This window comes from Protomyctophum parallelum (genome assembly GCF_964188405.1).
Source record: "Protomyctophum parallelum genome assembly, chromosome: 14".
Classification (NCBI taxonomy): domain Eukaryota; kingdom Metazoa; phylum Chordata; class Actinopteri; order Myctophiformes; family Myctophidae; genus Protomyctophum; species Protomyctophum parallelum.
Window position 1 is genome coordinate 10777960 of NC_139709.1, and position 119495 is coordinate 10897454.

The window sequence follows — 119495 nt, forward strand, 5'->3', positions numbered from 1 at the left end:
GTACTGTGCAAAAACTTGTTTTGCACAAAGCGGCCTCCTGGTGGCGCTATAACAGGCCGTTCTGGAAAGTTTGGGGCAGAGGTTCATCGTTGGCATCCAGGGAGTGTGTGTGCAAAATATGGCATCGACCGGGTTAACGGTGGCCGAGATTAGCTGTTCACGGACACACGGACGGACGGACGGACGGACGGACGGACGGACGGACGGACGGACGGAGTGCAAAACATACTCTCCCCACATGCCTTCGGCCTGGTGGAGACAATGATTATGAAAGTGGTGTAGCCTATTAGGCTACTTTGTGCTGTCACTGTGACACTGCTATCCTTGCTTGTAAATCTGGATTAAGAGCTCAATGCCTAAAATGCATGCAAGTCATGATGCTTAATTACTAATACAAAAAAGATTGCCCAAATTATTTGACAGGACTGGCGATGATCAGAAACTTGCCACTTATATAGACTATAGCCTACATTTGCTTAAGGTTAGATCATCTTAACGTTCGAAAAAAGCCTTTACTTGTTTCGTATGTAGAAATCTGCGACAGTCTAGCTTGTTTGATCTGATGGTGCATGCACGTTTGTGCCCTAATACAAACTAGCTTACTGGTGGTGATTAACTGTTTGTTGCGTAACTAGAATTCCAGAACAGAATGCTGGCATTTCCCGCAAAGCAATCTATAAACGTGTAACTAGGGTTCAGAGGACAAACATATTTATCAGTAGACTCAGACTGTATCCAAAGTTGATTGTGGAATACCCAGCTGTTACCTGAATGTTGATTAATGTAAATTTACGTTCAAATACAATCATGCACTTTAACCTTAAATGGAAACTTAGTTTAATATCAGGTGGTAATACATTTTAATTGGAGCATGAGTTTCAATTTCAAAGTCTTGAGTTTGACCAACCTTTAAAGTGCAAGTTCAAATGTTTTTTTTGTTTTCTTTTCATGATTCCTTCTGATCAAATGAAGTTAAAATTCTTGTTTACAAATTTTAACAAATCAAACACTGTTTAATACAAATTTTATTTAGAAAAGATTGCAGTATTCAGACTGCCACATAAAAACAAAAACATTTAAACAGCTTTGAAAGACAAAATAATTAAGTAAAGTGTTTAAGCATGGTAAAGTATAGTAACACAGAAGCTTATATAAATGCCACATAATATAACTCTTCTAGTAATTGCTGACAAGTAGAAATTTGTATTTACACTAGAGAACTAGAGAAACTACATTCATACAGTATATTCACAGGCCTTCGAACTGCAAAGCTCATACCAACAATATGTATAGCCTACTAGACAAGCTCCTGCTGGCCGGGACAAAAAAACGTAAAAAAAAGTATGACGGTATTAAACCGTTAAAAAAGTGAATTCAACATGGCCATGACGGCATTAAACCGTTAAAAAAGTGAATTCAACATGGCCATGACGGCATTAAACCGTTAAAAAAGTGAATTCAACATGGCCATGACGGTATTAAACCGTTAAAAAAGTGAATTCAACATGGCCATGACCCCATTAAACCGTTAAAAAATTGATTTCGACATGGCCATGACAGCATTTTCACACTGTTTCAAAGTATTGCTTGTGGCCTTTGCCATTGGTTTGACTTTGGGAGATTTTACTCACAGCTAGAGGCCATTATTCTAGTCCGGTGATTTATAATGATCTGTGAACCTTTATTGGATGCAACTTCAAAACATAGCCTTCAAAATAGTTTCAAAAGATAGAAAATAAATTCTTCATCTTGTGAAGAAAAGGCTTGATTAATGAACATCTAAAGATGGGCCAGGCTAACACAACTGTCCACATTTACAGATAGTGGAATGCAAGAACAGTAGAGGAACATTAATCAAAATATGAAGAAAGGTTTATTAGCATCTATAGATTAGATGAGCACTATAGCAGCTGTTTGAGTCACCATTACAGTATGTGTCGGAGTGAGTATGAGGCTAATGTCCCAAACCACTGGACGAGTGCATGCTGCCAGTAGGCAAAAAAAGTAAATCCCAGATTATTTTCCACAAAAATGTGAATATTTGTGTTTAGAACTTAAAATGAACAATGTAAACCAACCATTCAGATTGGGCAAACTTTTCCAAATACGTGATGTCAGTAGACTCAGTACTGAAGTACAGAAAACTGACTGACATACACTGTCCACATGATATCCAAGATCCACTTGGATGCCACACTTTTATTGGTCCCCTTCTTATTACACAATGCTTACCCTAGTAGGCAGTGGCTGATGCTTTCCTGATTTCACCAGCAGTTTTTTACACCTTTATTTTGTGTAAAACTAAATCTAAATAGCACGTTAAGTCTTACCTGACAAAATACTGTAGCATACAGTAGATAAACTTGGCAGCAGCCAGCCACAGACAAATATTACCAGCAAATAGCTGATGTCAATCTCAATCCTGCTAAATGTCAACAGGATAAAGGATGGCACAACAAACAACTCCTCCTGTAGCCTAGTGGTCAAACCCACATTTTAAAATCAGTAGTAGTCAAAGAGAAACATCTCCTAACATCTCAGATTTGAGGTAGAACTATCGTGTGAACCCACTCAGCCAACCAATGAATACAGAGATACGGTATTACAAGCCCGCAATTTTCCTGAACGAAGGAACGAATGTTCCACACGGGCTCTCATTGTGTTGCTCGAGATTCCGGAGGATCCTGAACCTTTTGCTGCACACCCCGCAGATAAAAGGCTTGTCCCCGGTGTGAAACCTCAAGTGGGCTTTCAGATTGTCTCTGAGTCTGAATCTCTTCCCACAATGAGGACAGTTGTGTGGCCTCTCGCCCGTGTGAAACCTCTCGTGGCGGCGCAGACTCTTCCTCAGGGCAAAGATTTTGGAGCAATGGGAACACGAGTACGGTTTCTCCCCAGAGTGGAATCGCTCGTGACGCCGGAGAATCTTCCGGTGTTTGAACTTCTTCCCGCAGTTGTTGCAGGCGTACCCGCTGCGAGAGTGGGACACGACCCCCTGCATGCGCCACACGCCATTCGCGCACCGCGTGAAGCAGCAGAGCCGATGTCCCGTGTGGGGGCCCTGATGGCGGCGGATGTCTTTCAGCCCAGGCGGACCAGATTTCCCCTTGGCTAAGCGTCCACTGCTACTAGCGTCAATCATGTTCTTCTTCTCCGATTCCGACGCCAGTACATTCACCAGATGTACCGAGCAGGGCTTCGTCAGCCTCTTGTCCGGAAAGACCAGCTTCAGCTTCGTCAACCTCTTGTCCGGAAAGACCAGCTTCCTCTTGTCCGGAAAGACCAGCTTCCTCTTTTCTGGAGAGACCAGCTTCCTCTTGTCCGGAGAGACCAGCTTCCTCTTGTCAGGAGAGACCAGCTTCAGCTTCAACTGGAGGTGGTTCTCGGTCTCCTGCTCGGTGTGGATCCGCTCCCATATGCTGACCTGCACAGGAGCGATGACCTGCACAGGAGCCATGGCCTCGTCTGAGGAGGACGGACGGTAGGCGGTACCTTCGGCGGTGCTCACGTTGGCCTGCTGGGGCTCCACCTGAACAGGTTCTTTGGATCGTTCAAGTTCGAGAACCTTTGGCTTTTTAGATCGTTCAGGTTCGAGAACGTCTGGCTTTTTAGATCGTTCAGGTTTGAGAACGTCTGGCTTTTTAGATCGTTCAGGTTTGAGAACGTCTGGCTTTTTAGATCGTTCAGGTTCGAGAACCTTTAGCCTTTTAGATCGTCCAGGTTCGCGAACGTTTGGCTTCTTAGATCCCTCAGGTTCTAGAACGTTTGGCTTCTTAGATCCCTCAGGTTCTAGAACGTTTGGCTTCTTAGATCCCTCAGGTTCTAGAACGTTTGGCTTCTTAGATCCCTCAGGTTCTAGAACCTTTAGCTTTTTAGATCGTCCAGATTCACGAACGTTTGGCTTTTTAGATCCCTCAGGTTCGAGAACGTTTGGCTTTTTAGATCCCTCAGGTTCGAGAACGTCTGGCTTTTTAGATAAATCAGGTTCTAGAACGTTTGGCTTCTTAGATCGCTCAGGTTGGAGAACGTCTGGCTTTTTAGATCCCTCAGGTTCGAGAACGTTTGGCTTTTTAGATTCCTCAGGTTCGAGAACGTTTGGCTTCTTAGATTGCTCAGGTTCGAGAACGTTTGGCTTTTTAGATTCCTCAGGTTCGAGAACGTTTGGCTTTTTAGATTCCTCAGGTTCGAGAACGTTTGGCTTTTCAGATTCCTCAGGTTCGAGAACGTCTGTCATCTTCAGAATCAGTGGACAAACAAACTTCTTCTGGTTCCTAGTGGCGACATCACTCTTTAGTTCCGATCGGACCAGGAGAGGTTTCAACTTAGCTAGCACAGCCGTCCTAGCGCTTTGAGAAATGATGAGTCTTTGATCTGCAGAGACAGAGAGAAATTGGACATCGTTTTGGCCGTCATTACATTTATGCATGTAGGTTTTATGTTGCTCGTTAAAGATATTATATATTCTTCACTGCTGAGGTGGTATTGGGTATTTATTTTCCTAGTTAATAATTATGATATGGCTGTGTATTCAAGCTGCTTTGAGTTTTCTATTCGTATTATTGCGTTTTCTTCATCTGTGGAGAGTGGAAATGTATGGCATATCCTTCACATGACACCGTCAGACAAAATTAATTATAGCAATAAAGAATTTCATAATCGGCTTAAATTTACAATGAATTACAGCAGCCAATCATCAATCATTAAAGTAAACCAAATAATTATCAACACAAGACCACATGTCTAGTGAACGAACTGCAATGGGTTATGAGGTTGTAGATCTGCTATATGTTTAATTGCAATTTATTTGAACATTTGCACCTATAATGACATGCCCAAAATAGGGATGCGAGTACAGGTTGAATGCCGTTAAAAGACATAAAAACAGTATAGCCATGCCCCACAGAACTGATTTATTATTCCACCTTGCGATTACATGTTTTGCTTTGCCCAAATGTCCCAGACTGGAATAACCAGCTCAACTGGCACTCTAACAAAATCTTAAAAAGTAACATAATACAGGTTACCACACCCTGATTCACAGCAAATTATTTAGTTTTCAAAAACAGGAATTCCACACTATTGCATGACTAGCTGCCCTACTTTGACTATGCTTGCACCTCTTTGTTCTCAAACACCTCTGTGTCACTGAAGACCAAGCTACAGTTCAAACCTCCCAAAACAAACTAATTTGACTACTCCTCGGTTTGGGGCCCATGACCCATCTTTTTGCAACCCATTTTGATAGTCTAGGGTGGCTCCGGGTAGAAAACAGAGTTAAGCAATTGAAATTTGGACTGACATTTAAAATTGTAAATGCAGCATTGCCCTCTATGCCCTTTGTACCCGCATAACTGACAAACTACCTCAAAAAAGTGAGTGACTCCCACAGCCACAATACAAGAGGAAGGATCTGGTATCACCCACTTTCAAAACAAACATGGGAAAATTATCTTTCTACAGCACTGCCACCCGAGTGTGGAATGCCCTGACTCCCTCCCTCAAAAAAATGCAAATCCCTGGCGTCCTTTAAAACAGGCTATTTTTTACCTTTTATGTTGATTTGAATTTTGTTATTTTTCATGTCATGATTATGAATTGAATACCCAGGAAACTAAAGCTCAGTGCTGTATCCTGGAAATATTATCTCTTGCCAATGAGGTCAAACTCAGCACCGCATTGGTCAGCCAAGACAGTGGGTTTAAGGAAGTGCAAAATATGAAATCAGTAGAACATATTTGTCTGACTATACTTTGAGGTTTTGAAAATAACACATGTTTGACAGTTTAAACAGCTGTTGTACTGTATTGGAGGCTGACAATGAGATATAATCTGTGGGCAAGTTTCTCAATACTGAGTGAACTGTTCGGTGCAATTATGCACTCACTGTATGTCAAAAATATACCAAAACTTTGATGAACAGGGAAGCTATCATTAAGACGAAAACACATTGGCAGTAAGAGAACTGCCACTTTGTTATATTGGACTTTCTTACCGACTGCTTTTCCAAGGACACTGGTGACTGGAGGCTCCGATGTGGAGTTACTTGACTTCCCCTCCACCATTTTCACATCCTTCAAAACAGATTTGTACAACAGTTAGAAGAAGAAAAGCAGTAAGTATTTTGTTTTAACAATAGTTTGTAGCAAAACAAATTTCTCGTGCAGGTGTTGAGGAATCAATCTGTTATCAATCAGCTTTGCTGAGGCAAACGAAGAGTCTGACACACGAAGATAAGAGAGGAACTTTGTTTGTGTCACGGGACCAAGCTGTACCCAAAACAATACATACCAGACCTGACTTCCTAAGACATCAGTGTGATGGCACATTGATTGCAGCACTAATATTTTAATAGCAAAAGCATATGTAAATACTACGCTAACTTTTTTTTTAAGGTTACAAAACCAAGAGCAAATACATTTGTTCCACTAAAACTTTTAACTTTGAGTTCTATCTTTGCAGTGCTAATAAACCACTCTGACTGTCTGAAGGACCATAAAATAGCAATGACTAATGCCAGGTGTCTACAAATGGGAACCCCCTTGAATTTTATTTTGAGCACCCCCCGGGAATGCAGCACATCTCTCTTCTTGGCTCTCATGTTTCTCACTAAGGTAGACCTTTTAGATGTTAAAGGCGCATCATATCATTGTCCAATGGTGACATTAATGTGATGTTTGGTTTCATGGTGGACTTTCAACATCTGCATCTACGATTGAACCCTATTTGTTGCCCACTGACCTCTTTTAAGAGAGAATGCTGGGGGTCAGCGGTGAGGCCATTCTCTTCACCCAGGGGTTTATCTGCAGGAGGGGGAGCCGCCGTCTCCTCCTCCTCTGCTGTGGTGGAAATTTTGGTATTTAAACATTCTCCATTCAAACGTGTGGACGAACACTGGTCATCTGTGAGCAGACGAGGGGGGAGGGGAGGAAACGAGGAGGAACACAAAACAAAACCCATGGATTAAAGAAGGTTGCCGTTGCAGGACAGTGGTTGCAATGCACGGCGACTGTTGTGTGTGTTCAGTGTAACTCAGTTCAGTCTTCACATGAACATCACGCTCAGAATCCGTTTAGTAGTAGCTAGTAGTAAACCATAATAATGAATGATAACACCATGCAGCGAGGTCATGCTGACGTGCATTCCGCGTGATTTTTGCATGCACGATGCATTCCGAACACCAAACTGCATGCATTGCACTACAGAGATGCATCAACAAGTTGCAAGTTGCAAAATACACCGTAGAAAGCATGTGCAAAATGTGCATGTAATAATATTGTAATGAATGCTTTGGGTTTGGTTTAATAACCGACCAAATAAATAATATAGCCTTGGATCAAGACTATTATAGATGTATTTTTTCCATCGAGTCTGACTTTTGCTTTCGAAAGCAAAAGTCAGACTCGAATAAATACCTTTATAGATATGGTAGTCTGGCCCAAGGCTACAGATACCATGTTCTGTCAATAAACCAACCATGCACAAAGCGTTGTTTAAGCTTGCAGGTCTTTTCTTTATATGGCAAAGCGATACACCACCGTACTACGAAACATAAATAACGTAGGAACTAGCATAGCATTGGTCTACACATCCGGAAGCTAAAACGACTACAAAACGAAACAAAACAAGTTTGCGTTAAATTACCAAATAACTGGTCTGATAATGATGATGATGGCGAAGAATCGTCGCCCACTTGCACTCCGACGCTGCGGACCACTTTATCACGCTTGCACATACTGCATCCTCCCCCAGCAGCAGGTCCTATGGACGGGGTCTGATCTGTGGTGGTGGTGGCTGCTGCTTGGTACTGACTCTCGAACAGTTTGGTCAATTCCGCCGTAGCCTCTTTCACCAGGGCGCCCAGCACGGTCTCCACCTGGACTTGGAAGCTGATCTCCACATTCTCCAGGGTGGTGCCACACAGAGACATGGTGGCATCTGTCTGTGTGTGTGTATGCAAAATCAGTATAAGACCTAGATGTGTAATGTATTCTCCTCGAGAAGGCCACCATGAACGCTGTGATAGCAGTGCTGCTAGTAGAGTTATTTACCATCCACCACCATGTGGGTGACTGTTCGTGGGGGCGTGTCAGATGTTTACGCAGGCGCGCCAAGTGTGTGCTCTCACTCTGCACTTTCAGGGTCGCTGCTGTGCAAGTGATATGTCTCATGTAGGCTAGACTCATTAAAACGTTTAAAAAACATTCAAAATCTTTCACATTTTTAAAGATAAAAAAAATAAATAGCAGATCTACATGAGCCAGAGCTCCAAAATCGGATGAATTAAGTTGACAAAACCATACCCATATTAAATAGTTCAATCAATCAAAGTAAATTAATATATGATAATTGATAACCCTTCCACAGTAGTATCTTTTTCATGTTTTCAATTTTTTGCACATTTTCTATATAATGCCTAATTTGCATATTTAAATATACAATTTCAGAAAACTTGTAATACAATAAATCTTTGTCTTTTTGCGACTGTAGGTCGCATTTACTATGAAAACCTGCATCTCTGTCCGTTACCCACACCTCCAATCCAATCCACTTTTATTTATTTATTTATATAGCACGTTTTAAAACTCAGAGTTTACAAAGTGCTGTACAGGAGAATAAAATAAAATAAAAACAAGTGCACTAAAGCTACCACACAGAAAAACAACAGCGAGAAAACAAAGTACAAACAGTGACAACAACTGAGACACATTACAGAAAACAACAGAAAAACAACAGCATCACAGTGAGACGAAACATATACAAGGACCAAAGGAACTCAAGCGGGGTTAAAAGCCAAGGTAAAGAGGTGGGTCTTCAGGCGGGATTTAAAGGTCTCGATGGAGGGGGCCAATTTGACGTGGGAGGGGAGTGCGTTCCATAGTTTAGGGGCTACAACAGAAAAGGCTCGGTCGCCTCTGGACTTTAAGCGGGTCTTCTTTGTGACCCTGAGGTTTAGCTGGCCCTCAGACCGCAGTGATCTAGCAGGAGTATAAACCTCAATAAGGTCCGACAAATAAAGAGGAGCCAGACCATTTATAGATTTAAAGACAAATAAAATAATTTTAAAATCCACTCTGAAGCGGACAGGGAGCCAATGAAGGGAGGCCAAGACAGGTGTGATATGCTCACGTCTGCGAGTACCTGTGAGTAGACGAGCGGCTGAGTTTTGGACTAGCTGGAGTCGAGCAAGGGAGGCTTGGTTTAAACCAGCGTACAAGGCATTACAGTAGTCCAACCGCGTAGATATGAAGGCATGTATAACTCGCTCAAAATCACTAAAAGATAGCACCGACTTGATTTTGGCCAGCAGCCTCAGATGATAGAAACTAGAGCTAACTACCGCATTGACCTGTTTGTCAAGTTTAAGGGCATTGTCTAGTTTGACGCCAAGGTTTGAGACCACAGGTTTCACATATGGCTGCAGGGAACCTAGGTCAGTGGGAACGATACCAGGACCGCTAGGTCCAAACACTATAACCTCCGTTTTACTTTCGTTGACACTTAGAAAATTAAGAGCCATCCATGCCTTGATGTCACTTAGACAGTCAAGCAGAGGTTTCAGGGAGCCGTTATTGTCCTTTTTAAGGGGCATGTATATTTGCGAATCATCCGCATATGGTCATGCCTCGTGACATCACATCTCCATATATGGTCACGCCTCGTGACATCTTGTGACATCATGTGACATCATGGAGACCCAGGATCTTCATGACATCAGGCCTTGTGACACGTCACGCCACCATATATGGCCATCTTCATATATGAAGATCACGACACTGACCTCATGATCTAACCCTGAATAACCATACATGGAGAAGACTCGATCATCACCTAGATTTGCATATATGGAGCCGGCCGACAACTCTACATCTGACCTCAAACCCTCAGATCTCCATTTTCCATATATGGAGCTGCCCTGGACATGTCAGAACAGGTTCTTGCCCACCCGTCCTTCCTGTTCTGACATTCCATATGTTGATCTGACCTCATCAAACCCTGTACACTCAACACACTCCATATATGGCCAGTACAGAATTCATTCCATATGTTGATCTGACCTCATCAAACCCTGTACACTCAACACGCTCCATATATGGCCAGTACAGAATTCATTCCATATGTTGATCTGACCCTCCATGCCAAAGCGCCTGTGCTCGCCAGTCTGCCGTCACCCAGGCAGATGCGTGCACGCGACCTCGCACTTTTTTTAGCGAGGTGAAGTCAGGGTGTCTTACTGGCAAGTGATCAACTGAGTAAATTTAATGGTGACATTTTTACCTGTTTTAATGTTTCAAAACAATTCATCAGCTATAGAGAGATAAACCAGGCATCACTGTCTTCATTTATAGGGTTTCTCCATAATCCAATTGAAAAGGATACATTTTCTGGCCAGAACTAATAATTTTTGAATAAGCATAACATTAGATCAGGGGTTTTCAACTGATTGTGAACCAGGGACCATCACCTTGACTAAGGATCAACCTGGGGACCACTGTTACCATATCATACCATACCATCTTTATTTCTATAGCACATTTAAATAACAAGTTGTACCAAAGTGCTTTACAATAAAATAATAAAAATCACAACTTCATTTAAAAACAAACAACATACAGTACACAGTGTCACTTTCAACATCAAAAAGCTCATACTATGCTAGGAAAAACCAAAGAATAAAAATATGTCTTGAGGCGTGATTTAAACACCTGAAGAGTGGGGGCCTGTCTTATGTGCAGAGGCAGCTCATGCTCCCTTCTGTTTGCTTTGTTGTACTATTTTACTTATAAAATGGTAAATGGTAAATGGTGCATTTATATAGCGCCTTTATCCAAGGCGCTTTACAGAGATTGTGCATTACATTCACCCATTCACACACACATTCATATAACCGATGGCAGCGGAAACAACGCAAGGCACCAACTAGCACATCGGGAGCAATTAGGGGTTCAGTGTCTTGCTCAAGGACACTTCGACAGTAACTCTGGGGGAGCCCGGGTTCGAACTGGCAACCTTACGGTTACCATCCAGGCACTCTACCCCTGAGCCACCGCCGCCCCCTTATGAAAGCCATTTATTTTTTAGAAGGGTAGGCACTATAAGCTTTGGCTTCAGCCTACACCTTTTTGGTCTGTTTCTTTTGCAAAAAAAAATGTATTGATTTGATTGATTTGTTATAATGACCAAAACAAATAAAACTCTACTCTAAAACTCTACTCTACTCATTCCAGAGCTTGGGAGCTGCGACTGCAAAAGCCCGGTTCCCTCTAAGCTTCAGCCTTGATTTAGGCACCACCAGGATAAGCTGGTCAGAGGACCTGAGGGTCCTTGTGGGAACATACGGTTTGAGTAGTTCAGAGAGATAAATGGGTGCCAAACCATTTAAACATTTAAAAACAAAAAGCAAAACTTTGAAATCAATCCTGTATCGCACAGGAAGCCAATGGAGGGAGGCAAGTACAGGACTAATATGGTCACGCTTACGTGTACCTGTAAGCAACCGTGCAGCGGCATTCTGGACTAACTGTAAGCGAGATATGGAGACCTGGTTGACTCCAATATACAGGGCATTACAGTAGTCGAGGAGGGATGTCATAAAGGCATGGATAACAGTTTCGAACACAGGGCGGGAAAGACAAGATTTAATCTTTGCCAGCCTTCTCAGCTGGAAGAAGCTCTTTCTGACTGTTTCATTTACCTGTTTGTCCATTTTTAGATCAGAGTCTATTTTAACGCCTAGATTGGTGGCAATTGGCTTTAAGAAAGGCTCAAGGGGACCTAAATCACCGGGAGGAAACACATTGTTGCTTGGCCCAAACACCATAACTTCGGTCTTGCCGTCGTTAAAGTTTAAAAAGTTTAAAGCCAGCCATGCTTTTACATCCTCCAGGCAAGCGAGCAAGGGTTTTAAGGAGTCAGGGTTGTTACGTTTCAGAGGCAGGTAGATTTGGCTGTCATCAGCGTAACAGTGGAAGTTGTGTTGCAATGGGATATGGGCTAAGATTAGTGCTTTCGTAACACTTGTTATGGAATGGCATCCCATGTCTTATACTGTTTCTGAACAGTATAACTGTTGAAGCAGATCTACATCCATACATTATGGCTATTATCGGCTATTTTAACTATTTTAATAATAGTAATTATATATATATATATATATATATATATATATATATATATTATATATAGTAAAAATGGCAAATACGTGCAAGATATAGCACATGATGACATGATTATATGGGAACATTTCCTAATAATGATGACTCAATCAGGCAAGCTGGTACACTTCACCCTTCTTGAGATTCTAACTGCCTTTTCTGTGGAATTTCTTAACCTCAGACTTCCCAGTAATTCTGGTAACATTGACGCACTTCCACGGAACAGTGAGTGCACAGACGGTTTAGTGCACTGTTCCGTGGAAGAAATTACAAAATCTTCACTTTGCTACATTACTAAATGCATGGTCAGGGACCACATGCAATACCTCCACGGACCACCAGTGGTCCACGGACCACCTGTTGAAAACCCCTGCATTAGATGGGTTCAGGGACATGGTCAGTCTGGAAGGCTGAGCAGAAGGCTGAGCAGAAAGCCTGAGCAGAAAGCCTTCCAGCCTTCCAGTCAGCCATTTGATAGTGAGTTCTCAAATCCCCTTCCCAGGATGATATTACTTTGTATGTTATGCTTATTCCAAGTGTCCATAAACTGATTAATTTACTTTCCTATCAACAATTTAATATAGATGGTTTTGCCTACTCAATTCGTAATTAACGTTTCAATTTTGGGGCTCTGGCTCATGGACTAAGAACCGGGCCTGGTGGAAAAGTGGGCCACAGGTTTTTAGTCCATGAGCCAGAGCTCCAAAATTGGTGGGCAAACTATACCCTATATTAAATTGATTATAGGATCAATACAAGTAAATTAATACATGATAACCCTTCAACAGTAGTAGCTTTTTCATATCTTTTTGCATTTTTTAAAAATTTGTAATACAATAAATCATTGTCTTCGTGTAAGTACTCAATTGGGGAAGTTTAATGGTGATATAGGTATGGTTTGCCCACTCATAATTAACATTTCAATTTTGGAGCTCTGGCTCATGGACTAAAAACCAAAAAGAACTGAACCGGTGTGTGTGTGTGTGTGTTGGAAATGTGAATATAGTTTTTAAAGTGAAGAAGTCCAACAAGTGATAGGCATGCAATTTAATTCATTTTCATTCTCCCATGCACTATAAATAAGGTCCCTCTAATCTTTGTAGAAGACATACATGAGCAAGTATACTGGTAGTCATTTGTATTTCTACACACACACTGCTAAAGAAACATTGGGGGGAATTTTGTCCAAGGTGTTCTTTATTTAAGACTTTACAGTAAGGTAATTTATCTTGTTACAAAAATAGAATATGACTGTTGTACACATTTCTTGTCATAGTAGAAAACATCCACATAAGATGTACAGCACTTTCAGTGCACAAAGTTACAATAATTTTACAGATTACGCTCATGAGACTTATGACCCGTTGGAGAGGCCTGCTAGCACCGTTGAATTATATTTCATTTGTTTGGAGTTTGGGGTAAAAAAAAACTGAACATAAACAACAATTCAAACATTCAAAATGCAACAGACTTCACAGATGGACTCAGACATAATGCATTGAGATTGCAACCCCTTCACCAGCACTTATTGAAAAATAAAAACATGAGCAATATAAAAAAAGAAATCAATAGCATTAGATGCTGAGGTTTCAAACTGGTTTCTCCTTTTACTCTAATAAAATAATAAAAGATATTAAGGGGTCTTAGAAAGCACGCTCTCTTTTTTTAAAGGGCTAGACCACTTTGGTAGTGGTTTGGGTTGTGTAGTTACCTTGCCATGATGTAACGCCAAAGGTGTGCAAGAATTAAACAATATATATATATTTTTAGTCCTTAAACGAACAAAGCTGATTCTGACAATGTAGAACATCACCAAACCCAGTAGCTTACTGTTTGGTTTTTTAAATAGAAATGTTAAATTCCTGTTGATTTTACTATTTGAAGATCGGGATCCATATCCACAGATCTAGTCAGGGTTTTCTCCCAAATGAAACTAGAAAAATCAACAGGACGTTGACATTTGTATTAAAAAACAGTACTGGATTTAGTGATGTTTTATATTGTTAGAATCAGCTTTGTTTGTGTTTGTTTATGGGCAGAAAGTTCTCTCCCCGAGAGTCCTCACTGTACAATGTAAGCCAATGAAGAGCTTATTTTGAATGATCAATTTCTTTAAATCAATGTATGGATGGAGCAATACGTTTTAGAGATACATCATGGCAAGGTAACTACACAACCCAAACCTCTACCAAAGTGGGAGACGTTTAAGCACCCTTTAGGCAACAGAAGGGTTGGGGATATATAGCTTGTGAACTGGGGGAGCTGAGCAATGGAATATTGTTCTGGCAAGATGCAGAGCAGTGATAATGAGGAAGACAGGAGATGGGATATGAACATAATGGTGAGATCAACATAATGACAAAAATGGATGGATTTAAGAAAATCTTGACTCTTGAAACTGATTTGGTCAGACTTATGAATAGTGTGTGCCACCGACAATTTATTCATCGTCATCGTCATCATCGTCGTCGTCGTCGTCATCGTCATCGTCATCATCATCATCGTCGTCGTCATCATTGTCGTCATCATTGTCATCATCATCGTCATCGTCATCATCGTCATCGTCGTTGTCATCATCGTCATCATCGTCGTCATCGTCATCATCGTCATCATCGTCATCATCATCGTCATCATTGTCATCATCGTCATCATCGTCATCATTGTCATCGTCGTCATCATCGTCATCGTCCTCGTCATCATTGTCGTCGTCATCGTCGTCGTCATCATTGTCATCATCGTCGTCATTGTCATCGTCATCATCGTTATCATCGTCATCGTCATCGTCGTTATCATCGTCGTCATCGGCATCATCATCATCGTCAGCGTCATCATCGTCATCGTCGTCGTCATCGTCGTCGTCATCGTCATCATCAGCGTCATCATCGTCATCATCATCGTCATCGTCATCATCATCGTCATCATCGTTGTCATCGTCATCATCATCATTGTCATCATCATCGTCATCATCATCGTCCTCATCTTCATCATCGTCATCCTCATCAGGATCAACATCACCTGACAATACATCTCCAATCCAGTCCTGAAGCTCGTTTGGAGATGGCAAATCATCATCATCCATATCCATCCATATACTGTCAGCCTGTAGAGTGATAAAGAAAGAATTAGTGAGCAATTTAACTATTTCGGGTGGATTTTAGCTCGCTAAGTCTGTGCAACCTTGTTATTGGGAGGTAGGGTCAAATAAATGAAACTGGAGGTCTGTAGGACCTGAAATTATTTTTCTTCAAATGCCCCCACCCCCCTGTCAAAAATAGCTAAAATCGTTAAAACGAAAGAAAGCAGAAAAAGAAAAAAAAATAACACTCATCTTTTACTTTCTCTAATAACAACCTAAAACATGAACCTTGGTTGAAAAAAAAACAACAACAAAGCTGTCCTTTAACTATGGCGGAATCCAAACCATTGCAAGGCAGGCACACAGAATAATCTATCTATCTGTAACATTTGTGTTTGGGCCAAACGTAAAAAGTGCATAACATAAAGACAATACTCACATCCGATGTATCAACAACACCAATCTGTGGAACGGACAGGTCGATTCCAAAGATCTTCTCCCAGTGTGGAACAACCTGCAGAGAAAACATTTTCTATTTCCTGGCAAACATAAATAATGATTTGTGTAGACATAGACCTGAACCCTATATATATAATACCAGAAACTATAGTCAGTCCCTTACCAAAGGGAAGTCATCTGGGTCAATCCAGAGAATGCTGAGTTGAGTGTTGTCTGTATTGTCTTCTGCAACTTTCTTTAGGATGTCCAGGAACTCAAAACCATCTGTGAAGTGTAGTCAGCGTATTATTGGTGACGTAAACATAAATCAGAACTATGTCCATCTGCCAGAAACATCACAACACTGGCCTATATATTGCATTGATTAGATTCAGATTGGAATGTTTTATCTGATGTTTCTTTACCTGGGTCAGCCTCCTCTGCAAAGGCTATTATGTGTTGACCACCCACATCATCGTCCTGTCAGAAGAATACAGAAAAGGGGAACAGGTTGCAATTTACATTTTCATTAACATTAAGGATCATCTTCATATAATTGGTCCTCACTCAATAAATAAATAAAAATGCAGAAATTGTGTTTCATTCAATATATAATATACCATACCTATTTTTGTATTATTTCTGCATCACATTTACATTTGGGAAAAATATAACTCTATATACAAAAAAATACAAATCTATCAATGCTTTTTGTAACAATCCATAGAGCCCAGAGGCAGATATAGACCGTTTCAAATGAAGAGCCAGGCAGGTGTCAGTTGATGCTTTTTCTGATACCAAATTAGGCCGGTCGAGCTCTAGCACCACGCACCAAAAAAATTAAAAATCGAAATAATAATTATAATAATAATAAATAAACTAAAAAAAAGTGATGTATTTTGCATCACAGTACTTCCGTTTGAAATGTTGCTCAATAACAATGGAGTGTCATAGAGTTTTATATTAACTGTAGATCGTGCAAGTGCATTAACAGTGAGGAAAGCTTCAAAGCAGCTATCATTCTTTGCATAATACAATATTTTGTCTGAAATTTTGAGCTTGTGTGTGCTGTGACATCCAACGCAAAGCTGACTTGAACTCCATGGCCATCCTCTCGGATTAGTGTAGCTTGATGATGCACAGTTTGACAGACAAAATCATACTACAAAAAATCATACTAAAAAAAAAAAAAAAAAGAAATTTGTTAGTGAGGCTTAACAATGTCACAAAATGCTGTCACCGTTGGGAGCTTACCCATATCTCGTACACATTGTTTGGTTGCAGTTTCCTCAGGGTTGGTCTATGTCAAGGAATTACATGATCTTATTAAATTATAACTGGGATAATGCACTTGTGTGTGTGTGTGTGTGTGTGTGTGTGTGCGTGTGCGTGTGCGTGTGCGTGTGCGTGTGGGTGTGGGTGTGGGGGTGTGAGGAATATATATAGTCTCCATAGTTAATAAAACTATTACAATGTTACATTTAAAAAATATCTTCCATGGCGCTTTCATTCATTCTATAGGTGTTCTCAGGTTAACCCGGTTATGCATTGGCCAATCAGAACAAAGGTTCTATCTCCATCTCCCTCCCATTGGGTCTCACCTGTCATTATCTTCAATGAAGTTCACCAGATCTTTCTCACTGTAGGGTTTTCCAGGGATGACAAGGGGATCGTCTAGGAAGGGCTCGTAGAAGTCCACCTCATTTATCCTCAGCTCCAGAGCTCTGGCGATCTGTACCGCAGTGGATTGTACCAAACAGTTGGAGGCTAGCCAACCATCACGTACAGTAGAGTATATACAACTTACTTACACAAGGGGTCTCCTACTTTAACACCTCACAGGTTGTTCAGAGCTTTATAGTGATGTTACTTTATGTTACACTATAGAGAACATTCTGTATGTCAAGTAACCCTTTAATCAATTGGTGACTATAGCACAGGGTGATATTTCACTTTGGTAGAGCATTGTGGTGTTTGGTGCAGATGCAAACAAGTTATGGTTGATTACCAGAATGGGCTGTTCTGGTTGAGGTGGTGGCCATTTTGAAAAGTCAAAAGGTTGACCTCACAGGCACAACTCAAGACCTTTACAAGTTTTCAAAACAAGAACAAGCAACTATTTTACTTCCTTTCTGGACAAGCAAAGGAGATACAGAGATGCAGTGTTGTTGCATTGAGCTATGGGGATACAACACTGCATCTCTTTTTTGCTTGTCCAGAAAGGAATTAAAATAGTTGCTTGTTCTTGTCTGTTTTGAAAAATTGCAGAGGCTCTACCAAACAGAGAGGTCACTTCAGGTACGCCAGGTAGGGATCATGTTGCTCACCCTGGGATTGAATGTTGCGAAGAACTTGATGTGAGGGTGGAACTCTTCAGCAGCGTCCTCAAATGCCACAAAATCTGAAAATTAATGCACAGGCATCCATCAAGCTGTTTCAGAAGACTTATAGACTTATAGCTTAATTTATACTCCATCCCACAATGGTGTCTCTTGTCGACAGGAACTGAAGGAGTGAATTAGTCTTTGTCTGCAATTGCACCATCATACTATATTGTAGATACTTAATGATAATAATAATGAATTTATTTACTGTATATAGCACATTTCAAGACATAGTCACAAAGTGCTTTACAGAACAGGTAAAAAAAAAAAACATAATAACTACGGGGTGAAAAACAACAGCATAATCACAGCTCCAACAAGATATCAGTAAATAAAACAAAAGCACAAAATGAAGGCATACACATATAGGCCTAATCAATAAAATAGAATACTTGCAGTTTCATTCCAATTTTACATTAAAAACTGAAAGTGAAACATACACGGTTGTTGCCAAATTTGTACTGTATTCTAAGTTGTTTGTATTCTCTCATACCACCCCTTTGATAATGATTCAAGTGAAAATTGGCAAACGATTAAAACATTTTCTTACGTTCAGACTTGAGACCCTTAAAGTAGCCTATCAGTTTGGTGTCCTCTTCGAGGGTCTGGAAGCCTTTAAGTTCCCTCATGCTGTCAATGATTTCCACGGGGTCCTCAAGGACCTACAGGGGAACATCGTGTAGTCGGAGGAGACACGATGACATGATGAGGCAGAGTATGCACTAGACTCTAGTAGAGTAGTCGTAGATGTGGCTGTCAGACACTCCTTTAAAGGACCACTTCACCACTTTTAAACCTATCTTCATATCAATCAATCGATTTTTTTCTACTCAGTCTGTGTCCCATAGGACGGCTGTGGGCAGTTCAGAAACCGTCTTCCAGTGACATCATCATTAGGCAGATCTAAACAAAAATGTTTAGATTTTCTTTTATCGTGAGAACGATGGCTTCCATTTTCGCATTGCAACTTTTCAGGACTAGAAAGCCTGCTTTTTCTATTCGCTTGTATTCCCCATCGATGATTTCTGAACTGCCCACAGCCCTCTTATGAGACACAGACAGAGTAGAAAAGATTTGCGCTGTTTCTTTCATGATTATTAGTTACCTATTATATGAAGATAGGTTGAAAAGTGGTGAAGTGGTCCTTTAAGAAATAATTAAATGGTGACTCATGCGTTATAAAACTTATATTGGTACTAGATAAAGCAGGCTATTATTTCACTGGGAGCATATTATATCCTCACGAACATCATAGATGAACTCCACAAGCGTGTGTGCTGTGAGCTCTCCATCATATTCTATGATTTCATCAGCCGTGAAGATGTAGATGCTGTCGGGATCATCGAGGTCTGGGAAAACAAAGATAGATGTTAAGCCCAATTCTCAACTAATAATATGTTATTTATGGCAAGCTACATGGTCGAAGACAATGTATACATTAGCCGTTGGGTCTCAAATCCACCAGAGGTCAGACTTGTCCGTTGGTTGGTTTTGTTTTCTTCCTATTTATTGACTGCATTCTAGTACAGTGAGTTGTAAGTGTACCTATGGGTAACCTAATTTATCCTTCCCACACATAATACACATTTGCCACCCAAAAGAGTTTGAAAATTTGGGGGTAAAAGGTACATTTCCAATCAGATTTAGGTTTAGTGTAGATTGTGAATATTAATAATAACCACTGGTCTGATTTGAGAATGGAATTACATTCATATATCTGTGTAGCAGTCTCAAACTCACTGTGTATTTACCAAATTTCTTTGCAACCGCCTTGTCCAACTTCTCATCAATGAGAGCGACCCCGATTTCTTCATCGTCAAAGTCATCTAGGACCTGGGCTGCAAGCTGCAAAATAAAACACAATGTTAGTTAGATTTGTTTATCTTCAAAGTCATCTAGGACCTGGGGCCTGTTTCACGAAACTTGGATTAACTAATCCAGGATTTAGGCCAAAGCCAGGCTTTTTAAATCCTGATCTTTACAGCCTGGTTTATTCTGTTCCACTAAAGCCAAGCGAGGCTCAGAATTGGTAGATTTGGCGAGCCGGGATCAGCAAGCCTGGCTTAATAGACAGTCTGGCTTTTTGTCTCTAGACCCATTCTGTAGAACACAGATTTACTGATCCTTCTTCTTCATGGGGTATTAAGGCAGTTTGCATCCTTAATAGTTGCATTACAGCCCCCTTCTGTATATCTCATTATCTTTACTAATCTATTCAAGACTTACTGATACAAGGACTTAAGCTTCTAAAATAAATACTGCTGCTGTAATTAAAGAGAGAACATACTCTCAATAGTGGATAGACTGAATGATTAACTACCCCAAAAATATAGTTTACATTTTACCACTACTATTAACTTAAAACAGAAATGATATTGTCGCATTGTGATATCTGGCCATAACTCCCTCCTCTGAGGGAGCTACCTTTGGGGAAGGGGGTTGTTGTCCAGACAGGGGCCAGACTGGTGAGGGTCATGGGTTCATGTAGCATGCCAAAGTTTGTGCTATTGCCATTGAGAATGCATTGGGCGTTTAAGTTAGATAACTCAGAAACTACAAAACTTTTCATAGTAAAAAGTTCCAGCATGTGTCTCCACAGTAAGCTGAATTTTAAGTGTGAATGGAGTTTCTAGGTGAAAGTGATTTTTTTAAGTGCCACTATCTGCCTATAAATGTCTCAAATTTGAAAGCACTATATTTCTAAAACTATGAAACATTTCAAAGATTCCTTTTCAGGCACACATGTCCACCGTAGGATGAACCTAAATAGGTTTTAATGGGGTTTCTTAGGTGTAAGTATGTAGGACTAGTAGCGGGCGAAACGTTACAATGGTAATATGTTGTAAAACAATGAGTAATGGTAATATTTAGTGGTTTTCACTTTTACAAAAAATAATAATAATAATAATATATAATAATTCTTCTTAACCGTGCACTGCACTTGCACGACAAACCTATTCATGGGGAACACCAAAAGCAGCTGATCTACAAGCTCACAAGCTGTCATGACGTTGTGCAGCCTATATATTTTGGTTATTTGATTTTATATAGTGCTTAAATTAGTCCTTTAATGCAGACCGATACAAATAAGGCAACATAAACCCATAATAATTGAATAAATCTGGAAAACATCATTGGTTTGTGATCAGTTTGACTGCTTAATGAACAGTAAAGACATCAGGATTAGGTTAAACCTGGCTGTTAGCCTGGTCCGGAGCAGGCTAAGTCCAAAGCATTAGTTTCCATAGTAACTAATGTAGCATCACTCTCATGAAACCGAATCAAGCCTCAACATATCCAGGTTAACTGGTTAAGTTAATCTGGCAAGATCAACCAGCTTTCATCAAACCGGTTAATCACTGATCCAGGATATATTAAGCCAGGATATGTGTTAAAGCCCGGCTTAATCTCTAATCCAAGTTTCGTGGAACGGGCCCCTGGGCTGCAAGCTGCAAAATAAAACACAATGTTAGTTAGATTTGTTCATCTTCAAAGTCATCTAGGACCTGGGCTGCAAGCTGAAAAATAAAACACAATGTTAGTTAGATTTGTTCATCTTCAAAGTCATCTAGGACCTGGGCTGCAAGCTGAAACACAATGTTAGTTGAAGGCAGATTCAAACTTTCATCTCAGATACCGAATTCTGTAAAACTTGAGAGAACCTGACTATATGTGATTGTCTTCTCCACCAGATAGTTTAGAACAGGGGTGATCGCACTTTTTTTAATGATGATTGCATACAAAATTCACATGACTTACACAAAAGAAAAAGACAAGTAAAAACAAACAAAAAACAAAACACAACTAGCAGTCCAAAAGAAAAAATACCCCATGGACAACACCCCTCCACATTCTGTTGTTGACACTCGTGATTATGTCATCTGTAATGTATAAATACCAATTGTTACTCCAACCATCCCTTAATATATAAATAAAAGTAGTCTCATATTTCATGGAACTTTCCTTTTGCCCACACTTATTTGACTTGAGAGCTACTTTTTCAGCGCAACAAGGTCTACCCATGCAGTACCCACCCAAAAATTATTATCCCATTGCTGAAAAAGGTTTCAAAATGAACCTGAAGGGGCTTTGGAATAGCGGCGCTGGTGTTACATAAGACAAACACACTGTTTTGTTGGGCACCCCTGGTTTAGAATAATAAAATAGCTATTTTGGTTCAATCGATACTACACTACAGTAGGCCTTTCTGTATCTGTATGGGGGAACTCACTAGGTCATGCATAGGTAGGTACATTTTGAGGAATGGTTCAGGTCTGAGAGTTTCTAATCTAAAATGTAATAAACAATTCATAGCGTTGTGGTTGATCAATCATTATGGTTAACCAGTGTCTTCTGGTGTAAATCTTTATTGCCCAAACATTCTTACAGACTTTAATCATCCGTACTACCTGGCGTGTGTTTGAGGGGGTGACTATATATTCCCTATGACTACTACCCATTCAGTCCTAAGGTACTTACGCCAGGGCTCCACTGGGCGCGTTTGGGCGCGTTGCGTCACGCGTGCGTCACGCGTGCGTGCGTCAAAAAATGAACCGGTTCAATTTATGGCGACGGAGACGCGACGCAACGCGGGCAGTGGAGCCACCCTCCATTGATTAAAAGGGCACATTCCCGACGCTGACGGAGACGCGACGCAGATGCGACGCAGACGCGCCCAGTGGAGCCCTGGCGTTAGGTACTAAAGGGCAGTCAATAGAGCACCGAAGTCCTGACGTAACTCGCTCATCCCTTCGATTCCCCTGGTTCACGGAAGTAATTTCTCTATGGAGAATAACATGGGGTGATCTTAATATCGTCTACTATAAGCGTTGTGGTCCAAAAATGAACAAGCTGTCTCGGCGTTATTGTCACGGAGGTGTCTCTGTATCGTTTGCACTCATATATGATACAGTCTGCTTCTAGCGAAAATCTAAGTAATTCAGCAGCAGTAACATTAGCGTTTTCTCTCAGTCAGTTGATTCTTCATATCCATATGAGTGAAGCGGCCGGGATGACATGTTCATTTTTCAAACACAGTTCTTATATGAAGCAATCTAAAAATCCTCCTATGGTGATTTCAATGCAACTAAAAAAATACATGAACCTGGGGACTGACGCCCTCTACTGAAAGTGACGTCAGACTTCGGTGCTCTATACTCTCTCCGACCACCGAACTTTTCGTCGGAAAGCTCCGGTACAACTACAACATGACGTCACTCGCAACTTCTGAAACGCATTCCTCCGAATTTTTGTTCTGAAAGCTGCACTCCCAGATGTTGTGACTCTCCGAACTCTACTTCGGAGAAAAAATTAAAGTCTGATCTTTCCGACGAAAAGTTCGGTGGTCGGAGAGAGTATGGACTGCCCTTAAGTCCTATACTCGGGTGCTACTGGTTGCCGCGGAAGTTCAGACATGTGCTCCAGAAACTGATATCCAAACATTCACTGAGTTCATATTCAATAATTTGTATTAGCTGCTCAAAGTCCTATACTAATTGCATACAGTATAAACATAATAAGATAAACCGTCGATGGATACAGATCTTAATATGAACACAGTCTAAAAACGCTTTTCCTCTGCCACCCGTGCCTCACTTGGGATAGGGTTAAACCCTCCCTGTAACCATGGCAACCTATAGGCCTTGATTGACAAATTGACAATATGAAACATTGAAACAATATGGTGGCTCAAACGGCTCCTACAGTACTCCTAAAGGCCTATTCATAGTCTGGATTTTCGGTGGTGAGGTGACCACCGCTCCGGTGGTGAGCTGACCACCGGAGCTGAAATAACGTTGAGCGGTGGTGAGTAAAAACAGAGAGAAGGGCTGGAGCGGTGGCGGTGGTTTGCTCTTCACCGCGGCTCGTGACGTCATGTTGTAGTTCGGTGGTCACCCCACCACCGTAAATCCAGACTATGTATGAGCCTTTAGACTGAGGAATGGCGAATCAAACATTGTATGCGCATGACATCATCATCATACCCGGAAGTTATGCGGGAACGCCTACAGACGACTACGAGTGTCAAAAAACGACTTTCTGATCTTGACAGCTAGCCCATACATCCAAACAGAATAGTTCTACCTGATAAACAACGTTGCCTCACACTTTACCACTCCATTTGCCACTCACTTTATTATGTGCATACCCTCTATATTGTATATATTTCCTCAAGAGAAACACAAAATCAAGGGAGCTCCAGATCCACCACAAAAGCAGCACTGTCTAAATATAGCAGCAGACCCTGCTGGGCTATTCTGGACAGGAGGTGTTCCTGCTGACATGTACATGTACAGTGCTGCATGTGTCAATCAGGCACCAGAGCTGACCGGGCACTGCTGCTGCCAGAACCTCCAGAACCAGAACCAACAGAGCTGACCGGGCACTGCTGCTGCCAGAACCTCCAGAACCAGAACCAACAGAGCTGACCGGGCACTGCTGCTGCCAGAACCTCCAGCATGCTTGACCACAGCTTCTTCTTCAACACAGAGGAGACTGCATGGGCAGAGAGAATTGGTGGGAAAGTATCTATAGGCTACTACTATGGCCAGAATTCAAAATGTACTTGAGTAAAAGTACAAAAAGTATTGGTTTCAAATGTACATAGTTTTCAAATAAACGTTGTGGTGTAAAAGTACAATATTTGTCTCTGAGATGTAGTGGAGTAGAAGTAAAAAATATCGACAATTGGAAATATTCAATTAAAGTACAAATACCTCAAAGTTGTACTTAAGTAAATGTACTTTCCACCACTGGCAGAGAGTATGGTTGGTCTTTCTCTCTGGTGATTCTGTGTCTTTCAACCTCCAATGGGAATGAGTTTTCAAATAAAGTATTTACGTTTGGCCTCACACACAGGACGTCCACACAGCCCTATATAAAAAACTACAGTCGTATAAAAACGACTGTAGTTTTTCTATATCCAATCTTTCACTTTGATTGTTATTATATGGGGTTATCATTAATAATGGGTCTAAGAAAAACCTGAATGAATGACTTGGCTTTTTAGAAGATACCTTGGGACTGGTCATCAACGTTAAAATATCCTTCTAAATCTAACAGAACAGCCATTTAATTAGATCTGAATGTGCTCCTATGGCTCCAGCCAGTAACCCTGGGAACTGTGCATAGAGCTTACGGAGCCTTGCAGTAGGTCACAATTTCACAAAACAACCTGACCCCAAGGGGACAGTGGTTTGTGACAGTGCAGTGGGGGTCGGTGGTGTGTTCTGTATGGTGAAATTAAGTAGCCTGGAAACCAGACCAATCTGCCATTGTAAAGTCGATTCGTCCTTGGCAGATTTGGTCTGGCACCGCTCAGTTGTGATTGGATTTCGCTCCCTCCGAAGAAGCGAGGGACCAACCAGGACCCAGTATTGATATCAGTCTGGCCGTGCCAGGCTGGCAGGCTAGAACTAATGCTACCTGCTTTATTATGACGATGTGCAGAAAGGTTTGGACCCATGCAGCCACATGAATATCTGGGCTCCTCTCAGGTTGTGGACCCAGCCACATGAATATCTGGGCTCCTCTCAGGTTGTGGACCCAGCCACATGAATATCTGGGCTCCTCTCAGGTTGTGGACCCAGCCACATGAATATCTGGGCTCCTCTCAGGTTGTGGACCCAGCCACATGAATATCTGGGCTCCTCTCAAAAGATAGAGTGCCGTAACAGCTGCATTCTTCATGTTTTCCCGGTAAAGCTTTGAAACATAATCTGTTGTCATTGCTCTTTGAAAAACATTGATCAATATGCTATCAAACCATGCAGGAAACCCAAAAGATATAGTATAGTCCAGAATGTATTCCATGAAGTAGGTCATTCCGACCATCTGTTCAGTAAAAGCAGTCCATGCTGGAGATGTATATGTTACTCTGTATTTCTTCACAGATCGGATGTACAGTTAAGTGTTTGGTCATCACCAGATGTCATCAGAATGTTGTCTGAGAGTTTAGTTCAAGATTCTATTACATATGGAGATGAATAATAATATTAACAACAACAACAACAACAACATCCATACAACATCGACTGTATAGTGCTTTTTTTTTTGAACACTCAAATATGCTTTAAATAGAAACAAGAATGACTGCAATGTAAAATGTGTGGCTCCATATAGTCACTTTGGAAGTCTCTGCACTGCACATGTTCTTCTTGTCCATTTCACCATAAATCATTAGCATTATCTAATAAGCTAAATGTTACTGTGTGTGTTTTAAGAGTGTAAAAGAACCCAGCCAACTAAATAAGACATTAAACAATGTATCAACATCAAACTGATGTTTTGCAGGTCACGCAAAACAAAAACATGATATGTTGGTATTTGAACCTATAGCGGCTATAGGTTCAAATACTATAGGTATTTGAACCTATGCACGCACGCACACGCACACGCACACGCACACACACACACACACACACACACACACACACACACACACACACACACACACACACACACACACACACACACACACACACACACACACACGGCTATAGGTTCAAATACCAACATATCATATCAATGTTTGCTGATGAAATAGGCTATAGTATAGCCTATTTCCTCAGAAAACATTTCAAACATTTCAAACGTTGGACGATGAAAAAAGATTGTGTGAGGATTTATGACTGAGTGATGCCACTGAGGCCATAAGGCAACAGCTCGGGTGTAAATGATGATGTAACCTCTGTTCCTTAGAAAGGAGTCATCTCACATGACAGCAGTCCCTTTGACCACATACTTCCCCTGCTGTACACAATACACATACAGACACAGTAGTTGTTACTGTAGGTTCCAGTCGGTTGCAATGTTATACTGATGGACGTATGTACATACATACACACCCACATTATACACACCCAAAACACAAACACACACGCACGCATGTACTGTACTGTATGAATGCAATACTGTGACCAACTTTCTGACCATACGCCAGAATGACGGCTGTGATCTGTCTTCCGACCTCAGCACTCTTGGCTCCATGCAGGCAGGATGCTGTCTCACAGCCTCTTCACCACCATTTTCAGCACTTCAGTTATCAGCATTTCTCATTCCAGCAAATCTATTTCCTACACAGCATCACCCCTCAAACATCCTCAGCCAGCCCCTCCCATCTCTTGTATTTCATTTCAGCATTCAATATATGTCAGCAATGTAAACAATATAGGTGTTTTTGTGGCCCTACACCGCCCCACCCCAGCCTCACCTATACTCCTTCTTGATATTACCACCGAATGTACATCTCACCTGCCAAAATATTGGTTAAAACAAAACATGTTCCAGCAGCAGCACCCGGGGTAAAAATGACATCTGCACATCAATATTAAATTAAAATATCAAACACCCTGTTGAACCTATATACACTCACAGGCATTTATCAATTTTACCTGAGCAAATTTATCCTCCTGTATATAATAGCCTAGTCCTCGTAGAATGTGTGTATGGCTACAGTATATGGTGTACTTTGAGAAGTTATGTCAAGATGATTCCATGTCATGTTATCAGTCCACCTTATCCCGACCCCTAAGACCTGGCTGCCACCCAACCGGTTCTAAGACCTGGTTCTCCTAAGACCTGGCTGCCACCCAACCGGTTCTAAGACCTGGTTCTCCTAAGACCTGGCTGCCACCCAACCGGTTCTAAGACCTGGTTCTCCTAAGACCTGGCTGCCACCCAACTGGTTCTAAGACCTGGTTCTCCTAAGACCTGGCTGCCACCCAACTGGTTCTAAGACCTGGTTCTCCTAAGACCTGGCTGCCACCCAACCGGTTCTAAGACCTGGTTCTCCTAAGACCTGGCTGCCACCCAACCGGTTCTAAGACCTGGTTCTCCTAAGACCTGGCTGCCACCCAACCGGTTCTAAGACCTGGTTCTCCTAAGACCTGGCTGCCACCCAACCGGTTCTAAGACCTGGTTCTCCTAAGACCTGCAGGCTGCCACCCAACTGGTTCTCCAGACCCACCTCAAGGGCAAGCTCCTCCATCTGGAACTGTCTCTGGGCGACACGGCTGCTTCCGGGATGCTCGTGGTAGTACACCACCATCACATCGTACTTCTTCATCACAGCCTTATAGTTCTTGGCGCTCAGGTGATGGACTCGGTCCTTGCCATCGTACTCAGGGAAGTCCAGGCTATTCTCCATGTCACCACCCCATGACAGTCCACTGAAAGACAGCAGGACCACCACAAGCACCCAGCTCCACTTCATGGTTCCTCTCTGGTTTTTGGCACAACCCTACAACCGATAACGCTGTAGTCTCAAAAAGGTAGAAATGTGAGAATATCTATAATAAAAAGAAAAATAAGAGAGAACCGGGGGAAACGATGAAGGAGCAATTCCGAACCGCGCCACCCAGAAGAGAGCAAGACCAACTCCTGAACCCTTCTTATTAAAAACCCCACATGGGGAGCTAGCTGGCAACAAGGCATAGGGTGTGAGAGAGGGGTTGGGCTAAGTTCTGAATATAGGTGTGTGTGCGTGTGACGTGTGTGTGCGTGCGTGCGTGTGTGTGGGTGTGCATGTGTGTGCGTGTGTGTGCGTGCTTGCGTATGCGTATGTTACAAGTTTGAAGTGGGTGGAGTGAAGAGGTGCATGGTCAACATCCTGCTCCCCCCGTGCAGACAGAGGACAGCAGAAGACAAGAGCGAAGAAAGAAAGAGAGTTAGAGAGAGGTAGAAATAGTGAGATGAATAAAAAGAGTGTGGATGGATCAGGGTCTGACATCCGTTGTATAGAGAGCGCCATGCAGCTACCTTGAGCCAAACGACAGGAAGATTGGGAAGATGAATATAGAGACTTGCATGCCGTGTGTATATAGGCTACGAGGAACTCTTTTCCCATATTAAGAGGGGATGGTCGCGCTCGGATCCCGGCTAAAAATAATGGATGTTAGGAAGGCGAAGTACATATCAGGAGCTGGGGTCGCTGGTGTCCAGTTTTCTGCTACTGGCTCTGGCGTGGTGCTAGAATGTGGCCCTAGGTTACTCAGGGACAGGGGGGGTGGGGTGGGGTTGGGGGTGGGAGGGGGGGTGATGCACCTGCTAAAGATCCATTAGACTGACACGGGTGTCATGCAGGAGTTGTGGGCCAGTAACCGCAGGATCAAGGACAAACTAAATGAGTTTAATCATAAGTATTTTTTGTTGGGGGGGTGGGGGGTGTTAATTGACGTGCCTCAACACATGCACGACTACTATCTTACACTGTGTGGTCTTAACGGCATAGCGTGGTCTGTGCGTGTGTTGATTACTTGCAATATTTGTTTACAAATGGAAAGGGGAGAGGTGCGAGTTATAAATAAAAAAAGACCTGCCATATGATCTCATATCTCGTCCCTCGTACACGGTTCGTTCCATAGCTGGATGTGCAAGCCCACGTAATCACTAGGTACACTGTTTTCTATGATGCAGTATGAGGTGGAAATGTGTGTCAGGGGAAATATTTGGGACATGATGAGAGGTGCACTGATGCTTGAGCTGGGGGGGTGTAGGCCTACATGGTGTCAGAGAGAGAGAGGGGGGGGGGGGGGGTGAGAGAGACAGAGTGAGAGAGAGAGAGGGGGGGGGGGGATGAGAGAGACAGAGTGAGAGAGAGAGAGAGAGAGAGAGAGAGAGAGAGAGAGAGAGAGAGAGAGAGAGAGATAGAGAGAGAGAGAGAGAGAGAGAGAGAGAGAGAGAGAGAGAGAGAGAGGTGTTAACTGTCATTTAGGCACTAATACTAAGCTGTTTTCACATTCATGTTTAAACATAAAGGCTCAGGTGGAAAGAAGTGTGTAGGGTTAGGCCCACATACTTATTTAGAGAAAAGGCCCATGAATATGGCTATATAAAAAAGTAAATCCTTTAAGATAATTTGTTGACAACCTCAGCCATTTAGTTAGGGAAGGCTGAGGAACATTTTGTCTCTGAAAAAAGGGGGGAAACAGAAATTATATTTAATATACAAATTCACATTGTGGTCTATTTTCAAATGTTTGAATGTTTGCTGTCTAGCAGCTCTGTCAGAATAGAATGGTTTTAGACCAAAGCAAAAGGGATCTATACCAGTGGTTCTCAAAGTGGGGTCCGGGGACCTCCAGGGGTCCTCCAGGGCTCAATGTCTGTTAGACATGTCTGGAGTGTATTCCACAATGTAATGTTCTTCTCACATAATGCCGCTAGGTGGAGGCATTACCAATAAGTACAGTATTGTCGCGGAAATATCAACTAAATTCATTTTATTTAGCCTATAGTGTATTATATGGCACTGTACTATAGTGGAAAGGTATTACTGCACAATAGCGCACACTACTAGATGGAGGCATTTACATACGTTTTAAGTTGGTTGCCTACTGGCTACTACTACACTGGATTTACAATAAATGTACACTGTACACAGTACATTGTAATGTACATTGTCCTGCATGGGACTGGGGATAGGCTCATAGATCTATGGATAGACGGTCCTGCATGGGACGTTTTGGGACCAGTGTCCACTGTCCAGTCCGCTAGGATAAGACCTCTGGGTTGGGACATCCTGGGAGGGAATAGAGGCTCCAGATGACGAGCAAGCAGCTTCCACAGGAAACGGAATTCGCTGCATTTTTAGGCATGTTTACTTTCGTTTTCTCCTTCCTCGTCGTGTATTATTTGTCTTCATTTCTTTCCACCAAAGCAGCGATGTAGGCTACAGGACAGGTAGGCCTATGAACATATTCATTTCCTTGTTATAACTTATAACTAAGTGCATGCCTGCATGGTGGGAAACTGTTAAATAATGACCCAGTCAATCCGCCAGAGGTGTGTTTGGGTAATAACTTTATCCAAACAGCAGCAACCAAACGTCCAAACAAAGTTAGCAGAACGATCGAACTGCAGGGCCGTGTGTGTATCTTAAATGAATGTGTGTGTGTGTGTGTGTGTGTGTGTGTGTGTGTGTGTGTGTGTGTGTGTGTGTGTGTGTCACTGTCAGTTGATTTAGCGCTGGTCCATAGCGCTGTATCGGTTGGAGGGACAAGGAAGGAGTTCTAATGGACCAGACTCGATTTTGACATTTCCAATCCCCATTTCCCTGTAGATGTTGGACAGACACCCGCAGAGCTCCTACAACTCTGAACATGTACAAATACGAAATATAAAGGATCTTACCCTGCTGCCCCAAATGTTAGAGAGGCCTGCGGGGTGATTGTGCAACGCATTAGTCCGTACTTATCAATAAATAAGTGTTTCAATACCGTCTGTGGCCAAACGCCATTTCCCCCGCTCGTTTACGTCTTGTTTACATTGCGTGTATTTCCGGCGTTCACCGGATGCGCCCCCTCACTACCGCCCAATGGGAACTTCAGACAGGATCGAAAGACTCATATTTAAGCTGTGTTTAAACTAAAGTTATCAGCTCTGTTTAATCTGCAGTCAATTTTCAATTCAAATGAGCTTTATTGGCATGAGAAAACATACGTTTACAATGCCAAAGCAAGTGTCAAAATATAATAAAGCAGTAGAAAACGAGGAAAGTATATATACAGTTGGAGGTACAGCATTTTGTAAACAGCTTTTTGATTGATTGATTGATTGAATTATGTACTATTAACAATTTGCAGAATTACAGTACATTTCAAGCACAAACTCAGTCAATACAAAGTCCACTGTGAGTGGACAACCCAATAAAGCATTACACTTGTTTACAAGAGGGTCCATCTTGTTCAATTCATCAAAACATTTAGAGTCGTACAAATAGACACTTCTATAGTCAAAGAACAGAACAGGAATTCATCATAAAGGAGGTAAAAAGGGAAAAAGAAACAGATACAGTGAGGGGGAAAAGGGGGTGGGCGGTGGGGGGGATGATTCAGATTTTGGGGGCCAGTTTCGAATTGCAGCCGTCCGTAGGTACCCTTTGAGAGCGGTTTTGATATATTAGTCATATTTAAGGGACCAAGAAGTCACAAAGTGACTTCTGTGCCAAAAAATGCAGTTCTGACCTAACGGTGCACTCGGTTTTCGCGAAACGCGGTAATCTGGTAGAGGGCCATGCCAAACGATGACTATGTGAAGCCCATGACGATTGGCCAAATGGTGGCGCTATAGCACTCAATTGAAAATGCAAACTTTGAACGTGAATATCTCATGAACCGTTTGACCGTTAGCAATGACACTTTGCTTACTCAGTCATTGTTTATTCACTTTAGTGGCTTACATTTGTGCAAAAAAAAAGTTTGTAATTCCCTTTTTGTGTATTCAGGGGCCCCTCAAAGATGCCACACTAGATATTGATTCATAAATATTGTTCAAAGAGGATTTGTATACAAATAAAATAAATCGCTGCATGTATTATTATTTCAGATTCTGATGTGATTGACATTTAGCCATGGCCCAGCAACCAGAAGAAGCTATGCAGAAAAAGCACAAGGCCACAGGTATGCTGCGAACATCAGGCTGCATGCATGTTGTTTATCATACAGTCTGTCTATAATATACCAGTAAATTGAACAGAAATGTTTCTGTTTTCTTTACACCGGGAAAAGGAACATCCAGAAGAAGAGAAGAATTACAATTTAGGCATTTAGCAGACGCTCTTAATCCAGAGCGACTTACAATAAGCAAGAACAAAAGCATGGGAATACATCACAAAAAAGCATTTATCATTAAACATGCGTAAGCTAAGAAAGTAACAGTGGAATATCTATATTATGAGACTATACATATAAACTATATATATATACTACTATGCTATACATATGTACTATGGCGTGCTATGACTACATACAATGCAATTATAGTGCTGTCTACATAACATGCTATAAGTCTGTATCAGATGCTATCTAAGTCTACAGAAATGCTATCTAAGGGGGTAGGGTAAGCGCTATGGGCCATGATGGAGTCTAAAAAGGTGGGTTTTCAGACTACGGCGGAAGATTGGGAGTGATGGGAATGGGACAAAGAGATTGTCCCATGTAAAAAGAAGACTGGTGGGTTCTTACACTATGAATGATTCCTATCACAAGTAAAATCCTCAGTGTAACTCAGTGTAAATTTGGATCTGCAATATGGTCCGTTGTAGAAACGTGTTACCCTATAACTCTCCATCACACTTTCACAGACTCAGACATCGTCACAGAGAAGCAGCTGATGCAGGTGGCTGATCAAATTGGAAAAGCTTGGAGGCAGATCGGCATATCGCTGGGCATCACTGAGGTTAAACTGCAGCAGATTGAGTCGGACCATCCACGGAACCATGACAGAGTTTATCAAATGCTGTTGCTCTGGAGAAAACAACACCAGAGGAAAAACGCCACAGCTGTCCACTTACACACAGAGCTTACAGGGTTAGACAATGACCTGGTACCCGATAATATAGACTTCCTACTGGAGGTCCCAAACTGGCCAATTCATGTTACAGAAGGTAATACAAAATCCCAAAACACAAAAACATAAACAAGAACAGACATCGACGTGGTCAATGCTCTTTGGCCACTCAGAATAGCCAAATGGCATTGATCACGCGATTTACTCAACTTAGGGAATAAGACCTGGTACTTAAGAAACACAGCCCAAAGTGTAAATAGTTCACGTTTTAATCTGATTCTATTGTGTTGTTGCAGAGCCTTCAGTACCCATCATTCAGCACCAGAACACCCTCCGGTCGAACCTCTGGAGCAGGGTCATCTGCGTTCCTGAGGCGCTGACAAAGAGGAAGAACAAGAAGCATCTCTACGACATCTACTCAGAACTCGAGATCGTTGAAAGAACGGATGAAGACGTCACCTGTCAGCACCAGGTCACAGAGATTGAGTCAACATCCGAAAAGACAGCGGAGACAACCAACAAACCCGTCGACATGTTTCAACACCCTTCTGGAGAAGACGTGCCCATGAGGATGGTGCTGATCATCGGGATTGTGGGAATTGGCAAAACCTTTCTGCTTCACAAGTTCATCCTGGACTGGGCAGGTGGCAGAGTTTGCCAAGATACCCACCTCATGTTCCCGTTCATATTCCGCGAGCTGAACATGCTGAAGGCAGAGCGATTAAGTTTGGCTCAGCTCATCCACATGTATGTCAGTGAAAGCAAAGATATCACAGAGGAGGACCTCAATTCCATCTTCGCCGCACTGCAGACATCAGGAAACAACAACTTTGACAAGAGCAAGTACAAAGTTGTGTTTGTTCTGGATGGATTAGATGAAAGCACGCTTCAGCTGTGCAACTGGACTGAAGACCTTCGGCCCGTTGACGTCACTGAAGAGGCCACCGTGGAAGTACTGCTGACAAACCTCATCAAGGGGAGGCTGCTTCCATCCGCTCGCATCTTGATAACCACACGACCTGAAGCAGCTGCTCAAATCCCTGACAAATTCATTGACAGGGTGATAGAAGTGAGAGGGTTCGCAAAACCCCAGAAGGAAGAGTACTTCAGGAGGAGATTCAGTGGCACTCAGGCCAGCAAAATCATCTCACACATCAATAAATCAAGGAGCCTCAACACCATGTGTCACATCCCAGTGTTCTGTTGGGTCACGTCTGTGGTCCAGGGACAGATTTGGAGGACAGATCCAGAAGGAAAGATTCCCAAGACGTTGACTAAGATGTTTGCCAAATTCCTGGAATTTCAGATCAAACAGATGGCACTGAAGTATGAGACACAAGATATCAATCAGATTAAGGAAATTGGAAAACTGGCTTTTCGCCAACTGCAGGAAGGCTGCATGAATTTCTACGAAGAAGACCTGAAGAAAAATGGCATTGATTCAGTGCTGTCCTCAGGGGTGTTCTTCAAAAAGGAGCAACGGATGAACGAGGGCAATACATTCAGCTTTGTCCATCTAAGCATTCAGGGCTTCTTTGCCGCTGTTCATGTGCTCACATCACTCATCAACAACAATAAGAATGAACTGGATGATTCCCACTGGATCATTCAGTTCCTGAAGGCGCTATTAAGAAAACCCTCTGCCAGCGAGGTTTACAGGAGTGCGGTGGACAAGGCCTTACAGAGTGAGCATGGAAGCCTGGACCTGTTCCTTCGCTTCCTCCTCGGCCTCTCACTGGAGTCCAATCAGATCGTTCTACAAGGCCTGCTGAACCGCACAGACAGCAGTCCACGGACCAATCGGGAGACGGCCGAGTACATCAAGCAGAAGATGAGGGAGGATCTTTCCCCGGAGAGAAGCATCAATCTGATCTACTGTCTGAACGAGCTGAAGGACCATTCTCTGGTGGAGGAGATCCAGCGGTACCTGACGACCTCAGGGCGGCTTTCTACAGACAAACTGTCCGCCATTCAGTGGTCCGCGCTGGTGTTTGTGTTGCTGTCATCCGAGAAGGAGCTGGACGTGTTTGACCTGGAGAAGTACTCTGCTTCGGAGGAAGGTCTTCTGAGGCTGATGCCAGTGGTCAAAGCTACATCGACAGCGCTGTAAGAGTACACACGATTAATTTAATATAGGAAATGTTCTAAATGCCTAGAGATTGAAATATAGATGGTTTCAAACTGACAACATTAACACCGCTGCCAAGACTGTTTTAATCTGTCTGTCGGTGTCGGTGGGGGCAGGGTATGGTGAGTCGCGAAGCACTCGTTTCTGCGATCACTCCGGGCCTCCCAGTTCTTCTGCCCCTTTTTCCATACGGTTGTCACAAACATTTACAAATGTCAATCAAGCTTGTTTGTTAAATGTAGGCTATATAATTGTACAATCCTATGCGGTAGGCTATACTAATGTCTGTAGTTATGAATGCCTGTAGTTATATACATAGCCTACTTTATCAGCAGGATACAGCGTTTTAGCCAAAGCGATGTAATTAAGCATAATATCAATATAATTTGAAAATGTATCTATTCAACAAATGGGAGCCAGCGGCAGGCTTTCCCCAAAGCGATGCAGGCCTAATTATTATATTATTTTCATTCCATACCAAAACTGAAACTGTGCCGTGTGCGTGCGAGATCGGTGAACCAATCAGGGTGTGCGCAAATCTGAGCCGCGACACTCCCATCTAGGCCAGAAAGGTCTAGCGTTAGCTCAGGCTAGTTATCCTGTAACAGAAACCTAGGGGTCTGTTGTGTTGACTCCATAAAACATATCAACGGCGTATTACATAATTACTTAATGTGACAATGATCACCACTCTGTTTTCAGGCTGAGTGGCTGTAACCTGTCGGAGAGATGTTGTGGAGATCTGGTCTCAGTTCTCAGCTCCAGCCCCTCTTCTCTGAGAGTGCTAGACTTGAGCAACAACCAACTGCAGGATTCAGGAGTCCTGAAACTCTCTGCCGGACTGAGAAGTGAACACTGTAGACTAGGTATTCTCAGGTCAGTAAGTACTCCAACACATTAACCAGGTTCACGTGTTCACATGTTAGTGTTCCATGGGGCATCGGGGTGGTGTGTGTGCAGTGTTAAGGTTCAGAAACTTGAATGGTCCACAGTGCAGCTGGGTTGAATGGTTATTCTCTTGATTCACAGCCAGTCGAATGATCTTCTATTCATTTTGTCAGGTTGAAAAAGAACAACCTCACAGACAGATGCTGTGGAGAGTTATCCAGAGTCCTCAGTTCCAGCTCGTTGTGGGAACTGGATGTCAGCGACAACCAGCTGCTGGATCTGGGTGTGAAAGAGCTTTGTGTTGGACTGCAGAGCGCGCTGTGTAAACTGGAGACGCTTAGGTCAGTGTTCCTTCTGTCTCCACACCTTACCTATCACCATTCAGACTGATTAAATAACGGATTAAATAATAATAATAATATTGATAATAATATTAATATAACGACTATTAATAATTATATTAATAATAATAGTAATATTAATATTAATACTATTGATAATAATAGTATTAATAATACTAATATTAATATTATTATTCATAATTATAGCGAGTTCCCACAGATTGAATGGTTGTTCTCATTCTATTATGTCCCATAGGTTGAATGGAAACAACCTGACAGAGACATGCTGGGAAGCGTTATCACAGGTTCTCGGCTCCGGCTCCTCTCTTTTGAGGGAGCTGTACATGTTTGACAACCGCCTGCGGATTTCTGGAGTTGCGCTGCTGACCGCCAGACCACAGAGCCTTTGTATTCTGGAGACTCTCAGGTCAGTCAGCAGTCCATCTGTCTAGAATACACTGCACCAGAACTTCTATAAGGTCCATCTGTCTAGAATACACTGCACCAGAACTTCTATAAGGTCCATCTGTCTAGAATACACTGCACCAGAACTTCTATAAGGTCCATCTGTCTAGAATACACTGCACCAGAACTTCTATAAGGTCCATGTCTAGTAACGCTGCACCAGACCTTCTATAACAACTCATTCTCTCAGATAATCTTGTAGCAGAGACAACATGCAGGACGGTACATTTATTTTGGAAAGCGAAGCAAACCAGTCAATATCACATATATCTCTCTCTCTCTCTCTCTCTCTCTCTCTCTCTCGTACTCTTTTGTACCCCTCAAACCCATAGAACAGCTCTACAAGAGTGTTTGACAGGAAGCCCCACTCATATCATCATTGTAACATCCTCCAGACTAGATGGTTCTGTTATGACTAGTGTTTAGATGGTTCTGTTATGACTGCATGCTGTAGTGTTTAGATGGTTCTGTTATGACTGCATGCTGTAGTGTTTAGATGATTCTGTTATGACTTCTCCTCTGCATGCTGTAGTGTTTAGATGGTTCTGTTATGACTTCTCCTCTGCATGCTGTAGTGTTTAGATGGTTCTGTTATGACTTCTCCTCTGCATGCTGTAGTGTTTAGATGGTTCTGTTATGACTTCTCCTCTGCATGCTGTAGTGTTTAGATGGTTCTGTTATGACTTCTCCTCTGCATGCTGTAGTGTTTAGATGGTTCTGTTATGACTTCTCCTCTGCATGCTGTAGTATTTAGATGGTTCTGTTATGACTGCATGCTGTAGTGTTTAGATGGTTCTGTTATGACTTATCCTCTGCATGCTGTAGTGTTTAGATGGTTCTGTTATGACTTCTCCTCTGCATGCTGTAGTATTTAGATGGTTCTGTTATGACTGCATGCTGTAATGTTTAGATGGTTCTGTTATGACTTCTCCTCTGCATGCTGTAGTATTTAGATGGTTCTGTTATGACTTCTCCTCTGCATGCTGTAGTGTTTAGATGGTTCTGTTATGACTTATCCTCTGCATGCTGTAGTATTTAGATGGTTCTGTTATGACTTCTCCTCTGCATGTTGTAGTGTTTAGATGGTTCTGTTATGACTTATCCTCTGCATGCTGTAGTCCAGAGGCTCAATTATTGTTTAGCTTTTGATAACTTTAACATTTTCAAACAGGTTGGGGTCATATACAAGACCCTACATGGTCTGTGCCCCCCCCCCCCCCCCTAAGTTAATTCATTAAACGAAAGCCTGATAGAGGAATCAGTACCAGAGCAACCACTCGAGAAGTGCCGCACCGGCAAACAATTATTTGTGTGTGTGTGTGTGTGTGTGTGTGTGTGTGTGTGTGTGTGTGTGTGTGTGTGTGTGTGTGTGTGTGTGTGTGTGTGTGTGTGTGTGTGTGTGTGTGTGTGTGTGTGTGTGTGTGTGTGTGTGTGTGTGCGTGCGTGCGCAGACTCTCCTCTCAGGTCTGTCATCCAAACATGGAACATGTGAGTAAAACCATATCCTCTACACTACAGAATAATCTGAACATCAGGAGAGTTGCTCATTGTTTGTTTCCTGGTTGGTTGGTTGCTTTCTGTCTTTCAGAGCAGCTTTTCACCGAGCGTTCTCAGTACACAACAGAGAACCAATGAATACAGGTAACCCTCCCTTTGATTTTATTTATGTACCATTTACCTTCCTGTATAGACCAGCAGCTCGGTGGCCTCGCGGTTAGAGTGAGGGGCAGCTGTGGCTCAGGAGGTAGAGCAGGTCGTCCAATGATCCCTGGGTCGGCGGTTCGAATCACGGCTCCTCCTCCTGTCCACATGTGGAAGTGTCCTTGGGCAAGACACTGAACCCCACCCTGCCTCCAATGAGACACTGAACCCCACCCTGCCTCCAATGAGACACTGAACCCCACCCTGCCTCCAGTGAGACACTGAACCCCACACTGTCTCCAGTGAGACACTGAACCCCACACTGCCTCCAATGAGACACTGAACCACACACTGCCTCCAGTGAGACATTGAACCACACACTGCCTCCAGTGAGACACTGAACCACACACTGCCTCCAATGAGACACTGAACCACACACTGCCTCCAGTGAGACACTGAACCCCACACTGCCTCCAATGAGACACTGAACCCCACACTGCCTCCAATGAGACACTGAACCACACACTGTCTCCAGTGAGACACTGAACCCCACACTGCCTCCAATGAGACACTGAACCCCACACTGTCTCCAATGAGACACTGAACCACACACTGCCTCCAATGAGACACTGAACCCCACACTGCCTCCAGTGAGACACTGAACTCCACACTGTCTCCAGTGAGACACTGAACCACACACTTCCTCCAGTGAGACACTGAACCCCACACTGCCTCCAATGAGACACTGAACGCCACACTGAACCCTACACTGCCTCCAATGAGTCGGTCGGTGTGAGTTCGCCACAGTCGGTGTGTGAATGTGGGAAGTGAGGACGCTGGCGTCGACTGTTCGCCGCTTCACCTCCCCATGTATGAATGAATGGACCATTGTAAAGAGCTTTGAGTAAGCACGTAGTGCATAGAAAAGCGACATGCAAATGCAATCCATTGTGTCCGTGCCCTCAGACTGGGAGGTTGGGGTCTTGATAACTTGATACGGCAAATTAAGTCAAATGATTCCTTCCTATCAATAAAAAACGCTTTACTTGTTTTGTGTCACAGGTTCAAGTTCCCCGGGGCGGGGGTGTTCCAGTGCGACGTGACAAGGTTGACGTTCAGGACGACGATGGGGGGAGACGTCACCTACAGGAGCGTCCAGTGGGACGAGAGGTGGTTCCGCTCCACAGAAAGGACTCCCGCGGGTCCTCTGTTCTCCGTCCAGTGTCCTCAGGACGCCGTGGTCCAGATACACCTGCCTCACTGCGGCACCGATGACATCACACCTGGTGAGGCACTGCTCTTCTCAAGTTCTCATTGCCCAATCAATCACGTTCAAGTGTCTTGTTCAAAGCGTCCGACAACGGTAACACGGTGTAACGGTAATGGACATGTTCCTGCTTAGCTTGATAAAGTTTTCCTCTTTTTTTTTACCATCCATCCATCCATCCAACCGCTTATCCGTAGTCGGGTCGCAGGGGCAATAGCTCCACCAGAGTGCTCCAGACTTCCCTCTCCAGACTTCCCTCTCCCTCCCTTTTTTTATCATAAGATAGAATGTGTAATGTTTCCAATCCCCTTCCACAGATGAGCTGTCAGTGGCACACATCACAGACGAGAGGGTGCTCCTCTTGGGACCGCAGGACGTGACCAAGACTCACGCCATCGTAAATGTGACCCACCTGTCGAACTTTGGGCTCCTGGGGAACGACTCGGATCCAAAGCGTGCTCGGGTTCTGGTGTTCCGTCAATCTCAACCAGCAACAGGTCGAAAGAAGACTCTGAGTGTGTTTCTGCTGCCCAGCAACGTGCCTGTCAGTGAGGTAAAATAATATGTTATCTGTTCATTAGCTAGCATATGTGAAGGTATTACGTGATTAACTGCTCATGACGGAACGTTCCGCCATATAAGCTTTATTTATTGATATCAAACCGGATCGCTTGGCCTTTCCTTCTTCAGTGATCCTAGGCTGGTTTCGTGCATGCGCAGTGCCGTTCACTTCTTGTATGCAGTCGGTCTAAAAAGCGGAATAACTCTAAATCTACGGAGCTCTCCATGGTTTAGATATAACACGCAATGTTCGGAGGTCTTTGCTGATTATCCGGTGATCTCGATTGGAACATTGGTGCTTTCTGGAGCAAGGATAGACTAATTTTAGCTCGCTAGCATTGACACTAATTATTTAGCATCTAAGATGGCCGCGCAAACCGGACGTGCATCCAGTGTGCAACACACTAAAACAAAGTAGATCCGGGTCTAGCGGCAGTCTAGCGTGTGCTCTGCGTCCAGCAGGTGGCAGTGTTTGTGTTAAATCGTTGTAGACTGCCGTGTGCTTCAGCATAAAATATAATCTGTTTTTGAAAAGAGAACTAGATGATAATCAACATGTAGGGCGCGGTCACACCGCACTTTTATTCTACCTATGAGGGTGGATTCTGCCAAAGCATTTCAATGGTTGTGCAGGTGTGAGTGAAGCCTTAGCACCCTCTACCGATATTGACGTCAGACTTCGGTGTTGTGTCATTGTGTAGATTAAACAACATGGTCAGGTTGTGTTGTGTCATTGTGTAGATTAAACAACATGGTCAGGTTGTGTTGTGTCATTGTGTAGATTAAACAACATGGTCAGGTTGTGTTGTGTCATTGTGTAGATTAAACAACATGGTCAGGTTGTGTTGTGTCATTGTGTAGATTAAACAATGTTCAGGTTGTGTTGCTTCATTGTAGGTGGAACAACAACATGGTGAGGATGAACACATCCAGACTGACCTTTGTACTCTCACTCCAAACCAACGCTACCGTCTGAAGTCTGGCTCATCATCATTACATGTGGAGCCTGAGGTAATTCACATTAACATAATTTAGTACTCAAAAGTACATAATTAAAAAAATATATATATACTACGGTACAACTTTTCCAACCAAGGTTCATGTTTTAGGTTGTTATTAGAGAAAGTAAAAGATGAGTGTTCATTTGCTGCTTTCTTTTGTTTTGACGATTGTAGGTACTGGTATTTTTGACAGGGGGAACAAGTGTATTTTTTATTTTATTTTTTACAAAATGTTATGGTGATTTCTTTATTATTATTTACCACTAGGGCCTTACCCGTTCTAATATATGAACAGGAAATTATGTACCATTCACTGTGAGTACGTCGCGACACCCCCACTCTCACAGATAGGTGATTTCATTCCCCCCCCCCCCCCCCCCACGTTTGACCACCCGACTGACTGACTTTTGTGTTCAGAAAAAGTTCTGTTTCCCCTACATAATTATGAAAGCCTATTGGCCCATTTAAGATTGATTGAACGGCGACTGTGCCATTTTTGTGTCGCCAAAGCATGCCTACCTGGGAATTTTGGCTGGGAATAGGCTAAACATAGAACAAACAAATAAATGAAATGCCAAATTTGGCGCGTGTTGAACCAAATGGTACCAATGGCATTCCATTGTGTGGTCTTGAAACACCTTTAGGCTACTGGGAAAGTGAGCATTAGTTTTTTTTTAAAGATTTATTTATTGAAAATGCAGATATTAACAACAAGTTACAGAATCATGATTTCTTTTTTCTTTTTTTTTTAAACAAGACAAGACAAACTCAAAAAGAAAAGACAAAAAACAGTAAAAACAAACCCCCCCCACCCACCCCCCACCCCAACCCCATAAAGGAAAACTACACAGCTCTCATTATTCTGTATGTACACAACACCTTTTGACAGCAACAACTCGGATAAATACATGAAAATAACAATATATATAAAAGAAAACTCAAACTAAATCAACCCCTTTTAACACCTAAACGTTTTTATTTTTTTATTTTTTTAACATTCCCTATTGTTCTTATGTCCTACTGCATTTCTGTTCATTGCCTGTTCTTTATTTTTATTATTGTCAACTGTTGTTTATGGTGTGCACTGCATTTGATTTTATGTTTTTCTGTAAAGCACTTTGTAACCTCGTTTTGAAAGGTGCTATATAAATAAAGGTTTATTATTATTATTATTATATTGAAGGTAGAACCTCAAAGAACCTGCCCCATATCTTTTCAAAAGTGGCAGGCCTTCTTCTTACATTGTACAGTATCTTTTCAGGGGTACAGTATGATGAAAGCTCATTCAGCCAGTGTCTCTGTGAAGGTGATTTTTCAGATTTCCAATTAACCAAAATGATTTTCTTCGCAGCTGTACTGGCGAGTAACACAAAGTATGCTTTGTTGAAATTTGTGTTGATCAATGTAACGTCACCCAGTAACCAAATTCTTGGATCATGTGGTATTTCAACCTCTAGAAAGTGAGCATTAGTGTGTCCTTCGTGAGCAGTGCACCGTATGGTTACAATCCAGCAAAATTGTATGGGCCACTGTTTGTTGTGTTGCGGGAGTAGCAGTCTAGCAGAGAAAGCATGACAGTGGGGTAACAGCGAGAACGGTGGCCTGCGACGTGTGTGATGCTAGGGGGCGATGCATTGCAGTTGTATGTGGTATCAGACATCAGACACACATCAGAGAGGCGACACTCTTAAATTTAGAATTGATAGTCCTCCTAGATAGATTATGAAATAGGACTGCTGCTAAAAATGCAACCACTTCTATCACAGCTAACGTAATACAATTATCATTTTTTTTCCCACCCAAGGCTATCACTTATCGTTTGAACTGTGGCCCGACGTACCGTCCAACGTTTGATGTGAAGATGGATGTCAGTCAGAAGTACGTTTCACTTCAACTGCTGGGGCCTGACGAACAAGAAGTCTGGCAGGGAGAGTTTCAGGGCTTTGAGATCGATCAAGGGGACTGGTCGAGCTCGAGTTGTTTGTTTTAATTGACCCCGAGCCCCCAGCCAGACGAACCTGAGGGAGAACTGAAGCAGATTGGACCTGCTGGCCGACCAGAGGTACTGCAGCATATTACGGCTGCATGGGGCCAGACACGAGAAGGAGAGAAAACGTGTTTCGTCCAATAGGCTCGACTCGGGAGCTTGTTGTTCGTCCAATAGGCTCGACTCGGGAGCTTGTTGTTCGTCCAATAGGCTCGACTCGGGAGCTTGTTGTTCGTCCAATAGGCTCGACTCGGGAAGCTTGTTGCGCACAGAGGTGACACTGCTGCGAGACGACGCAGAGCACGTCACAGAGGACCCAAATAGGCCCCGCCCATCACACTTTTATGACTCGCCCCGTGGCTTCCACGTGCGATTAGGGTTAGTAACCACAGACTCTGCTGGAAATCGCATACAAAATATTTGTGTTCCAAACTGGCAAGAACAATAGGGATATTGGGTAAAGCTAGACATATACTGGATAGGAAACCATTACACATTTTGTACAATTCACTTGTTGATCCTTATCTATCGTATTGTGTAGAAGTATGGGGCAATACCTATAAAAGCACTTTGACAAAGATTTGCACTTTACAAAAAAGAGCAGTACGGGTAATAAATGGAGCAGGATACCTTGATCATACCAATAACGGAATAACCTGTTTTTAAAATCTTATATTCTAAGGTTCCCAAAATTGGTGAAATGTAAAACTGCACAAAGCATGTTTAAAGCCTGGAATAAATGTTTACCTGTGAATATTCAAAAACTTTTTTAAGGAGAGAGATGGTAATTATTATTGTTTTACAATATATGTAAAGGTAAGAAGGGACAATATAAGCATTGCTTCTCTCTGTCCTCTCTGTCCCTTCTTGAACTAAATAATAGTGTGATTGTTATTGTGTTGATGATGTACTGTCATTTGTACGTTTTATGATAAATAAAGATCAAATCAAATAACTATGATGCTGGTTCAGTGCCAGATACAGGTTGACCTTGTAACGTGTGGTTAAACATTAGGTTTATAAGGATTTCCCACAAATGATCCCCTGACACAACTAGAAGTGAGAGTATAGACAGCTCTTCTTATCACTACACAACCCCATTCACAACACAATTACACACAGGCCTGATATAATCTTGGTTTTAAGTCTTTAAAACATCATGTATTAATTAATTAATTTGACCAAACAGTTGTGTGTGATTGCCCCCTCCCCCCATCACACACAACTGTTTGGTCAAACCACGTGACTTCCATTGGAAAAGCATTGGGGCGGTCATGAAACACAGGCAGAGCACAGAACATTCGTTCTTTATGTGTGTACGAAGCCTGGGAGTCACATGGTTTGACCAAACATTTTTGTTTGATTTAACCATAATGGATTCATCGAAAAGCACCCAACCTTTTTTCTGGTGACTAATATTGTCCTTCTAATAGAGGGTATGTGCGTGACATCATCATCATACCCGGAAGTTATGCGGGAACGCCTACTGAGTGGCAAAAAACGAGAAAAGTCCTATTTGATTCCATTAAATGACTTTAAACAACATTTAATTCACTTTGTCACTCACTTTGCCACTCGATTTGCCATTCACTTTATGCATGTGATGTGCATCTACTGTATATGTGAGGGGGCCGTGTTTTTTCATTTACAGTTTTCATTTATTTTTTAATATATTTCTTTATTCTTTAGTGTACTCTGTCGCGCAGCGGGGTCTGCAACATTTTCCAAAACAATTATTAAAAAATAAATGAAAACTGTGAATGACTAAGAGACTCAAGAATCAAGGACCTCTTTTCCACAACAAGCGGCCAACGAGGTATTCTATTTTATATTATATATTTAAAATAAAAAGGTCGTTTACAGTGGAGGAAGAAGCAGGCTACCCAGATTTAATATTACATGATTGTAGAGAATAGAGATTGCTTGTTACAAGTAAACGCCCTCCCTGTATTAAAAAAATAATATGTAAACTTGAGTAAAAGTACAGAAGTATAAACATACTCGATTATGAAGAATGTCCCATAATCTCCCATTGAATGTGTTCTCCATTTTATTATTATGTTTATAGTTGGGTAGTAATGCTTTATCGTTATGATGATCATAACGTTTTATAAACCGTTATAAATATAAACGCGCCTTCGCCGTTTTGATGTGCGCTTTTACAGGGCGAATCTGGTAGTGTAATTTTGGACCTTTGACCATTCCGTAGTGAGGAAACAGCAGGTTTCATATGTGAGTGATCTATCTATCTATTTATCTGGTACTAGATAAGGAGTCAACGGTTACGGTAAGACGAATTTACCACGTTTGCACGTTATTCAAGTTTTCATTAATGTTACCCACTTAATTATGAACGGGGGCGGGGCGGGCTTCCGATATGTTTTTTTTAATTAAAAACATGTGAACACAGAACACAGTGTGTTACAATTAAGTGTAGCGTTGCATGTTTATTTTTGCACTGACTGCAGCGCTGCATAAATGCATTTTAAACATGCATTAATAATAATCTGCACTTCGATCGTTACTTACAGATGTCCTTAGCTCTGGCCGAGAGAGCTCTAGGGGCCATAGTTGGATCAGCTGTAGCAGATGCAGCAGGTTGGTAAAATCACAAACTAATCAGTATTGCATTCTGTTTACCTAACCTTGTGTCTGCTCAGTCATCATTATAGTTTCAATTGTTTCATCACTTCTTCTATTTGGAATGGCATGCAATCAAAATAAGGAGGTTTGAATTGACATTGCCGTGCTCGTATAAAAATAGGACTGTTAATAAAATAAACTATCACGAAAAGGATAGGACAAAAAAAAAGTCCTGTGGACTTAATTGTTTCTATTGAGGTCCTAGTATGTAGTCAATTCATCAGCATAGCAAGCATCAGCATATTGGCAAGTATTTGTCTGCTGCCTGCAGTGCACTGTCATGAAGTACACGTTTCCTGCATATGTAATCCTGTTGGGAATCAGTCAATCTGCAAAGAAGAAAAGAAAACTCACTTTTGTAATCCTCCAAATATTTATTCACAGCAGGCAGGACATACAACGTTTCGACCGGTATTGGTCTTCAAAAGAAACGTTGTATGTCCTGCCTGCTGTGATTGTGAATAAATATTTGGAGCATTACAAAAGTGAGTTGCGAGCCTTTTCTTTTCTTCATGCTTTCTGTTAGTTTAACAGTTTGGCTCAGCACCAAGATCGGAGGATGTGCGCTGTTTTATTTTATTCCAATCAGTCAATCTGCTCCACCGGTTCCTTGTGTCCGATGAATGACGTTTTGTCCCCATCATGTCACATCGCTGCCTGCAGCCCAGCCTCTCCACTGGGTGTACGACCTGCAGAAGCTGAAAGGTCTGCTGTCCGAGAACCCTCAGCCTGAGTTCCGCCCGGAGTCTGCCAACCCGTTCTACAGGAGGGAGACGGGCAAGCAGAGCTGCTACGGAGACCAGGCCTATGTGCTGCTCGAGTCGTTGTCCGTATGTGGAGGTAGGCTTGTCGCTCCATCCATCCATCTTCAACCGCTTATACGTAGTCGGGTCGCGGGGGCAACGGTTCCACCAGAGAGCTCCAGACTTTCCTCTCCACAGCAACATTAGTAACTTCACTCTGGGGGATCCCGAGGCGTTCCCAGGTCATTTTGGAGATATAATCTCTCCATCTCATCCTTGGTCTGCCCGGGGTCTCCTTCCAGTGGGACGTGCATCGAGGCCCTCCCTAGGGAGGCGCTCAAGAGGCATCCTGACCAGATGCTCCAACCTTGTTGAATGAGCTTAAAGGTTCACAATAAATTGCACACATGAAGCCTTGATTCATTGAGATTCTTTGGGTCGTATTTCTAGTAATTTGAGGAGACTGAGACGGTCATCAAATAATTGTCTTTCTTGTGACAAAAACCAAAATATCTCCATGAATTCAACAAGGCTTCAATGGTTGTATAATTGATAGAAAATAAGTACGTTCTTGGCCTGGGTGAAATACTCTATTCAATTAGTTGCCAACTAATTTAGTAATTGTAATCGAATCGGCAACTAAATGTTTTGCCGATGAGGTTTTTTGCAATTAATTGTGTGTGTTTTTCAAAAGTTTTTCCAGTGTTAAATGTAACTAATATAAACTAAAGAGCAGTGAGCCATCTCTCTGCCCTTACAATGTGCTGATAGTTGCACATGCACAGTAGCGACTGCAAAGAAAAATATCACACACAACAATGGTGGCTTTATTTGAATAGCAGCCTAATCAGCAGCCGAGCAAAACATAATGTTTTTTTTAATTAATTATTCATCTTTAATGTCTTTTTTTGTTAGTAGAACATGTCTAAAAGAACCTAGAATCAAATTTATGAGCCGATGGCTAAATGCGTGCCATAACACGACTTATCGTTTAAATAATCGGCCCATTAATCGATTATGAAATTATCGTTAAAAGTCATCCCTAGAATCCATCATACTGTATACAATTAGCCTAGCCTAGCCTGTGATTCAAATAAAGTAATAAACACAGGACTTCAAATGGCATCTTCATGTTTTGGCAATTTGATTATGTTTTGTGTCAGTCTAATGTTTGATGTGAAGAATATAATGTTGTCTGCAATGTGATTTATTCCCTATTTAACCAGGTCTAGATGTTGACGATTTGAAGAAGCGGACATTACAGTCCTTTGGACCCGGGTCAGAGTATGATACACCGGTCAATGATCCGTACAGAGAGAGAGGAGGTAAGGTGGTGTTGAAGAGGAAGGTATTCCCTACATTAAACTTGAGATAGTGGATGAATGTGCAATATTCTATATATTCTATATTCTATATTATAGTCAAAGGACACAGAAAAGAGACATTTTCACAGTGACATGAAAAGGAAACTTCAATATTGATTGAAGGTTATGGGCTAAGGTTTTGCTGTAGGTAAAATACATATATGCAAAAAATGCATACATGTATTTTCATTTTATTTGATGCATTTCTATTTATTTATTGTCGCTATACCAGGCCCAAGACCTCAACTACCCATTGAGGGACCATGGAGACATGCAAGCTTAAAGAGCTTCCTGAAGAATATAGATGCAGGCAACGAAGAAACTGGTAAAACTGCAATGCTTAAAAATCTATAATGTAAGTTACTGTAAGTATGCTAACTGGGATATCCCAAAAGGGAAGCATGGTAATGTTACTTTGCATTTTTGTTCAGGTTGTGAAACGGACTGCCAGATAGATGGCATCGCAAAACTGGCTCCTGTGGTGGCTCGCTATGCAGGGAAACCTGACATGCTGGAAAAGGTGGAGAGCGCTGTCCGCGTCACCCAGAACAACGACCTGTGTGTGGCAGAGACTCTGGCAGCAGCGAGGTCAGTGCATTTAACAACAGGGCTCATGCCTGGCATGTTGTTTTAACCCACTTGACATTATACTGCCGAACATTTTCCGAAAAACACACCGTAGTGGTATGTTAGATTTTCACTGGATTGGATTCCATTACTTTGAGTATCAGATATGAAAATCACTTGCTTGAGCATTATAAAAACGATTTACTGTAAATCCGCTGTCCAACTATGGCCAAATACCTCAAATCTAACATGCACAAAACCCGAGAGGGAGGAACAAAATGACCAGGCGACCTCGGCAGACAAGGGGGATCATCTCGCCGACAATGGGAGTAAAAATATAGACGAGCTGAATTATTTTTCCAGGTTCCTGGAACATTTCATCCTGAATGGTGCCGATCCGAAGGCCTTGGAATCGGTGCTTGCGCAGCTCAGTGACCCGAACAGAAAGCAGGCTCAGGACCTGGACAAAGCTGTGGTTGGTATGTGAGGCCCACAGCACTTTCACTGCATCACACCACAGTCATGTGACCCCGCCCGGTCACGGCAGTCAGGGTTTATTCTTCTGTATGTTAATAATGGTCTCTTCATCATTTCATCAGCTTTTCCTGTTTTTTTATTATTTATCGAGCAGTGCCAACTGCCAAGCGCTCCTAACTGTGTGTGTGTGTGTGTGTGTGTGTGTGTGTGTGTGTGTGTGTGTGTGTGTGTGTGTGTGTGTGTGTGTGTGTGTGTGTGTGTGTGTGTGTGTGTGTGTGTGTGTGTGTGTGTGTGTGTGTGTGTGTGTGTGTGTGTGTGTGTGTGTGTGCGCAGTTGTTTTGAGCAGTCAGCTAATTGGGGTCACATTTTTAAGTTACAATGCCATTTTGTGTTTCTTTGACCTGATATTGAAGGCAGTACTATATTTCTTAGTTAAACAAATATATTATGCACAATTTGTCTACTGTACACACGCACGCACACACAAATTGCATCTTTTGGGTTTGGCATAATAATTGTTGTATCCTTCCAAGTAAAACGTGCACATTTTTGTTTCTTTTTTTTAGGCCATATTCATCAAGTAAAGGATAATTTGTCCAAGACTCCCCAGGAGCTAATCCCCACTGTGTTTCCAAACACCTGAGGTAACCGCAATAGTCTCTCTTGAATTCTGGCAACAGCGTACTTCTGATATAGCCTTCTGAAGCTTGTCAACGTATACTTCTAACTAACTGTAGAAATGTCTGTGTATGTCGCTTATCCTTGAACATGATATGGTGCTCGATTAATTCTCAGAAACTTTTTACAATTCACCCTTTGTCAACTTTTCTTTCTGATTGGTCCCTGACTGACTAACCAGCAGGCTCTTTCTGCCTTGTTCCGCCCTGGTTTCCGCCTTGTTTTTATTGAATTTGCTAAAACATATTTTTTTGGAAAGAACTAAAAATAAACATGATATGCCCAGTCACCATGCTGCACCTGTGATGTTCCTTTTTTACTGACACCAAGTTTAAAATAAGAATTGAACGCACAGAATATCAATACGAAGCAACTGAAAAACGCCTTATTTCAATGGTAGTGGCTGGAGAGGGAGGATTTTTGTCCAACCAAACGGCAACCAATGGGTGTGAAGAGGGGCAGAACCACGGGCGGGACTTGACAAAGGGTGAATTGCAGCGTGAGAAATGAACACTCCCTTGCTTCATTCACACTTTTTTTCCCTTTCCTTCAGGTCTGCCCGGTGCGTTCCAAGCAGCGCTGCATGGGGTCCTGGTGGCCACGGAGTACGACCAGGCCGTCAGAGACACCATGAGCTGCGGGGGATGCACCAGTAGCCGGGGCTCCTTCATCGGGGCCTGTCTTGGGGCTCAGGTACGCTGCTGCCACACGGGGGAAACCCATTTTGACCTGAGATCAGATTCTCGATTTTTCAAAAATAGCAGACCTACAAGCTCGTAGCGCGCCACTCGGTGGCGCGCTATGAGCTTGTAGATCTGCTATTTTTCAATAGCTAAAGCATATCATGATGCTAACACCAAAAGGCGTTCCCGCCCAAAATGGGTTAAACCAGGGGTACCCAAATTGTGGTGCTTGCACCCCTTGTGTGCGACATGAAAAGGGTAATGGCAGTTTTATGGTGTTATTTAGCGCAAACGGTAAAATCTGGTAAAACACTGTTGTAAGGAGATGTATAGAGCTACTGCGGGAGTAGTATACAGCAGATGCTTGTCTCTCAGTGCATTCAGACATTCTGTGATTATTATTTGCCATAATCATATAAAAAATGTAACATTCGGCCAAATACAACGGGCTAAAATAGTTTGGGCACCGCTGGAATGGATATTTAAATTGTTTTATTTGTTCTAGGTTTGGTACAGGATTTATGATGTTTTTAACTTTGCAACAACAATTGATTGATTGGTTATTTGATTGATTCAGGAATTTAGTTATTATTAGAAGTCCGGTCAGTGGCAAGTATGCCTGTGAATCTAAATGCCTGCTTCTGTAATTAAATAGAATAATGTTGATACCAACATGCCCGTATAACTAGTGTGCTTACATTTCCATAGATCGGACTTCAGGGAATTCCAACTGCATGGAAGAGCAAGACACTTCAGTATGACTCTCTGCTGGAGCACGCAAAGAGGATAGTTGAACAGCACCAGTAGTCGTGGTATTTCTGGGAACATCTGAGAGACTGTTGAGTTTTGACAGAACAGTAAATGAAGGTTCTTGTCTAAAGTGTTCAGGGCAGGAGCCAGATGTGTTTGTCTCTGTTAAAAGTACAACATGTTGATTCACATGTAAACCCAAAGGTGTCTATGAAATAAAACATTCATGTTGAGCCTTTGTTTTATTATTGTGCTTGGACTGAATATAGTACGACACCCATCTCACCCCTTGTGAGATGGAGATCATTTTGAAACGAGGATAAAACCTAAGCTGATAAATTCTGGAAATCGTTTGTTTAAATCAATGTTATAACTTAAGTTACGACCTATTATAAGCAGAATGATATGGTAAATGTATGCAATTTGCAATGTTAAAATGCCACGTGATTTACATTTGTTTTTGAGAAAACAAATGTACAAAATCAGACATCAGAGTTCAGACAGGTGTCATGGGTTGCCTCCAAGGGATGCTGCTCTGCAGTTTTGATGGCTTCATAGATTCATTTGACAGCGCTATTATCAGTATTGTGTAAATTTAAATTATCTTGGTTTTTTTTAGACAAATTGTTTTGTAATTTTTTGTAGTACAGACACCCTGTACTAATCTGGACCCCCTGTTACTGATTTGCAGAACAGAGTGAATCAGCCTGGATTCTTCTAGGCTAATATAATGTAACAACAATGTGTCTCTTATCAAATCCTCCCAAATGGGGGTCCACAGCCTATTATGTACCATTTTGGGGGTCTGGCTTATGGCTTTATGGCAGTGGTTGTCAACCAGTGGTCCGGGGACCTACCAGTGGTCCTTGAGCCTCCCAGCCAACACTCCCCACTGACAGGTGGTCGTCCCCCCCCCGTCCCCCCGTTTGATTTACATCAAAAAGGCATGTGAGCTCAAACCCACAATTCAACATTTTGGTTTTAAGATGTTGATATTCATTTTGTATTCATCCTTAGGACCCCAAATCACACCTTGGAAAGCATGAGTGTCTATTTCAAACATATTTTGACAGCAGGAATTGCCTGTCATAATTAGGAAATGGTTCAAAAACCACTGCTTTATGCCATGGGGTCAATGTTTGACCCCAATGTCAAGATGCTGCCGCGATTTTTCAGATTGACCCCAACGGCCCTCCGTCCGTACTTGTCAGGGTTGACGTCACGCCTACCGGAGGAGCCAGAGTGTTGTGTCTGTGGTGTGTGGAGAGAGTGAAACATGGCTGCAGCCAAAGCAGGCAAACAGAGCCGTCCTGGGCTGTCCGGGAGCAGGAAAACCGAGCAGGAGGAAGAGGAGCAGCCACTGCAGGCTGTGCTGATCGCTGACAGCTTCAATCGGAAGTTCTTCCCCGTCTCCAAAGACCAGCCACGGGTATTATAACGCTTGGGTTGATATAGTTGGGCTAGCTAGCTATGCTATGCTAACGAGCTGTTGAGTGAGTGAGTGAGTGTGCTGTTGTCGCTGTCACCACCACCTCAGCATGATGACACAGAGCTCATTCTTTCATAGTAGGATAAATAGAATGATACGTGACGAGTCATCAACGACTTCTTATCACAAGGAGACGTTAATGGCAGACAAGACAGTACACGAAACCCGGTTGCTTGTCATTGTAACTGGAAAAAGCTCCATGGTTTTCTGATGACAAGGCAACTTATAAGTGATTCGTGTTTTCTCATGCCAATAAAGCTAATTTGAATAGATTCGTTGGAATTATTTGATGGACATACACAGTCATTTGATGTTATTAACTGTCACATTACTTGCCTATCTATCTACATGTTAATTTAGGTGGAAAAACTGTACTGAATGTGAACTGTAATTATCTAGTAGTTGATGTCGCACAGCTGTTTGCATGTCACACAGCTGTCCGATATGAAATGACTTATTTAGAAATGTTCACATTCACAACTGGCTAAAACTTAATCTTTAAAGAATGCATGCTTTGGTTTGATATGATGAAACTTACAGTTGTCTTGTATTGTCCTCATGTTCGTCCACACAGGCTCTGCTACCTCTGTGCAATGTGTCTATGATCGACTACACCCTGGAGTTCCTCACTTCAACGGGGGTGCAAGAAACGTTTGTGTTCTGCTGCTGGATGTCGCATAAGATCAAGGAACACTTGCTGTAAGTATAGGCTGATATTGCGATCACATTTAAAGCTGTCATTCGTAGGTTGTACGTCCTACCATGGGATTTGAACCCGAATCTCCTCCTGTCCTCTGTGGGAGAACAGTCATCTACCACTCTGGCCGGTGGAGCAGTGTTGCCAACTCTCCTGAGAGAAATAAGCCAACCCACCTTCAAAAACAAGCCAGAGACACCAGACTCATTCTGTCACATTCTGTCACAATTGCAACTCTTTTTTTTTAATGGGATGAATCTAGAGTTGCAATACCCTCCATTGACTCCCTAGTCCCTACTCATCCAATTTACATTTGCGATCTGCTTGTATTAAACAACGTTAAACTCACCATCATTGCAGCTCTAGGCCAAGCTTGAATTATCCTCTTTTCAATCTTTGCTTCTGGGGGATCCCTGGAATAGCCAAATGCATAACATTTTGGGGGACTGTCAGGATTTAGAAGGTATTTGTAGAATCAAGCTCAGGTCTTAATGGGATAATGATGAAGGTGGATGTGATATATCTGTCTCCCTCTGACTCCAACAAACAGGAACTCCAAATGGTGTCGTCCCACCTCTCAGAACGTGGTCCACATCATCACGTCAGACATGTACCGTTCCCTGGGCGACGTGCTGAGGGACGTGGAGGCCAAGTCGCTGGTGCGCTCCGACTTCGTGTTGGTCTATGGAGACGTGGTGTCTAACATCGACGTCAGCAAGGCACTGCAGGAGCACAGGTGACTTAACAGTGTTGTTTTGGGCAGATTTTTTGTTTTGTTTTTAGTCGTAGTCTCTTGAATAGTTTTTAGTTAGTTAGTTATTATCGTACTTCATTACCGAAGGCATCGGAGAAAGATGGAGAAGAACGCCTCGGTGATGACCATGATCTTCAAAGAGTCGTCGCCAGGTCACAAGTCTCGCTGCGAGGAGGATGACATCATCGTGGCCTTGGACAGCCAGACCCAGCGGGTCCTGCACTATCAGAAGACACAAGGCCTGAAGAAGATACAGTTCCCCATGGTTGGTGACAGTGGTGTTTTTGGCAGCAACATTTGATTTTAGTTTAGTCATAGTCTTTTGAATAGTTTTAATTTAGTTTTAGTCACATTTTTGTCACCTGGAATGTCTTAGTGTTAGTCTAATTTGAGTCGACTAAATGTCAGGCGGTTTTAGTTTACTAAATCCACAGTTGATTTAGTGGACTAAAATGTGTTTTGGCGGGGCCTTGATGCCGTCGTAATGACTGTTTTTACACTTGCTGAAAATTGTGAGCTTGTAGATCTGCTATTTTCAGCATGCAACCAAGTGTAAAATAACTCGTACTGGATCTCTTGTCCACTAGTCCCTCCCTAACATTTTAGTCTGGTTTTTATTTCTTGACGAAATTGTCGATATATTTAGTCTTAGTTTTAGTCATCGTAGCTTAGTTTTCATTTAGTTTCTATTTAGTTTTTGTCAGTGAAAAAAGGTAGTTGATGAAGTTTTAGTCGACGAAAACAACACTGGTTGGTGACCAAATAATCTTAAGCACTTTGCAGCACATTTACACCCTGTGGCATTTTGAAATTAGTGACTTTGTCTTTTTCTAAACGACATTTAGTTTTATGTGACCGTTGATGATGTGCTTTTTCTTCTGCAGAACATTTTCCATAGTGGAAGTGATGAGTTTGAAATCAGACACGATCTCTTGGACTGTCACATCAGTATCTGTTCACGACAGGTCAGTCTTTACTGTCACATCAGTATCTGTTCACAACAGGTCAGTCTTCAAGCTGGAAGCACATTGTAACTCCCTCTACACCAGGGTTCCCCAATTAATTTTCCTCAAGGGCCATATTTTGACTAGCGTACCAGGCTGGGGGCCGAGTCTGCACGCGCGAGGTCGAGGTCTTGCCTGAAAATTCATTTTCAGGGCAAGACCCCATTTGAAAAGGATGCCCAGTTTGACATGCATAGGCTACTGACCCCCATTTAATGCCATTTATATCTGGGAACCTTAAAAAAAAAAAAGAAAAAAAAAAAGTTTTTTTTTTTTTTTTTGGAAATTCTTTCATGGGCCACAAGGGGGCGCTCTGTGGGCCGCAAATGGCCCGCGGGCCGCCTATTGGGGAACCCTGCTCTACACCCTAGCATCCCTATTTTGGAGTGGACATTTGGCAAACATGGCTGATCTACAAGCCTATAACCTGTTGCGTTGCGACACATTATGAGCCTGTAGATCGGTTATTTTTGGTTTAAGATTTGGTGTAAGAGGGAAAAACATTGCCACTTTATTTTTAAATCCTAAATGCCATTGTTCTGATGTGAGGAGGTCATAGAGTGTTTTGATTGCTCCACAAGTGACATTTCAAGCTAATGCTTTTCATCAAACTTACTTCACGAGTCTGAAGAGCAGTGGCTCAAAACATCACTGTTGGATTTGAGTTTGACTGTGTTGTCAGCCTTCTAGCTAAGCCAGAAACCATAGTCCGATCAATATATTGAGTAATTAATGAACATTGTTTTCTCTCCTCTCAGGTTGCTGAGCTCTTCACGGACAACTTTGACTACCAAACGAGGAATGACTTTGTCAGAGGGCTTTTGGTCAATGAAGAGGTATGATGACTGAAGGACTAATTAGTACGCATGAACTCACATATGTTTCCAGAACCGCCATCGATTTCAACTTGACCAGTGTAAGGCCTAATGCTTAATTTATACTTGAAAATAGTAGATTATACTATATTCGACCGATCTACAAGCTTATGAGCTCACATATGAAGTCAACTTTGACTTGTTACTTGTTGTGATGGCCCTTCAATACAACTTAACCCATTTAGGACCATGGCCGATTCTAAAAACCTAAATTCTGATCTTTTTTTTCCTGAAAACCTTCAAATATTTATTCAAAAGAAATCACACCCGTGTGAAGTAAGGGGCTCTGATATTAAATATATTAAAGTCTAACTCATGTTAATTAGGTGATGTAACATTAAACGCCATTAACGAATAAAGAGACAATATGACGTAAATGACACATTATGACGTACATTTTCCCTTCATTGTCAATGCGTTTACAAAACCAACATTGAACTAAAGACAAACATTAAACCTGTGTATAGGAGGGGCTAGCGCCCCTCAAAAATAATATGTTGCTATATATTGTACACAATGGGTTCCCGTCTTGAAAGGTATAGTTAAAAATCACACCGGTGTGAAGTGAGGGGGTGCTCTTGTCGTCATAGTACATCATCTCATTCCGGCCAATCACAATTTGCGTCCTCACTTTTGTCTTCAATGTTTGTGTTATACATTGTCAATGGCATTCAATGTTTGTTGTGTTGGGACGATGTTTGTGTTTACACAATTCCTCAAAGCTGGACATAGGAGGGGCTAGCGCCCCTCAAAAGGGGTTCCCGCTCATAATTGGTTAACCAATGTATACCCCATAATACAATTTACAATTTAGGCATTTAGAATCTTAATCCAGAGCGACTTACATTAAGCAAGAACAAAAAGCATGGCAATACATCACATACATAAAAAGTAGTTATCATGAAACATGCGTAAGCTAAGAACGTAACAGTGGAATATCTATATAATGAAACTATACATATAAACTATACATACTATGCTCTACTATTCATATATACTATAAAGTGCTATGACTATAAGTCTGTATAAAATGCTATCCAAGTCTACGTAAAGTGCTATTATATAATGACCATAGAAGTATTTCTCCCCTCTCGGCTTCTTGACCCGTAGATCCTCGGCAACCAGATCCACATGCACGTGACGAAGGACGGCTACGGCGCCCGCGTGACCAACATGCTCATGTACGACTCGGTGTCGTCGGACCTGGTCCGCCGGTGGGCCTACCCTCTGACGCCCGAGGCCAACTTCACCGACCAGAAGGGGCGCAGCTGCACATATTCTCGCCACAACGTCTACCGGGGGTCGGGGGTCAGCCTGGGGCACGGCAGCCAGATGGAGGAGAACGTCCTGATTGGCTCCGACACCAGCATCGGCGCCAACTGTCACATCTCCAACAGCGTCATCGGCAACAACTGCACCATAGGTACCAACCGGTCTTATTGTCCCATTTAGACCTGAGCACGATTCTACAAATGCCATTTTAAATCCTGACAGTTTTCTGAAAAACCCTATGTTTCTATATCAGTGGTTCTCAAACTATTTCATGTCAAGGAGCCCCAGAAATGGATGTATTTGGCCGTTAACCCTATATACATTGGCTATTTGAAAATGACAGATCCGATTGACATGAAAACATTTTGAGAACCACTAGTGTATTTGAACAATCAATAAATAAATAATTATACATGTAACGGTTGAGTGAGCAAACATGTTGTGATCCACCAGGTGACAATGTAATCCTGCACCGCGCCTACATCTGGAATAACGTCCACGTTGCTAGTAATGTGGAGATCACGCAGTCGCTGGTCTGCGACGGGGCCGACGTCAAAGAGGGTGTCAGACTAAACCAACGATGTGTCTTAGCGTACAATGTAAGTAAAGCATGCGATTCATCATTAATTTCTGTAAATTAGTAGCACAATAGACAATAAGATTAAATTATAGGACAAGACCTACGCTGTAGAGGCTGTCATTTGTTTGGGTGGAAGTTGCGGGATTTCAGCGGAAGTATCGCCCCAGGGAAATGACATTGATGCTTTACAAATCAGTTTACATTCTCCGCGAATGAAACGAGTGTTGTGATTGGTCCTCTTTCTCAGGTGGTGATTGGCCCAAACGTGTCTCTCCCAGAAGGCACCGTGGTGTCCATGCATCACCCAGAGGAGGAAGAGGAGGAGGACGATGATGAGTTCCTAAGTGACGATACGGAAGTTGGTCAGAGTAAAGACAAAAACAAACAGAAATGTGAGTGCTATTTTATTTTGATTTCTTTTAATATTCAGTCACAAATAAATAGGCATGTAACGATTCACTCAACTCACGATAAGATTCGTATCACGATATGAGGTTCACGATACGATTTCACGATATTTTAAACAAAAGATATTTTCCAGAAAAATTACCATTTAAAATCTTTAAAAAAATATATAATTTATCTTCCCCCCCAAGCTTTTTTCACATTTTTTATCTAACTACATTTCAAAAGAAGTAGCATTACTTTTGACAGTGCAGAAACATAATTGCCTTCCTTGATGTATTAATGAGCATCAACGACCACCATCACCTGGGCACAGTCAGACACACAGCTCCCCTATACAGAACACTTGAATATGATTAAAGCTCACATTTCATATCTCACACACCATAATTCACTAGCCCCCCTAAAAAAATATATCGTTGGGATTAATATTGATATACGATATATCATTACATGCCTACAAACCTTCGCTGTCAGCGGGCTAACCTTTCATAATAATCTTGTTCCCCTTCAGTATTCAACCCTGCAGAGGTCGGCACGGAGGGGAAAGGTTACGTCTGGAAGGCCAACAGTCTGGAGGACACAGAGGAAGAGGAGTTGTCCCAGTGTCTCTGGGGTAAGAAAGATACTAAGTAATACTATATATATGTTCCATGATGACACGGAGGAAGAGGAGTTGTCCCAGTGTCTCTAAGGTAAGAACGGCTGGCATGGCCGCTCCATGAGTGCATTTACTACCAGATATTAACCCATTTTGGTGTTAGCATTATGTGACGCTTTAGCTATTGAAAGATAGCAGACCTACAAGCTAATAGTGCGCCACCGAGTGGCGCGCTACGAGCTTGTAGGTCTGCTATTTTTGAAAAATCGAAGCACGACTGACACAGAAACATAGCTTTTTCAGAAAACTCTCAGGACGTAGAAGACATTTTTTTAATCTGATCTCTTTTCTGTTTCTTTTCTTTTTTTGCTTCTTCACCAGGTTTGGAGTTGAACCCGGACCCTGAGAGTGAAAGTGAGGACAGTGAACCCGATGACACAGATGAACCTGTCATTCCCTCACCTGAAATGGACGATGTCAAAGGTGTGTGTGGGAGGTGTGTGTGTGTGTGTGTGGGGGGGGGGGGGTTACAACCATTTCCATATCTCTTGCACAAATTGTACGTTTTTGCATTGTATCTATCTCAGAATATTTACTAGTAGTCACTGCTATTTTACTTTGCACTACCGTATCTCCTCGCCGTCTTGCTGGTATTATAACTTGTATTACCTTACTTGTATTACACCTTATTATAATATGTTTGACATCGTTTGCAATTAGTCCGATAGTAGTATTGCCACCACAATATTTCACTGCACATACAGTACATAATATTACATATGTATGAGCATGTGACCAATGCATCGTATTGAATCTTGGGATCTCCTTTGACTGGCCCGTCTTCCCGTTTTCACCTGCAGTTTTTGAGATGGAGGTCCTGGGAACTCTGCAGAGAGGGTTGGACGAAAACATCGGCTGCGACAATCTGGTGCTGGAGATCAACTCTCTGAAGTAAGCAGTGGCTTAAAACCCATTCTATATAACCTATTCTATATATGGGGACTAGGTTGGTGGAGGGTGTGTAGAGCCCAGGATCACATTAGATGATTGACACAGGGGTGAAAAATGGGTTACAAAATCGTGGGATAAAAAATATATAAAAATAAAAAAAACATTCTTAACGGGAACCCCTTTTGGTGTTTTAACAAGCTTTATGTTATACTTTAGCTATTGAAAAATAGCAGATCTACAAGCTCTGCTATTTTTGAAAAATCGTGAAAATGCGGCACAAATCTTTGAATATATATTCTTTGGGAAGACTTTTTAATTTATTTTTTATGTCGGGCCTAAATGAGGTTGTCGTCTTCATTCTCGAGCGTGTACAAAATGTGTAGGGTCAATTTGGTTACATTTGGTACACTCTCAGAATTGTACTCATTTTCACTGCGTTGCAGGTATGCATACGACATCACCCTGAAGGAGGTGATGCAGATGTTAACCAGTCTTTTGCGTTGCAGGTATGCATACAACATCACCCTGAAGGATTTGATGCAGATGTTAACCAGAGTGGTTCTAGAGTTCCCCTTCCAACAGCACGGCCCACAGCTCACCACGTCCCAATACGTCACGCATCTTATTCCTGTGAGTAATACTAATTAAAACCCATTTTGGGGCGGGAACCCCTTTTGGTGTTTTAAAGCATTGTGTTATACAGGTACTTTGGGTGCAGTACTTAGTTTAGACAGTTTTTAGACTAGTCATTGGTTAGACCAGTCCATTAGTCCTACAACTATACGCCTATACTTTAGCTATTGAAAAATAGCATATCTACAAGCTACGAGCTTGTAGGTCTGCTATTTTTGAAAAATCTTGAAAAAGTGGTGCAAATGTTTGAAATTATATTCTTTCAGAGCGAACGTTTTTAACTCAAATCTTTGCTTCTGGGGGGTCCCTGGATCTACATATAATTCTGGGGGTCCTTGACATGAAAATGTTTTGAGAACGACTGATATAGAAACATGGGATTGTCAGAAAACTCTCAGGATTTAGAAGACATTTTTTAAATGTCGACGTCAGGCCTATATGCTCCTGGGCTGCTATGTTCCAGGGTAGTCTGTCATCATCACTTCTTGTTTTCCCTTCTCTCAGCTGATGAAACAATGGGCACCCGTGTTTAAAAACTACGCGAAACGGGCACAAGACCAATTGGACTGCCTGGCGGCCTTTGAAGACTACTTCCTGGAGGAGGAGAATCACTGGGGGGCAATGGTCAAGGTTCGTGTAAATAAGGCATTTCCTCTGCAAGCAGCATCATCACAGACCTAACAGCACAGCGGCACCTGATCTGGATGTGAAGTGGTGTTTTTGGCAGCACATTTCTATTTTAGTTTTAGTCATAGTCTCTTGAATAGTTTATTTTGTTTCAGTCACATTTTAGTCGCCTGGAATGTCTTCCAGGCAAATGCATTGATGCCATCATAATGACTGTTTTTTTCACTTGCTGAAAAACAACGACAAAGACACGTTGTGAGCTTGTAGATCGGCTATTTTCAGCATGCAACCAAGTGTAAAATGACTTATACTGGATCTCTTGTCCACTAGTCCCTTCCTAACATTTTAGTATAGTTTTTATTTGTTGACGAAATTGTCAGTATATTTAGTCTTAGTCATCATAGCTTGGTTTTCATTTAGTTTCCATTTAGTTTGTCAGTGAAAAAAGGTAGTCGACGAATGATGATCTGCATGTGAAGTGGTTGTCACTCAGATCCGGTGTGTTTTTTTTAGATTTTCTTTTTAGAAACATAACATGCTGCTGTGGTGCTTCCTTCCACAGGTGTTGATGAACATGTACCAGCTGGAGATCTTGGAAGAGGAGAACATTATGCGCTGGTTCTCAAAGGAACCGGAACCCTCCAGTGACAGGAGCAGACAGCTGCGCAAGAATCAAGGGGTAAGTACAAGAATAACAAGATGGGACTAACAGTACAGACTAAGACAGGCGGGTGACACGCACACGGGGTATTGCGCCGCCACAACCTTGACATTTATCTGATCGTACCGCTTTTTCTGTGGTGAACTGCATTGTTTGTCCACTCATTCAGGGCTTCCCGGGTTACAATGACATTGGAATAAAGCATTAATGTTACATTATTGTATTTGTGTATTCCAGCTTCAGAAGTTCATCAAGTGGTTGCAAGAGGCAGAGGATGAATCGTCAGAAGAGGAGACTGCTTGATAAGAGATGAGGACTACGTTAAAGACTGTTGTGTTCTTCATTAGGCTCAGAGATTTGGTTTTTTAGGGAATTATTTTCAGTTACCTTTGCAGCTTTCCATCACTAATCTACATCCATATCAAACTGTTTTATTATTGAACATTGAAAACGGACATGCATTGTTTCTCATAGGGCCTGCTACGCATGGGGCATGACAATAAAAAGGTAAACAAACCAAGACCCTTCGGGAAATGATTTACTTTAAATCATCATCATCCAACAAGATCTGCGCCTGATGGAGATTATATGTAATGACCGGCGGAATTCTTAGTTCAAATTACTTTTTATTGGAACACTTTTGTTTATAACATCTGCCTGCAACAATGGCCAGAGTATCTGCCAAAAACACATACAAAATCAGAATTCCCCCAAAAAACATTCCCCATAACAAAAAAAGAATTGCACCCCAAATCAGCCTTTAACCGCCTGAGATGATACAATAATACACATTTAAAATGGGGGTTGAAGTGATAGATGGACAATGAAAGGAATGCATCAATCAACCCCGCAATAATGATTTTTTAAGCAGTGTACTTTCCCTTAAACTTTAATATAAATCTAGGTCACAATCTGTGGTCCACAGTGAATTGTGCATGTTATCGAAAATGTATTACATACTGGTAATACATTTTCGATTCATGGCTCGATGGTAAAAAATAATACTTTTGGTTGGAGTAACTTCAAAGGTTAAAATGGTGTATGTAGCAGCTTTATGGTGAGATACGTTACCTATCAGGACACCCTAAAAAAGTATTGGAAGTCAATACCAAACTAGTGGTTAATATTAATGTAGCAACAAGGGTTTGTCATGTACAGTAGGTACTAGGAATTTACTGTACATGCATGCTGGGATGTTTTTGTGATGGAAAAACAATGCCTTTTATTCTCAAGTTTTTCCAGGAACAAGTCATGAGACAATCATTCATTATGGTATAACTATGCCACCTGGTGGTAAGTGTTTATTTAGTTTTTTAGTTTTCACAAGACTAATGCCCCAACTTTCTTATTCCCTTACTTTTTAATCCTAAAGCAACTCCTTTTTCTAGATTAAAAATGTGAAAAAGCCCCCTTTTTTAAACGTAAGAAAAAATGTTTAAGCAGCTTTGACAATGAAAGGAGAAATAGGTCATATGTCCGTCAAATATGACGTACATTTGTGGGAACACAAACATTAACTGCCTTTGACAATGCAGGGAAAATGTACGTTGTATGTAGACGAGCAAATCAGCGAACCAATCACAAATTCAGTTGTTCATGAGATTTTTGTTTCATACAAGAAACAAGCCAGTACAACTGTAACCAATGTGGAAAAAGCCCCCCCTGGAGATTATCCAACGTACAGACCTATTCCCTTTTCCCATCCTGTTTTCCAATCAAGCCATAGATCATTCCAGCCAAGAGCGAGGCCCCTGTGGCCCCACAGAGCGCCGTGGAGACCCTCCACATGGTGGCGGAGCTCTCGTGTCTGTCCATGAAGCTCCGGTAGTCCGTGGGCACCAGGACGAAGCCGCGGCCGTCCTGCGGCGCCTGCATCCTCATCACCTTGCCTCCCTCCAGGACCACCTCCCCGAACGCCGTCATGGTGGTCCCCACGCGCAGCAAGGACTCGCTTTCTTTCCGCGCCACGGCCTTCTCGCCGCTGATCCCCAGCAGCACCACGTCCACCAGGCCCTCCTCCACGCGTTTCACCCGGCTGTAGACCGTCTCCAGGATGCACCCCGAGGCCTCCAGCGGCCTCTGGAGCTTCACGTACACGTCGCTGGTGTAGACGCCTGGACTCACCAGGCCGAAGGGCACGGAGTTGTTGGTCTCCTGTCTGTTCATCCAGCGAGAGTTCCTGGGGGGGGAGGGGGGGAGAAAGGAATCCCTGTTGTGGATTGTTTTTGATGATAGGCATTTTGTTCTTGATCATCATACGACGTGTGTTGCATTAACCCATGTTGGTGTTTTAAGGTGTTTGAAAAATAGCAGATCTACAAGCTCGTAGCACTCAAACTTGTAGGTCTGCTATTTTTGAAAAATCGTGAATGTGGCGCAAATCTTTGAATATATATATATTCTTTCACAGCGAACGTTTAACTCAAATCTTTGTTTCTGGGAGGTCCCACCACCTGTTCTCGACCGGCACCCGCCCCTCTAGACCAGAAATAATACATGCTGGGCCAGGCTGAGGGCGCTAGGGTCCCCCACAAAGGCAAGCATTTGTACTGCTATCAATGCCATGTGGAATGTCTGTTTTGGGTTGAGGATACAATGCACTTTTACCTTCATGCAATACCTCTCATCAACCACTAGTGTTCCCAGTCGACCACAGGTGTTTCAATTTGTCTGATCACCTGCATGAAATGTATAGACCGATTCCGTACCGGTTTCATGGTCGCAGCCTACGTATTTCCTGTAGGCGGACTCGACATAGCTGCGGGAGTAAAACCCTCACCAGGCGCACGTCTTCCACCACAGTGAACGGCAGAGTGACTGATGTTAGTTTGCCTCAAACTTTACTCCTTTACCTGCTTTTTTACTAACACTAACATTACAAAGATGCCCAGAACATCGAGATGAACCTGTGTAGTTTATGGCTGCTCCAACAGTAGTGGCAACATAACAAATAAAATTAAACGGAATGTCTTATATCCACCGCGATGGCTGAGACCAGAGCCATTGAGTAATGGTTGAGACAAAGCAGTGAAGAATCCTGCAAGATACATAATTTCAGTCTTACCCAATACCCAATCTTTCTGTTTTATGAACACAAGGCTGCTGTAATTTATACCTCATACTAAGCATTTAAAGTATGAGGTATAAAGTACAGCAGCCTTGTGTTAATAAAACAGAAATATTTGGTATTGGGTAAGACTGGCGTTATGTATCTTTCACTGCTTTGTCTCAACCATTGCTCAATGGCTCTGGTCTCCGCCACCAAGGTGGATATTAGACATTCCGTTTTTATTTTATTTTTATGTTGCCACTACTGTTGGAGCAGCCATAAACTACACAGGTTCATCTCGATGTTCTGGGCATCTTTGTAATGTTAGTGTTAGTAAAAAAGCAGGTAAAGGAGTAAAGTTTGAGGCAAACTAACATCAGTCACTCTGCCGTTCACTGTAGTGGAAGAGTGCGCCTGGTGAGGGTTTTACCCCCGCAGCTACGTCGAGTCCGCCTACAGGAAATACGTAGGCTGCGACCATGAAACCGGTACAGAATCGGTCTATGTATTGACAGAAAGTAGCTCTCTCCATGTCTGTATGTATGTGCTGTCTTGTTGTTCTCACAACAATCTTGGCAGAAGACACAAAGAGGATATTCCAAACTTTCCGTACAGCTGCAATGTTGGTGAGTTTAACGTTGTTTAACCCATTCTGGGCGGGAACCCCTTTTGGTGTTTTAAGCATTGTTATAATTTAGCTATCGAAAAATAGCAGATCTACAAGCTCATAGAGCAGCACTGCTGAGTGCCACGCTACGAGCTTGTAGGTCTGCTATTTTTGAAAAAGATCGTGAAAATGCGGCACAAATCTTTGAATATATATTCTTTCAGAGCGAACGTTTTTAACTCAAATCTTTGCTTCTGAGGGGTTCCTGGAATAACTTTTTCAGATGGGGGTCGGTGGCCAATTACGTATCCTATTTTTGGGGTCCTTGACATGAAATATTCTTCACTTCAGTCCTAAATGGGTGAATACAATCGGATCAAACTTTTCTGTTTGGATGAATGGGCTGTCGAGGGTTGGTAAAATGGATTTGCATCCAAGCCCTTGCTTGCGGCTGGAGTTGACCTTACCATGTTTTGGTGACAGAGTTCCAGAATCTCCACTGTTCCTCCACAACGATCTGCTGGATCACACCGTTGCACCGCGGGACAAACTGGCTGGCCAGAGGCTCCCCTTCTGCCTGGACCATCCCTGGTTCACACAAACATCCCACCTCTCAATCTGGTACTACCGGTATTACAGGTACGGTTACACACAATTTCATAATTGGCACTGTTCTACTTGGAACGATGCAAGTTGGAGACGCATGCCCCACCCAGATATTCTGTCTGTGTCCCTTTTTAGGCCCATATATGGAGTTCTTTGTCGGGCATGCCCAAATATAGTCTATGCAGACGTAATAATGATGTTGGAACAGGCCAGCTCCATATATGGAGTTATGGACCCTGGGCAGGGGCCCTGTCCAGAGCCCGGGTCAACAGGCCCGACTGACGCCCTGTGGTGACGTGGAATGCGTGCGTCGAATTTGTGAAGTCGGTTGGGATTACACACAGACAGATCACAGACTTGGTGCATTTATACAGTGGATATATATATAGAGATAACATTATACTCATTGGGAAAAGAGGGGTAAATGTAACATCTTGTATACCTTCCACAGCAACATAATGAAGTCGTTTGTGGGTTGATGTCTTCAGTATTTTCAACAAATGTTGATCTGGCCTGAAATTAGGGATTTCCTGATTTTCAGGAAAAACAACAAGAGGTCAGCTTTCGGCAAAATTGTCAATAACTGCAAATAATTAACAGATGTGTTTTAGTTTAGTCTACTACTGGAACTCTACTTGCCTTCAACTTGCGGATCTCCTCTTTCTTCTCCTGGTATAATTGGTAGAACAGGCGTGAGAGTAGGAAGCTGGACCCTGTCCCGATCAAAAGCAAGGGACTGATAGGGAAGTCACTCATTGTGTCTCTGTGACAAAGACAGTAGGAAACAGACACAGGAAAGTTGAAGCAGAAACACCTTGCTGCAAAAAAACTACCTGTGTGTGCTGCTGTTTTCAAACGAATGAATTGTAAACAAATAAAAACTCACCCGTCAAGAAAGAACTACTAGGTAAGGTTGTGATAATGCTGTTGCACCATATAGTTTGGAGGAGTCACAGGCTGACACACATATAGGTAGGTGACTGGTGAGTAGGTCTCAAGATTCGAAAACAAAAGCTACTTTCTTGTGTTGCTTCATTTCCTCCTAGGTCTGCATTCCGTCAGCTCTCCGTCAACCAATGGGATGCGAGCATATCGCAGTTACACCGAAACGGATTACCTATTGAAATGTGTTCATTTTATGACACAAATTCCTTTTACTGATTTTTTGTGCACATGTGGGAACATTACATACTACATTAGAAACACACCTGCAAATGTTTGAGGTTTGTCTCATTATGTTTTTTTCTTTGCACGGTTTCAGTTTGCTCTTCCTTAGTTCATTTTAAACAGCGACCTCTTGGCGTTTCATAATTCGATAAGATGGCACTTTTCTGTCAAACAGCGTTTTCGTCTTTTGAACACTAGGCGGCAGCAATGTCATGTAGTTGGTAGTACAACAATACAAAAAGAACTAACTCGGCAACAGTGGGCAACTGGGCACTATTACGAAGTGGGCACTGTGCAAATTCTGTAGCAAGACACTTTTTACCCCCCTCAGATTTGAAGGCTGGCACTAGTAGGCCTACTACACACCGTAGCCAGGCATTTGATCTGAGATTTAGACATTTTTTTTTACCAAATTTAAATGTAGTATATTGTAGTAGTTACTCAAATTGGTATAACACATTCACCATTAATAGCCTACGTGTGTTTGGGCCCACATGCGTGGTCCAGATCTGATCTTGGTAGGTAGGTACGCCCAGAGTAATCTAGTAAGAGAGTGGTGACACTCTTTGATCTCGCCGCAAAGCGTGTGCCTATTGACGATAGTTCCAAACATTGCTCCTATGGCTGGAACTATTCCATTGAGAATGAGCACTTCTGCATTCCATTGTTACAATGAGAGTCAAGTGTCATTAATCTCTTACTAGATTACTCTGGGTACGCCTAAACTTTGACTAGGCACACGCACACACACACACACACACACACACACACACACACCTTGTTTTATCTCCTTAGAGGAGTTTAGAGATTGTGCAGAAAAGAGAAAATAAAATGAGAATATAGTTTTTCTTAACTCTCATACAGCCTTCAGCCTTCATTCATTCCCAGCTCACGATTCACAGAGCTAGGCTATTCTCTGTAGCCTCCATCTCCATCCATGGTGAAGATTGAATCAGGTGTTGACTCATTCCTTTTGAAAACAAATGTCCTTGACAGTGGTTTCCAACCACTTCCAAAACAATGGCATTCTGGAACATTGCAGTAAGTGGTAAAGTAAATAGCAGAACTGCATGTCAGTCAGCCTTGCATGGGCGCGGGCAGCTTGTTGAAATTGGGACCACAGTCATACAGAGAAACAAATCTTAATCAATTTCAACCTCGACCTATCTAGCCTTTGTTTGTTTTGTGAAGCTTCTTTCCTCCATTCTGGCACCTTTCTTCTATGAATTCTCCGGGTTACGTTTCAATTTGCTGTTTCTTGTGAAACTTTTTTCCACATTGGTTACAGTTGTACTGGCTTGTTTCTTGTATGAAACAAAAATCACACCCGTGTGAAGTGAGGGGTGCTCTTATCATCATACGCCATCATACATCATCATAAGCCTCTCCAACTTCCCATTACAATCAGAACTGCAGATTCACTCCCAATCTTCCGCCGCAGTCTGAAAAATACTCCATCTTAGCCCATAGCACTTGCCGTAGTACTTGCCCTGGCCTCAACCTCCTACAGGCGTATGCACAGGCTCAATTCATGTAACTTAAATAGCACTTTGTGTAGACACCCTATAGCGTATACACATATAGTTTCCCTTAGATCGATATTCCACTGTTTTTTGTTCTTTTGTAAATCGCTCTGGATTAAGAGCGTCTGCCATATGCATCTGAACACAAGTGAATCCCATCTCTATATGTTGTAAAACTGATCTGAGTATATATGCTCTGTACTTGCACGTGTTTTGCCCTCACACCAAATCTCTTCAATGGACGTCAAGGCATCAAGGCAAACATCAAAGAGAGAGAAGAAACATCCCCACACTTCCAGTTTCTAGAGCTCCAAAAAAGACTTACTTCATTTAATGGCAAAATAATTCAACTTTTCGACACTTTAGGTCTTCATCGGGCAAAATTACAGGCATTTTGCCTGATGAAACAAGTGTGCGGAGGTTTCGTAATTCAACTAACGTTAGAAATGTTACCTGTCAGCCTACTTTCTATCCCTTAAAAAAATCAATAAAGGCGTAAGCCGCAAAAAGAATATCTTAAAAAAAAAAGAAAAATGTTACCATCAGAGTACCATCTGGTATTTTGCTCTAAAATTAATTAATTTTAGATACTGTATGCCTGTTTTGATTAACTGGATATGAAAACATGTCTGTTTTGATCACATAAACTGGCCCTCACTTTCATAATGACTTATGCATTTAATTATCATTATACATTAGACAAATTAGTGTGTGTGTGTGTGTGTGTGTGTGTGTGTGTGTGTGTGTGTGTGTGTGTGTGTGTGTGTGTGTGTGTGTGTGTGTGTGTGTGTGTGTGTGTGTGTGTGTGTGTGTGTGTGTGTGTGTTGCATAATGCCCCCCACCCTCGTCCCCCATTTCTCTTTCATCTTCAGCCTCTTTCTCAACCTCTTTCCGTCTGGTGTCTCTGTGTCTGTCCCAGCGGGTGACCATCTGTGTTTGTCCCAGCGGGTGACCATCTGTGTCTGTCCCAGCGGGTGACCATCTGTGTCTGTCCCAGGGGGTGACCATCTGTGTCTGTCCCAGGGGGTGTGTGTGTGTGTGCGTGCTCACTCCCACGCATGTGCGTGTGTAGGTAGATGGAACCAGAAATCACTATAACAAAGAACCAAGTCAAATACTGACTTCACCAGAACTACTGGTTCTTCTACTACTGGTTTTAGTCAGTCCACCTGCAGTGACCCCAGTGACCCCATCATGCAGTCATTGTGAAACAGACATATGAAAGAAGCAGGTGTCACCCCACTGACCCCAGGTATAGATCAACATGGACACAGAGTGTCTGGGTTGTCATGGCAATAATATGCATGCTTCCTGGACAAAATAATCCTATAGTGCAGTGGTTTTACATCCCATTTCATATCAAGACCCATTATTTATTCTGCATTTAGCCTTGCAGACCCAAAACGAAAGAATGTTATGTCCACATTTCCATGCTGTATTGATGTTGGTATATACCATTAGGAGAGATAACAGGCAAACGTTGATCAAAGTAACAATTATTTCTACATTCTCTAATTGTGTGTAGACTTCTTGTGTAAATTAAATTCAGTTAATTATACATCTACTGATGCATGAACTTGGGACACATCATCAGTGTTGTAAACCTGGAATCGTTGGGCGTTTCTGGGTCTTACAACAAGACACCTCCAGGCGACCCGACCAAGGCTGATCACACCCCGGCTTGTTCTAGTGGCATGCTACACTACAGCCCCCACTGTCTCTGTCCTCAGTGTCCTGTGTCCTAGTGGCATGCTACACTACAGCCCCCACTGTCTGTCTTCAGTGTCCTGTGTCCTAGTGGCATGCTACACTATAGCCCCCACTGTCTCTGTCCTGTGTCCTGTGTCCTAGTGGCATGCTACACTACAGCCTCCACTGTCTCTGTCTTCAGTGTCCTGTGTCCTAGTGGCATGCTACACTACAGCCTCCACTGTCTCTGTCCTCAGTGTCCTGTGTCCTAGTGGCATGCTACACTACAGCCCCCACTGTCTGTCTTCAGTGTCCTGTGTCCTAGTGGCATGCTACACTACAGCCCCCACTGTCTCTGTCCTGTGTCCTGTGTCCTAGTGGCATGCTACACTACAGCCTCCACTGTCTCTGTCCTCAGTGTCCTGTGTCCTAGTGGCATGCTACACTACAGCCCCCACTGTCTCTGTCCTCAGTGTCCTGTGTCCTAGTGGTATGCTACAGCCCCCACTGTCTCTGTCTTCAGTGTCCTGTGTCCTAGTGGCATGCTACACTACAGCCCCCACTGTCTCTGTCCTGTGTCCTGTGTCCTAGTGGCATGCTACACTACAGCCTCCACTGTCTCTGTCCTCAGTGTCCTGTGTCCTAGTGGCATGCTACACTACAGCCCCCACTGTCTCTGTCCTCAGTGTCCTGTGTCCTAGTGGTATGCTACAGCCCCCACTGTCTCTGTCCTCAGTGTCCTGTGTCCTAGTGGCATGCTACACTACAGCCTCCACTGTCTCTGTCCTCAGTGTCCTGTGTCCTAGTGGCATGCTACACTACAGCCCCCACTGTCTCTGTCCTCAGTGTCCTGTGTCCTAGTGGTATGCTACAGCCCCCACTGTCTCTGTCCTCAGTGTCCTGTGTCCTAGTGGTATGCTACAGCCCCCACTGTCTCTGTCCTCAGTGTCCTGTGTCCTAGTGGCATGCTACACTACAGCCTCCACTGTCTCTGTCCTCAGTGTCCTGTGTCCTAGTGGCATGCTACACTACAGCCCCCACTGTCTCTGTCCTCAGTGTCCTGTGTCCTAGTGGTATGCTACAGCCCCCACTGTCTCTGTCCTCAGTGTCCTGTGTCCTAGTGGTATGCTACAGCCCCCACTGTCTCCAGCAAGACTAAGAGACAGTCAATGGGGAAGATGGCTGCTGCTGCATGAGATGTTGGCGACACTATTAAAGAGGCTCCTGGCACAGAAGCATTGCAGATGTTTAACACATTTTTAACTCTTAAGAATGTAAAGTGAACCACATGGACCCGCAAGAGTCCATGTGTTAAAGACCTATAATATAAAATCCCATTAAAGACTATTTGTAACTATACCTTTTAAGACGGGAACATTAAGTGTGTGTGACACACACACACACACACACACACACACACACACACACACACACACCACTGCTATAGTGCGCTCTATAATTTTCACAATAGCATGTGACTGCAGAATGACACAAATTGACCAAATCTACAGACAGACAGAGGCAGACAGAGATGACTGTGTTGGCCCCGCTGTATGTCCCATGGACAATTATGAAATAAAAGAGCATTGTCTCTTCGCACTTTGCACAACATGCGACTTGTGACAGACCGAATATTATAGACCACCAAATACACAACCCCATGCCAAACAAAAATAAAACAGACATACATACCCACATACTGCTTTCATAAGAGAATAATTTGCCATGCACTGCATTAATAATTTTGCTGTAGAAACAAGGATTGCCTTGGGTTTCTCCATGTCCATCTCATTATGTCATTTTCTCAGAATTGCACCAATGCCCTATTGATTCCATATCTGGAGTGGGATCATTGTTTGTTTCTCAGTATTTCACCAATGCCCATTAGTGTTTAATACTATTTTACCGTAATTTGACAACATAATCGTATCTATGAGCTAGGCCTATATGCAAATTCTGCATATTCTATAGGTTTAATATTATATACTGGTAATATACATGATAATAATAATGAAATAATCTTTATATTCATATTGTTCTTTTAAATAATAATATCTAAAATAGATTAGCTATTTCAGATTTTTTGTATTTTATGTTTGAACATTTTTGTTAATTTTCTTTCTTTCTTTCTTTCTTTGACTGTTTCAATGTGTTTGTTTGTTTGAAAATGTAGCCACTACTAGCCAAAAGTATAAGAGGATATAGAGACGCCAGGATTATAAAGTGGTTAAAAGTTAAAGGAATTGGTTTGTAGGCTAGTAGGTGTTTCAGTTTGTAGTAGGTGTTTCAGTTTGTAGTAGGTGTTTCAGTTTGTAGTAGGTGTTTGAGCGACGCACGCCCATTACATGTCGACTCTCACTGACGTCCACATCTATCTGGCCCATTGGATAGTTAGGTAAACCCCCGTAAACCACACACTCACACTGTTAGTTAGGGGAGGAGGAGGAGGTCTATTTTTCTGTGCTGGAACTGCATGCTCGTCTGGTCTGACGGCTGAACGGTGGATTATTATTACAGGGACTTGCATTTGTATATATTCTAATTTAATGTCGCAAAAATATATATCTTCAAAGAATATGATAATGGGAGTTTCCTTAGGCGTCTTTATACTTCTCTGCTGCGTGTTGATGGAACATGTGAGTATATACACTCAGGTTTTTACCATGCTGGAAGTTTGTCAAGCTGTTTAGCCTACTATGTTGTTTTATGTTTATGACTCCCCTGTAATTAGTCAATATTCTAAGGCTTGTCAATTGATCAACATATTCTGCCGAGTTGTGGCACGTGCTGCTGCAGTCTCTGAGTCATCCTGCCGAACCATCTTATACTTTAACTTTATATACTTTATACTTTTGTATGTTTGCCTGGAAACCAAACTTTATTTGGATGGCTCAGCGTTGACACTATTGAACCTGTTCGTTCGGATCTTTTCTCTATCTTTATTTTTACTTTTATTTTATTTTTACCAATTGGAATGCCACGGTTTGCCACCCATCATCATCCTCTTCTAGGAATGCATTGATTCGTAGCCTATAGCCTATATCGTTTCACTGGATCTTTTTTTCGCCCTTATAAACGAAAGTGAGGAAACTTTATAGTTTACCGACTTGTCGACGCGACTGCGCTCCCACACATTACATTACGCACGCAGCCTGTTCACCTTGGGAAGTTGGGATGCGTAGAGCGCACAGCCCTGTTTGGAACCTCCCAACAGGAGAGCACACAACCATCCTATGTCTGCCTTAGCTCTGGTCCATATATAGCTATAATCTAATGCCTAATGCAAAGGCATTTAATTAGGGATATGGACCAGAGCTATGTCTGCCTCACGTTTTCAATCACCAGAGAATTGCTGCAGGAAATCGAGTTAAGCTATAGTCAATTTGGCACCAAAGTGGGACATATTATTAATTTCCGGTTACTGCATTGAGATGCTTTATTGGGCTTATAGCCTATGATGACTAAGGTGAGTTCCCGAGGAGTGACTAGTCATAGGAGTCTCCCTTAGTATCTCCTTGTACAGCCCACGCGGCCACGCCATATGGCAACATACTCATGTGTCTGTTCCAATAACGCTGCATGTCGACCAGCCTCTATGGAGAAACTTGATTCATGCTGGAATGTAGTTAAGTGAAGCACTCGGCTGCACTCTGATTGAATGCTCTAGTCAGAGTCTAGTCTATATAGCACAATATGTCTTCCCTTTTTATGTTTTTCTGTAGAAAACATAACCTTGGCTGCTGTAGACACTGAGATCACAGAGATGAGACGTTGCAGATTGTAATACTGATATGACTCATGGGGATCTTGGGATCATGATCAAAATTAAACATGGACAGTGCCAGAAAGGAAAAACCCAAAACGTTTTAAACAAAGAACAGAAGAATAACAATGCAGAGAAGAGTGAAGCGCTTTTGTGATGAAGGTCATGGAAGTCATGAGGGTGATGCTTTTGGTTGTAAAATCGTATATATTATATATATATATATATATTATATATATATATATATATATATATATAGTATGTCACTCACACCATATGCCTATTTCTCCAGGTGTGAGAGTGGTTGAGGCTCTGGCCATAAGATTATTGTGTTGCTAACAATATCCCTGTATACAGTACCCCCCATTTTGATTAATGTCTTCCCGGAGAAGAGATTCATTCCCCTAAGTAATAACTAATAAATCTCCAGGTCCTTTTAGGGGGTCTTCTGATAACACAACAGTATTCCCCAGTGATGAAGATGCCAAGAAATAAATTGACTTCAGCTGCGAAAAGAGTGACCGTTAAGTGTGTGATGGCTGGAGATTCATGGAAAAATATCTCCTACATAAACACACACACACATGGCAGAGCCGTGTGGGATATGGGCTATATGTTTAAATCACCATGAAACACTTGATTTGATGTCCTCACTCCCTGCGTGTCTTAAGGAGAGATGAACGGTCGCCCCATGTCAGGCTGATCTCATACCCACGCCAGCGCAGACGTGATAGTCTTGTTTGCCCACAGATTCGATGCACATCTTAGGCGCTGCGGGAGTCAGGAGATCATAGATCTTGGTTTGTCTTGTCTTGGGGCCCGGGGGAGGCCGGGGGGGACATGAAATGTCTCTGTATTTCATATCTCCCTCTTCTTATTCATTTTTATCACCGGTGAATCGGTCATGCTATTTTATTTTATCTCAGATTATGTTCAGACTGAATTAACTACATGCATTTCATGATTGTTTTATATTTTTTGATACTGTCACAATAATAATCTAATAACAAATGTATGTTAACCACAACCATGGCATCATTATTTGGGCACACGTACAACCCTGGTATCCCTATATTTATTTCGGCTACTTTCACTGTTTGTCATTCAAAGAAGCATATAGGGTTAGGGTTATAGGGTTTCTTTACAAATCGTAAACCCTGACTGTGATTAGTAACTGCTAACGTCTAACCCCAGCATACATACATACGTATTCTGGGGGGAACTTTAACAAAAAATAGCAAATGTACAAGCGTACAACGTGTCCTGAGCTTGTAAGATCAGCCTGTAATTACTGCTTAAAAGGTTTAGGCATAAGGGTATTAAGCAAGATATTAGGTAAATGTCCAAGAAAGTACAGAGCTAGCTCAGGTCCTGTTTTGTTCACTAAAGAGGGTTTAACCTATTTAGGCTGATGTTGAAATTAAAAAATTGTCTTCAGTTTTCTGAAATACCTCATGTTTCTGTATCAGTGGTGCTCAATGTTCATGTCGAGGACCCCAAAAATGATATGTAATTGTCTACCAACCCCCGTCTGAAAATATGTTGTTCCAGGGACCCCTCAGAAGCAAATATTTGAGTTACAAACGATCGCTCTGAAAGAATATATATTCAAAGATTTGTGCCACATTTTCACCATTTTTCAAAAATAGCAGACCTACAAGCTCGTAGCGTGCCAGCTTGTAGATCTGCTATTTTTCAATAGCTAAATTATAACAATGTTTACAACACCAAATGGGGTTCCCGCCCAAAAATGAGTTTAAGTGGTTCTGGTTAAACGCATGATTAATGTTTCACAGTGTGAAAACATCCATCAAGAGTATCGCCTGATCTTGTTCTTCAGATGAAAGTATGTGTAGCTAACCACCTACCAACCTATATCTCTCCCTGACAGACGTCTTCTCTGCAGATGTGTGATATCATGACAGAAATAGACAGGGAGAGAGACGCGTGTTCTGCACAAATGGAGAACAGGACGTCAGGTATGTGCTGTTTGTTTTGGTGCGTTCCACATGTTGCTGTTCTGTTCTGGCCCCTGCCATGTGAGTGTACTGTCCACTGATTTACTATATCCACAAGTGCGCTTGTCCGACGTGGACAATTAGGCTGCACTGCAGCGTCCTTAAGACAACAAGTCAGCTTTTAGCTCTCCTGTGATAACATCAGATGATTGGCCACATGGCTGAACAGCGTTCTTTTCATTTGTGGTTAATGCTGCCTGTATACCCCTGGCTGCTGTTGTTGTATTATTGTTGTGTTCCATCTTCCTTTTATGTCGTTTTATGTCTGTTTGATTAGATCTGTTCTTCAGAAAATGCGGCAAGAGTGAGGCCTGTATACCCTAGTGCGGATTGAGGGATTAATTTAATCAACTGATGTGATGTTTAAATTTATCACAGCTGAGGCTTAATGTATATGTGCTGCTATTGTGAGCGGGCGTTACACACTGTGCCCATCATGTATTGTACCAAAACAGATCAATATGCATCCTTCATCCTCATGTGTTTAATTCCGTTCTCTATCGCATGCATCTTTTCAGCTGTGCACTACCTCGTGGTAATTGTGTGCTGGCACACGTTTCTTTGCTACTGTGTTTTTGTTGTATGACTTGCTGTGAAGTGCACAGAGACCCCTTGGGGTGATGTTGCACTATAAATAAGAATAAACCGAAAGTGAACTATGCCATAATATGGGCCTCCTTAAAAAAGGAAAAAAGAAAAATCCTGTATATTTCCCCCAGCCTTTACTCCAGAAATAGTTTTGCTTTGTACATATTGTCATATAATCTCAAAGGGGGGAAAACAGCCCTCATCGCTGTAGAGTGAGCACCTTAATTAACATTTTAATAATATGAATTAAATATGAAGTAAATGCTAATTAAGGGACGGGGACCGGTTTTATTATTGTGGTCCCCGCGGGCCGTACAGCAGCACTGGAGTAAACACATTTCTGCTGCCATGGAAACCCTGAATGCTCCAGGTTCATGTGTCCTATACCGAAGACACACAGATCAGTTTGCCCTTTGTCACCGTGATTTATTTATCCCACTGTGCATATTTTAAATGCATAGGCCAGGCCTGATATCGTTGTCCTCACATGACAAACTTTCTGTTCCTCTCTCTCTCTCTCTCTCTCTCTCTCTCTCTCTCTCTCTCTCTCTCTTTCTTTTCACTGCTCTGTTTCTGTCTCTCTTCATCTCTGTCTCTGTGTGTGTCTGTCTGTCTGTCTGTCTCTCTGTCTGCGTGCGTGCGTGTATGCATGCGTCTCTGAGGTTGCAGTGGGATGTGGGATAATGTAGTGTCAGCTCTGTCTAACTGTGTGTGTGTGTGTGTGTGTGTGTGTGTGTGTGTGTGTGTGTCTCTCTCCCAGGTTGCAGTGGGATGTGGGATAAGGTCGTGTGCTGGCCCGGTGCCGACGTCGGCGAGGTCGTCACCATCGCCTGTCCCAGATATTTCGTCTTCTTCAGTGGCCACACCACCAGCCACTTCTATGTGGGTAAGATCCACGTTGACAACACTGGGTAGTGCGTGTGTGCGTGCGTGTGTTGGGGAGACAGACAGACAGACAGACAGACAGACAGACAGACAGACAGACAGACAGACAGACAGACAGACAGACAGACAGACAGACAGACAGACAGACAGACAGACTACATAGAGAGTTTACTGTATTGCAAGCATTCCTGCAGGCCTGAGGCACCCTCAGGCCTGCAGACAGACAGGTGAAGTCAAAAGGTGCAATCATGCATTAAGAAATGGCATTCAGAAGGACTTTATATTCCTAGCAGAAAGACCTCCTCTTGTTATAATACGCCAAGGGTTTATATTTGTCATATTATCACTTTAATGTTTTTTTTCATAGTTCATTAAAGAAATGCACAGCAGGGAATGACATGTACATGTTCATATTCAAAACACTAGGGCTTTTATTTTATTTCTGTTATTTATTATTTCTTACAGAAAGTTAGTGTCCCCATAGACTGGAGTGAATCTGAATCCCCCCCACTGCCCCCCCCCCCCCCCTTTTCCCCCTCACTGTATATGTTTCTTTTCCCTTTTTGCTTCCTTTATGATTAATTCCTGTTCTGTTCTTTGACTATATAGAAGTGTCTATTTGTACGTCTCTAAATGTTTTGATGAATTGAACAAGGTGGACCCTGTTGTAAACAAGTGTAATGCTTAATTGGGTCGTCCACTCACAGTTAACAGTCTTTGTATTGAGTTTGTGCTTGAAATGTACTGTAATTCTGCAAACTGTTAAAAAAACCCCACTTACCCTACTTACTGTTTCAAGTTTCTGATGTTTTATGTTTTCACATCTGATTGATTGATTGAAATATTTATTAACAGTTTGTAGAATTTACAGTACATTTTAAGCACAAACTCAATACAAAGACTGTCAACTGTGAGTGGACGACCCAATTAAGCATTACACTTGTTTACAACAGGGTCCACATTGTTCAATTCATCAAAACATTTAAAGACATACAAACATTTAGAGACATTTAGTCCATTTTGACCTGAGATCAGATTCTAAAAAATGTCTTCTACATCCTGACAGTTTTCTGAAAAAGCTATGTTTCTATGTCAGTGGTTCTTCGATTAAAAAAAAATAGCAGACCTACAAGCTCGTGGCGCGCTATGAGCTTGTAGATCTGCTATTTTTCAATAGCTAAAGCATAACATAATGCTAACACCAAAAGGGTGTTCCCGCCCAAAATGGGTTAGGACATGTTGCTAATAAAGTTTTATAAAGATGATTAATTATGCATGAAGAAACCCATTGGCTCTCGGAATTTTTTTTAAGAGTTGGCAAGATTAATTTACTTTGAGCTTCTGCTATCTAATCTTTCATTAATTAGTGCTAGTCTGTATCTCCTCTGTGTAATAGTGCTGTGTCGCTGAGTCGCTCGCATTAAAGGGAATTGTTTATTTGACTTCAGCTGAGCTTTGAGGGACCGTCTCAAAGCAGACATGGTGTCTTATCAGTTTAAGTGGCTTCTACAAAGAATTATTTATTTCAATGACATATGCGGCCTTTCATCATCATACACTCATTAGAGTGTACTTTATTTTTTTACATACAGCAAGTATAGTGAAGACTGAGGTTAATTTTAACACGTTGACGGCATAACCCGCGTTCCACACTATTTAATCCAATATTCAAGGCTGCCGGGATTGTTTAATTAACTTTGGAGCATATAACGCCGAAGTATTTGCTCCTTTGATCCGTGAAAAAAAGCTAATAAACTCTCCCAGTATTTGTTATTGAGCCGACAAAAAAGTCACTTCCTTGATCCGGGTCACAGACAAAGAGCAAAGTGAGCCAAAATTGTCTCTACTCCCTCGTTGTCTCCACCAGGCCGAAGGCATGGGGAGAGAGTATGTTTTGCACTCCGTCCGTGTGTGTGTGTGTGTGTGTGTGTGTGTGTGTGTGTGACTGTCCGTGTGTGACTGTTCACATTGGTCTGTTATAGCGCCACCAACAGGTGGATTTTTGCTAAACACAATTTTGGAATGAAATGCCTCAAATCATGTGGAATATATCCCACCCTTTTCACATTGGCCTGTTATAGCGCCACCAACAGGTGGATTTTTGCAAAACACATTTTTGGAACCAAATGCCTCAAATCATCCAATTGACATCCAAGGCTAAGAGGAAATGGCACGCTTTTCACATTGGCCTATTATAGCGCCACCAGGAGGCCACAACCTGACCTGCCCTGATGGAGACCTGTGCTATTATAGCGCCACCAGGAGGCCACAACCTGACCTGCCCTGGTGGAGACCTGTGCTATTATAGAGCCACCAGGAGGCCACAACCTGACCTGCCCTGGTGGAGACCTGTCCTATTATAGCGCCACCAGGAGGCCACAACCTGACCTGCCCTGGTGGAGACCTGGGCACTTTATCTAGTTCACTTTGTATTTGACTCCGTTTTTTCAACATATATATTTTTTAAAATATTTAACTCATAATGGAAGTGAAAGGAAACTCGGGTCAGGCTGAAAGCACAACCAAATGTGGAGTGCAATGTCACGTTATATAGTTGACATACTGTACTGGACACCCGGGCCTAGTCCAGATGCATACTGTATAATGTATCAGCTGCTGTCTGCCACTGTACCAATACTGTATGTCTCGGTGCTTATGCCAGTGATTATGTCAGTGATTTGCGGCTGACGTAACCAGAGTCTATACACATGTCTATGCCCCCTACAACTCTGGGAAGTGTACTATGGCCTCTTTACCACGCTATAAAGGTGGGCATGTCAGTACACGGGTCCATCCGTCATGGACATCTGACGGGTTCACAAGCAGAGGCAGGAGAGAGAGGGCTTCTGGGTAGGAGTGATGGGAGACAGGTTGACCTGAGAGGGGACGGAGCACCCCAGGGGGAGGAGAGAGAGAGAGAGAGAGAGGGTATTTGGGGATGAAGGCAGGCAGCAGAGGTGTATTTCACTGACCTGTCTGCAGAAGTGCAATTACTGCATGTGCACAGTGGTGGAAAAAGTATTTATTTTGACCTGAGATCAGATTCTAAAAATGTCTTCTACATCCTGACAGTTTCTGAAAAAGCTATGTTTCTGTGTCAGTCGTTCTTTCATTTAAAAAAAATAGCTGACCTACAAGCTCTATGAGCTTGTAGATCTGCTATTTTTCAATAGCTAAAGCATAACATAATGCTAACACCAAAAGGGGTTCCCAGAATGGGTTAAGTACAAAGTATCAAAACCTTATGGTAGAAATAGTCTGTTACATATAAACTGTGTACAAGTTCGGTATTCAAAACAAAAAAAGTATGTTCAATAATAATCGATATCTTCAAAGTAACTAGTTAGTAGCTAAAGAGTACAAATAACTGTTGTGAACAACATGTGTTGCATTGCGGCGCGTTGTGAGCTTTTTGATTGATTGATTGAAATATCTATTAACAGTTTGCAGAATTACAGTACATTTCCAGCACAAACTCAATACAAAGACTGATAACTGTGAGTGGACGACCCAATAAAGCATTACAACTTGTTTACAAGAGGGTCCACCTGGTTCAATTCATCAAAACATTTAGAGACGTACAAATAGACACTTCTATATAGCCAAAGAACAGAACAGGAATTCATCATAAAGGAGATAAAAAAGGGAAAATAAACATACAGTGAGGGGAAAAAGGGGTGGATTATCAAAGGTAGAGTCCTAGGGTACCCCTATCCGTCTATGTATGTTCAGGAGTTTAAAACAAAGCACACACAACAGGCACATGTTTTCTTACACATTCTGTTATGAAGGTTATACCAATAACACGTTGCATGACCACCGCGAGTGTTGAGTGATTCCCGTAAAAACCTGCCCTGCGTTTGATTCATATCTAGATCACGTACATTTAGACTGTGTTATTAGGTGAACCCGGCTTGTTTACATTAACACTGAGGTTTAGCCAATGCCCCACTCTTGTTTAGCAAATATCACTTCAGAGGGAGTTCATGACATCATGTCTGTTGTCTATGTTCTTGTACTCTATGCTATATGGACTCACTACTAGTATATACATGAATTTACGTGCACTAACTGTACCTCCAGTAGGCAGAAGGAGCGAGTGCATTCTCAGCGGCAATCAGACCGCCGGAGTTAGCCCATTTTGGGCGGGAACCCCATTTGGTGTTAGCATTACGTTATGCTTTAGCTATTGAAAAATAGCAGATCTACAAGCTCATAGCGCGCCACCGAGTGGCGCGCTACGAGCTTGTAGATCTGCTATTGGGTATACGAGCTTGTAGGTCTGCTATTCTTTTTTTAATCGAAGAACGACTGACATAGAAACATAGCTTTTTCAGAATACTGTCAGGATGTAGACGACATTTTTAGAATCTGATCTCAGGTCAAAATGGGTGAGGGACGGTGGGAGGGATTATGACACAACACCGCTGCTCCGTTCCGCGGCAGTGCCGGTCTGTTCGGCGGACCGACGAGACATGCGTTGGCGGTTAAAAATCACCCGTGTGTTCCCTGTGAGCTTTAGGGTTAAAACGCACCCGTAGCTCCTGACATGCGCTGCCGATGTCTTCCCTGTGAGGTTAGGGTTAGAGTTAGGGTTAGGGTTTGGGTGTCGGACTGATGCTGCCGAGAAACACTGCCGCGGATGTTGTCGGCAATTGGCGGCGACTCCGCGCCATCAGCCGCTGACGGAAAATGCACTCTCCCTCCCAGTAGGCGTTCAATAAAATAGTGCCGCGATTGTCCCACCGGTGGGCCATGAGGCAAGTGGGCCCCCAAAATTTAAATAACTGGCGAAACACAAAGATTTAAATGATAATAAAACATTGATAGAAAAACATCTATGTGAAAAAAGTTATGGTATTTTCTTTTTCATTAAAACCTTGAAAAACAGAGCATTGCGAAACATATGGCGCCACTGAGATTCAGCGGCCAAGTCGTAAATTCAGAGCTTGGAGTTGTCTGATGTGCACTTTAGAATGCTATACCTGGGAGGCCTATTGCAAAGCAGTAAGCACTAAGCACACTGCCATTCATCTTCTTGCAATGACACGGCCAGCGCACAGATGAAGAATTTAATTTAAAAACCAAATTTCCAGTATTTTAAGGGGGGGGGGGGGGGGGTGACTCATATACTCACAAAAAGGGGCCTGTATACTATGTAATTTCAGCTCTTGAAAGACTAGATGCTGATAACAGACTGAATCCCCAGTATTACAGAACTATGTTGAACACTTTCCAAAACGCTTTTCAGTAGAAACGAGCTATTAATATACACACAATCTGCTGTACAAGCTTTGCAATGTCCCTAAAATATTAATGAGGACAATAGATCAAGATCAATGTCCCATGTGCGCCGCCATTCATCTTCATTTATACTTACAGTCACTTCTGAGAAACGGCAGATTGCAATTATTTAATTGGCCTTGTGAGAAAAAAAAAAGTAATTAGGGGACGGAACCGCTACATGAAAGTCCCTCTTTTAAGACACGATAAGGTTTATCGATAAAGCAGTTTCTGGATTATGTCACAACAAAGTGAACGACCCCCAGATCAAAACGATGCCGGGCCGATTGAGCTAACCAGTCGGACATTGAAAATCCCCAACCAGTCTTGTTTTGGGAGATGATGAAAGCATTCTTCTGGCGATCCCTCAAACAAGTCATATCCAATGGTGGCATGAGCTAAAACAGCACGGGCTTATTGCATCCTTTGTGTCCCGTCATGTTGTTTGGGAATGGGTAAAGCCTGATTTATACTTCGTCGCACGACAGCCTAATATAGAAGATCTACAATACAAGCTTTACAACGTGTTACGGGAGCACATGAAAAGAATATTACAGCGAAAATATGCTTGAAAGGCATTGAGATTTGCGTTTTCCAAATGTACCCTGACCTTAACCCATTCTGAACGGGCACCCATTTTGGTGTTAGCATTACGTTATGCTTTAGCTATTTAAAAATAGCAGATCTACAAGCTCATAGCGCGCCACCGAGTGGCGCGCTACGAGCTTGTAGGTCTGCTATTTTTGAAAAATCTAAGAACGAATGACATTTTTAAAATCTGATCTCGGGTCAGAATGGGTTAATCAGACCAGTGTGTGTCCATGTGGAAACCTCGTCTGAATCTGATCTCAGGTCAGAATGGGTTAAAATATGGTAATGCAATGTCATTGAAGGAATGTCCTACTGTACGGGGTACTTTCAATCTTCTACCCACAGATCTATTTGCTTAAGATTGTGTCACTGTTGAAATAAGGAACAGAGTGATTTGGAGACGTGGGGGATTATAGCTTGGCAACAATGCGGACAGCTCTCTCCCTTTCACAATACGAAGCTGAACAAATTTTAGAGACGTGCATTTCTGTTTCTTGCGCCGTTTACATGATTAGATAAGGCTTGTCACCGTTTTGTAACGCAGGCCAGGCCTTATACGGTATATAACAAATGATTAATGAGTGTTCCTCATCTGCATATACAATCCTATTTGGGTGATATTTGGAACATTTGGGGGAAAACAAACAGCAGTGACTTAAAATGGTCCTGCGGTTTGAGATGCTGCCCTCTATGAGGCACGACAAAATGCCATGGGGCAATGGGGGCATGCAGGGTGACTACCGTGAGGGCAACTACCCAGCCAGCAAGACACGTCTTCCACCAAAACCATTGTTTTCCTACGGTTTGGCATGCTTGGTGTGCACTTTGATAAGCAGGAGCACCATGTGATTCACATTACCACTTCATGTTCGTACATTTAGCATGTTTAGAACAACCTGTATTCATCACAGTATCACAGTAAACATACAGACTCTTGTTGAAAATATAGTGTGCTGAGGAACACATCTTACCATGGGCATGTCTCATGTTAGACTGACACCACTCTAATCGTGGACACCAGTGTTATTCAATGAGGTGCCGCCCACTAACCAATAAGAAATGTCATTACTGATGGAGCAAATGGAACCCACTAAACTCTGTTACACTGCCCCCTGCTGAATTCCACTTGCCCACCTAAACAAAAATCTGACCAGAGGTGAAAAAGATAAACAAAGATAAACAAACAAAAGGAACATAACTCCAACATCAATGCCATGTACAAAGAAACATATTTTGAGCATCCCATACAGTACAGTCACAGTCACAAAGCCCAGTCTAAAGACCATCCTTCACAAGAATCGGTGTCAAAAGAGGATTGCGAAACCCCCTTATCTCATAGGAATAACATGCCTGTGAATGACATGTGATTTACACATGTGACTACTAGTGTTTAAAGGGGCTGGGCGATATGACTCCAAATCAACGCCATGACTATTTCACACTTAGAGCTCGATTACGGTTAATGAATGAAGACAGAAAAATGAGGACATGAATTGCGATTGGCCAGAATGAGATGATGTGTATGATGATAAGAGCGACGGACCTCACTTCACCTATGTGTGCCAGACGTGCCAAAGCCTTGCTTTGCAGCACACACACACAAAGACGATCTGCATGGCTGTTCTGTTGTTGAATATGAACGCACCCCATGTCTCTCTCTCTGCTCCTCAGGAAACCTGTCCAAGACCTGTTGAATATGAACGCACCCCATGTCTCTCTCTCTGCTCCTCAGGAAACATGTCCAAGACCTGTTGAATATGAACGCACCCCATGTCTCTCTCGCTGCTCCTCAGGAAACCTGTCCAAGACCTGTTGAATATGAACGCACCCCATGTCGAATGTCTCTCTCTCTGCTTCTCAGGGAACCTGTCCAAGACCTGTTGAATATGAACGCACCCCATGTCTCTCTCTCTGCTCCTCAGGGAACCTGTCCAAGACCTGTTGAATATGAACGCACCCCATGTCTCTCTCGCTGCTCCTCAGGAAACCTGTCCAAGTCTCCAAGACCTGTTGAATATGAACGCACCCCATGTCTCTCTCGCTGCTCCTCAGGAAACCTGTCCAAGACCTGTTGAATATGAACGCACCCCATGTCTCTCGCTGCTCCTCAGGAAACCTGTCCAAGACCTGTTGAATATGAACGCACCCCATGTCTATCTCTCTGCTCCTCAGGAAACCTGTCCAAGACCTGTTGAATATGAACGCACCCCATGTCTCTCTCTCTGCTCCTCAGGAAACCTGTCCAAGACCTGTTGAATATGAACGCACCCCATGTCTCTCTCTCTGCTCCTCAGGAAACCTGTCCAAGACCTGTTGAATATGAACGCACCCCATGTCTCTCTCTCTGCTCCTCAGGAAACCTGTCCAAGACCTGTTGAATATGAACGCACCCCATGTCTCTCTCTCTGCTCCTCAGGAAACCTGTCCAAGACCTGTTGAATATGAACGCACCCCATGTCTCTCTCTCTGCTCCTCAGGGAACCTGTCCAAGACCTGTTGAATATGAACGCACCCCATGTCTCTCTCGCTGCTCCTCAGGAAACCTGTCCAAGACCTGTTGAATATGAACGCACCCCATGTCTCTCTCTCTGCTCCTCAGGGAACCTGTCCAAGACCTGTTGAATATGAACGCACCCCATGTCTCTCTCTCTGCTCCTCAGGAAACCTGTCCAAGACCTGTTGAATATGAACGCACCCCATGTCTCTCTCTCTGCTCCTCAGGAAACCTGTCCAAGACCTGTTGAATATGAACGCACCCCATGTCTCTCTCTCTGCTCCTCAGGAAACCTGTCCAAGACCTGTTTAATATGAACGCACCCCATGTCTCTCTCTCTGCTCCTCAGGAAACCTGTCCAAGACCTGTTGAATATGAACGCACCCCATGTCTCTCTCTCTGCTCCTCAGGAAACCTGTCCAAGACCTGCACTGGAGACGGCTGGCCGCAGCTGAACCCGTTCTCCTACGTGTTTGACTGTGGCTACAATCCTAACAGCACTGATGACGTCGAGGCGGCCGCGGTACGTACTCCCATAGGAGGCCTTTTCTATATGTTTCACCAGTTTCAATTGAAATGTGTTGACAGGCGGTTGACCGCCTGCAGACGTCAGTCAACCCCCCACCACCCTTGGCCCTCTCTCTCTCGCTCACTGCCTTGCTTTCTCCCACGATGTTAAGTTACCTGACAATAACCTGGGTAAAATGTGCAGCATTGGGAGGTAAAGGGGAGACACTTTATTGTGAAGGGACGACAGGATGAGGAGAGGTGTTGTTGCTGCGTAATTGTCGACAGTAATGGCTGCGAGCGATATTGAACAGTCAAAACTATGTGTATCAACAGAATAATTATGTCATAGGTATATGGGGGCCTCATTTGGTCATGAAACGGGCCTCCAGATTCCTAAGGGTCCCTTTATTGTTTATTGTTTCCTACATGATTTAGGAAACAAACATCCTATTGATTGGGTAAAAACAAATTCAAAGATTTCTTTCAGTAATTTCTTGAATAAATCATAGAAAAATCTAAGGGATTCTAGTAGCCTAGTGCAGGGGTCAGCAACGTTTTTCACATGAAGTGCCATGCTTTTATTTTCTTGATAGTCAGTGTGCCATATATTATCAACATTACATTTTATTATGACACCACATCAATACACAAATATTTCCAACAGATTTTTATTCCCATATTCACGACAACCTTATTTGTTCTTCTTTTTTAAATATTATATTTTCTTAACATTAGGCCACTTTAGGCCTACTGATGAGTAGACTTAATAGAGGAATAAGTACCCACTTATCTCCCAGACTCCCTCCCAAGTCAGAGTTTGAATGAATGTAGAATTATGTGCAGGATGTTATTTTGCACACTGATGTGAGGAGACTTTAATATTATAAAAGAAATGTCCTCTCTCACACTTATGTCAGTGTGCCAGTGATCACCCTCCCCTGTGCCAATGTTGGCACCCATGCCTGATCATATTAACACCGGAGCATTTTTTAATTAAACTTTTTCTGAATCCAATGCCATATGGTACCAAGCATGTAGCTACTTGTGGTTTTTGAGGCACCGCCATTTCCGTATCATACTATATTTAGTTGTTAGTCACTAGGGGTTACACTAAAACACTAGTGGAGACAGGTAGGCCTATCGGATATTGAAAACAATTTAAGAATTTAATGACCAGACCAATACACTTCTAGGGAAAATAAATGTTATAAATGTAACTCCATGACCAAGAGTTTCTATTGGATTTTCGTTGTATGGATGCATTCAGGGGCGATTCACACTGTGGTCCCGGGTGTGCACTCGGGACCACTTGGCAGATGGTAGTGTGAATGATGCGTTCTGTTCCCGGGAGCGGATCGCCCAACCGTCCCTGGGGCCACATGGGGGGGAACAGGTCTCTGGACCGTTGAAATGTATTCGGATACGGATCGTTCCAATGTGAATGCATGCGTGCCTAAAGAAGGAAGTGGACTGTTGTTTCTTTTAGTGACATAATCTCTAGTCGACGAGCCAAGCTTCAACAAAAAGAAAACACAGGCGCTGCACGTCTCCTGTTGAATCTGCATATACGTGCCATACGTGCTGATCTTATTCTGCGGACTCTTGGGCTTGGCATATTCTCCAAAGTGAATCCCCTATCAGATAAACTAAAATATAGTATGAAAACAATATTGAGATCTTAATTAAAGCAATGACAATTTAGAACAACACGATTAGCGAGCACGTTTTTAAATTGCCCCAGCGAGAACATGTAGTTCCTTTTTAAAGTGCATTGTGATTGATTCTAGGTAAAGGGAAGCACTATGTCTGATGAATGGAAGAATTTGGCTTTAACGGTGATGAAATATATGACATTGATTCATTTAACAGAGCTTCCTCATAAATGTTCGTGTACCAATGATGGTCTCGTCTCAATGGAGAGAGAGGGCCAACCAACTTTAGTGCAGAAAGTGCAATAGTGTGTATTATTATATGGGTCACCTGTGATGAACCTTAGAGCAGATGGTAGATGGCATCTCGGGGCTTAAGGGCGGTAGCAGGAGCATGTCTATATACAGTATGTTATCCCCATAGTCTGTAAGACTGAAAGTAGGACAAAGCAAAGGGGAAACGAGATTTATTTTATTTAGAAGTAGGTGCGCTACGAGCTTGTAGGTCTGCTATTTTCTTTTATTATCGAATAACCACTGACTTAAGGGCAGTCCATACTCTCTCCGACCACCGAACTTTTCGTCGGAAAGATCAGACTTTAATTTCTTCTCCGAAGTAGAGTTCGGAGAGTCACATCATATGGGAGTGCAGCTTTCAGAACAAAAATTCGGAGGAATGCGTTTCAGAAGTTGCGAGTGACGTCATGTTGTAGTTCCGACGAAAAGTTTGATGGTCGTAGATAGTATGGACTGCCCTCTAGAAACATAGCTTTTTCAGAAAACTGTCAGGATGTAGAAGACATTTTTAGAATCTGATCTCAGGTTTCAGGTTTAAATTTCAACGTCAGGCCTAAAGGTTAAACTGTCATGGGGATACAGGCAATGAAAATGAAGTATGTTATAAAGGGAATTGCTTCTGATCCATTACATTACCTCCTGTTACAGAGAGCGTGTGTGTGTGTGTGTGTGTGTGTGTGTGTGTGTGTGAGTGTGAGTGTTTTTTTTTTGTTTTTTTTACTGGGTACTGTACTAACCTGGTGATTGCTCCTTCATTAAACCTTTCAGGGGGAGTTCTACGGCGCCATCAAAGTGGGTTACACCATCGGCCACAGCGTCTCTCTCACCTCTCTGGCCGTCGCCATCATCATACTGTGTACATTTAGGTGAGTGGACCAGAATGATGCCTGTACGGTAACGTATGCTTTCCCACTCAGCGATATGCCTGTCTGTCTGTCCAATCAGAATGATGCCTGTACGGTAACGTATGCTTTCCCACTCAGCGATATCGGCGTGTCTGTGGACCAATCAGAATGATGCCTATACCGTAATGTATGCTTTCCCACTCAGCGATGCCTGTCTGTCTGCCGCACGCTGAAAATAGCCCAGCAACTGTCTTTTATTCAACGCCGATTATTATATCTTATTTATTATTGCATTTCTTTTCATGTCTCTGATGCATGATTTGGGATCTCTCTCTCTCTCTCTCTCTCTCCCCCTCTCTCTCTCTCTCCCTCTCCCTCTCCCTCTTCCTCTCCCTCTCCCTCTCTCTCTCTCCCCCTCTCTCTCTCTCTCTCTCTCTCGCGTGCACACTAAAACATAATGAGCCGAGTTGATACTGTGGTATATGGAAATCACAATTCACATTAATATAGCTTAAAATACAGCTGCAGGTAGGACCCCTACTGTTCTTCCTGTACCTCCTTCCTGGTGACCATTACCATACAGTGGGGGTTTGGGGACCTGCCTTTGTATTTTCCCTTTGATGTCTCTGACTTGAGTTGTATTTAAAGCCTATGACAATGTTTGTAACTGTGTGTTAGTCCCAGGAGCCGTGAGGCTGCTGGTGTGCATGCATGGGGCTCCAGTGTATTTTGTACACTCCGGAACAACTTTCATTTGCCTGTTTGCAGTCGTCAACTTGATTCTCCATATCTTTGCCTGAGTATTTAGTCAAGTTTACGTATGTTTATGGGCTATATAGTTTAGCTCATTTACTTCAATACGTAAACGTGACTCGTGGAAAATTATATAAATTCACACAATGCTCATGCACCTCCGGCTCTGTCTCTCTGTCTCTGTCTCTGTCTCTGTCTCTCTCTCTCTCTCTCTCTCTCTCTCTCCCATTCTCTCTCTCTCACACACTTAAAAAAACAAAAACAAGCGAGAAGGAATACCAAACGACTCACATGGCTGATTAGCCTCCATCCATCCATTAATTTATTCACAAAATTCCAAAATCTCCTCTTATATCAGAGATGAGCTGGTTCCTTTTGTTCCTTGTTTCGACAAGTTGACAACTAGTTTATATTGCACGCGTGCACGAGATGGAGAGAAAAAGAGAGCCGTTTTAAGGATGCACGTTATTTATTTTGATTCTGGAAACAGCCAGCCAATTGGAGACAGTCTGGACTCTAGGTCTATTTTTGAAAAATCGTGAAAATGTGGGAACATATATTCTTTCAGGGCGAAAGTTTTTAACTCAAATCTTTGCTTCTGGGGAGTCCCTGGAACAACATATTTTCAGATGGGGGTCAGAGTCCTTGACATGAAATATTGAGTGATATAGGCCTAGAAACATGAGGTATTTCAGAAAACTGTCAGGATTTCAGCATTTTTTAAATTTCAACGTCAGGCCTAAAGGTTAAACTGTCATGGGGATACAGGCAATGAAAATGAAGTATGTTATAAAGGGAATTGCTTCTGATCCATTACATTACCTCCTGTTACTGTGTGTGTGTGTGTGTGTGTGTGTGTGTGTGTGTGTGTGTGTGTGTGTGTGTGTGTGTGTGTGTGTGTGTGTGTGTGTGTGTGTGTGTGTGTGTGTGTGTGTGTGTGTGTGTGTCACACGCCAATCCTCACTAACCCATGTCTGTGGGGAACTGCATGGGGATATGGGCAGAGAGAGTGAGTGTGTGAGAGTGTGACAAGGTTACCATTTCTGTATTGCATTCAAAAGATCTGACGTTATCTATAACTGAATTCATGCCACGCACGACTGTGTGCGTGTGTGTGTGTGCGCGGGTAAACAGTGAGTGAAGTGTTTATTTCACAGGGTCAGGCAGTGGAGTGAGGTTAGCATAGTTCTGGACTGAGGGGTGGTCTTTGCTCTGCTCTCACAGGATGTGCAGAGCATCGGATCGGCCCTGTTTATGTGCAGTTTGCAGAACTCAACTTTTCAGGCAGCTGGTTGTTAACTTGTGTCATCACACCCATTCTGCCATGATTATACTCGTCTAATGGGGCTATATACAATTCTCCCCAATCACATGAGGACATCACTGGCAATATTAAAGGCGTTTGTTTGAGAACACTCGTCGGAACGCGGTGGAACTCATTTCGCAATAGCTACAGTTTGTTTCGTCTGGACTCACCGTGCGTTCACATACGCTCATGCACTTGTTTTGTGAGTCCAAAGCTGTTACTATTCAGGAAAGGGATGAAAGAACCACCGTTCTATTGGATCCACGCTCTTGTTAATACTTGGTTCAATAGCCTATAGAAATTGGCCTGAGTGAGGCTACAGAGATCTCCATGTATGGGTATCAGTGGTCGGTGGGATCATGCAGGTGTGAGGGGCCGCTGAACCTACCAGTTTATAAACCTATACAGACACACTTAACCATGGACTTTCACCTTCAATTAGCAAACACAACAGCAAAACGAGTTTAGCTGCTTTTGTGTGACGAAATAGGGCATTCATTCATGTTGAAATATGGAGCAACAAGGTTTCTGCCCGACACTGACGATGTGTACCTTTTCAAATATAATGTTTGATCCTGTATTATTCTCTCATAGGAAGTTGCACTGTACAAGGAACTACATCCACATGAATCTGTTTGTGTCGTTCATCCTGAAAGCCATCGCCGTGTTCATCAAGGACGTGGTTCTGTACGAGGTTGGTGAGACCGAGAACTTCTGCAACTCGTCTGTGAGTATACTCCTTTACAATTTCTCCATTTAGTCGAGGGTGTTAGAGCGGCTTCGGAATAACAACGCACATGCATTCCGTGTTCTGTAGGTTCAGGTAATTTATTGGACTTTCGATTAAACAAAACAAAACATAATTCGTATAGAAGGCCTATTCCGTTGGTATACAATGTGCTATGCTGTGTGGTTGAAATGTTTGTCCCTGCCGCTCTGGTTTCTGGCTCACCTGCAGTCAATTCAATTAAATTCAAAGGGCTTTATTGGCATGAGAAAACATACGTTTACATTGCCAAAGCAGAAAGAACAATACAGCAATACAATCAAAACAAAAATGTACATTTGAAGGTCAATTTCTATGTACCAAGATCACTCGATGCAGGTATAGTGCAGGAATATACACAATGATTGGTCTTAAGGGTGGTTGTGTTCCATTTGATATCCACAGTCACCCGCCTCATCACAGAGTGACACCCATTAGTCAACGTAACGTCCTAACATTACCATAACAATCAGAAGATCATCGTATAAATAATAACAGCAATAGCAAGCAAAATAACTCAACATTTCATAATATCATTTCTCAGGCATCATATCTCAGGCATAATTCATAGAAAATAAATTACAATCATGAATTATAAAGCGAGTCTACAAATGGCTTCAACAGAGGGCTTTACACAGTCTATTGGTTTTCTTTGTGCCCCTTTTCAAACTTTCAGCGTTGCAGATCGTGTTATGCATAATTTATTAGCCCGGGCCAGCATTCCTTTTGGGGGTTTATGATTTTATTAACCTCGTTTCACCAGGCTTTCCACCTCGGAGGAAAGCCTGGTCTGTGTGATCCGGTCGGGAGCGGATGATATCGTTACGTCATGTTGTAGTCATTGTTTTGTAGTCATCAGGATGATATCGCTTCGTCACGTTGTAGTCATTGTGTTGTAGTCATTGTTTTGTAGTCATCAGGATGATATCGCTTCGTCACGTTGTAGTCATTGTGTTGTAGTCATTGTTTTGTAGTCATCAGGCCGGAACCCTCAATCTGGAACTTCCTTTCCCTCAAACCGATGTTTCCCAATAAAAGCTGCAGGCTACAAGAGAACGAGGCACGCAACATGACGTAACGATATCATCCTGATGACTATAAAACAATGACTACAACATGACTTAATGGATCCGCTCCCGACCGGATCACACAGCAATTTGGTAACACAGACCAGGCTTTCCTCCGAGGTGGAAAGCCTGGTGACATAAGGTCAATAATTCATACTCTGTCGGCTGTCGCACAACAGTGTTGCGCGCCGAAACTAGCTAAATTGCCTATTCAACATGCTACACACGCCACGACACTTAACGAAAGACAAAGTATAAACCAGGCTTTATAAGTCTCATTTATCAGCTGCAGCCAAACTCTATCCCCCGAGTTGTTGCACAAGCTTTCTCTCCTCGTGGCGTCTCTGTATCGTTACTCAACCAGCGCTGTTAGTTTGAAATGCTTTGTCTTAGGAGTTTGCTTAGCAGTGATCATTCAGGAACTCCTGGGTGTAGCAGTGTTTGTCAAGGCCTTAACCCAGTTTGACCTGAGATCAGATTTCTGAAAAAGCTATGTTTCTATGTCAGTCGTTCTTCGATTTAAAAGAAATAGCAGATCTACAAGCTCATAGCGCGCCACCGAGTGGCGCGCTATGAGCTTGTAGATCTGCTATTTTTCAATAGTTAAAGCATGACATGATGCTAACACCAAAAGGGGTTCCCGCCCAAAATGGCTTAAGCTCCTCTGAGCAGTGTTTCCAATGAGACTCTGTTCAACCAGGAAGTCTAGGGACTTTACGTTTACTGCTGTGTGTTTGCATACTTTTGTTTAGCCTGAGTGAGGAGGACTGAAAAAAGAATTGAAGGGCTTTCTCAATCACTTTAAAACATGACAGCACCACAGCAGCGAAACTACAGTCTGAGGGACAATATTAATACTGTAGAAATATAACATTTCTAATAATCCTCATATTTTATAACACTTCATTATCATGTCCTCTAGGGACACACATTATACTGGTCCAACTAATCCAAACACAGCTGCTAGTGCTCTAAAAGGCCCCCGAAGCGCTCCAGACAAACATGAGGTGGTAGAAAATGAGGATTATGTACTTGTTCTACATTAACTCTAGGGCAGGACAGCACTAGACCAATATGATCCGGACTGTACGCCTAACTGGTACTGATGATCATTTTCATATTCGCAATGTTTGAATCCTTGATTCCTTATATCGATCCAAGTTGGATGGATATCCAATGCATATGCGTGGAGGAAGCGTCAGTGAATCCTCGCGATGAGTCTGACGGAGCCAGGCTACATTTCTACAGCTTTCAGACTAGTTTATGTTTTACACTTCCTGTTGAAGTGATTGGGTATCATGGGGATTGGAGGAGCTTGTTCGTCCCTAGCTGCATTCTCCAGGCTCCATGCAGCTACTGTACGCACTGTACCATCTTCATATCCACTGATTGATTGAATATTGACGACTTTTAAGAGTACAGGCAGTATAACTGCTTAAAACATGACCAAAACAAGGCTTATTGTTTCCAATGTGATCCACATAAACATTCAGCAATCAAACATCTGGACAAAACGACAGTGCAACAAAAACTACCACACAACAATATAGAACATCTAAATGTACTTGGGTGTTTAAAATGTATTTTAGGTGGAATTATATGCAATCTCCTGTATGTAGCATGGGTGTTTTAGTTAGGTTATTTGTTTGACGTTGATCATTGTTTGAGAATTGTCGCTTTGTCGCTTCATTGAATATGTTCAATTAAAGGTAAAAGTGTCCTGCATGACACTTTGATCAATCAATCATCGTACAGTTTAAATCCATGATAAATACGACAAAAGGCGAAAGGGCCTTTCTGTGTGGAGTTTGCATGTTCTCCCCGTGTCCCCTAGGGTAGGTACCCTCACAAAAAACATGCAGTAATCCTGGTCTCTAAACTGCCTCCCCCTGGCCAGCCGGGGCGCCTGATGGAGGGGAAAGGAACTGGTTGGAATAACGTGTTCCTTCCACGCGCTACGTCCAACCAGGGAAACTCCCCCCTGTCAGGTGTAAAGGAGCAACTTGGACACTCAGGCATGAAGGAAGCATGAGTTCAAGTCCGTTGCTCTCCCCATGTCCCCCATATATGGGGACTAGGTTGGTGGAGAGTGTGTAGAGCCCAGGATCACATTAGATCATTGACACAGGGGTGAAGAATGGGTTACAAAATCGTGGGATAAAAAATATAAAAATAAATAAGAAATACGACAAAAGAAGGTTGGGGACGTTGAGGACGCCAGAGGGGGGAATTTAGCAATTAAAGTCCAATTTTGAATTACCACTCTGTGGTAATTCACTATAAATATATAATCACTATATCACTATAAATCACTGTAACAATGTACACAAAAAGACACTGTTTATGTGACTTAAAGGCTGAATGAAAGTGGTTGTCTGCTCTGTCATATTGAAACGTTTACAGAGCAGACAAATCAATTACTATCGTATCACTATCCAGTCTATCTGTATATATGTATAGATGCTTTCCATCAGCATATGTTTTGCTCGCATGTTATCCTAGATACTTTTAATAATAATAATGATAGCTCATATTTATACAACTAGTACTGCTTCTTTGAAGCCCTTAATTGTTTTCTTTGCACTCTTTTTACTTGGCCACGTACCCGGCCGTTTGTTGAATGAGTCGGTCGGTGTAATGAGTCTGTAATGAGTGGGTCGCTGTGAGCTCGCCACCATTGGTGTGTGAATGAGGGAAGTGAGGACGCTGGCGTCGACTGTTCGCCGCTTCACCTCCCAATGTATGAATGAATGAACCATTGTAAAGCGCTTTGAGCACTTGGAAAAGCGCTATAAAAATGCAATTTATTATAATGATTAGGGTTCATGCCCCTTACTCCAATCTTGCACGTTGTGTGTCTCTCTGAGCATCTGCTAAACGCATACATCGTAAATTGTTTGCTCACCATGCAGGACTTTCTGTTAGTAAATGATCATTGGACCAGACAGGTTCACTTACCCTTTCAGAGGTCTGAGGTCGATTCGATAAATGTCTTCTAAATCCTGAAAAACCTATGTTTCTATATCAGTGGTTCTCATACATTTTCATGTCAAGGACCCCCAAAAATATATGTAATTGGCCGCCGACCCCCATCTGAAAATATGTTGTTCCCGAAGCAAAGATTTGAGTTAAAAAACGTTAGTAGATTTGCACTAAAAAAAATAGCAGACCTACAAGCTCGCACTATGAGCTTGTAGATCTGCTATTTTTCCATGGCTAAAATATAACATAATGTTTAAAACACCTAAAGGGGTTCCCGCCCAGTATGGGTTAAATAAAGTGGGGATACATGAAAGCATAACCGTATACTATACTATAGATGCATGCATTGCTTGGAAGAGTGTCCTTTTTTTCAAATTTCACTAATATAGGGTATGCGCGTGACATCATCATCAAACCAGGAAGTTATGCAGGCAAAAAACTACTTTCTGGCCTTGACAGCCCATACATCCACACAGAAAAGTCAAATCTGATTGCATTAAACAACATTAAACAATGTTAAACTCACTTTGCATGTTGCTTTGCCACTCAATGTGCCATTCACTTTAAGCATGCGCATACCCTCTATAATAAAACGCATTATAGAGGCTGATTGTAAAGCCCCGCTGACTCTCACATTCTACGGATAATAATTATTTCCCCCCCTTCCTTCCCCCCTTTCCTCCCTCCTTTCCTCCCCCTTTCCTCCCTCCTTTCCTCCCCTCCTTCCCTCCCAGACGGGCTGTAAAGCAGCCGTAGTGTTCTTCCAGTACGGCGTCATGGCGAGCTTCTTCTGGCTGTTGGTGGAAGGCCTGTACCTCCACGCCCTGCTGGCCGTCTCCTTCTTCTCAGAGAGGAAGTACTTCTGGTGGTATATCCTGATTGGCTGGGGTATGTGCCAATTATACATATCGCTCATACTGATTTTATTGTTATTTAAAACCCATTTTGGGCAGGAACCCGTTTTGGTGTTAGCATTATGTTGTGCTTTAGCTATTGAAAAATAGCAGATCTACAAGCTCATAGCACGCCACAGAGTGGCACGCTACAAGCTTGTAGGTCTGCTATTGCAAAGAACGACTGACATAGAAACATAGCTTTTTCAGGATGTAGAAGACATTTTTAGAATCTGATCTCAGGTCAGAATGGGTTAAAAAAAATCACTTAATTTTTATTGATGAAAAGACAGAAACAACAAAACAAAAAAACAAAAAAAACAATACGAAAAAAAAATATGAGAAAGACAAAAACAAAAACAAGGCTGCATGTTTCATATTACAAGATGCATTCATTGAAATCCTCATGCTGTACATTATCGTTAGGCTGAGAGAAGAGATCCCACTTTTCCCACTTTTTATAGAACTTATCCTCTTGTGGTCTAAGGTCACATTCTCACCTAATACTTCGGTAGACTCGAATGCGTATGGGCGGGGAAATTGGGATTCTGGCATATTTAATTGGCTGCGGTTTGCCTTCACACTGTCATTCGCAGCAATTGGAAACGCAGCAGGGGGGACCTTTATCAATGTGTTCCATTCATAAACTAGCCTACACAGTGAAATCTATGGTGATAAAATTACACTCATAACGTGCATGTGTCGTGCCGTGTGGGACCCCCCCCTCTCTCTTTCTCTCTCTCTCTATGCACGCAGCCGCCACACACTGTTCTTTTGGGCATGGAGGCACAGCGCTGCATGAGCGCACTGATATAACTCCCCAGTCCCCACACAGTGACAGCACTCCATGTTTACGGCACGTACAGACAGGCAAACAGAATATTCTGTAGGCTATAATAGGCTACACTGCAGTGTTTTTATGTGTTTTCTTAAGCAATTGATAATGTACACGTCCTCATTTCGATCAGGGCTTCAGTCTCCTCATTCGACCACGTCTATCCACAGTAACGGGACATCTTTGCGCTGCGTAAAATATGCCTTCTCCATCTCCAACTGTGTTCAGCTCCTCACCCGCCACATTGTTTGCTTCATTTCCTTTATTTACTGCGGATTGCATTCACACCTGCACCGAATCGTAGTCAAGTGCGATTGGAAGCGAAGCGAAACCCCCGTTTTTGGGCGGAGTGAAATGCGGTTCTTTGCTGGGCATTAGGAATCGAATGAGCCTTCACACCTGCCAAACGAAGCGCACTTTCTGAAAATGCGCAGCAGGATTCGTTTTAATCGCTGCAAAGCTCTCTGGTGAGAATGTGACCTAAGTATGAATGTTAGTTTTTCCATAACATACAGTTCCTCAGTAATGTCCCTCCAATGTTCTTTCGTTGGTGGGTCCTGTTGGTACCAGCGTCGTGTGATCGCTTTCTTACTTGTTGCTAAGAGGATCTTGATTCAATATTTATCATGTATTAGATTTATTGTTGTTTTTAAGGGGTTTTCTGCTTTTATTTGGATAGTATTGGAGACTGGAGAGATACAGGAAGCGGGGGGAGGGAGAGGTTAGGGAGTGACACGCAGACAGAAGGCTGTCAGGCTCGTGATTCGAACCCACGACTTGTTGTCAGGCTACGTTAGAGCCTGTGTGGCATGTGTGCATTAACCACTAGGCCCTTGGCACCCCCCACTCTTAATGATTTACAAGGATATGTTAAATGTTAAAATGTTGTTTGCTCAAACTCACTTCCACTCCGACTGCAGTGGGTTATAAAACAATAATACATCCAAAAGTAAATAAAGTCTATTTATTTTGATTACTTTTGATGGATGGTAATGGCATGGTCTTGTCTTTACATCTGCATTTGATTTACATCTTGTAGACAGTTCTACATTAACTGCAGTCAGCAGCCATCAATAATCCACTCTTAACCCATTTAGACATGAGACCAGATAAAAAAACAAATTAAAAAAGCCTAAATCATGACAGTTTTCTGAAAAACCTATGTTTCTATGTCAGTGGTTCTCAAACTATTTCATGTCAAGGACTGGATTAAATGATATGTAATTGGCCGCAGACCCCCATCTGAAAATATGAAGCAAAGATTTGAGTTAAAAACGCTCTGAAAGAATATATATTCAAAAGCTTTTAAAAAAATAGCAGATCTACAAGCTCGTATAACATAATGCTTAAAACACCAAAAGGGGTTCAATGAATGGGTTAATTTAAATGTTTCAGTTCAGGGAGGCGAGAACGTGATTACAGCAGTTGATCGATCATTCCTCTCAAAAAACGTGAAATCAGAGAAAGAGGTAATAATGATTGAGCGCTCAGATCAGCCGACGCAGGGAAGCTGGAAGCACCTTCGTTAAAAAGCGCCGGGACAACGCTCCACACGTATCCCAAACTCTGGGACAACGCTCCAGAAGGGACAACGCTCCACACGTATCCCAAACTCTGGGACAACGCTCCACACAGGACATCGCTCCACACGTATCCCAAACTCTGGGACAACGCTCCAGATGGGACAACGCTCCACACGTATCCCAAACTCTTGGACAACGCTCCAGAAGGGACAACGCTCCACACGTATCCCAAACTCTGGGACAACGCTCCACACGGGACAACGCTCCACACGTATCCCAAACTCTGGGACAACGCTCCACACGGGACAACGCTCCACACGTATCCCAAACTCTGGGACAACGCTCCACACGGGACAACGCTCCACACGTATCCCAAACTCTGGGACAACGCTCCACACGGGACAACGCTCCACACGGGACAACGCTCCACACGGGACAACGCTCCACACGTATCCCAAACTCTGGGACAACGCTCCACACGGGACAACGCTCCACACGGGACAACGCTCCACACGGGACAACGCTCCACACGGGACAACGCTCCACACGTATCCCAAACTCTGGGACAACGCTCCACACGGGACAACACTCCACACGTATCCCAAACTCTGGGACAACGCTCCAGATGGGACAACGCTCCACACGGGACAACGCTCCACACGTATCCCAAACTCTGGGACAACGCTCCAGACGGGACAACGCTCCACACGTATCCCAAACTCTGGGACAACGCTCCACACGGGACAACGCTCCACACGTATCCCAAACTCTGGGACAACGCTCCAGATGGGACAACGCTCCACACGGGACAACGCTCCACACGTATCCCAAACTCTGGGACAACGCTCCACACGGGACAACGCTCCACACGTATCCCAAACTCTGGGACAACGCTCCAGATGGGACAACGCTCCACATGGGACAACGCTCCACACGTATCCCAAACTCTGGGACAACGCTCCAGAAGGGACAACGCTCCACACGTATCCCAAACTCTGGGACAACGCTCCACACAGGACATCGCTCCACACGTATCCCAAACTCTGGGACAACGCTCCAGATGGGACAACGCTCCACACGTATCCCAAACTCTTGGACAACGCTCCAGAAGGGACAACGCTCCACACGTATCCCAAACTCTGGGACAACGCTCCACACGGGACAACGCTCCACACGTATCCCAAACTCTGGGACAACGCTCCACACGGGACAACGCTCCACACGTATCCCAAACTCTGGGACAACGCTCCACACGGGACAACGCTCCACACGTATCCCAAACTCTGGGACAACGCTCCACACGGGACAACGCTCCACACGGGACAACGCTCCACACGGGACAACTCTCCACACGTATCCCAAACTCTGGGACAACGCTCCACACGTGACAACGCTCCACACGGGACAACGCTCCACACGTATCCCAAACTCTGGGACAACGCTCCAGACGGGACAACGCTCCACACGTATCCCAAACTCTGGGACAACGCTCCAGACGGGACAACGCTCCACACGGGACAACGCTCCACACGGGACAACGCTCCACACGGGACAACGCTCCACACGTATCCCAAACTCTGGGACAACGCTCCACACGGGACAACACTCCACACGTATCCCAAACTCTGGGACAACGCTCCAGATGGGACAACGCTCCACACGGGACAACGCTCCACACGTATCCCAAACTCTGGGACAACGCTCCAGACGGGACAACGCTCCACACGTATCCCAAACTCTGGGACAACGCTCCACACGGGACAACGCTCCACACGTATCCCAAACTCTGGGACAACGCTCCAGATGGGACAACGCTCCACACAGGACAACGCTCCACACGTATCCCAAACTCTGGGACAACGCTCCACACGGGACAACGCTCCACACGTATCCCAAACTCTGGGACAACGCTCCAGATGGGACAACGCTCCACATGGGACAACGCTCCACACGTATCCCAAACTCTGGGACAACGCTCCAGAAGGGACAACGCTCCACACGTATCCCAAACTCTGGGACAACGCTCCACACAGGACATCGCTCCACACGGGACAACGCTCCACACGTATCCCAAACTCTGGGACAACGCTCCACACGGGACAACGCTCCACACGTATCCCAAACTCTGGGACAACGCTCCAGATGGGACAACGCTCCACACGGGACAACGCTCCACACGTATCCCAAACTCTGGGACAACGCTCCAGATGGGACAACGCTCCACACGGGACAACGCTCCACACGTATCCCAAACTATGGGACAACGCTCCAGATGGGACAACGCTCCACACGGGACAACGCTCCACACGTATCCCAAACTCTGGGACAACGCTCCACATGGGACAACGCTCCACACGTATCCCAAACTCTGGGACAACGCTCCAGATGGGACAACGCTCCACACGGGACAACGCTCCACACGTATCCCAAACTCTGGGACAACGCTCCACACGTATCCCAAACTCTGGGACAACGCTCCACACGGGACAACGCTCCACACGTATCCCAAACTCTGGGACAACGCTCCACATGGGACAACGCTCCACACGTATCCCAAACTCTGGGACAACGCTCCAGAAGGGACAACGCTCCACACGGGACAACGCTCCACACGTATCCCAAACTCTGGCACAACGCTCCACACGGGACAACGCTCCACACGTATCCCAAACTCTGGGACAACGCTCCAGATGGGACAACGCTCCACACGGGACAACGCTCCACACGTATCCCAAACTCTGGGACAACGCTCCAGACGGGACAACGCTCCACACAGGACAACGCTCCACACGTATCCCAAACTCTGGGACAACGCTCCACACGTATCCCAAACTCTGGGACATCGCTCCACACGGGACAACGCTCCACACGTATCCCAAACTCTGGGACAACGCTCCACACGGGACAACGCTCCACACGTATCCCAAACTCTGGGACAACGCTCCAGATGGGACAACGCTCCACACGGGACAACGCTCCACACGTATCCCAAACTCTGGGACAACGCTCCAGATGGGACAACGCTCCACACGGGACAACGCTCCACACGTATCCCAAACTCTGGGACAACGCTCCAGATGGGACAACGCTCCACACGGGACAACGCTCCACACGTATCCCAAACTCTGGGACAACGCTCCACATGGGACAACGCTCCACACGTATCCCAAACTCTGGGACAACGCTCCAGATGGGACAACGCTCCACACGGGACAACGCTCCACACGTATCCCAAACTCTGGGACAACGCTCCAGATGGGACAACGCTCCACACGTATCCCAAACTCTGGGACAACGCTCCAGATGGGACAACGCTCCACACGGGACAACGCTCCACACGTATCCCAAACTCTGGGACAACGCTCCAGATGGGACAACGCTCCACACGGGACAACGCTCCACACGTATCCCAAACTCTGGGACAACGCTCCACACGGGACAACGCTCCACACGTATCCCAAACTCTGGGACAACGCTCCACATGGGACAACGCTCCACACGTATCCCAAACTCTGGGACAACGCTCCAGAAGGGACAACGCTCCACACGGGACAACGCTCCACACGTATCCCAAACTCTGGCACAACGCTCCACACGGGACAACGCTCCACACGTATCCCAAACTCTGGGACAACGCTCCAGATGGGACAACGCTCCACACGGGACAACGCTCCACACGTATCCCAAACTCTGGGACAACGCTCCAGACGGGACAACGCTCCACACGGGACAACGCTCCACACGTATCCCAAACTCTGGGACAACGCTCCAAACGTATCCCAAACTCTGGGACAACGCTCCAGACGGGACAACGCTCCACACGTATCCCAAACTCTGGGACAACGCTCCAGACGGGACAACGCTCCACACGTATCCCAAACTCTGGGACAACGCTCCAGATGGGACAACGCTCCAGACGGGACAACGCTCCACACGTATCCCAAACTCTGGGACAACGCTCCAGACGGGACAACGCTCCACACGTATCCCAAACTCTGGGACAACGCTCCAGACGGGACAACGCTCCACACGGGACAACGCTCCACACGTATCCCAAACTCTGGGATAACGCTCCAGACGGGACAACGCTCCACACGTATCCCAAACTCTGGGACAACGCTCCACACGGGACAACGCTCCACACGTATCCCAAACTCTGGGACAACGCTCCACACGTATCCCAAACTCTGGGACAACGCTCCACACGTATCCCAAACTCTGGGACAACGCTCCACATGGGACAACGCTCCACACGTATCCCAAACTCTGGGACAACGCTCCAGATGGGACAACGCTCCACATGGGACAACGCTCCACACGTATCCCAAACTCTGGGACAACGCTCCAGATGGGACAACGCTCCACATGGGACAACGCTCCACACGTATCCCAAACTCTGGGACAACGCTCCAGATGGGACAACGCTCCACATGGGACAACGCTCCACACGTATCCCAAACTCTGGGACAACGCTCCAGATGGGACAACGCTCCACATGGGACAACGCTCCACACGTATCCCAAACTCTGGGACAACACTCCAGATGGGACAACGCTCCACATGGGACAACGCTCCACACGTATCCCAAACTCTGGGACAACGCTCCACACGGGACAACGCTCCACATGGGACAACGCTCCACACGTATCCCAAACTCTGGGACAACGCTCCACACGGGACAACGCTCCACACGTATCTAACTCTTCTCCCTTCTGGCTCCAGAACTATGGAATGCACATCCCATTGCAATCAGAACTGCAGATTCACTCCCAATCTTCCACCGCAGTCTGAAAACGCACCTCTGCAGACTCCATCTCTAGTACTTGCCCTAGCCTCGACCTCCTACAGGCATATGCATACTGTAGGCTCAACTTATATAAATTAAATATCACTTTTGGCACTCCATAGTGTATAGATTTCCTTAGATTGATATTCCACGGTTATGTTCTTCACTCCCAATCTTCCGCCGCAGTCTGAAAACGCACCTCTTGAGACTCAATCTTGCCGTAGTACTTGCCCTAGCCTCGACCTCCTACAGGTGTATGCATAGGCTCAACTTCTGTAACTTAAATAGCACTTTATGTAGACATGGCACTCTATAGTGTATAGTTCTCCTTAGATAGATATTCCACTGTACTTCCAATGTATGAAGCAGAGCATAGCTCTGGGTGCTGCAATGATGTGATGATGATGTGATGATGCAATCACTTTGCATTATCGTTTCTGTTCCTCACTGGGGAAAAAAGGTTTTTGAAGCTTTTAGCTGTCAAAAGCTATTACATAACTTATCAACCAATTGAACCCCTATAGCATCGCCATTCTGGGTCCAACATTCAGCAAAAATAGCCGATCTAAACGCTCACAATGTTGCGAGCTTAGTAGGTCGGCTATTTTTCCACGGAAGATATTGAGTGTAGCGCGAAAACAGGAGAAGGCCTAGTACAGAGCCATGGGGGACTCCGCTCAACTACCCAAGCATGCCGTAGAGCAGGCTTTCCCAAACGGTGGTGCGTGGATGACCTGCAGGGGGTGCGTGACATGAAAAGGGTAATGGCGGACGGTTTATAGTGTTATTTAGCACAAACGTCAGAATCCGGTAAAACAGCGTTTTTGTATAGAGCTGCTTGACTCGAGACGGGAGAGCAGCAGCCCTCTCTCTTTCTCTCTCTGCACGGCCAAATAAGTTTGGGAACGCCTGCCGTAGAGTTTATAAGTGGTTAAACTATGTACTCGTAATTTATGATACGCATGTAAAAAATAAAAAGTGCAGAAAGGCTTGATAAAATGCTGTTTGTGTCTGAAGTCAGTTTCGGCCTGACCTGAAACAGAAATGTAAAGTTTGTGAGCTAGTGACATCTGTTCCCACAAAATTATGAACAAATAAAACAAATTAACCCATTTAGACCTGAGGACGATTCTACAAATGCCTTTTAAATCCAGACAGTTTTCTGAAAACCCCATGTTTCTATGTCAGTGGTACTCAACTTAAGTCCTAAAGGTTGGCAAACTGGATCCTTTGTATTTTAGCCCCCCAAATATGGACATGTTATATATGCTTTGCAAATTGAGTCTTTATCTTTGTTTTAAGAGCTTGGACAGAATTGATAACCTACATATACAGTATATACAATGTATTGGGTTTCTTCAGCATTCCATCGTTATTATCTTTTTAAATATTTCTAATCAAGCTTTGGTTGTTTTTCTTGTTCACAGGGGCTCCATCCATGTTTATCACAGCATGGGTGATAACCAAGGCATATATGAATGATCCTGGGTGAGTTTGAACATGAAATAGTTAAAATGATTCCTCATTAAAGAATTCAAATGTCTTCCACCGTCGTGTAGGTAGTTAGCTTAGTAAAGTTGGGTTGCCAAATTGCCAATTTATTTTGGGGGGTTACATAGTACACATAGTGCATAAATAAACTTTCCTTAATGATTATATCTGGTTTCAGTATTCATTTATGATATATTTTCTCTATTATTAAGGTTATTCTTTTTTTGCAGTCGGTTTGTATTGGGGGTGGGGAGGGGAGGGGGGCGGGTGGGGTCGCGAGACATGGCCAAAGCATTTCCGGGGGTCCCCAGGGGGTCCCCAGCCAAAATCGTTGAGAACCCCTGAAATAGTACAAAACAATACAAGACATCAATGACAGAAGACACGTGTTTACTTGTCAGAAACCATTAGTCACTTTGAACCTAGCCTGAGCTAACGTGTTAGGTTTCTGGTCTAGAGGGGCGGGTCGCGGCTGAGATTTGCGCACGCCCTGATTGGATCTCATCGATCTGTCCGTCACCCCCGGCCCCTCCTCTCCCCCCTAGTGCAGCGCTACGTCACATCATTTGGAGCGACGCCCACCCGGAAGGGTTGACTCCCACTTTTAGACCAGAGCGGCCAATGCGTTCCTCCAGGCTTTCAATTTTTGCACCAACAAAAATGAAAGCCTGGTACCGAGGCTACTTTGAACCTGGCATCCCTATTTTGGGCATTATAGGAGAAATATCAAGTTTTAGCTGAAATGATGGCTCTGTTTTCTGGGTTAGTGGTGTGATAACGAAACACGATTGAAAGTGTGATTAAACAGTCGCTGTCTGTGTCTTCCAACAGATGCTGGGACACCATTGATGTCGATGACAACCGGTGGTGGATCATAAAAACGCCCATTTTAATGACCATACTTGTGAGTCACATCTTCGGCCGCCTGTGTTGTGTTAATAATAATAATAATAATGTTGAGAACGTCATGACTCAGTCTTCTATTGTCTCCGCAGGTCAACTTCTTCCTCCTCATTTGTATAATCCGCATCCTCCGACAGAAGATAAACTGTCCTGACATCGGAAGAAAGGAATCCAATCAGTACTCGTACGTTTTCAAAACCAAAGATGTCAGAGCCAACTTTGGGTTTTTATTATGCAATAAATGGTTCAAGGTCATATCTTATCCGGTTTACGTGCACCGTATAGCAAATTGCTTTGGCTGCTATTATGTTGCTGTTGAGTAGAGATATGCAGAGAATTGCTTCCACTCTGCTTTTGACTAGGATGTGAGATAGAAATAGAACACGTCTGAATATCTTCTCATTAAGTTTCTCTGTTTACTTGCAGGAGGCTGGCCAAGTCAACCCTGCTGTTGATACCTCTCTTTGGGATGAATTACATTATCTTTGCCTTCATCCCCGACCATATTCACCCCCAAGTGAGAATGGTCTTCGATCTTATTCTTGGATCTTTTCAGGTAAATGATGCTCCATAGGCATTTCAAAACACATACAGTGCACGATCATAGGTAGTCAGATTAAACATTTAAAATAATCTCTAAGGCCTCATTCACACGTACCAAACACCAAGCAATGTTTGTTCGTTTTTTTTGGGCCACCACAATGCTTTTCCAATGGGAGTCACATGGTTTGATCAAACATTTGTGTTTGATTGCTGATTGCTCCCCCCTCATCAAACAAAAATGTTTGGTCAAACCATGTGACTCCCATTGAAAATGAATTGGAGCAGCAATCAAACAAGACAGCGCACACGGACAGAACATTTGTTGTGTACAGTAGGTGTGTACGAAGCCCAAGTGTTCAGTAACAGGGGTCTCCCTGTCGCTCTTTACTCATAAACAGAAAATACATGGGTCGACAATCGACACATTGGCCGACCCGGTAAATTCACCTCGCCCTCCCTTGAATTGTGGGAGAGCAAATCTACTTTCCTTTTTATAAAAGATGGTTCAGTGTGCCGTATATATGCCCTAAGGTTCAAGGTTGTGCTTCACTGTTTCATCTTGGGTGCAGGTACAGTACACTAGACTAGAGTAAAGGCTCATACATAGTCTGGATTTACGGTGGTGGGGTGACCACCGAACTACAACATGACGTCACAAGCCGCGGTGAAGAGCAAACCACCGCCACCGCTCCAGCCCTGCTCTCTGTTTTTACTCACCACCGCTCAACGTTATTTCAGATCCGGTGGTCAGCTCACCACCGGAGCGGTGGTCACCTCACCACCGAAAATCCAGACTATGAATAGGCCTTAAAACGTATCGCAGGTACATTAGAGTAAAACGTATCTTTGTTCGGCTTCCTTCAGGCAATGCAGCAGCATAGGTAATAATAATAAAACCGTAAAAAGATCCCCAAGGAGACGAGAAAGGAAGGAATGAAGCACATTTCATTTTAGCATTCAAAGAATTTGAATTTATCATGGCTGCCACTTAGATATTTCCAGGTGGTTTCATTCCCTCAGTTGGGAACCTTCCTAAAAAAAGGCCTTATTTGGATGCACCCTAAATCTCAAACAGTAGCGGTAACTACAGTAATCTCATGTAACAGTAGCAGGCTTCAGAATGCCAGTGTCTCTAATCAAGGGAATTCTATGTCCTTTGTCTTTTGTGGGGTGGGACATTTGGTATATATATTTTTTTTAATTGGCCTAAACTATTGTCTATATACTGTACATACATTCGTGAATTCACTTGGCTGTCGGTATTGAGCAATCTTTTTATAGGGGTTTATATGTGACTATACCATTGACATTTTTTTATTATTCTTTATTTACCCAGGGAAGTAGCTGAGCACAGGTGCTCATTTTCAGCAACACCCTGCACATAGAAACACACAGACAGCCACACACACACACACACACACACACACACACACACACACACACACACACACACACACACACACACACACACACACACACATTAAAACCTGGGAGCTGACCAGTACAACTACAACCACAGTCTTATACTGTTGGCCACTAACTAGCTACAGGGGGAGCAGTTGGGGGTCATCCTGTGTGACATGTGCTATTTTGTGTTTTAGCAACAGTAAAAGAAAAGTGAATCAGAAACATCATGTGAAGCCACCGTTTGTTTGCCTTAGTTTGGGAGGAGTACCTGTGAACGTAGTGTGAGGTGGACTGGATGATGACCTGTTAGATTAGCTCGGCGAATGGTTTTATTAGTGTGTGTGACTGAATCTGTATGTTTGAATTAGACAGTACGGCTCTCAGTGAGCCACTGAGCATGGAATCCAATGTAAACACCGGACACCAAACTCAAGTGTGCGAGGCACATATATTTGAAGCTAAATTGAAGTCCCCTCGTATAAGTGCATGTTCTCTAGAAATGGAAAAATATTTTTTAATTTACAACTGTTCTTAACTGACCGGATTATCCCTTGGGGGACGCTTTCCCCGGTCGTCGACTCTAAAATGGCTGAACTTGTGTCTGTCTGAATTTGGGTATCATTATAACATCATTATATTCAACAAAACTATTCAGAGTATTTCCCCAGCTGAACTATCGTGCTCAGTGTGGCAGTAATTTTCAAAGTCAAAGTTGTCACTGCAGGGATTTCACTTGTGCAATTACTGTATCTCTCTCTCTCTCTCTCTCTTTCGCTCTCTCTCTCTCTCTCTCTCTGGTTTAGGGTTTTGTTGTTGCCGTCCTGTACTGTTTTCTTAATGGAGAGGTAAGGCAGCACACACACACACACACACACACACACACACACACACACACACACACACACACAGGTGTGCATACAAACATGATTACAAAACACACTGATTAGAAGCTCAATAAATCTCCCCTTAGTGTCCTCCCACTGCACTACGCAGTTTACTAATGTTTGTCCGCCTACTTCAATCTTGTTTGATTTTAAGCCCCCGTCCGTCCGTCCGTCTCATCTCTCTCACACCCACGCAGGTGCAGGGAGAGATTAGGCGTAAGTGGCGCAGGTGGATGCTACAGAGGTTCCTGATTGCGGACACTAAATATCAACAGCCTATCGGCAGCAACGGTAACAACTTCAGCACCCAGATCACCATGTTGAGTAAATCCAGCCCGACGACACGCCGGGCGTCCTCCGTCTGCGGGGAGCACCTATCCGCCATTTGAAAGGGAGCCCCGGATAACGCAGCCAATTAGTGTTCAGGCGGATATTCAGCTATAGCTGGAACAATCATACTTACTACCATGTCTCTGTAAAGGTTGAAATGACAGTTGTTATTTATCCGTGTGTGCTGACTGAGCGTTGGAACTGTTATATAGGTCGTGTATGTTTCCATTTTTTATCGCGGTCAACACAGTGCTTCAGACCGTGTGAGATGTTTCATTACCTTCCATGCATTAAGGCTTTGGATTGGATAACATTCCTAGTCCTCCTGCTTGCAGCGCATACGTTCCATGCAATGCAGTCACCGACACTGACCTCTAGTGGTGACATGGGTCTGAGTCCAGGAGATCATGAGTCATGATGACATGATGTTCTGATGTCATTCCCTCTCATTTGTACATCAACAACCATCTAATCAAGTAAAAAACACAAACACGAGAGAGCTGGTCATTGAGAAAAGACTTTTACAATTGACAAATGTAGGCATTTTAGCAGACGTTCTTAATCCAGAGCCATTTACAGTAAGCAAGAACAACACATGGCAATACATCAAATGCATAAAAAAAGACATGACAAACCTGTAATTCAGGAGAGTCATTACTGGTTAAAACCCTCCACAGAGAGAGAGCTCTTCCAGCATGGCCTCAGACAATTTTATTGGCACAAGAGGTAATATAACTCTTGGTCAACATTTTCCACCTGATGCCAAGCAGCGAATCGAGTGCTTAGGCCGAGAGCGGCATCCTATTGAACCAATATGTTTATTACAAGGGTGTGTTGCACAGCCGCTCAAACCACTTAACCTAATGAGCCTACACAGTATGTTGCTGTATATCTTAGGGGACCGATGGAAAGGAAAGGATATCAATGAAACACGCTAGGCTGAGCAAAACATACTCATGTCGCTCAATGCACTTAGCTGTTTCTGACAGCCATTTACTTCGGAGCATACATTCCACTGAATTACTGCCATATTATAGCATTCCAAAGAGGAGACGACTAAAAAAAAATCTCCCGCTTGTGAAATTTATCTCTTGGACAACAGATGCTTTTAGTTTTGTCTGAGTGCTTAGTTTGGTCAGCAGTCACTCATTTTAAGTGTCGCCTAAACTTATCAGACCAGATGTGTTCAATTATCAGTCCAAAAGCACCGCATTTTTGTTCTAGAGACCGTGACGTACCATGTTGTATCTGTGATCAGCTTCAATTAATTTTTCAGCACGTCTTTATTAATATATATATATATATATATAAGTCACTGCAGTGTACTAATGAAAACATACATACGTTGATGGATGTTGCAGTGGCTCTATCTCTGTTTAATGTTGTTTTTAAAAAGCTGACATATTATACCTGGAGCAACCAGCTAGAATACAGAAGACTGTATAAGAACAAGGCATTTCAGTGTTTATATTATTTGCCGACCAAATTTCATGTTGCAGAAGATTTTTACCGTACTAGTTGTATGTGGAAGTGCGAGCATGATCGGTAAACGTACCTCAGACTTAAATGTCTCAGTTCTTGTACATAAGGTGAAATACTATATGTATGATTGTATGTACACACATGTGAAGAGCAGGTTTATGCTGTGTTATATTGTGATGATTTACAGTTCTCAGGTGTTGACTGGAAATTTATGTTTACAGTGTCAGATGTCCTGTTCCTCCCTCCCCCACTCCCTCATGGTATTGCTCCTTGTTTGTTGTATTATGAATTTTGTGCATAATGTATGTACAGAAAATGTTAGTGAACACAACATCAAATGAATATTGTCTTGTGGATTAGCCGGTGTAGCCTGTGCTTCTTAATCAGTTAAAATTGAAAGGCTATTCATTTCACCTCCGGTGTTTGTCTCCTGTAATTTGAAAGGATTACAGTAGTTCCTCTTTTGACAGTTTAGCTTTTTTGGCCTTTCTGCGGTCTTCTTAATCTTGGCATCACTGTTCAGCCACTTATTTCCAAATATTTCCCAAGTTACATATATTTTTCTAGCCCATTCAGGACGGGAACCACTTTTGGCGTTTTAAACATTATGTCATACTTATAGCTATTTTTAGGGCAAATATCTATCTATATAGAATATTCTGCTCAGCCCTTATAGGCCCGCCTCAGGCCGTGAAAATACGCTTGCGTAACCGGCCCTCGACTTCTCTGCATGTCCAAAATAAACGCACGCCTCTCATTGAAAATGAACTATACTAGGCGTGTCCGTTGCTCCTCGTCTGAAAAGGCAGAGCGAGAGAGAGAGAGAGAGAGAGAGGGACGGACGGACGCTGTGTGTGGGACTCCTGTTTTGTTGTTGGTAACTTGTGGTGTTGTGGAGCATTTTCTATATTATTATTAATATTAAATTTTATTTTTTTCGAATCAGCTCCCATTGGCATGGCATTCATTGAGTTGAGTTAGTGACAGCTGACTCACCATGTGGGCTAATATCCAGTTGTGTCATGCTAGTACCACAGTACCACAGTGTGGTACCAAAAATAATTGACATGCATGCGCAGGTACGGTACGGTGCACACGTACGCGCTAGAACGCGGCCCCCTAGATGCAAGAACGCTGTACCCAAATCACCCATTGGTTACTTGTACAGGTTTACTGGTGGTGAGCGAGCCTACCCTAGATTCACGACGTATCAAGTACCCAAATCAAATGTGACCAAATTTGACTGAGGGTCTGCCATTGGATTTCTTTAGGGAATTTTCGTTTTTTCATGTCATATGAAAGCAGCTTCAAATTAACATATTGGTTGTTCAGTTTGATCCACCAGTTTTGGAGATATGGCTTATAGAGTAATGTCTTGCAGAGAAACAGCGAGTTGAGAAAACAGGCTTGAAAGGTTCACTTCTGTGGTCTCTAACATTACACCTAGCTACATGTTTAAGCATTTATTTCATATTTACATTTCAGCTCTGACACTTATTTCAGACATGCATGCATACTACATGCTAGTATGTGAAGAGTCTGCCTGTGCTATTAACTCACTTTGAAAAAAAAGTTTTTCTACTGAAAAAAAAAAAAGCTGGAATTTGCACGATGGCAGGCTCTCAGTCAAATCTGGTCACAAATGGCTACTTTGCATAACAGGTTTAACTGTTTACAGAGCGGTTTGTAAACCCCTCTTACAAAGCCATGTCACAGAAGGTGCACTGGATCAAATATTTGACACGACTAAATAATGTGAAGTATGCAAATTACTTGTGTGATTTACTTACAGTAAATTATATCAAGAGTTTAACCGTGCTGTATCTGTTAAGATGTATAATAATGTATTGTGATAGTTTGCAACGCATTTGTATTAAACGACAATTTGAAGAATTTTGGAATTGAAAGGATGGTATTGTTTTCTGCTAAGTAACTGCTCTAGCATGCTTTAACATGATTGAATTGCTTTCAAGCATTTAGCTAAATAAAAGCTCTCATCGAGATTTACGTAAAACACTGCCCGTCTTGCATGTCCTCCGAGATGCAAGGCTACTCCGTGGTGGGAAATAATACAAGTAGCCTACAAGAGAATGGCAACACGCGACAGTAATTTGTAACTTACATTTTTGTAGAAGAGGCAAACTAATATTGTTTGTGCCGTTTGCTTTGATTGAATAATTGATTGAACACGTAGGCCTATGTACTATGATTTGATTTGGCTGTGTTCTAAATTAAAGTGTTAGTGTTGATTATCGTGTATTAATCTAAACTAACACTAAACTAATACTATTATGCTTGAATGGGTGAAAATACTATTATGCTTGAATGGGTGAATGTAATGCACAATCTATATGCAAAGCACCTTGGATAAAGGCGCTATATAAATGCACCGTTTACCATAAGAAACATGCTGGAGCAGGCCAAGGAGATGTTGTAGTGTAGATTAGAACCTTGTAGAAAAGGCCTTTTGTGTAAAACTGCTTTGTCTTGTTTTATTTGTCTATTCAATTAAAATCACACTTTCGTCACAAAGATGACATCTGATTATGTCAACAACATGATGTCCAATCATTTGACCACATTCTGTGCTCAAACAGACAGATAGTCAGATACACAAAGCGGTGCATTGGAGCAGGCACCCATCGAAAATACATGATTAGTTGTTGCTACAGGAAATATACGACCCATGCCCTCCAAAGGGAAGTATCATTAAAATAGCACTCAGGATGTTATAGCTTAGATTGGGGTCTGAGAGATTAAAACAATGTATCAAATAGGGGTATGTGGCCTATTGCATATCAAACTGGGGGTCCTCGAAATTAAAAAGGTTGAGAATCAGGACAGCAAGCAGAAGTGTCACTTTGCCAGGTCCTTATCGACAGGAGTCTCTGTCTCCCTGGTCTGTGTGTAACATTGCCTGATGCTCACACACACCGTGTCCACTGTGTGGTCATCCTTGATGATGCACATTTGTACTGCAACTAGCTGTGGACATGCGACCCCTCCTGCATGGAAGAAGGTGGTGTCACCGAAGCTTTGCAGCAAATGGACTGGGCCATGTACTGTTCTGGTGTCTGGAGAAGCTTGTAGGGAGTGTATAAGTAAAGATGGGGGTGCCATAGTTTCGTATGCGTCTATGGAGTTAACATTACTCTAATAGACCCCCGGGTGTGGTTATAATATTCAAATATTCCCTGTGTATATTTTTGTTTTCTTCCTCAAACCTGAAAGCCTGAGTCAAAAGGCCCAATCGAAATACGTACACCGCTTTAGTGACACGCTAAAGTCATCCCCCCCCCTTTATATCATACAACAGCAGCTGGGGGGCGAGGCTTCAGTTCAGGTGGGTGGTGCTAAGGCGAAAACCAGGTATACGTAATGAAATGGTCGGTGTGGCCACAAAAAGTCGCCGAAGTCCTGACGTCACTCGCTCATCCCCTGGTTCCCGGAGGTTTCGCCATGGAGAATAACATTGGGTCATCTTAAAATCGTCTCATATAAGAATTGTGGTCCAAAAATAAACAAACTGTCTCTGCGATATTGTCGGGAAGGCGTCTCGTTTACGAGTCACTCATTTGATACAGTCTGTTTCTAGCTAAAATGCAACTAATTCGGCAGCAGTAATATTATTGGCGTTTTCTCGCAGTCAGTTGATTCTTCATATCCATACGAGTGGAACCACTGGGACGAATTGTTTGTTTTTCAAAAACAGTTCTTATATGAGGCGATCTAAGATCCCCCTATGGGGATTACAATACAAACTAAAAAACACACAAACCGGTGGACTTAAGGCCCTCTAGCGATATTGGAGTCAGACTTTGATCTGATAGAGCATCAAAGTCTGACTCCAATATCGCTAGATAGAGTCTATCATAATACCTGATGATCAAAATCTAAACCTAAAACTAAAAACAACAACCTAGAAACACTGCATTGTATGCTTCCGCCCACAGTTTACATCTATAGATACTGTATATAAATCAAGGAATCTCTGTGGTTAAAAAACGTGCCCATAGATGGAGATCCCTGAACCTCTGATTTACAGACCTCCCTCTCCTACAAAACAAAAAGCTAAACAATAAATCAATGTCCACTGAGGAGCAGGGGAGCTGACGAATAGATATGGTCATGTTTGTCTTTGTCGCCTAAAGGGTCTTCCTATTTGTTCAGAAATCAATGCCCCTAAGCAGCAGAACTTTGCTGAAGGGTCCAAGCAGTCTTGTATCCTGACGATAATCCAGATGAATGGGGTTCTTTTTGCCCACCTTCAGGCAGCCTCCTGGGGAGCAGGCCTCTTCAGGTCCCTGATCTGTTTGACCAGGTACATCTTCTCTTCATTGAACTGTTCGTCCTCCGTCCTGTCGTTCTGGAACTTACTGAGGAATTCGATGAGTTTGGTCTGGTTCTTCAGCAGAATGTCCAGGATGGGCTGTGTCTTGTTGGAGTTGGCCACAAACACCTTAAAAACATGGAACGTCTCAAACTGAATGTTACGGCTTTCGTCTCGCAGTAGGTTCATCATTAGCTTCAGATTCTCTGGCTGGCTGATGTATTTTGTCATGATGGTGAAGTTATGCCCGTTGAGAAGAAGCTCTTCCAGTAACTGGAGGGATTTCCTTTTGGTCACATAATTCTCAGAGTGGAGTAACTTCCCATATTCACTAAAGAACTTGTCGTAGTGCTGCTCCAGGAACTCTGTGCTCAGTAGCTTGTGTCTCGTGAGCAAGAGCTTAAAAGTGTTAAACGCTTCGGAGGCAGTGACGACTGTAGATGTCTCGATGTACCTGAAGAGGTCATAGAACCGCTCTGACCACAGGACGATCTGGGCCAGCGGGGCGTGACCGATGCACTCTCTCAACATGATGCCACAGTTTAGGGCAATCAGTTCCGGAAACTCGTACCCCTTGAGCAACATGAAGAGGATGTCCGGTCGGGTGGACAGGTACTCCACCGTGGGCATCCGAGTGCCGATGCGACGCCCCAGGACGTGGACGAAGATCTGAGCGACGTCCTTTTTCCTCTCAAAGACGATGAGCTGCAGGTTGGCTATGAGGGTGCTGAGCAGGCCACTGGCGTAGAGCTCCTGAGCAAGCTGGGCCACCACCGCCGCGGCTCGGGGCTCGCTGTCGACTGTGCCGTAGAGGATCTCCTTCATGGACACCAGGCTCTTCGACACCTCCTTCGTGGCCTTCTCCACCTTCTTGTCGGAGATGTCGTCGTGCCTCTCCAACACCATCATGCTGTCCTTCAGGTTCCTGACGATGTCCACCGGTGACTTCTGGGACTTGTAGAAGGGGAAATGCATGGTGTGTTACCGGGGTCGGGTGATCTTAGTATAGTGCACACACTATAATAGACCGTGAATGTATAATTCAAAAAACTATCCTAATTCTCTATCTAACGAATAGTCGGAGAGGAGTGCTGGCACGTTCATTTATAGCTCCAAACATTCCCATATTTGATTGGACAGAGCATTTGCTTACGTCACAGTGATAGTAACATCTAGACAACTATAGGCTACCACAAGCAAAAACGGCCTCTTTGATGACTAATTAAGGCTCTGTTCCATTTAGTGTACAGTGGTTCTCAAAGACTTTTGAGGGGTGCTAGCCCCTCCTATATATAGCTTTTGTCCCCATACGTCTCATAATTGCCATTGACAATGAAAGGAGAAACTATAGGTCAAATGTCCGCCAATATGACGTAAATTTAACATAAATTCAGTTGTTCATGAGATGATTAATGATGATGTATAATGATAAGAGCGCCCCTCACTTCACACGGGTCAGAGTTTTAATCTGATGACGTGACATGAAGAAAATAAGAAATACATGAAGAGGTACAGGCAGGGAAAACAGGGTCCCTGTGACATCATGTGGGTCAATACATAATCATCATCATACTGTACCTGTGAAAGAAATGCAAATGCAACTCCTTTCCATGCCGGAAGGCAGCATTCAGGAGAATTGCTTTTTTTCCCGAAGTCTCCTGAACTTGAACACAGCATTTTTGCGTTGAACAAATTTGTTTAGAAATCCATGTCGTTGCACCGCATCTCCACTAGCTAAAGAGTGCTGCATGGGTTGTTTCCCCCGAAAATAGTTGTGAGTTTGTAGATCTGCTATTTTTGTCCAAAAGTGCCCTCTTTCTGCCTCTCTAACACTCTCTGCACGTCCCTGCTTGTATGACTCAACGCTTGAAATTGTCGGCGCAACCACACTTGCACTTTCCCAGAATTGCACGTTTCTAGTTATTATTTGAGGGGCGCTAGCCAGCAGGGAGAAAGAAAATCAATTACCAACAACTTGTCCGTCTGCCGGGACAAGGGTTGGACAGCATGGCTAATGACAGTGGAAGTGGGATGTCGAGGATTCCCAGCTCAGTGCAATCCGATGTCAAAGGTCGGGCTGAGAGGTCACTTGAGGAAAACAACAGTTTGTAGGAGAAGCAGCAGAGAGAGCCTCCTATTGGCTCTGGCATAAATGAGAGGACAATATAGCTGCAAGCCTGGAGGAGAGGGGCAGTGATTTGGCCAATCACTGCTGACCCGCAAACCCGAGTGTTGTGGTTCAGAGTCTAAACACTCTTAAGAAGGTTGGGGACCCCCCCTCCAAACTGCAATTAATGTATCTTTCAGACCCCCCCCCCCCTCCCCTCCCCTCCCACCTACCCATGCAAACACAGTAGTACTGAGTTTGTAAGGCATTTGTGGGTCAAGAAAGTACCTGTTGAGATTTTAGCACAATGGTTTACACATAGTCTACCCTGCCTGGAGTATTTTACATATAGTCTACCCTGCCTGGAGTATTTTACATATAGTCTACCCTGCCTGGAGTATTTTACATATAGTCTACCCTGCCTGGAGTATTTTACATATAGTCTACCCTGCCTGGAGTATTTTACATATAGTCTACCCTGCCTGGAGTATTTCCAAGATATTTGTTTGCATGTAAACATTTGTTGGAGGGGACGGATAGGCGGAGAGGCCCACATATTTGAGCATTGACCTAAAGGGCCCCACTGGCCCTTTATGTAATCTGGTCATGACGAGTGAACGTAGTCAAGTGTTTCTTTATATAAGATTGTCAGTTGTTGTTTTTAAAATGGCAGATTGATTGCAAAGTGTTTTAGAACAACGGGACATAAAGTTAGACACAAAAATAAAGCGAGCAAACAACACATTTATGTTTCTCTGCGTGCGTGCGTGTGTGCGCGTGCGTGCGTGCGAGAGAGAGAGGATTACTGATTACTTTCCCATCCTTTTTGTGGCCAGTGTGATGATGTTATGCACAAAGATAGCTCTGATCCATAGCCCTAAATGCCCTTACTGCCGTAGGGCTATGGATCAGAGTTAAGAGGACAGTCCCTAGCTGGCTGCTCCTGACCAACACTCAAAGATTTAATGTGGAGCAATGAAAATGTATGTTTTGGCTCCCCCTAGGGTTATATTAAAGTACTGGCCATACTGACAGGTTGTTTTCAGCTAAAGTGTTGGTAGCCTTTAGTTTATGGTGTGCTATTTTCATATGGCATATTCTTTCCACATATCGTTGCTGTTTGGAGGAAACCTCATAACTTTTTAGATTTTTGGCACAAATCAGTGCTGTTGAACACCCTTTACGTCTGTGTGTTGTTTAGAAAAAATTGAACCAATGGAAAGTAGTAAAAAGTGCTTTGGACAAAACCTCTTAACTCCATTGGACCCTCAAACTGTCTGCTAAAGCAACTAACTCCACCACCTCTCCCCCTCTCATGGAAGTAATTGACAATATATAAACTCACAACACCAACTTTGATGAGGCTGTATTGCTTTGTTTTTAAAATATATGGTTTTCTTCATTTCCTGCAAAAATTATATTTTTTCATTTCCTGAAAAATTTATATTTTTCATTTGCTGAAAAATGAACAT

The 119495-nt window shown here is 43.1% G+C and overlaps 8 protein-coding genes across 10 annotated transcripts; 4 read left to right on the forward strand and 4 right to left on the reverse strand.

The window, feature by feature from the left end:
* Positions 1 to 1677: 1677 nt before the first annotated feature.
* Positions 1678 to 7935, reverse strand: LOC310871389 (uncharacterized protein). 2 transcript variants are annotated; one of them, XM_083782876.1, is made up of 5 exons: positions 7642 to 7935; positions 6739 to 6899; positions 5993 to 6071; positions 3665 to 4371; positions 1678 to 3565 (listed from the first exon to the last, which is right to left on the reverse strand). In XM_083782876.1, the coding sequence occupies exons 1-5, from the start codon at positions 7925 to 7927 to the stop codon at positions 2603 to 2605; spliced, it is 2196 nt and encodes a 731-aa protein (XP_083639002.1). In that variant the 5' UTR covers positions 7928 to 7935; the 3' UTR covers positions 1678 to 2602. The 2 variants fall into 2 exon arrangements, with proteins under 2 accessions (XP_083639002.1, XP_083639001.1); XM_083782875.1 differs by having other exon boundaries at positions 1678 to 4371.
* Positions 7936 to 13328: 5393 nt separating this feature from the next.
* casq1a (calsequestrin 1a) lies at positions 13329 to 28473 on the reverse strand. The gene is made up of 11 exons (XM_083782887.1): positions 28018 to 28473; positions 19802 to 19895; positions 19299 to 19399; positions 18601 to 18712; positions 17994 to 18067; positions 17268 to 17398; positions 16921 to 16966; positions 16092 to 16146; positions 15851 to 15951; positions 15668 to 15742; positions 13329 to 15252 (listed from the first exon to the last, which is right to left on the reverse strand). Exons 1-11 carry the CDS (start codon positions 28261 to 28263, stop codon positions 14593 to 14595), a joined length of 1695 nt encoding a protein of 564 aa, XP_083639013.1. The 5' UTR covers positions 28264 to 28473; the 3' UTR covers positions 13329 to 14592.
* Positions 28474 to 30638: 2165 nt separating this feature from the next.
* On the forward strand, positions 30639 to 44464 carry LOC310871388 (NACHT, LRR and PYD domains-containing protein 3-like). The gene is made up of 13 exons (XM_083782874.1): positions 30639 to 30731; positions 32376 to 32449; positions 33133 to 33435; positions 33635 to 35444; positions 36169 to 36342; positions 36528 to 36695; positions 36952 to 37122; positions 38612 to 38648; positions 38749 to 38801; positions 39864 to 40087; positions 40386 to 40621; positions 41527 to 41640; positions 43435 to 44464. The coding sequence occupies exons 2-13, from the start codon at positions 32401 to 32403 to the stop codon at positions 43618 to 43620; spliced, it is 3525 nt and encodes a 1174-aa protein (XP_083639000.1). The 5' UTR covers positions 30639 to 30731; positions 32376 to 32400; the 3' UTR covers positions 43621 to 44464.
* A 1360-nt stretch (positions 44465 to 45824) lies between these two features.
* On the forward strand, positions 45825 to 51745 carry LOC310871403 (crystallin J1A-like). Its single transcript, XM_083782894.1, has 10 exons — positions 45825 to 45904; positions 46149 to 46215; positions 46924 to 47100; positions 48230 to 48328; positions 48600 to 48692; positions 48799 to 48955; positions 49298 to 49413; positions 49978 to 50055; positions 50643 to 50782; positions 51481 to 51745. Exons 2-10 carry the CDS (start codon positions 46149 to 46151, stop codon positions 51577 to 51579), a joined length of 1026 nt encoding a protein of 341 aa, XP_083639020.1. The 5' UTR covers positions 45825 to 45904; the 3' UTR covers positions 51580 to 51745.
* Positions 51746 to 52786: 1041 nt separating this feature from the next.
* Positions 52787 to 62593, forward strand: eif2b5 (eukaryotic translation initiation factor 2B, subunit 5 epsilon). 2 transcript variants are annotated; one of them, XM_083782878.1, is made up of 16 exons: positions 52787 to 52951; positions 53586 to 53710; positions 54259 to 54444; positions 54550 to 54727; positions 55347 to 55427; positions 56225 to 56302; positions 57452 to 57764; positions 58067 to 58212; positions 58441 to 58585; positions 59113 to 59214; positions 59581 to 59682; positions 60060 to 60150; positions 60594 to 60780; positions 61288 to 61413; positions 61973 to 62089; positions 62309 to 62593. In XM_083782878.1, exons 1-16 carry the CDS (start codon positions 52799 to 52801, stop codon positions 62372 to 62374), a joined length of 2196 nt encoding a protein of 731 aa, XP_083639004.1. In that variant the 5' UTR covers positions 52787 to 52798; the 3' UTR covers positions 62375 to 62593. The 2 variants fall into 2 exon arrangements, with proteins under 2 accessions (XP_083639004.1, XP_083639005.1); XM_083782879.1 differs by having other exon boundaries at positions 60657 to 60780.
* Positions 62594 to 63757: 1164 nt separating this feature from the next.
* Positions 63758 to 67312, reverse strand: mul3 (mitochondrial E3 ubiquitin protein ligase 3; the record flags this gene model as incomplete). Its single annotated transcript, XM_083782900.1, has 5 exons — positions 67220 to 67312; positions 66973 to 67096; positions 66776 to 66863; positions 66195 to 66315; positions 63758 to 64250 (listed from the first exon to the last, which is right to left on the reverse strand). The coding sequence occupies exons 2-5, from the start codon at positions 67087 to 67089 to the stop codon at positions 63758 to 63760; spliced, it is 819 nt and encodes a 272-aa protein (XP_083639026.1). The 5' UTR covers positions 67090 to 67096; positions 67220 to 67312.
* A 5893-nt stretch (positions 67313 to 73205) lies between these two features.
* On the forward strand, positions 73206 to 110163 carry LOC310871407 (vasoactive intestinal polypeptide receptor-like; the record flags this gene model as incomplete). The annotated part of the gene is made up of 13 exons (XM_083782899.1): positions 73206 to 73348; positions 76367 to 76454; positions 77842 to 77967; positions 86745 to 86857; positions 89559 to 89656; positions 92289 to 92421; positions 97244 to 97397; positions 105974 to 106034; positions 106869 to 106941; positions 107033 to 107124; positions 107367 to 107496; positions 109694 to 109735; positions 109972 to 110163. The coding sequence occupies exons 1-13, from the start codon at positions 73259 to 73261 to the stop codon at positions 110161 to 110163; spliced, it is 1392 nt and encodes a 463-aa protein (XP_083639025.1). The 5' UTR covers positions 73206 to 73258.
* Positions 110164 to 115853: 5690 nt separating this feature from the next.
* LOC310871402 (calcium-binding protein 39-like) lies at positions 115854 to 116891 on the reverse strand (the record flags this gene model as incomplete). Its single annotated transcript, XM_083782893.1, has 1 exon — positions 115854 to 116891. One exon carries the CDS (start codon positions 116889 to 116891, stop codon positions 115854 to 115856), a length of 1038 nt encoding a protein of 345 aa, XP_083639019.1.
* Positions 116892 to 119495: the final 2604 nt, after the last annotated feature.

Bases quoted from the DNA above. Each gene is read 5' to 3' on its own strand.
- eif2b5 (XM_083782878.1), top strand. From the start codon at position 52,799: ATGGCTGCAGCCAAAGCAGGCAAACAGAGCCGTCCTGGGCTGTCCGGG. The intron at 60,151-60,593 runs GTAAGCAGTGGC...ACTGCGTTGCAG, and splicing joins CTGGAGATCAACTCTCTGAA to GTATGCATACGACATCACCC. The intron at 62,090-62,308 runs GTAAGTACAAGA...TGTGTATTCCAG, and splicing joins AGCTGCGCAAGAATCAAGGG to CTTCAGAAGTTCATCAAGTG.
- LOC310871389 (XM_083782875.1), bottom strand. From the start codon at position 7,927: ATGTCTCTGTGTGGCACCACCCTGGAGAATGTGGAGATCAGCTTCCAA. The intron at 6,072-6,738 runs GTCAGTGGGCAA...TCTGTTTTGAAG, and splicing joins AGCATTCTCTCTTAAAAGAG to GATGTGAAAATGGTGGAGGG. The intron at 4,372-5,992 runs GTAAGAAAGTCC...CTGTCTCTGCAG, and splicing joins TGTCCTTGGAAAAGCAGTCG to ATCAAAGACTCATCATTTCT.
- LOC310871388 (XM_083782874.1), top strand. From the start codon at position 32,401: ATGGCCCAGCAACCAGAAGAAGCTATGCAGAAAAAGCACAAGGCCACA. The intron at 38,802-39,863 runs GTAACCCTCCCT...TTTGTGTCACAG, and splicing joins CAGAGAACCAATGAATACAG to GTTCAAGTTCCCCGGGGCGG. The intron at 41,641-43,434 runs GTAATTCACATT...TTCCCACCCAAG, and splicing joins CATTACATGTGGAGCCTGAG to GCTATCACTTATCGTTTGAA.
- casq1a (XM_083782887.1), bottom strand. From the start codon at position 28,263: ATGAAGTGGAGCTGGGTGCTTGTGGTGGTCCTGCTGTCTTTCAGTGGA. The intron at 16,967-17,267 runs GTGAGACCCAAT...TCCTTGACATAG, and splicing joins TTCATTGAAGATAATGACAG to ACCAACCCTGAGGAAACTGC. The intron at 15,952-16,091 runs GTAAAGAAACAT...TACACTTCACAG, and splicing joins TGCAGAGGAGGCTGACCCAG to ATGGTTTTGAGTTCCTGGAC.